At 42.2% G+C, this 144,179-nt stretch overlaps 1 protein-coding gene across 2 annotated transcripts; it reads left to right on the top strand.

The window, feature by feature from the left end:
- Positions 1-74,096: 74,096 nt before the first annotated feature.
- On the top strand, positions 74,097-135,792 carry SEMA6A (semaphorin 6A; the record flags this gene model as incomplete). Of its 2 annotated transcripts, XM_084278032.1 has the most annotated exons (19): positions 74,097-74,196; positions 76,784-76,901; positions 82,062-82,122; positions 83,604-83,666; positions 84,507-84,608; positions 87,394-87,484; positions 90,425-90,544; positions 91,624-91,712; positions 92,615-92,832; positions 95,643-95,774; positions 98,554-98,709; positions 100,123-100,299; positions 101,024-101,164; positions 101,260-101,340; positions 103,259-103,317; positions 105,140-105,160; positions 105,293-105,343; positions 112,173-112,337; positions 134,603-135,792. In XM_084278032.1, 19 exons carry the CDS (start codon positions 74,097-74,099, stop codon positions 135,790-135,792), a joined length of 3,135 nt encoding a protein of 1,044 aa, XP_084134158.1. The 2 variants fall into 2 exon arrangements, with proteins under 2 accessions (XP_084134158.1, XP_084134159.1); XM_084278033.1 differs by lacking the exon at positions 105,293-105,343.
- Positions 135,793-144,179: the final 8,387 nt, after the last annotated feature.

Below are 144,179 nucleotides of genomic sequence, written 5' to 3'. Positions count from 1 at the left end.
CTTCATGTTACTTCGGTTTTTAAGATCTACATTCCTTCTAGTTCCAAAATGGTCCAATAAATTGTCTTCCTCCTAGTTTCCACAGTAATTGTCTTTAAAAGCAACTGTTGCAACAGAGGCTTTGTATTGTGCATGCATGCGTGCACTTCAAGAATGCAGTCAGGATTTGCTAATAGGTTTGCATCCTCCCCTCAAAACAGGGAGGATGCTTGAGCAACCCTTCCCCTGTGCTCCACAACGGTTCTGTTGCTAAGACTTGTTTTGTGTAGGCTTCTCTGGTCCTCAGCACTCACAGGCTCACAAAGAGAACAGCTAACAGGGAAACAAACATCTGTATGGGGGCATGGACAGGCTCTGGGGGATGGTTTTACGTGAGTTATGCTGACACAGCTGCCTCTCTGCAACCTAGTGTTTCTGTTTGGTCCGTTCACACTGGGATGTATGGCACAGCAACACCAGCCTCTTTGTGTCACTTGACTGGAAAAGACATGTTTTCTGCCACAAATGCATTGTTGTAACTAGTTTACACACAAACATTTGTGAACCTCCTGCATTTTTAGCAGAGGGAACTGAAAAACAGGGGTCAGAGCTATAACCACCAAGTGCCTTAGCTAACTGCAGGTATTCATCCCATGAAACCCATAGCACAAGTTTACAGCGCTGCATGACACTTCATAAGTTCTGGGTGAGACGTTCCGTTTCACTCCTGCCTTAACACCTGTTCCCACAGTGACTGTCCCTCATTTTTTTCTTTTCACAGCTGACAGACAAGTCAGTTTTGCATTTTAGCCCGAGGAAGAAAACAAATCATTCAGACTCTGATTTACAAGGTTCTAAGTAAAACTGAATAAGGGTCTTGGACTGGAAAATGCATGTGATTGGTATTCAGCAAACCAAAGTTGTGAAGGCGATTATTAAAATTCAGAGCTCACAAGACTCCTCAGAAATAAAAGAGAGTTCATTTATGAGTTCTTTTATGGTATTTTTCTTAGCCCTCAGAATACCCAAACATCTATATCTATGAAAAAGCAGTGACTTTTTAATACAAATCTCTCTACCTTTATTATATATCGGAAGCTAAAACTAGTTTTCTTAAGATATATTTAGATCTTTTAGATAAGGCTCATTCACAAAGAAGAGAATATAAATGACTAATTTTTGGATCCTGAATCATTAGTTTATCATGTTATGAGGGATTTTTTGAAGCACAATGTATACGGTTTCCAAGTACCTCCTCTCTTCATAATTCACTCTGTTGCAGATGTATCTCCATTCTGGTATTCTCTTTTAGCCAATTGTCCCTGACAAAATAAGTATATACTGATGAAATTACACTTTAGATCTATGAAATGAAGATCATAATAGCAGATTCTGTAATTAATTTTCAGAGATAAGATATAACATCCATAAATCAAAGATTAGGCTGCAGCAGATATTCTTCTTCATTATTGGAGCTATTTGTGCAAGGTTTATTCTTGACTCCTGTGCAACACGTTATACACTTGCTTTAGCTGTATATAGGCACCTGTTTGAAAAGATTTATGATAGGTATGCCATTGCCTATAAAACCAGCTCCAGATAGCCAGCCTTTGAAAATCTGTACCTATTCAGTAAGTGCCCAGATGTAGCTTATCCTCCATAAACACCTCTCACACCTTGACATTATTAGTCTCCTATAGCAGCGTAATTCTCTTTTTAAGAGTCTTTTACGATGACAAAATCTCTGATAAGGGCTCATAGTATATCAAGCTTTATCATTATCACTACTGCTATAACAGTACCATCCCACAACATACAAATAAATTGGCTTTTGAAAATTGTTTTAGGTTGCACAAAGTACCCATTAGATGGACACATACAGTACATCATATATCTAAACTGGATAGCAAGAAAGAATGGGGCATCATGTCAACAAAAGCAGCCCACTGTTTTGGATGAGGGCCTGTCCCACTGAATCATTTGAGTTTTACTGACTGACTCACTGGATGAACCAAGTGCTGCAAAGCAGGAATTATGTCAGATAAAAATGGTGAAAAATAATCCAGTTAAAAACTGACAGACAGGTGTATTGCTTTATTCAGAAAGCAGGAACACTGTGAACCTGTTGAGGTAAATTTTTTTAATTCTTTATTTTAAATGTATTTGATTTACAGATCCACCCATTTTTCGGTCTGTAAATTCTGCGTACTTTGTCATGTAGTAAAGTATCGTAATCTGAAGCATCAACCAGTGTACATATCTAGATACAAGCCAAAGATCTTTTAATTCCATGATAGCCATTATATGAATATGCACACAAATACACAGCATCAGCCACCAATTGCTTTGGTGTTTCCCATCAAGTGTAGGGTTTGACTGAACTAGCTGCTGTACTAACAAGGAAATATTTAATGGCTTTCACATTAAACCAAATGCCCTTCTTTTAACCCCTGTGCTTACTGCCAAGCTAAAGGCCAGAATCAGCAATCACAGACCACCAGAAAAAGGAAGGCAAGAGGCACTGCAATGGAAGATTGTGTATTTGCACAGCCAGAGAGGTACCTGCTGTGCAATATTTATCCTCTTTAGACACCGCATAGCACTAGGCACGGTAGACAGAGAAGGTGAGCAGGAGAAAGGGAGAGCAGAGGCCTGAGAGAGGGAGAGGAAGGAGGCAATAGTTGTTCGAAGTGCAGGAGGAGCAAGGATGGGGGCAGGGGGAGAGGGGGAAGTGACTTATCAACAACAATCAGCTATGAGGAGTTCCACTGGGGAAGCAGAAAGTGCAGCTTGAAGGCACCGGTGTGAAAACCGTTGGCTGCGGTGTCAGTTTTGATGTGGTTCTGTCTCGAGCTGCTACTGTGGCTTCTCGCGCTGCTCACATCTATCACTCCCACAAGCCTGAAGGAGAAGGAAGGCATCGCAGTACCATCGGGTAGGTGTAAAAAATAGTCAGCCAGTAGACGGGGAGGGGGAAGGAAATTTTTGCCTGTGAGGACATGTCAAGCCTGTCCCGCTAGCAACATTGATTAAAATCAACAGAGCAACAGCCTAAGCTCCTTCAACCACGCCAGCGGTAATTGCTGTGCTGTGCCATGCCGTGCTGGGAGTTACAGTCTCTCGGGTACGCAGGTCTGTACCAGAAATCGTCGGTGCCGGTGAACACGCCTGATTTTGGATGGGAGGATTTTTGCTAGTTTCATGAGTAAAGCTTTATCCTGGAGAATTCACAGCTTTATCATAAAGATTTCTTAAGGAAGAAGCTGAGAAGATGGTGCTTAGTGACTGATTTCAGACGCTGTAAACCAAGAGGATGGGAAAAGACATTCAGTGGATTTCAAAAACATTCATGTCAGTCAACCATCGATATCTTCCTTTTCATTCTAGATTAATTATTTTCCTTGTTGTTCAAGTCTTCATATATTTTTTCCTGTTTCAGTGAAATAATTATTATATAGGCAGAATTACTGCTATAAATTAATTCCTTGTTCTGTTGTCAAAACAGTGGGGCCCAAGGTATGCCTTACTGTGTGTAAATGAAAAAACTAAAAAGAAGTCAAGTTAATTAAAAAGAGATGAGAACATGTATCGATTGTTTCCCATGGTTGCAATTTTTTCTCATAACCCTTTATGCTCTTTCTTGATGCACTCATGTGAAAAATAATGTTCCTACTTGAATCAGTCTTCCAAACTCTTTTCAAGTCTACTGTGCACTCCAACCTTTAATGACAAGCACTTAAACAAAATGCACTGTTCCACTGGATTTACTGTGAGCCTCTTAAGAGATTCTTCTGGTCAGCAAACTCACTTGAAAGCTTGACAATCTAGCCTTTTTTTAAGTTGAAGAGGAGCTAATTTAAAATCACTGGAGAAATCAAATTTAGGAAATTAAAGCAGCAAATCAACAGAGGGAAGGTGAACAGAGTTAAATGGCCAGTGATTTAACTGGTATCATGTCCTCTGATCATGGATATGCTATGTGAACTTCACTCTCCTTCCTACTGGTACTTCTTCCAGATTACTAGGGGTGCAATAGCTACTTAATACACACATTATGAGCAAAAATAATCTTAAAATATTTTCCCATAAAAGCCTCCATTTGACCCCATATCCCTGAAGGGAAATAACTCGGTATAAGCTATCTGTCTAAATTGGTTTCCATGTAGCATGATTTCTGATGTGATCACTTCACAGGAATTAGACAATAATGGAACGACGTTCAGATATATATCTCCTTTTGAGACCTGTTATAAACCTATTTATTTAAGCCATAACCCTGGTTTGGTGGTCCTGAAACTAGTTACAAACTTGTTAAATCACTTTGACTTTAAAAAAAAACCAGGGGACAAAAAAAGAAAGCAATCTTCAAAGTAGGCTTCAGAAAACCGAGGAAGAGATATCAATGCTACCTATGCCCCTTTTCATCTCAAAGGCTAGTGATACGTGTGCTCACCCGAGATCAGTTCCCTCACCCCCCTGACAGGGATTTCAGCTGACATCTCTTGCAGCACGTTGCCTCTATCAACATGCCAAAGTTTATCCCAGGATGATCAATCTCCCTGTTCATATCTTGTCAGTCTCACTGCTGTCTCAGTGTGATGGCTCTTTGGATTGGTCACGTGAAGTGGAATAGTGTCATAAACAAGAATGGGAGCAATTCTGCATTGCAAGCCTGGTAGCACAGCAGCAGCAACACTCCCCTGGGGACTCTGAGCTCCAAGTCTTCTCAGACAGAGGAGAGGATTGAACACAAGCCTTGACCGAGCCATCAAACAAACCAGTCCTCAGACTACCAGATTGGTGAAGTGACTGCTGCAACTACATCAATGCCAATGTATCGCTACTAAAAACTCTCCCAGTGAAAGGAGACTCTTCCCAACTTCACTCCCCTGTGAAGTTTTCCTCTCTTCACCACTCAGCCTCCTGGTCCATTTCCCCGAGGCTGTAACCCGTCACAGAATCACAGAATCGTAGGGGTTGGAAGGGACCTCCAGAGATCATCAAGTTCAACCCCCCTGCCAAAGCAGGTTCCCTAGGACAGGTCACACAGATAGGCATTCAGACAGGCCTTGAATATTTCCAGAGGAGACTCCACAAGCCCTCTGGACAGCCTGTCCTACTGCTCTGTCACCCTCACCATGAAGTTCTTTTGCATACTGGCGTGCATCTTCCTATGCTCTAACCTGTGGCCATTGCCCCTTGTCCTGTCCCCACAGACCACTGAAAAGAGACTGGCCATTTCTCTCAGTCTCCCACACTTCAGATATTTATACACACTGATCAGATCCCCTCTCAGTCTTAACCATACTGTGTTAATCTGAGGATGCACAGTCCCATGTGACTGACTGTGGTTTATCACTCAGTGTTTTAAAGACCCCCATCACACAGTGCCCACCCTGCTCTCCAAGGTCAGCCCTCTGCAGCTCGCCTGGATTACCGCCCTCTTCGATCTGCCAGGGGAGCCGTCTGTGTGATTCTCTCTTTAATACATTTCAATCTGGATGTGTCAGGCTGGCAAAACCCTAGCACTTGAATTGTTTAAGTCAGATAAAACACTGCTTAAAGAGGCACATGAGGGCCTTTCACACCTATTCTCCCTGAAAATATTTCAGAGGCAAAACAAGCCTTGCACTAAGCAGCAGAAATGTAGAGCTGTTGTGTTTCTGTGAGTGACTAAAAATAACACATCACGGGACCTTCTTTTTTTTCCCCTGTGTCTCATAAAATGAGACAAAAGTAATCATAAATATGCTGAGTTGTTTTACACAGGACTCGATCTCAGCCCTGAGATATAATCATAAGCTGCCAAATCACACACACAGGTTTTCAAAAGATACAAAACAGAAACATTCAACTGTATTTTAGGGGAGTTTTGGGGTGGGGTTTTTTTTTGGGGGGGGGGGGGCAGGGGGAAGTGTGGCATTTTTCTGGCTCTGTACTGTGTACTGACTCCCATGTAAAGAAAAACCATACATTTTATCTTCCTCACAGAAAACAGTGATCTCTTAATTTTCAAATAATTTTACAGTAAAACAGGTTTCCATACAGGTTTTGCACTTGGCTTTTTCAACGTCTCAGCCCTGAGATATGCACGTGAACAGATCTTCACGATGCTATCTCAAACTGCTCCCAGCCTCAGTGAAAACCTGCCCCACTGAACAAAAGGCATTTAAGGCAGATTGCTGTAGCATTAGACTCCCTACCTATTTCCAAGGACAGTCTACAGAAATCTAGCAACATACGTTTCTCTTTGAATCTAATGAATGAAAAGTGGTTAAGGGCAGACTCAGTCTCTGCCTTCCCGCTTGCTGCTGCAGCTCTATTTATTAATTCTGCAGTGGGTATTTTATGGCGCCATGCAATGCCAGCTGAAGGTTACCACAGTAAAGCAGCAAAAAAAGACGAGGACTACAAAGTCATTGGCAGTTTATTTTAATTCAGTTGGAAAGAGCAACTTCTGCTTTTATCATCCTTTATATTTGGCAAAGGTTAGAGTTTATCTGAATTTCACAAGCTGCCAAAATGCTGAGTAGATCCTGCCATTGTCTCAGTGAACACTAAATTGCATATTAATTGGACATCTAAGGCTCTACATCAAACAACAGAAGTGTAACCAAACATTGCAGACCTGGGACATGAATGTCTCTGGAGCTAGATGGGAATGTTTGATTTAACAAGACCCTTTAAATGTTTCCTACAGAAATGCTGCTAAATTCTTTGAAAATTTGACAGCGTTTTGTTATAATCTGCAGTTAAAAACTATTTTCTGGAGGTCAGTCCAGGTGCTTACTTTGTGGTCATACCCAAATGACCTGTGTTAGAAACAGACTCGTCATTCCAGCTCCTAGGGCTGCTTGAGACAACACACATCAAGGAGATTAAACACCTCACCTCCCGCAAGGCCTATTGATCACGCACACAGGAGCATTCTTACCTTGCCATTTCCTAATAAAAGGAGAAATAAGATGAGAGAAGCTATCTATCTCATCCTTCCCAGAGGTGTATCGGGATTGGAAGGACAGAAAACAGCAGCCAAGGGAGAAGACCTAACCCAGGAAAGTGACATTTGTGCACTGCTTGGATAAACAGGTGAACTCAGTCACAAGGTAACACACTAAGAATTTCTATCAGACACAGACAGAAGACATCATGGATGTCATTTAATATATGTGTATACATTAAAGAGAGACAACTGAAGACTTACCCAATATGAGATCCTAATAATATAATGTATATTAGTAAAGGTGGAAATCAGAAGTAATGCCAAGGAGTTTAATGGATTCACATACATATAGAAACAGGACCAGTAATAATTACAGTGTATTTGATTTGCAGAAATTGCTCTAGGCTGTTTGTCTGGGTAGGTTTATTCTTTTATGAAAATTCGCATTGGATCCAGGTCCAGCTTTGCTGCTCAGTCCTTCTTTTGTAGTGGTCCTGATCTAAAACACAGAATTCCAGCATTTATAACTTTACAGGTTTTAGGTATTTCTACAGGGAAACAATGAATTAAATCCTAGTTTAAATGATGCAGAGGTAGCTGATAATAGTCAGTATCATAGTGGCTGGGTAAGTCCCTTCTTTTAGAACGTGAGTCACAAATACAGGTTACAGTGTGTATATGGTATTTTAATTACATACTAGGTAGCTACATCCTTTTCCGGATCCAACTCCAGCTGACTGCCCTACGTATATTATGTGCCATTTACATAGGTTATTTTGCTCAGCAAATCCCTACACATTATTTTTCTCATTAGATTTGTAATGCAAAAGGTGAATAGTGCACAGACGTAGAAGATGTCCAAGTATAAACACCTAATGATAACATATGTAGTTTTAATGGATGTTCTTTTAATAGACAGTGGATTATAATATTCAGGATGCAATTTTAGATGTGGTCCAAAAGTCTAGGAATCAGACATTTGAGTAGGAAGTAGCATAAAGAACTAAGTATCTGCCATAATTTTAGCCTCTCAGTGCTGTTAACTGCAGCCAGGAAAATTTGCATCCCAGGGTTGGATATCATCCAGAGAAGATCTTCAGGCTCCTACAACTTCTTACAGACTCACCATAGCAACTTACATATCTGCCTCATCCTTACGGCTGACTGCTTCTCTTCTGCCCCATGCTTTGAGCACTCAGAGACACTACAGAGGACTACTGACTCTTAAGATTGCAAATCAAGAATTGGTGAGCTAAAAAAGGTTATGGTTCTATTTCCATATTCAGTACACATACTGTAAGTAACAGAGGTTTCCTGAGTTGCTTTAATTTTTTTTTCTTGTGGGTATATAACTGATGCATTATAAAAAATTTGTCCTGCTGCTACTGGAGACAGAACAAAGAGGTCATGGTTTTGAAAAGTCATTTATTACCAAATGTCTTCTCCATATAGTTAACACACATAAAACCTGTGGTTGTAAGAGGTAGCAATAATAAAAAAAACAAACAAACAAACAAATCCAAACATTAGTGAGATAAGAGAGGTAAATTCAGTGAGATCAGATCGAATCTATATAAAAAACTCTAGGTCTTTCCCCTATCAGTATAGCAAAATTATTTTGACTGTTGTCTATATTTCACCCAATTCATCCAAATACTCTTTTCATCATAGTTACTATTTACACTCACCAGCATTTGATATGCTTTATGTTTTAAATAAATCATACTTAGTTCTGTTGTCAGAATGTTAAGTTCCAAAAAGTGTGTGCAACAGCATCACCTCTCAAGGAAAAAATTTATAGTGTAAACTGAGTTCCTAAGGTAAAAGATACTATTTGTGACTTATGTGCTCAGAGGTGACTAACAATCCCCCACCCTGCTTCAAGTTCCAACAACAACAGTGCTTCCTAGGTATTTCTTCCAAGTAAAGTTACAACTTCAAAGGAAAGAGTAGCCTCATTCACAAAATGGGTCACCAACAAGAGCTGTCAGATGGAAGGAAACATAGCAAGCAAGGAGCATGGAAAAATGGAAAGTAAATTCACTGAGATCTCTTTTGTGATACACAAAGGAGAACCCTCCACCTGTTCTCATTACATCTGGAGAAATGTATAGCCTTGCTTTTCTAACACTGGATACAGAAGCTTCAGTAACACACACACACACAAAGTCACGCAAAGATTACAGAACATTTTTTATTATTATTTTTTTTTCCACAGGGTGTTACTCACAGTGCAAAGTCAACTGGAAAATAAAAATATCTTACAAAGCTTCACATACATGTTGTCACATACCATACAAATAAGGAATAGACTGTATTATTTAATCTCCATTAGCTTTTTATTTCCTTGTTCACCCATGAATTCATTCAGTCCTGATCTTTCAGTCGCATAACTTGAGGACAGTTCGTGGTGTGCTGGAACCCTCTCTTCAGTTCATCCAAAAAAAAAGGTAACTGTTTATCTAGTTTGGAGACAACAGTTACACAGGAGCCCTACCTGCCCCAGTCTGCATCCAGTGTTACCTGTTCTTCAGAAATTACCTTCTTTACATCAGTCTGCTTGCAGAAAATGCTAAAAGTATCTCCCACTCTCCTGTACGGCCAAATAGTGTAACCAGGGCTTTTCAAAGAGGTGGCCACTCTTACTTAATTACCTGTGTAGTTATACAAGCTGAGCTAATAAGGCTAATTGAGTTTCCCATGTCACACTGTAAACTCATCTGTAGAAGGGATCAGTCTGCTGATCTGAATATCTAGTGCATTTTGCCTGTCTTCTAACAACGGGTGGATGGACAAAATGCAGCAGTTACAGATTTTCAGAAGTCCTCATTTATTCCTAGTTTCCATCAAGCACTGTTTTCGGTGCTTCCTTACTAAACTTACACACATGGGCACAGGGCATTTGCTACAGAGTGTGGCAATAGTGTTGTATTTTAGGTTTGTAACAACGGATGTTTGTCCGGCATAACAGTGCACATAGTTTCCTCATCCTAAATCTGGAAGGCTGAGGAGCCAAGTCTATCAGTTCAAAATTAAATGTGATCTATAGGACTCCCCCACCTTTTTTGCAGTCACATACACAGCACTGGAAAATCCAGCTTGCTTGTTCCATTGTATTTCCTCCCAAAGAGGAGCTCTAAAGGGACATTTCTTTGGCTGCTGAATGCCCTGTATTTTCTCTCTTCACTAATCATGCATACTGTGCAATGTGGAGTTTGAACTGCTAAGCATAGTGATTCACTTTCTTATGTGGAAAAAAAGGCAGGATGGTTGCACTTCACATCAAAATCAGCGAATTTGTAACTGCTGGGACTTTTAATGATTGATGAGAGCTTTGGCATAGTTTCTGTTTGGAAAAGAGAGCTTTGAACTGGTGGATGAAATACTAAGAGGAGAGACTTACATAATGGGCCCATCTCCCCTAATCTCCTCACCAAAGAATACACAAGGAAGAAAAACAAGGAGTCCCTTGTAACCCTTGCAGTGACGACCGCCTCGTTTAATGTATTCAGTTGCGTATTAGTAGGCCAATATAAATCTAGCACAACAGTGTGCAAAGGCAGCAGGGGGTCTGAATCCTGATGTTATTTTTCCCACCGCTGAATAAATGATCCCAACCACCAGCTTCAGAAGCTCATCCTCATTAGTATGTATGAAATGAGTGGAATAAGCACTGGGAGATTTATATTGTTCTGTATTCAATTTAATTAATAAGAGACGGTGCCGATTTCTGGAGGAAAGAGGCAGTGTCCACAGATTCCAGTGCACCTTTCATTGTTATTAGTGATATAAATCTATCACAGCACAGAGACCTTAAAAAGTGCCCTCATCATTTTCTCATCCTACTGACATTCATTAACTAGACATTTTAGCAACCTGCATATTATAATCTGCCACCATCATTAAGGTCACTGTAGAGTTTTCATTATAAACCCACTACTTACAAGGTTTTATAACTGATGGGTAATTTAAGGATAACCAAGGAGTACCTTTTGCAGTGGTCTCGTTCTTTTTTAAATTCTGGACAGAGCAAAACAAAAACGATAACACAAACACCATTCAAAAAAAAAAAAAAAAGCAACAAACTACCAAACAAAAAACCCAAAACAAACAACCACTACAAAAAAAAAAAAAACAAAACCCACCAACAAACAACTGTTGATGTCAGACACATCTTTGAAAGCAAACAGCACAGGTAAATTCACTGTGAAAACAGCTTCGAAGAGGCAGGAATGGGATATTAATTTCATTAGCATGAAGCAGACGGTGGGAAAAAGGTAACTTGTATACGTCTTATCTGACATATGCAAAGACCATGCCAAAATCCATATTTGGACTTGAAAAATCACCACATTGAGGTCAGCTAAAGCTTTGCCATTGACTCCAGTGAGACAAAGAATTTAACCAGACCTTCAAGTCTAATGCCTATTTTATCTTACAGTTTTGGTCTTCTGAATTTTCTGTTTTCACAGAGTTAGGAGGCATCATTGCAAACCGGTTAACATTATGGATTTTGTATCTCAGGTAACATTTTAGTCTAAAGAAAGTCAGTGACAAAACCTCCAATGACTTCCGTAAGGCCCCTTCTTTACCCCAAACACTTTAGCTCACATCAAACATGGCTCATTTATGGCTACTTTGTTTTTTATTCAACTGAGCAGCCAAATTAAAGATTTCAATAGAACAAGCCCAAGCAAAAAACTTTATACTCGTAAATCAATTTTTATTTGTGCCTGTGACATAGGATGTAAGTACACATTAAAATGAACATACTTTTACCACTGATTTTCTGTGAACGCTAATGCATATTCCACACAGGGCTGAATGTACAATCCAAGCAACACCCACAGGAAGTTCCTGCCAAAAGTGAGGAATAATGCTGTCTTCAGGACAGCCCAGATAAAGAGCTTGTCACCGAGAATATTGCTATAAATGATACCCTTGGCAATAATACGTGAATTTATTTTTCAGGTAGTGGGAGTTTCATCACTGATGGCACATAAATGAGGATGCCTGTGGTTTATTTCATGCAAGTTGATGTTCTCCATGTTTCTTCGTCTTTATACATAGTCCTGTCACTTCTGCACCTATGAGGTATCCTTTTTTATCTACTACACTTCCACATATGCCACAGTAACTACACACTATCGAACTATGTTTGGTAGGATGGTTTAAGTAAAGAACAATAGTTTGACTCAGAAATCAAGTACGTGGCTCAAAGCAATGGAAACCCTCCTTTCACTGTGACTCAAACAAGCTTCTCCTAGCAGGCAGTTTCTGCGTGGCCTCTTGCCCTCTCTGTTGGATCAGTCACAAATCTTCCAAACAGATTTCACTCGCTTCCTCTCAGCTTTGCTGCACTGGTATCAAGCGTAGCGAAGTGACTGAAACTCGCTCTAGGCAGGGCTGGAATGCCTAGGCTGTGATTTACCTGGGACAGTCACGCCTGGGAGCACGGCTAGCTAATGATTGCCAGGAATGAGCAAACATGGGGAAGTCTCCACTCCCATTCCATCATTCCCTGGTAATAATGCAGGCTTCATTAGTAAATGCTTTTCAGCTCTAATAATCACCAGGAAACTCCAGACTACAAGCAGCCCAGAGGGAGGGAGGGAGGGAGGGTTGTACCAGCAGTAATGCTGCTGTCATCACCATCCTCAGACAGGCCAGAACCTATGACCTCCATACACGGTAAACAACACCTAACTCCACAGTTACCCGTGCTAGCTTCATGCAACTTCTGGCAGGATAAGCACCCTTTAAGTACAAATGCCACTGACAGAGTACAGGTAGTCACATGGTAAAATCCAGTTGACTGAATTTGTGTCTCCAGCATTCTTACTGCTACTTTTCCTGGCCTAAAGCAATACAAAGGGAGGCAAAAGAGAGCCCTTTTAACGCCAGTTAATTGGACTAGCACTAGAAACAACTTCCTGTCAGTCTTCCTCTTAGGAAAACAATTACAGACCAGCAGACAAGGGAAACTATCCATTTCAGCTCTTTTTCCTGAATAACATCTTTGCTAGATGAAGCATACACAGCAATCACTGAAAAGACCCCATCAACTCCTCACTGCCACATCCCCACTATGTCCTGCAAAAGCCACGCTGTGCTACAAACTGATGGCTCACCCCATATCCTCCCTCAGAGAGGAATCATTTCCTGCTCTTCCCCATGAGACATCTGGGATACTAACTCACCCTCAGTGAGGGCAGGTGCACAGGGAGCTGAGGGATGCATTTCCACTCGCCTCCTGCTTTCCCTGTACTCACTCACAGTGTGAGCCAAATGGAGCCACAAGAGCTCCAGCCAGGCCATCTGGGGATGATGGACACTGGTCACCCTGGTGCTTTCCTAGACCAATCCACCATCCAACCTGTGTCCCAGAGCACTGTTATTTCCTCGCTTTCCTGTGTCACTTTTTTCCACACCGAATCAGGTCCAAATAGCTCATCAGGTTGTATGGGGAGGTGACTGACACTGATGAAAACTGCTCTGCCAAAAGCAGGACATACTCTTTTCTTCCCAAATACTATGTCATGTCTTTCAACACATTTTCAGTCACTCTCCTGTATATTGTCAGGCCACAATGTATTTGACATTAATTTCTCCTTTAGTATGTAAAAATATTCACATTGTTTAAAAGCAAGTGTAAACCTAGAGCAACCCAGCCTCTCATTTCTTGTTGTTTTAATTCAGCAATCTCACAGGATCAAAGGATAAAACCTGACTAAAAGATCATTTTCCATCAGCTGCTCATTTGTCACAGTTTAACCAATCCCATTTTCCCCACATTGCTTTCCTGCATGTCACTACTCTTCTGATTCACACTGAGACTATTTGGTTTCCTCTCTCTATCTCTTTGGTCCTCTTTCTTCCCTTCTCCTTCCCCCCATCACTTCCCTCTGGTTTCCCTCCTTCTCCCCCACTGCACACTCTACAAATTTTCTAGTCTGGAGTATTCTCTTCTACTCTTCCGTTTTTCCTGGCTGCTCTTTCCCCCTCTGTTCTTCTCCTTCCTTTTTTCTTTTTTTTTTTTTGTCTGCTGCTCTCAGACACCTTTTTCTTCCCACTACCATCAATTTGAGGGTTAAAAAAAATATTGTCAGCTGGATGAGGTTGTGAGATGCAATGTTATGAATTAAAGTGTGTGTGTGTGTGTGTGTGTGTGTGTGTGTGTGTGTGTGTGTTGGGGAGGAGGATAGAATAAAGCCTCTTTCTTTCAGATACTGAAACCATTAAAGGTTTCTCTTTGCTAATACTGTATTGCCTGGCAATTCCACTTACTGAGTGTTCCTATGGGCTCAGTTCAGCAGAAGGGACACTGAAAGTAATGATTCTGACTTATTAAAATACCCATTTCTTATTATTTTAAATTGGATTTAGTCTCAGTTTGATGCTGTAATTGTATTTAAAACATTTTTACTATAGTATTGACTTCTTTCAGTGATGTCTTTTCAATTATGGTAATTTTACACTCAGTATCTAGATCTGAAATGTTCATTGCTTTTTTTCAGGAACCACTGCAATAGTTTGCTTCGGACCATATTTATCCACTGCAAGGACATGGGAAAAGCCAAAATAAATCTCTTTCCTTACTGTTTTCCTTAAGCTCTTGATCAAGCCCCTCATTTTACAAAGTCTTGATGAGAACAAAGGACTTACCCCAGGAAAACTGTATGAATTTCACTTAACTTTCCAATCAAAACATATTTTGCATGTTTTCAGAGTGTCCCTCTACACCTCCCCACTTGTTGTGCAAGCAACTCTGTAGTTAGTGTCAAATTTTAATTATGTAAACAGCAGCTGAGACACATATTTTATTCTGTTCAGTTCTTCACTGTGCTCAAAAAAGGATGCAATATCTGAACACAATGCTGGAAAAGCTGAGGGGGCAGAACTTCTGCAATAGCGAACTAAAAATGTAGAGCACGATACTTCAAACTAAACTACCATGAAGTAACAGTCCTCTCTCACAATAAAACTGATGCAAAAAGAAACCCTGAAAACTCTCTTTGGATGCCCTCCCTACAGCTCCTGATTAATTTTCCTCTCATAGGCTCTAACTAGCAGAGACTAATGTGAGATCATCAACATCCAGTGTGTGAAGAAAGTAAGCTTCCCTTTATGGAAAATCCAATAGAGTTCAATAGCAAATAATTTTTCTAGTGACTTAAACAGCTGCCTATAGAATACATCAGGTCAGTTATATTCTTGTTGCAGAGCTCTACCAACTAGTTAAAAATTGCCATACACTCCCTTCCCAGTGAAATTTTATGAAACAGATCATCAGCAGGTGAAACTGGTATGGATGCCTAATATTCACAAGATCATGTCAATTTACACCAGAGGACAATCTCACCCATGTGTATTTAGAGTAATTTGATAATGAGTCTCTGCAAACTTCTGCTGATATTAAAAACCTGTTGATATTAAAAACTGTTAAATTCTGCATCACTTTCCCATATTGATCTTCCATGCTCTGTTGTTTTGGTTTTTTTAACAGGGAACCACTCCCTTCACCATATGGTCCAGCCGCTATCCACACTATTCTCTGCTTATTTCACCATCATGTAACACTCTCCTCTTCTGGGAACTAGATGACACAGTGACATGCGAATGTTGCTCACAGTGCAACATGAATTTCTGCTGATTTTTCTGGCACAGTACAGCAGGGGCTGACCAGGGCAGCCTCCTGCATAAAACATCTGCTCCGCAGCCTTGTTTGCCTTCCAAAATCCTCCGTAGCTGTAAAGACCAACCTGCACAAAATTGGCAGAGAGAGACTCCCTTTGGGCTCCCAGGGAGATGCAAATACTTCACAGGAGTCCCTGGTGTTTCTACTGAACACTTTGAAATACTTTTCCCAAGTTTTTAAATGCTTTGGGTGCCCCTGCTGAACATATCCTAGGTCAGCCTATGGACATCTGGCTATCCATCCAAAAGATGTCTGAACAAAATAATTAAGAAAAGCAAATATATATATATATGCCACCCAGCTACCTAAAAAGGTGGCATTTCCAGTCAGGCCCTTAGTTACAGAATGAATTTTCCAGGGATTCACCAGTCATTAATAATCACATCCATGGAGGAAATTCATGGCTTACATGTTATTAATCTAATCTCATTTTACATGTTTACAGTGGGCTGTAAAATTTCTAGCACTTGTAACTGCAAACTATGAGCCTGACTCTGCTGCATGGGCAAAAGGCCTGCTGCCAGTGTAGGTTAACGGACTCAATGTTGGGTCCATGATGATTTTTATGAGTCTTCTTTCCTTTAGATGCAGCGTGCTCCAGAACAGCTACATGCTGATTAAAAACTTGCCCACTTTCTACCGCATTTTCAGAGTACAGCCAAGTTTGACAATTTCCTCTGAAGTGATTAAAAGAAACACCTTATTTTTCTCTGTGTAAGGGTAATTACTTTGCCAAGCATTCAATAACACTGTCCTGACAAAAATCATATTTACAGTTTGATTTCTTCTGCAAGATTAAAGAAGTCAACATTTCTTCATATTAAGATGTCCCTGCACTCAGCATTCTGTTTTCATATGTGACAGGATAGATCCCCACAGGTAAAGACAACTGCTCTGGCGCTATAATGGGGAGGGGGATTACAACTCCTCCTAAAATTGTAGGCTTCAAGTGCCTTCTGGACATCAAAAGCATCTTGTACTTTCCTTCCGGCAAAACCTCCTTGTGTTTTTCGGACAGCTGTCAAAATCCTCAGCTCTGCCACTCTTGTGTGTTGTTTCTTGTCAACATAAAACTCTGCAGCACTTTGAGCCTTTCAAATCAGGGCAAAAATGAACTGAGCTGAGTCTAACAATACCCAGTACAAAAACTGGTGAATAGGTGATTCTGATGTGGGAATGAGTGGGGATGTGCTCAATGACAAGGTGCCATTGCACCCCTGCAGCATCCCAACTTTTCAGAACTCATGAGGTGCTGCTCCTAAAACCCCATGGCTCTGGAAAGCCTGGTAGAGTTGAAAACATTCGCATATGCAGTGCGGGGCTCAGCACACCAACTGGCCTTGAAGTTCACACAACCCAACTGAAAGGGTTAGATGCTGCCAGTGAAGTGCCCTTCTCCCACTGAGGCCAGGTGTCTTACACACTTCCAAGTCCATAAATTTCGTACACGACAAAGAAGGAGGGGGTAGAGGTAACATTTTCATACAAACTCAAGTCAGCTCTTCTGCTACTCTGAAGAGGGGTGTCGGAGTGAGTCAGAGAGGTTCTCTGTAGCTTGTGTGAATTGTTCAGATAAGGCTTTCAAAACACACAGCTCTGCGGAGACCTCACCAAGAAGTCCCGACTGGAAAACCCACTGTATTCTACCTCTACAGCTGCCAAAATGCAGCCAGTAAAAAAAATAAGCCTTTTCCCATGAATAAGGGTAATAATTCCCTTCCCCAAGCCAATGTGAGTAGCCCACAGTTGTTAACTAGTCTAGGCAAAACAAGTAAGGTTGTGTCTCTGTTTTCAGGAAATCTGACAGCATGGAGAATTGAGATTGATATTAAAGTTCCACAAAAATTGCTATTAAAAAAAACCCCAGAAACCCGACTTGGTGGGAGAGAAAAGATGAGAATAGTTCACTGGGTTGCGTACCAAGAGAGAAAGGGAACAAGGAGTCAGGTAAAAGAAAAGAGGGTGTGTTGTTAAGCCATGAAGACACAACTGATTTTGCAGGTCGATTCTACTGAGTGCAGAGCAGAATGAGCAGTACATGAATCAAGGACAGAAGAGCTGACTTGCATTTTGACAGAAGGGTAAATGAAAAAAGGTGATTTAAAAATGAAAATGTGTGATTTAAGTGAAGAATTAGGCAGCACACGCTTGAAAATTAAAGACAGGGAAAAAAAGTGGACGTATGGGAAACACTTTTGTAAAAGAACCTGAATATAAAACTTCTAATTGCTGCCTTGGCTAGTAACACTGTCTGGAAATATAGGTTTTTTTAATGCTTTCTGCTTCTTGCAGAACTTTCATAATATAAAAATCTGGTCTGTATTTTTAAAACCCCTGAATATGGGTGGGGGGCGATGTTCTCTGTCAGGGAGCCTTTTTTTGACTGACAAAGAAATGCAAATGTAAAATAAACCACTCAGTACTGTGGAAATACTTGTGAAGCATCTGAAAGAGACCGTAAGGGTCCAATCTAGATCTGCTTACATCTCAAATCCACAACAAAGTCAGTGGAAGTTCTGAACACCTCAAAACGTATGTAGTGATTGAGCTTAATGTAACGATTGAATGTCAGCCGTTAGTATTGTCGAATCAGTATTTCCCACAAATCCTGATTGCATTCAGTCTCTGTTCTAGCTTCCTGACAGAGGGAGAAGTAGCATGAGATGATCAAGGGCCCCTTTGTGGAAATGGGGTTAGGGGTCTTGGCAAATCAAGGTACATTCATCTGGTTTACCCCCCTGACACACGCTCGGGTACCCAGAAATTATTTGTACCAGTCTAATTTCTTTAATTGCTTTCAGATCTAGGGCAAGCTTGTTTCGCTAAAGTTTATCTGTCCCCAGCAATTACTCCATTTGGTACAGAAGTCACTTCTGGTTTAGATTTTCAGGGAAAGAAAGAAAATATCTATTAACTGTAAGTTCCTTAGGTTAGAAAATTACCCTAAGTATACATTCAGTCTAAACTGTCTGAAAGAAAAAACTTTTCTTTGATACAGATGAATGTTTTCCCTTGTAATCTAACAGCTAGAAACTGAGTGAGTGTGTGTGCAGTTTTAGATCCCAAACCAAACACCAAATCAAAACCGACTTCTCAGCATCCTTTCATTATCTGAAAATAAAAGGCCGAAGACAGCCTATCATAGAGAAGTAATTATTTTAATGTTAATGCCACACTTTGTGGCCTGACAGCAAATCCCCCAAGTCGCAGTCTGCCCTTTCACTCATCTGCGGATGAAAATTCCGTATTTGGGGGGGAAAAAATAGTAATGATAATGATAATAAAAAAGAATAAATCATGTTAAACCAATTGCACATGTAAATGAATCCTCTGGAAACCAGATACCTTCGCGCTGCAATAAACAGAGGTTCTCGCAGCGTTACTCCGGCGAGATCCAGAGGGTGGGAATCACCGCCAAAACTCTTGCGGGATCGCACGCCGCCGCCGCCGAAGAAACGCGCACGCGGACTGCCAGCTCACCGACTTTGGGCTGTTTTGTTGGGTTTATACCATAGTTCGCTCCCGCGGCTTGCCCGTCCGAGCCTCGGTGCTCTGAGAGGTCAGCGGGGCACGGGGGGCGCCCCACGGGCGCGAAGGGGCCGACTCACGGGCGGCCGGAGCGGAGCCGACGGCGGCCGCTCCCGCGGACAGCGGCTGAGCTCCGTCCGGCCGCGGCGGGGGTCTGTGAGCCTGGAGGCCCCCGAGCGGGGCCGCCGTCCCGGGGCAGCAGCGGCGGGGATGGGGGCAGAGGGAGGGGAGGGAGGTGCGGGGGGGCGGTGGTCGGCACAGCTTCCGCATCAGCCCGCCGCACCGGGGTCGCGCCGGGGGGGGGATTACTGGCAGCGGCGGGTGGCCTCAGGCGGGGCCGGGGAGAGGGGGATTAATGTATTAGAGCCGGTTGCTCCCGCTTCTGGCTGGATCGTCTCCTAGACGGGGATTAGCGCAGCGAGCGACCACCGAGGCGGGATTTGGGCGGAGGGAAAAGGGAAAAGAAGACAAACGGACGGCCGAGACCCCCGCCAGCCGCGGCCCCAGCCCCCCCTCCCCTCGGGGATACAGGCCGGCCCGACCCCGCGTCCTCCGCCAGGCTGCAGTGTGCGGGGACTCAGCAGCGTCCCCTGCTGCTGCGCCTACAGCCCGCGGAGGAGCCGCGCAACGCCGGGAGGCTGCGGGAGGTGACCCAGCACCGCGCCCCGGCCGCCGGCGGTCCGGGCCACTCTGTTCGCTTGTGAGCGTCTCCGTACCCCCACCTCCGCGCTCCCTCCGGCCCCCTTTCTGGGTACCGCGGGCGCAGAATGACCGTGACGGCTGGAGGCGACGGCAGCCTCGGGGGGGAAAGGGGGGACAGGCGGCGGGCCGGGGTTGGCAGGTACCCTCCGCTTGCACCTGCTCGACATTAGCCCGGTAACGCTCAGCACCGGCCCCGCGCCGCCGGGGAGGCGTCGCTACCACCAGCGCCACCGGTACCGAGCACTGGAACAAGGAGCAGTGTCGCCCGCCCTCTCCCCCCAGCTCCATTCCCGTCCCCGCACCAACACGCGGCACCTCGGCAGCACCACCCCCTCCATCCATCCAGGGCTCGGCGACCACCGCGCCGCGCAGCGCCCCGGGCCGCCGCGGTCCCACCCCTCCCCGGTGGCACCGCCCGGCGGGGCGGGACCGCCGACACGTACCCCGCCAGTCGCGGCACGCGGGGCGGGGCGGGGCGAGAGGAGGGGCGGGAGCAGGTTCGGGCGCCCCGTCTCCGCCCCTCCTGTAGCACCACCCCGCCCCGACCGTCGTATCCAGTCCGGGCTTTGTGTCCGCCTCCGTCGGCTGAGCTGCGTGCCGGGGGCAGGGCGGCGGGCGCCGAGGGAGGCAAGGGAGCAGGCAGCGGGAGGCAGCGGCTCCCCCTACGTCCGCGCCGCTCGCAGTCCAATGCCCGGTGGCTCGGGGCGAGGAGCGACTGCGCTTTCCTGTCGTGGCACGGCGAGTTGCCTCCAGCCTAGGAGTTTTTCCTGAAGCAGCCGTCACACCGGGAGCACTTTTTGGTAGAGAGGGAGCCAGGAGGAGACCCCGAAATGACTTTCCTCCTGAGGCGCGACTGAAGGGGACTTACTGGAGTGGAACCGTAGTGGAATTTGGGTCTGGAGAAGAGTTGCTAACGCTCTTTTTTTTTTTTTTTTTCCTCCTTCTTCCCTTCATCTCAGTGTTCCCTCCCCTCTTTTCGCCCATCATTGGAAATGAACAAATTGCATTTGCAATTCAGAAAGTAGAAATACTAAATACTCCGTCCCCCGGGAAGCACACATGTAGTAATGACAAAGGATTGCAAAGGAGAGAGTGGCTTCAGTTTCCCAGAGAGATCCCCTTAAATGGATTACTAAATGGGACACTACATCAGCTAGTTCTGTCCTCTAGCTGCCTAGATACATGCACCGGAAAGGTACAGTAACTCCCCCGTCCGTATCCCTACCTGATGTTTTGGGGTTGCTCGGAAAGGGAATGCTCCCGGGTCGCCCCGGATGGCTCGGGAGTAGCGAGGATCGTGTGTGGTTTCAAGGCTGGTTGCTGCTTTCTGTCTCGACAGCGTTTGCAGCGCCTAGGGAGGAGGAGAAGAGCCGCCTGCAAGTGCACACTCTGCGCTTGCTGTTGCCACTTCCCAGGCATCTCGTGGCTTAGCCTTTCCTTTCTTTTTTTTTTTTTTTTCTTTTTCCTTTTTTTACCACCACCCTGCCTCCCCCGGCAACTGCTTAACGTGTCAGCCTTCCTCCCTAGCCCCTTGGCACGGCTTGCATGCGCGGCGCCCGGGCTCCCCTCCGCCTCCCCAGCCCCGAGCCCTGCCCGCAGCGGGCCGGCGGCAGGGGGTCTCGCCCGCCCGAGCGCCGCGGGGACCTGGGCGGCCGCGGGACGCCGCCGGCGGGGTTGGGGCCGGGGCCGCCGCCCGCTCACGCCGTGACTGCCGGGCATCGTGTGGGGCTGGGTCGGGGAGGGGTGTCTTTGTTACAGGGACAATGTGGGCGCTCCGTGCAGAGGCGTAACCCCGCGGTCTCCGCTCTTCCGTGCGGGGTAGTGGGGTGCGGTGGATTTTATTTTATTTTTTTTTTAGGGTTTTCTTTCGTGGCTGCGTTTGGGGGGTGGGGGGTGGAAGAAGCCGGGAACCGAGGAAACTTCCTCCGCCGCGCAGCCCCCGGCGCTGCCGCGGGCTTTGTTCGCGATCGTGGGCTGGGGCCGCGGGATTCCTTCCCCACCCGCTCCCCGTGGACAGCAGCCGTCTTCCTCTCCTCCCCGGCCCTGGCGGAAGGGGTGTCAGCCGCAGTCCCGAGAAGGGTGGCTATCGGGCAAGGCTGCTCCCCGCCCCTCTCTGCCGGGCGCCGCCAGCTTCTGCCCCGTGGGCCAGTGGCTCTGCCAGCCCCCTCTCCCCATCTGGGGAACGCAGGCAGGCGGGCTGTCCCCTGTGGACTGGGAGCATCGCGGGACAGCCCCGCTCCTCTCCCTCCGCCTTCGCCCTGCAGCTCCTTAAGCCCATCTCCTCTCTCCGGCCGCGGGGAGAGCCGGGCGAAACGGCGGAAAAGATAAAGTTTTTCTAAAAGGGAATAACAGGGCCGGTCGGCACAAAGGAGTTCCTGTTCGACCAGCTCTCCCAGAGGGGCTGTGGACTGGCGGCGCCCCGCACACGCCCCGCGCCGGCGGGGAGCCCCGGGGCCGTCGGCGGGGCGCGGGGAGGCCGGGGGGGAGGGGGAGGGGGGACCTTCGTACCGTTGAGGTGGGGGAGAGATGTTGAGATGTTGAGGAGGGGGCGGGATGCTACTGCTGGGAGCGGATGCTGAGGAGTGGAGAGATTGCCCCTTACACACATACACACCCCGTCCCCCTGCGTGTACGGGCAGGGAAGAGTCCCAGCCGAGGGCAAAGGTGCGTTAGGGGCAGTGGCTGCGGCTCTGCACGAGCGGGAGCCCGCACACCCACCGGGGCTGTGCTCCTGCCGGAGCTGTGCCGGGGTCGGGGAGCCGAGGCATGGAGGGCGGTGGCGGCGGCCCGGGCAGCCCGTGGGGCCGGTTGAGGGTCAGCACCGCCCCGCACTCCGCCGCCAGGGAGGGCGGCGAAAAGTTTGTGTCGCCTTCATCACGCGTGGATGTAGTACCTGCTTCTTGCGAGCGCTCAGCCGTCCCACCGCCCCTTCCTTCCTTCCTTTCTTCCTTCCCTCCTTCCTTCCTGCCCGAGGGAGGCGTTTCCCGGGGGGTGGCTCCGGCCGGCATGCGGGTGGGGGCTTGGCGGGGGAAGCGGGGCTGAGGCTGGAGCGCGGTCAGTCGCAGCGGAGATGCCCTTCTGCCCGCCGCCTCCGTCCTGCCTGGCTCTTCCCAGGGTGAGTCCAAGACTGCCGGGTTTTCCTTCGGCGAAAGGCTCTGTCTTTTCCTAACCTTGACCGCTTGTTCAGAGGGAAATGTGTTCTCCCGTTCCTCTCCCGAGCTAATTGCTGCGTTTGAAGTTTGTAAACACGCGCGGCTGTGCCAGCGTGTGTGCAGCGCGGATCTCTCGCTGCCCTAGACACGGGAAATTATTTTTTACTAATGGAACTGCAAGAATAAAGGCTGTCGTCAGCTCTGTGATAAGTGGTAAAAGATGCTAATTCCTGACTCTGCAAGGTGAATGCTCGATCTTCCAAAGGGGCACGCACGGCTTGCAGGTGCTGTGAGGGAGGGAGAGCTAAATCTCCGCAACCGTTTGCTGTCACAGGGCTGCAAATTATTTGACATAGATTCTGGTAACTTTTGTTTGGTGTCGTCCAGCAACGATATTAATAATTAAGCTAGCCTCAGAGACAGTAGCTGCAGGCGTGACTTTCCCACTGTCTTTGCTAAAAATTATTTTTGTGACTGGTTTTGGTTTGCATTGATTTAATCCAAGTGTCATACAGTGAGCCATTCCCATGCAAGCAGTCTTTTATTTGGCGGGTAAATCCTTTGGCATCAGCATGAGAAAGTCCAGCAGGGTCGGGCTCTTTTAATCACAGAACTCATGGAGATTTTGAGGACTCTGTGGCATTTCTCAGAGTAAGCTTGTTACCACCATTATCATGTTCAGGGCTTCCTTTGCCGTTTGTTTGAAGACCAGAAGAGTAAAATGATCTTGCTCTGGTTAATTTCTGGTTTGGTTTGTTTGTTGATGATTTTTTTTTTCTTTAATAAGGCCAATCTAGTGTATTGTGAGGAAATTTGGGTCTGCTCCAGCAAATCCCTTTCTTCATGGAATTGCCTTGTATGTGGTTGAAAGCAAATACTTCAGTAAGATAAGGAAGGTTTGTCACTCTCAAAAAAAGTACAGTTGCTAAGGCGTTTCACTGTCTAGGGTATAATTTTATCTAAAAGCAGCGTGCTTTTAATATGGTAGCTTCTCATAAGGTATAAGACAAAGAGAATACATACAACCCTCTTTAAAGCCAAACAATTTCCTACAGATAAAAACATTTATCTCCATTCTCCACCACTCTTCACTGGAGAAAATTTCTGGCTTTCATGGAAGTTTAGTTCAGAAGGAGAATGCCCAGATAAGGTTTCTGCCTGAATGCTAAATGAATTTTAAAATACTAAGTAATACCATAAAGTATACTTGCAAAATTTGTTTTTCATGTAGTAGGAATCAAATGCTTGAAGCATGGTGAATACTTTTAAGGGAAGGTGAATCATGTGGTCACCGATGATCTGTGTATTCTCAGTTAGTCTCCATTAAAACTATATTCATACTTAATGGCAAGACCAACCTTACCAACTGAACTCATGGGACTTGAACCAAAAAATAATGGGATGCTGACATCTATGTGAAACATGACTAACATGTCTAGCTACTTGAAGATGAAAGTGAATGTTAGCCATAGTCCCTACCTAATTTTGTAAATAGAGGGTCACAGTTACTGGAGTTTAAGACTGAAGACGGAGATAGGTGGGGCTAAGGATGAGGAGTTGCCTTCATTGAATTTTTGAGAGGAGGAGAAAAAAGAAGAAAAAAGAAAAACAAAAGGAAAAAGGAGAGAGATCAAATTAATGACCTGTGATAAATCTAGACTAGAACTGTTTGCATAAAAAAGGAAGTAGGTGATTGTGAACTTGCTTGTGCATGTTTTGTGAAGTGAAGGGGAAATTTGTCATCTTGTTTTGAAGAGGCATACATAAATACACATGAAAGGAGTTCACATGCTTTACAGCAGGAGAGACATAAAATGTTTTAGGATTAAATTGACCTGAGCTAATACATGCCTTACATCCAGCTTGTTTGTAAGAATACATTGTTATACTACCCAAACAAATGTTTTGTGTATAGTACCTGATTCCCATACGCTGTAGCAGAGTGCTGGAAACAACCAACCGGGTAAATTCTGGAAAATAACATTCAGTTCTGTGAGATACAGCCTGTGCGAGAGAAAAGTTACACCATACTAAAACAGAAGTTTTCTCTACCCTAATTTAATACAGATGCTGCAGTATTTTCCCTCCTACTGTTCATTTATTGACAAGGTAAATCCTGAGCCCTTGTCCTTTCCAGTCTCATTCACCCAAGTAAGCTTTGCTTACCCAGCGACGCCTTGCTTGCCTGAGTAATTTTCTGAGACTAGAGGCAGTTGCTAAAATATTACTCAAATAGGGACTTTTTAACTTTTAAATTTTTTTTCATGTTCAGTCCTTGCTTTGATAATACTGTTGTCGGTTGGGAGTCAATACTTGGTGAGGAGCTGAAGCTACATTGCAAGTACGTTGGCTTTGGATTGACCTTCAGTGTTAAGTCAGACCTAGTTCTGTGTGTTACAGAGCAACATCTGACAAATTGTGGCGAGGTTTGTCTCAACAGGGCAACAGAAAAATAAAAGGAATAAGAAATGCTTTATACTCGTGACCATTTAAACATTTTATGCTCATTAAATCTGTGTATCAGGATTACTCCAAGGTGGGTGAGGCATGCAGAGAGATCATTTTGGCAGTAAGATACAGCCAGTAGTAGCATGGAGTCTGGCTGCTGATTGCAGCGACAATGAACAGTGATGAAAGGCAGAAACAAGCAGCTGGGAGAAAGCCTGGGCTGACCCTGACACCTCTCTATAGGAATATTTTAATTTTTTGGTCTGTCGCACCAGTATCTTGAGTGAGGAACAGCTTAGGTGTGCATAGGGCCTCTGAAGGCAGACGTGGACCTCCTCAGTTCAAGTGCAAACCTGGCCAACCAGAGTGTGCATGCCTTATTTTCTTGATGTGCTGTCTCGTGAGAAAACTGAACCATTACCTAAGACTGTGGAAATAACTAAAGGTTCACATTTATATAGTGTTCAGGGATTGTAATTGTCCATGGTGAGCGATGCTTTGGTTTTGGGTCTTGATTGCACCATGGCAAGCATGGCAGCACAGCTCCAAGGCACCGCTTTAGGATTTAAAGGGAAGAGTGCCACCTACTGTGATATAATTATACATATTGCGTGTCCCCCGTGTCTTCCGGACTTCCCAAGCTCCCAAACGGTTTGTTTCCTTACCCTATTTTAGCAGCTGGAAGATATAAAAGGGTTCAAAATTAAATGTGATATAGGAACCAGGGGAGCCAAAGAAAAAAAGAAAAAGGAAAGAGATACACACCTACAACATGAGGGTATTCTGGAAGTCGTAGGAGGGTTTTGTTGCAAAACAGGCATAGAAACATTTGCAGTTTTTGTCGCTTCAGACTTACAAAGGCTACTAACAGTTAATAATAGGGTCACTGGAAATCGGGAAGGGGATGAGGTATCTATGCCTCCCCCCATAAAATAATAATATTCACAGCTTTCATGCACCAGATGAACATTCAGTAAGGCTGCCAGACTGATGCCCTCTGAAATCTAAAGTTTAACTCCAGCTATAGTTTTAATAAAAGGACATAGATACCACTTAAAAAAAATACAATAAAAAATCTAGTTTTCAATAAAGGAAGAAGAAAATGAAAAAAATTCTACATGAATTATCCTGTGACTTGCTGCAAAACCTCTTCAAGTCCTTCCCAGTATAGAACTGTAGTTATTTATCAGCTAATATGAGGGGTGTACTGTGTGAATACAGAGTCATTTTTGTAGAAAGGAATTTTTCCCCAAGCCCCAAAGTGTTTCTTTAGTGGCTGAAATAGAGATGTAAAATGAAGTAGATAAACCAGCTATTAACAGAACTGCCAGTTGCTGTATCTCTAGAGTGAAGACATATGGTAATTCACTACATTCAGTGATGACCTTTCCTTTAAAAGTATTGTTAATAATAAGCATTTCTATATAGAGTATTTGCACTAGACACTTGAAATTCATGTATCATGGACTACCCCGTGCCAATTTTTCCAGGTTTTTTTTTTAGCTACCAAGAAAACTGCCACCAAGGAACTTTCTACAGAAATATAGTTTTACAACATCCATGCAGTGAATTAAGTTTAAAGAGTTTCTGGGGGCAGATGTGCAGTATTGCAGCACATCGTCCCATACTAACATATGTAGATCTTGGTATGGGAAGCCTTTGCCTTCTTCTCCCTCACCCTCCCCAAGTAAAGACATGCCTTGACTATAGGGGTTATACCCTTTGCATAATACGAGCAAAAGAAGGCTTTCCTATGCTTTTATGATCTCTGTGGCCAATTGCCTTTTGTAAAACTTTTATGAAAGTGGGAAAAAATAAAGAATACTTTCATTATGCCCTCCCATGTTAATCTGTGTCTGTCTAGTGGATGAGGACTAGAATACCAGTATTTCTGCTGGAGATAATAGCAGAAGTTTGATTATGCACTTAAAAAAAAGGTGTTCCAAACCCTCATCAATTTTGCAATGACCCTGACAGACTCACAGGGCCTTCTAGTAATGAAAATGTGTGGAGTATATAATAGATATGGTCGGGTGTTCCAGTTCAGCGGATGGAAAAAGTACTTTCTTATACGAATCCTCAACACAATGGGAAGAACTGTGTCCAAATATATTCCTGACTGTAGCAAACACTATTTCTACTTTCTTATCTCCGCCTGCTCAGCTTCACTCAGATGTTCTATGTATTGCATATTCCTACATATGGCTTTGATAGTCAGATGGGAAATTTGCTATGTTGGTTCCTTCACCATTGTTCATGAACGTTTACCCATTACTTGCACTCGAGGCAGCCGTTCATTGAAATGTTAATGAGAATTTGAACAGTTTATAGTTCTATAGAAATTTTTTTTTAGCTGGAAAAAAAAAATTGCTATTTTGTTGATGCCTTTCAAAATCTACTTTTTTATTGGTAGATTGAGATGGATTCTATGCTAATTCCTTCTGCATTCCTGAATTATGGCCCAGCTAGGCACTGTCGCTGGGATCTTCATCTATTAATCATGGAAGCTGCTTTCTTATTCGGTTGCCATAGTTTCAGTGCCTCAGATAGTGTTGGGGTGCCTTGGGAAAGGCTTGAGATATACTCGGACTTGCAAGCCTTGCAGTTATTTTGGCAGTAGTAGAGCTCTGAAGGAACAGAGAACAGCATCCAACATTATTCAGAGTTGGATTAAAAGAGGAAACTTCTGGATATGTCTCTCTGGACCTTGTTATGTGAACGTCCAGCTGATACTTACTCCCAAGATTTGCTTTCTGTTTTGTCTTGCTGGTAAAATTGTACACTTCAGAGACTAATGGCTACCTTTACCCATTTCAAGAGCAAGAAAGGCTTTTCATTAGTTCTGCTGAAAAATGGTTGGGTAAATTAGGGCATTTAGGGTTTCCTAAGCAATCCAGGTAATTTGTTTTACATTCTTTTTTAACCTAGCTACATACAGCATGACATCATGTTTGAGACTGAGTTAATGTTTATTGTTACCTTAAATTTAATAAAATGACAATAAGTACCCTTTTGTTAGCTGCAGAGCAGCTTGAATTACAAAGCAGAAAAAGGGAAGTAGGCCTTTTTTTCTGACAGAATTAGTGCTCCTTCAGCACTGTGTTGGAATTGGCAGTGTTTTTTTTAATAATGTTTCAGTACCTGTCCACAAATGCTGAATTAAACATGCATACTTTAAGAAATACGGAGCTGTGAGTAGTCAAAAGCTTCCTTGACAAATGAGAAAAATGCTAAAGTAGTGAATAGGTCTAACAGGAAAGTAGCTGGAAGACTGACTTGTCAATGTAGTACTGAATATTAATTCCTTTGTCAGTTCTGCATAATATGAAATAATGCACAAACATTGTTCACAAAGCAAATTGTGGTCTCCTTTTTACTTCCCCATTGAGAAAAAATTTTCGTCACTTCTGTGTGAGCAAGAGTAAGCCACATGTTTCAGCAAATACTTAAATCCCATTTCTTTTGCACTTTACGTTACAGTGTCTCCAGAATTAAATGATTTTCCTTCCAGTTCTAATGAAGTGGTTTGATTCTTGCACAGATAAACTTGTAAGGTATCTTCTGTTCACACCAAAAAAAAAGCCACAAATATTCACACCAAGCGAAGAATCATGATTAAAAAGGTTTAGTTTAGATTTAAAAAAAATCAGTATAATTGGGACTAATGTGGAAAATTAGCCACTTTTTTTTTACTTTCATATGGTTAGCTTGCATTCAAAGATGAGTTTTAAAGCTTCAGCATGGGCCTTCACTACCCCATCTTGTCAATTTTTCAAGTGAGATCAATGGCAGATTGGGAACACATGCCTGTTACTTATGATCCACCCTCAGGAACCCTACCAACAGAACAGATTACAGTCCAAAAATTTCACATGAATTTTGAAGGTGACAAAGCTTTGTTTGCTGGTAGATGCTCAGAAAAATCTGTATTTGTGATTTTATACTCTCACACAGGACCTAAGTTTCTGTTTTATAGTCTGGCTTTTGCATACTCTACTGTATAAACATATTTTACGTGACATTAATCCCAACCTTTTCCCTGTTAATCTAGCAGATTGACAGTCCAATAGAACAAAATAATTTGCCCTGGTTATTTTGTAGTTCCTTTTGGAAGGGAGCTAGCAATTGCATAAGAAAATTGTTACAGTGGAAAAATATCTTAGGTCAGAAGTTGTAGAGGTACAAATACAGTTGAGTTTTCCTTCTCAGAATTTATTGCACTCCATTTAGTTTCAGGGTAGGCATAGAATTGCTCTGTATAGAAATTAATTGAAGCAGTTCTGTAAAGTACGTTTGTTCAGTCTTAGCCATAAATTAATGATTTTTATTGCTCATTATTTATTTTTGACCTCCAAGATACAGAGAAGTGAGTGTTAAGTGACTGTATAGTCAGTATAGAAGCCCACGCTCATTCTTGGAGAATAAAGAAGAGCTTTTGCTGAACACCTCAGCACAGAGCCCTTACTCCATTTATAATCCAGTATAGTTCTTTCAGTTTATTTATGGTTGCTCAAAAGAGTTCTGCATCCCCAGTGTGCTAATCTCGTCATGGAAAGAAAATAGTAATTTCTGGTAAAGCAATTGTTGCACTTGAGTCCTTACCGCAATGTAATGGGGTTTGCTTTGCAAATTTTGCCCGTGTTGAACAGCATCTTAGTGCCTGGCACACTGAAACTCCTCGGGCTGCATGCTCCCGAGGGGACCTGAGGGAGAGGGAGGTTGCCCCCTGCTCAGCTGCAGGTCTTGCATCCGGTCCCCATGTGTGGGGCTGAGCACACCCCTGCCCTCTGGTCCCTTGGAGCGAGTGGATGAGCAGGAGTGGTGGGAGGGCAGCCAGAGCCCTGGCCCCTGTGCCTGGCTCTGTGTGGGGAGTGCCAGGCTGGGAGGATACTGTTACATGCTGGCCTAGCACGCCACAGCAAGGAAAAAGCTGGGATGCTTTGCTGGTATCTGGAGCTATTTCTACAGCACCTGCCCTACAGGGAGGGTACAGCCCTGCTGTCTGTTGCCCAGTGGCAAAGTAGAGGTTGGGTCCCATGGGATTATCTTTCTTGAGAAGCACTTCACTCCATGGCTAAATGCAGCCTAGTATTTGATTCAAAATGCCTTTTTTTATTACATAGAGAGGATCACAGGCAGTTTAACTGCAGTCTTGAACCTCAGGTCATAGTCTTTATAATACTGGCTTTTCATCATAGCTCTCTAATGAAAGACGGGCATCATGCATTAAGATCAACTTTTGAATTTAGTTCTCTGTATGAACAGAATTTGGTCCTGTGTGTATAAACTTCTAATAGCATTCAACCCATTCTGCTTCTGAATAATTTGTACTTGCTAATGCAGAACTTTTGCAATTGCAATTTACTCATCCTAGCCATATTGATCAGAAATTACTACAGTTAAATGGATTTTTAAAATTTGCTGTAATCTGTTATAGAAAGGTGGTTATGTCACGTATTTTTTAAGAACCATGTCCATGCAGTAAGACTTTATTTTATAGAAATACAGTGTGCAGAATTTTTTTTGTTTGTTTGTTCTTGGAAAGGACTTAAAGGAGAAGAGTCTTTTTGGCTTTTGTGAAGAAGTAAGAAGGCAAACTTTTTTCTAGTGATTCTTAGAGATTTTTGTTTTCTCAGTTAAATTGTTCTTGAATTAGAATAGGATTTTGGTTTTCTTTAAAAAGAAATTAAGAACTGAATCCTTAAAGAGCTGTTGTGGGAAGAGGAAAGATGTTTGCATGAGCTACTGTACTTTTTCATTATTATCTGCAAGGTGTTTCCTTTTAATTCTGTTGTAGGGAAGTTCAGCATGTTCAGATACGCTGATTAATTCCGTCACGAGATGCGTATATTGCAGGGCGGTGTCGTCTTTTTTGCTTTATCCTGTTCTAAGCATAAGGCCTGGAGATACAGCCAGAACACTTCCTTTCCCAAGAATAAAAAAAAAAAAAAAAAAAAAAAGGAAAAGAAAAAAGATCCTGTTCTTGTTCAACAGCATTTATAGTCCAAAAGGCAAATTTACCCAACCTGGAGCTAATAGCCTGAAGGTGTGAGATGAAGGCTGGGGACAGCTGGCTGACTGTGAGAATAATGCGGTTTTGATTTATCAGAACATTTTTCTTAGACTACTGCATACATATATCAAAGAATCATAAATAAGCCCACTTTAAAAATAAAAAGCAAAGCACAGAATAAGTAAGTTCTCTGACACACAATTTCTAATTCCCTTTTTGGTGCATACATCCTTTTCAGCCAACCGGTTTTGTGTTCGTCTGTGTTTATGACATAAGCCCTCTTGTGTAGCTGAAATCCTGGAGGTAACATCATTTGCAAAAAACCCCAAGCAGCACCCAACTCAAGTGTTGTTTATGTGAGAGAGGCAATTCATCCAGGCGCTTTCTGCTAACATGTTTGTGCAACTAAATGCTGGTGATGTGCTGCAGAAGGGTGGAAAATGTAGACTGTATAATGACTGCTAGTGTCACAGAAGAGGTCTGTAAGAATGCTTGCATTGATTTACCTTGAATAGCAAATCAGTTCTTTAGACTTTTTTTTTTCTTTTGGCCGTAAATGGTCAGTAATCTGTTTTACTTTGAAACACATGAAAGAATTCATTGTTGTAACAAAGACCTTAAAGAACTTTTCAAAAACAGAAGCATCTATACAGATGCTTACACCACTGTGTTTTTTTTTAGCAGGACTAATCCTGATCTCCTTCTTAGTGCCCTGCTCCCAAGATTCAAATACCTAGATTCCCAGCTGTAAACCTCTAATCAAACAAGTCACCTTAGCTTACATGAATATGTCATCAGAACCAATTACATTGCTGATGAAGCTATGCGCAGAGGAGCTGGGCTGAGGCAGGAGGATATGGGTTAGCAGGATCTAACTTTTTGATCTGGTAACATCAAACAGAAAAAGGAGGACATGGTTTTTGCTTCAGATTGCATGTCCATATGTATTTCACCCGTCATAGGATCTGTCTAGAAAAGCTAACCTCGGACTCATTCATAATGGCAACATAAATCTTGCTGACTTCAGTAGGAGTCATTAATTGCAGAAACATAAAAATTTTGGAGGAAATTAACTCATGAGCAAATTAATATCAAAACCTTCAAGAAGGCATTGTACTGTAATGTCAACTGTACACAGAATTGATATTTTAGCTTCAAAGAATACAGTGCTGGCAATTTTTCAACAGTGAACCAGCAGAGAACTTGTTTGTAGGGGCCTGGAGTGCAACTTCATGCCTGCGCTGCCTACATACGGACAGTGTTCGTATGGTGGCCTGCTCTTACAACTACCCACACTGGGTTAAGGAGTGAACAAAACACACTCACTAAAACACATTTATGGGGGGAAAGCCTTAAAGATTTCAACGGAAGGAATTTACTGAGAGAGAATCCATTACGTTTTCGTTGTGTGGCATGTCCAAGCCTAGAAGAGGGCAAGTAACTTCCCTTGCCATTACATAGCGGCCTTAGAAGTTGTTACAGATTTCGAGAGACAAAGACCTTTCACCTCTTGGCACTGTTTCTAAATGCAGGGGTACAGTTGTGATTAATAGCATGCGCTCTAGAGTAACAGAAGGAGAGCTTGGTCACAGATTTTTATTGTGAAATTGAGAAGTGCACCTCTTGTAGCCTGATCTTCGTGGCTAGTTACATGGAGAAATGTAGCAGGAAGATGCACGGTGCTTTTTCCTTCGCATATAGCCTGCCCTCTTGTGTCTCCGAATCCTGAAGTGCAGACACGTCAGGCACCCAGATGATAACAAAAGTGGTGAACAAACATGGAACAACAACAGGAAATGATGGACACGAGCCACGCTCTTCAACTGATTTTGCGCACGCATGTGTTGTCTTGCTGCTGGTGGTAAAAGAAGCAATACGGTTTTCAGCTTTATTATGCAGAGACAGAGACATTAGAAAGTGGGTTAGCCAAACTGATGTGCAGAAAAGCTTCAAGAGTAAATTTGCAGGAATGGGTGAAGGCCATAATGCATACGATTAAAGTGAGACGTGCTGCCTACACAAGGAATCAGTAACAAGATTCCTCCACAGCTTTCATGTCTCAGCCCTGCTTTTACATGAAATAAGTTCATGTTTAGTTTCAGTGGCTGCGCTGCTTTGCTCAGCCCTACAGGATAGATAAGACAATTGAACCGTACGAGTGCAACCAGTTGAACACAAAATAATACAATTTGCACTGAGCAGAAGCTGTGGCTGCACATATTTAGCAAAGCAGTGTCCCAGGTTAGCATTCGCTTGGTCTACCATGAGCTCCTTACCGCTTAGTTCTTTAATAACTCACAGGGAAGGGAGGTTAAAAGCACAGATTAAGTTAAGGCAAATTAGTTGGATATGTTAGAGAGAAGAAAAGATAGAAAGATATTCCATATCCTTTAAACAATATATATTTTTTTTCCTCCTGTTCAAACAAGAGGATAGAAATTGCTTCAAGCTATTAAATAGTTTCTGGCAGCAGTTCTAGTTTTTTCCCTTGCTTGTATGAAGTATATTTTCTGTAGATCAAAGAGTATTCAAATACTCTCCTATGTTTAAAGAACTTCCAGAACTTAGAATTAGGTAAAGTTTTTGCAAGATGCGGAAAAAACAGCTGTTCACTGTCCCAGTGAATAAAGAAATAGTAATTTAAGTAATTCTTTATTTTAAAAGGGACTTAGAAATGAGGTAGAAATGGGTTTGACCCAGAAATCTAAGGCCATTTTAATTTTCAGTTTTCCAATTACTATTTTTTTTAACTTCTTGAGAAATAATGTGCATTTGAATTCGGATTTTTCCTCAGATCAGTCCCATGTGAACTCAGTGCTTATTTAAAACCTTTTCATTTGTGTTTTGCTCAAGACACAACATCTTTCAGCCTTCATTTTCTTAACAAAAGTCATATTATGGATCCAAAATAGGTAAAATGCAGATCCTGGAAGTGGTTCTTTTAGCCATCCGAAAGTCACTTTTGCATTAAGGACTCATGCTAAAGACTTAATATAAAGAACTTACCAGGGTTATCATGTTTAGTGGTTTTTGTTTGGGTTTGGGTTTGGTTTGTGTTTATGTGTGTGTGTGTTTTACTTCAAAGCAAAAAGGCACAGATGGATGATCAAGATGCCTACACTCATGGGCTGATGTTGGGCTGCTTTAAATTTGTGCGTTCCCCAAATCCTTCTTGCTATGGTACAGCAAACTCCAGTCTGGGGAAGACCTTTCTGGAATGGTGGCATGTGTGTATTTGCATCCTGGGAGTGTTCTGTGGATAGATGCTTGCTTCTGACCCCAGTCCACACCTTTGCCCTCCGCTTATTCACACATTAGGCTTAGATCTGCAAGCTTGCAGGTGGGTTTAGGCAAGCCCTTGGGTAGAAAACTGCTGCCAAGCAGCTCACATGGTGTGTAGAAGAAGGGAAATTGTTCGCAAAGGGAGCCCTCGCTCTCATCAGATCAGGTCTCACATTTTAAAAGAAAATTTGTGAGTTGTGTGTGTTTACAGAGTGTCATGGCTAAAATGACTGAAAGTCATGGCTGAAAGTTAAGAGACTTAGAAACAACTCAATAAATAAATCGGACAGACAGGACAAAAGAATCTTGAAAGGCTCGAAACTTTCACTTCCTGGGTACATCATGAAGATCATGCACTGGAGATACATTGGTGATGCATGGAAATTCATCTGTGGCTAAAGATGTTGCCTGATTGGTTCACTTGTACCTGTTACCTGCTGGTATACCAGACTTTTCAGACCAGGCATTTGTTTCTGTAGATTTCTACTTTGCGAGAGCTACTAACTTGAGATTTAGAGATTTAAGGACTGGAAGCCTCTGCTTCTTCTCAGTACAGACCACAAACTCTGTAGACATCTGCCCTGACTCTCAATACACAGGGACTAGTCTGGAAAATAGGGTAGTCTTATATTAGAGAGAGGATTGGATTTTAGCATCGAGTTACCTTGCCCAGAGTGCTGTCTCTGCAGCCTTGGCTCCAGCCTAGATCTAACTGGTTCAGACAAGGAAAGATGGTTTCTACAACTCTGTGGTGAAACTAGTTAGGGTGCAACAGAGGTGCCACTGAGTGACATACTCATATTAACTAGACATAAATATAGGTGGAATGGTCCATGAAATAGTATGTGACTCGTGATGGAACCTGTGACGTCCTAGGAATGCCTGGGGCATTTTCATCGACATCAGCAGGTGTGAAACAAGGACGTTGTCTTTGGCCGTGGCTTTGGCTTAGAAAACATTAGGATGTGTTAAAGTCACTTCTGGCATTCTCTGCTTTAAACTCCACTGTAACGTTATTTTGCAGTGTGAGATGTAAAAAGATGAAACATTTTTCTTGAAAGTGCAAGACTAAATGGAAAATAAAGGTCAAGATGTCTTCATTAACTGCAGGAAAAAACCTTACTTTTATAAGTGTAAATTAAACCCTCTTCTTGAACCCAGTACTTCATATGTGGTACATATTTTCAGCACTAATTCAGCAGGCACAAGATGGGAACCTGTGTTGTCCTGCTGAAGGATACATTGGAGGAGAATTAGTAATAATGAATTTATCTACTTCAGTATTTGTGGTGTCTTTGAAGTGTTAATAATATTTCAGAAAGTTTGTATATTAGGCTAATGTCTGTTCAGTGAATTTATGAGACAGAGTGCAAGAAAGCTATTAATAATTTGCAGATGTTTTTTTCTACCTCCATAGAAAAACCACTAAGATGGTCCAGGTTGAGGTATCTCAACTACGTTTTTTTGACTGAAGCATCACTCAGAGCATTTTAATGAAGGCAAAAATGGTTTTGATAGGTGCTTCTAAATTAATTAGGTTGAAGTTAAATTTATGGAGGCATATCAGTGCATTTGGTATGTGTAATCTCCCAAAAACATTATCTTTGAAAAGATAACATCATGACTGAGTCAACAAGGAACCCACAAACTTTGAAATTATGAGTGGATACAGCTGTGGTACCATGCTGCTCTTGCTGGATCCCGACACCCCCACAAGTGGTAGGACACACACAGATAAGTACAGTAATTTTTAAGGGTAAAATGGTTCTAAGGAGCAAGGAAAATAGCTGTAAGATTGGAGCTGGGGGGTAGAGGGTTTCTGAAAACAGAGGGATTAAAGGCATAACTGTGGGTGTATATCTGTAGTGATATGGAGGTATAGTCAAAGTGCCGAGGTAGAGGGGAGGGCAGAATGGAAGTACAGTATTTCATTGCTCTCCCTACCTTACAAACCAGCAGTATGCTGTGGGATGGTTCCTTTCAGATGAGCTGTCACTGTCTAAAGTATATGCAAAGCTTGGAGTGGAAAAAACAGATGACACAGGGGAGGTACAAATGATATTATTTGTCTCTCTGCCTGATTTCTTTACCTCTTGTACAGAATTTGGTACCTGGGGGAGGAAAAAAGCCCAGATGTGACTCTCCTCTGTCCCCATACCCTCCCATTTGCCCCTGGGAAATCTCTTGAGACTCCTTCGACTTCGCTCACAAGCTGTTGGTAGAGGAAGAAGGTTTTCCATCATTGCCAAGCATCTCAAGTGACTGGATTGGAAAGGTTTGGGTTTTGGGTTTATTTTTATTTCTGTGGGAAAGAGAGAGATTGACATGAAGCAGTGCAGAGAGGAGAGACACTGAAAAGATGTACAGTAACCAATTTTGTTGTAATAAATCTTGGGAAAAGAGGTGGAAATCTTTATAATATGTGCATTTTGAGGGAAGCTGTGCATGGCTGTATGGTCTTCTTGCTGCCAAGGCCAATGGTCAGTTGCAGCCATGAAGGAAATGCCTTGGTTGCCCTTTGCAACTGGCTGGTCAGCTGTCAGAAGCAGGTTCATGGCTTTTAGCCAGTTTCCACTGAACTAGTAAAACTCCGTATAAAAAAGCCCCTGCACCTGGCACTGTTAAGGAAAATTGTCAGTAGCCTCAGTGGGAAGGCAAAAGCCTAGTTCAACACAGAGGTTAAAATCCCTAAATGTTAGATTTTTGTATATCACACCTTTTAAAAAAAAATTAAACCAGCCTGTGTTTTTGAAGGTTGGGTTGTTGTGGAAAGGGAGAAGCTGATGGCTCTAGAGGCAGGAGACTGCAACTCTTGCGGAGACTTGTCTTTGTGTGGGAAATCAGTATGAGGTTGGCTTGTGTAGTGTAGGGGAAGAGTAACGTCAGCACAAGGACCATCGCTTCCAGGTGTGATTGTCACACTGTGGCTGTACCTGCTGTTGTGCCAGGCGGTGTATGAAATACAAAGAAATTCTTCCAGCTCCAGACCTGGGTATCCACAGAGGAAAACCGGCGGAGCTGGCTACTCTGGAGCAAGCCAAGAGTACAGTGTGCTGGCCGGCTGGGTAGTACCAGGAGACAGGGCAGTATGTGTGGCGGCCCTGCTCTGCGTGGTGGTGAACGTGAGCAATCTGGTATTTGTCACAGGTTTTAAAACTAAAACCGAGTGTAAATAAAGAACCCTGCTGCAAGCAAGCAGGAATTTTATAGTGGTTTCCAGGAATGAAATCAAACCTAAACTGTGAGGGAAGTATTCTCTGCCATATTCAAAGTTTGTGTACTGAACTTTTCAAATAAATGCTCTGTAAAAATGATTTAATTCTGCTGTGATTATGAACTTTCACAAACATGCTGTTTCACGCTACTCTCTTAAATAAATTTGATTAGTAACAGCTGTGATTTTTCAAGCCTCCTCCCCCCAGTTTTATTTTCTTCATAGAAGAGTGGAAGAAACCCTCAGATTTTTGTAAATTAAGATTTTGTTTTTACTTCAAGCTAAAATGTGCTTGACAGTGTCCCAGCAATAATTAGGTGGACACGCTCCTGCTTGGAGAGACTGCCTTGAGTTCAGACAAACAGTCCTTTGAGTTGCTGGAGCACTTAGTGAGTATTAGCTGCTGTGCACTGAAGAAGTACTGAAATCTTAAGTTACAAACGGTGCTGCTCAGAGGCGGGCTGCCTGAACCCAGACGCAGGCTGCCATGACTGCATTGTGTATTACCCTACACACCCCACACGGACTAGACGCAGACACTCACCCCCTCCCACACAACACATATATGGCATATGTTTTCCGATGGTAGCGTTTGCTTACCACCCGCGTCTGTGTTGGTTTATTCACGGTGTGTTGCGCTGTGGGATGAGGCAGCATTCGGATGCTGAGGACATGGGCTGTCTTTCCCACCCGCTCCTCCCTCACGCAGAAAAGACACACGCTTAATGGAGCAAGGATGTGCTCTGCTGGTCGTGCTCGGTGCTGTTGAATGCATTGTTTGGCTTCTCCCCAGAGATGCCCAATTTCACATTACGGCACCATGTGCTGCAGAATTTCGCCCTGGTTAGGAGGGTCAGGCTTCCCTGCCCCTGGTTCTGCCATGTACTGCTATAGCTGCCAGCACTGCACGGCTTTCTGTGCGTGTGACTGCAGCCTGCTTCTCCACAGTCCTTGATGTAAGCGAGGGCTGCAGGCATACTCTCTGCTAATGAGCTTGTCTGCTAATTAAATAGAAAGACGAAGTTGGCAATGTCTTTGATATTTATTCTCAGTGTGGCCCTTTTGACTTGTTTAGAGTTTCAGGGTGGTCTTGAGGGAAGAGATTTGGTAAGCAATTGCTGAGTTTGTATTATGCTTTATCAACATTGGAATAAAGTTTGTAAAATATTCTTTTGTTCTTTCTAAGCCAAATAATGCAATATAATTAAAAAAAAAATAAAAGAAAAAAGAAAAAAGAAAGCTTAACCCGAACTGAACTTATAATTTGGAAGCAAAAAAAGCCATGTGGGAAAGTCCTTTCGAAATTTATTAACGCCTTTGTATATGCCACACATGTTCAGTGACATCCATGATGAATGACAGTCAGAGGTTAAACAGCATTTATTACACACTTTTGACCACCTTACTTGCACTATGCTTCCTAATTCTCCCTCAAGATTACTTTAACTGTTTCAGCCTTCTTGAGCAGCTTCAGGCAGCTGCCATTTTCTTATAAAGGCTCAAAAAAAAAAAAAAGAACCAACACGCAGCCTGGTATAGGAAGGCTGCCTTTTTATCCAGGAAACAAAGAGGGTCCTGTCTAGATGTGCATTTTCCATGGGTAAAGCACATTTTTTTTGCTGAGGTAGGAAATAATTTTAAAGCAGAGGGTAGGGTGAGAGGCAGATGGTTGGCCCATCAGGTGATTTGTATTTGCTCACTCACTGCTCCCTGTTAAGCATCAGTGCTCAGCAGTATGCAGAGCAGGAGATTTCCATACCTCCTATGAGAAACATGCTATTTACCTCCTAGCTGTGTGATTCACATAGATACTGGAATGTAATTCACCTAAAAAAAGCCCTAGATGGGGCCATTCCGCGGTTTGTAATTTTTATTTAGTTGCTGTTTTCCCTTCCTTATCCACCTCTGTAGGTAGATGCTGGCACTAAAGTTGGGTATTCACAAAACTATGTGAAAAATAGTAGAAAGTCATAAGACAGTTTAAATAATGTGAAATGTTACATGCATTTGTTAATGGTGCTTATGTTTGTGTCTGTTCTCTGGAGGTTTGTTCATGATTTTTGCTTAAGGTGGAATGCTAGGGAGGTGCAGCTCTGGTTGTAGCAGCCACCGTGTCCTTTTTGATGTTCTGTTGGTAAGGAGAGTTTTGGATGTGTGCCTTGGTCTGCTGTTCAGCAAAAGTGTTACTGCTGCAGGTTTATATGCAGATTGAACAAAGAAAAATTAATGTTACAATGCCAGCTCTTCACTGGGGTCAGGTCAACAAAATAATAAAGGAGAAGTTGAGATAACCACATGCCACCTTGGTGACTTGGTAATTCTCATGGAATTTGCATAAAGCAGAATGATTCACAACTTCCCATAGTTATTTCATAGTGCTAATTTCAAGCCCAAGAATTAAAGGACTGCAGGTCTACTGGCATCAAGTAGTACCTGAGAGAACTGATCTCTTCCATAACCCTTTTGGCAATCCTGATGAATGGTGTTGAATGTGTGGTGACCATCAGGCTAGATGCTGATTTTGGCCGCGCTCATTAAATGGAAACAAGTGCTGCTAAACATTTGTGTCTTCCATGTGAGAACATTGCAGGCTCAGAAACTGGCATTAGGAACAGATTGTATTAGGAGAGATTATGAAAGCATGTAGATGTTAAGATTTGTTTAGAGATGAAAGGTGTCGAAGGTTAGATGTATGTTATGTAGGATGATCTCTCTATTTCTTGGCAGATCATTAATATTCAGTATGTTTGAGAACTGGTCTAGACACTGTAAAGTAAAATGGAAGTATGGATAAATAATTTTTATTTGTATGGCAGCATAGAAGAGGATTCTGAGTTAATTATCAGAGACTTATTTACAGGCCGTACCTGGGTGTCCTGGTTTTTGGTTAGGATAGAGTTAATTTCTTGTCTAGCAGCGGATGGAATGTGTTTGGGAGTTGGGATGGGAGCAGTGCTGATAGCACCCTGATGTTTCTAGTTGTCGCCAAGCAATCAAAGACACTTTCAGTTCTTCATATTTCCCTACTAATGAGAAAGGAGGGGACGCAGCCAGGACAGGTGACCCCAACTGGCCAAAAGGGGTATTCCATGCCAATTATGTCATGCTCAGTATAAAGGGGGCTGGTGGGGGAGAAGCAGGAGACTCCAGGACATGCGGTTTGTGGGGACGGTCGGGTTCCAGGACGGCTCTGGGCTGCACGGCCTGGGCTGTGGGTTCAGTGAGAAACTGCATTGTGTATCACCAGTTTCATATCTTTTTGCTCTAAAGTCCTGTTAGCATCTTTATATTTTATCTTTCTGCTATATCCTTATCCCAGCCTGCGGGGTTTTTGGTTTCTTGGTTTTGGGGGGGGGTTTTCCCCCTTCCCTTCCCTTCCCTTCCCTTCCCTTCCCTTCCCTTCCCTTCCCTTCCCTTCCCTTCCCTTCCCTTCCCTTCCCTTCCCTTCCCTTCCCTTCCCTTCCCTTCCCTTCCCTTCCCTTCCCTTCCCTTCCCTTCCCTTCCCTTCCCTTCCCTTCCCTTCCCTTCCCTTCCCTGCCCTGCCCTGCCCTGCCCTGCCCTGCCCTGCCCTGCCCTGCCCTGCCCTGCCCCGCCTCAACTTCCCCGTCCCCCCCGCCCCTTCCTTTAAAGAGCAGGCAGCTACCTGGATCTCAGTTCTCAGCGGGGGCAAAACCATGACACTGGGAGAGTCGGACTGGCAGGGAAGGCACTGTAGCTGGAGTTATTTTTATTCTGAACCCTTCAGGGATCATGACTTGGAGCTAGCCATGAAGTGTATGGTCTAGTTTTGTTCAAAACAGAAAATATAATGTTTTCTATATAGTGGCATGAAGAGGTGTAATATTAATTGGCTGGTCTGTATTGTAGTAGAAATACTAAGGAGCAATCAGTTTTATTATTTTGCTTAATTATAATGGTTAATGCTAAGGGGAATGTTTTAGCAGAGATGCATTTGATAATTATCCCTCTCCTACAGAGAGATTTTAATGTTTCGTTTTCTCCGGGGCTTTGCTCTTATGAATTAGCTTTGTTTGTGGTTGTGGAGGCTTAAGGGAGATGTCACAACTTTCAGAACTGCTGGATGTTCAAGACTTCCCAGTACAGTCAGTGGCATGGGAAGGTGCAGCACCCTTTCGAAGGGCAGGCCATAGATTGGTACTTTCCCCTTACAGGAGCAGGGAGCACACATCTTTTCTTGAACCATATCCTGCAACTTGTGCTGATGCAAAATGGCATCGGGTAGAACCAGCCCATCTGGTGCAGCCATTCTAGCTGGCTCTGCCCCTTGCCTGGGTCTGCGGGGTTGGGCTGAGCCCTGCCTCAGGGCCAAAACAAGTTCTCGTTGTCTGCAAGAAGTGGTGCTCGAAAAACTCATTTTATCAGTGTTTGGAATTCCTGAGCCTGGGCTGTTAAAAAAGGCTCACCAAGCCTTTCCTTACCCTTCTAGGAGAGTACTGTTTTTCTTGAGTCTCTGGAAGTAGGAAGAGACTATCTGCTCCACTGATCAGATCTTCAAAATGATGCAAAAGGGAAGCTTGAAAATTTCGGGTGTCTGAGGGACTAAAGAGTTCTCTTGCTTCAGGAAATTGGGTTAATATCGTGATTCCAGAAGCCAAAGCATCAACAAGAATACTCAATGTTATTTAGCCTTGTAGGAGTTAGCAACACTGGCACGCAGGGAAATTTTTCTTTGAATGGATCAATATATGCAACGCATTAGCTAGCCGGTGAACTTGGAGTGATTCTGAAGGTACCTTCATAAAGTTGTCATTTTATGTCAGCTGTCACTTAACACAAAGATGACGATGAAAAAAGAAATAGAGTTTATAAACTTTAGGATAATTGTTCATTCATTTTCAGGTATGTCAGAGTAAAAAAGGAGAGATTCCCTGCAAACAGGCAGCTAACCTGTGCCCAGACTCCAGGCTTATCTAGGTATGGGTTTCTTGCAAATCAGTCATGGGATTTAAATCATGTTTTAAACAGCTTTATTCATAGACTATGGGAAAGCAAGGTTAGTGTAGAGTCTATCCTGTAGTTATTAAAGCAGATGGTTGAAAAATACAAGCAGACATCTGCATCTTCTTTGCATATTTAAATGCAAAATAAGAAAAGAAAAAAAATCTGAAGTTCTGTGGGTCTTTCAAGCAGCGGGTGTCTGTTTCTGAGATGAAAACTCAGAATAACTTTAAAAATTCAGGAGTGCTAGGGTAGCATGACTCAGGAAATACCTTTTTGCAACTCTTGAAGAATATAAAGAGCAGTGACATTGAAGTTTGATTCCTTAACTTTTTACAAGAAATTTAGGATGTCGTCAGCAATCCAATCACTGGGAAAAGAAGTATCATCTGCAGTAGACCCTTTTCGTAAAAAAAGGACAGTTTTCAGAACTTGTATCTGATTGTCAGTCCTATTGTATTAGAAAGTAGGAACCAAAGCTACTGAATCGGGGCCAACCAAGAAAAAAATATAAAAGATTAAGGTCACTCTGAATAGGCTACGGGTAGTTCCACAGTCACCAACGCATCCAGCAATAACCCTATTAAAAAAAAAAATAAAATCTGCTGAAGAGCTGGGAATTGGTCCATTAAATTTTCTTTTAAATAATAATAATAAAGTACATTCACTGTCTGGTGAATAGATTTGCAGCAGCCCCGTGCCCGCAGCAGCCCTGTGACCGCAGCAGCTAGGTGCTCTTGTAGGGCAAACTGACAAGGAACAGCATTTTTAACTCCCCGTATATGGGCACCAGTGTAGAAACAGGAGGAGCAGCATCATGGTTCAGTGTGCAGAGGTTTGTCAGTTTGCATTTTTTTGATTTTTCTGCAGAAGCCCCATGGCTTTGTCAGCACACAGCTCTGCCAGAGTAAATAAACCTTGCATTTTAGGGTCTTGTAATAAACTCACTCTTGTCTTATGTAGTTGGTTTACTTTATCAATGTACATGAAGTTCACACAAAGTAATACTTAGAGTTCCTGTGACATATTCCAGAAAATGAACTAATTTACTGGAGTACAGGTGCATAGGAAGTGAAAAGGAGTATAAAAGCTGTAAACAGAAATACTTTCTGGTGATGTTCACAGATGAACCAGAGAAGCTTATGGGTGTTAGAGGTAGTAAGATTTTGCATCCACTTCTAAAACCAGGATATAGCCTCCAGGTAAAATACATAAGTTAAATCAATGCTAAATGGTATCTCTCTTCCTCATAGAAAGACCAAATGTTTGATAATTACTTGTCAAGAAAAAAAATAATTTCTACTTTTCCAGTGCACGTAGAAACCATATTTGCAGCCAACCCTTGAGAGCATAACGCTTTAATGGTTGGGCTTGATGAAACGGTTAGACTTGATGATCTTAAAGGTCTTTTCTAACCTCGTAATTCTGCATAAACACTTGTGAAATAAAGTCAGTTAGTGGGAATATGAATTTCCTACTGGAACTCACAGTGGTTGGAAGGTATTATTCAACCCAGCCTCACGCAGCTAATTTCGAGCTCTTTGAAACTGCTTGCTTTAGAGCAGTTAACAATGGTGTAATTTTTAGGGTTTGGAGGGGTGGAGCGAGATAAACTATAGGCCCTGGCTGCACACTCTATAGAAGAAAGTTCCTGTTGCCTTTTATAGCTTCTAAGATCCATGAGAGTGGCAGAGACCTGTGGGATTCCTGCACGTGGTATGACGAGCCTTTAAAGCAGCCTTTGCTTATGAAAACCTGGCTTGGGGATGTGCTGGGGAGAGGTGTGTGAACGCCAGCCTGGGGCTGGCTGTACTATTCCTGGAAATCGTCAGGAAATAAAAAAAGTCATTGTTCACAGCTTCTTTCCCTTCATTTTCTATACAGCGGTGTTTTGGGAAGCAATAGTTAAGGACACAACCTGGCAGCTCTGTGCCAACATCAGACCACTTAATTTCTGAAGAAGTCTTGTTGCAGAGCTCTGAGTCCAGTTTACCCTGAAAGCTGGAATGACAGCACTGAAAGGGTTTGAACCGAAGGAAGCTTCTCCTATGAGCTGGCCAAAAAAGTAGTGTTCATACTTCCAGTTCAAAAGCAGAAATAGTTCTGCATCATGAAAAAAAAGAAAGGATAAGGAAATATTTTTTAACTGCTTCTTTTTTTTTATCCTCCCTTAATTTTAGAACACATTTTTTATTTTTGTTACTCATCATGCATAAAACGTACTAAGCAACAGATTTAACCTGAAAATGAATTACAGCAGGCCTCATCATTTCTGCATGCCTTATGGAGTACCACACCTGCACTCCACAGGACTGAATTCTCCACTGATAGGTCTGGAGCCGTCTTCTACCAGCGTAAACAGAGACCCCAGACATGCCTGGCTGGAAGTGGTGGGAAGAGCTACCCCACATCAGGCAGTTGTTTGTACTAGCTTTATCCTTATCAAGGAATTCAGCAGTTACTCGAGAATAGGTACTTTTATTGTATTTGCTCAGTGAGCTCTTGTAGTTCATAGTTGAAAAACATCTCAAAGAGCTTTTGTCTGAAAAGAGAAAAGGAAACAAACACCTTGTGTGTACAGATGTCATATGGGTAGCCAGAAAGGAATTAGGGGAATTTGCAAACCACTGCTGGCAGGATTGAGGTGGGAAGTGGATTCATGTGTGAAGGAACAATCCGATGAGTGTCAAAGTCCTGCAGTCTTACTGCCTCAGCTCAATTTTTAACTAACAGGAACAAGGAAGGTGAAATATCCTGTGCTCTTATTTGAAATGCCTTTGCTGCTTTCATTGTTTCCCGTGGTAATGCACAGGATATCCAGCTGATTAGCCACAGCAGGCTATGTGATCTTCACAACATCTGCAGGAACCTTATAGGATGTTACCTTTTTCTGGTCCTGCAGAAGAAACTTTCACAACTTACCAGAAATTGCAAATAATACTCCCACATATATAAGGGGTTTGGAGAAATGGAGTACAGATGAAGATGTCAAAAATCTGGTCAGCTAGGACAAAGTTTCACCATTTTTTCACCAACCAAACTTTTTCATGTCTCTTCTTTGTATCTTTTATTTTCTCTTATCTTCTTTTCTCTGTATCACCATCTCCTTGTTCTCCAGGACATAGATAGGTAAGACTTATTATCTACAACTATGCTTTAATTAAAGTGCATTGATCCTTGTATGAGTGATCTCATTCTGAAGTACCTTTACCTCAGCTTAACTCTGCATGCTTAGGAAGATTAGTGAGTTTTAAGAATTAACTCTGAGTTCACATCTTTCTTCAATTGTCTTGACTTTCCTCAGGATCCCAATATTGACGAGTTCCTAATCTTTATGGCAGTTCAACCAAATCCTTTCTTCCTCTGAAGGATTCATATTTCAAGCCTTTCTCCTTTCTTCTTGTAATTGTAGCCGCGTTTCTCTCTAGATCTTGATCGCAGTGATTCCTGATCCTCTGTATTATTCTTTCTCTTGCTTAGTTTCTGACTCTCTACCTCTTGTTTGTTTGCCTTTGTCTTCCAGCACACAACATATCCGGAGGTCTGATCTTCAGGCTCTGATGCCTTGTACCACCAGTGTTTGAGAAAAACTTGAGTCATCTGATATTTAGGAGATCCCAGGAAGCAGACAGTGCTCCCCACTTTGTAAACACTGAGCCTGGCCACTGAGCCTGGCATAAAGAGGAAGCACTATTCATGCAGATTTGAAGAAAAATGTGTATGAGGTTCACAATTGGAGCAAAAGTTCCAGTGGCATCTGGTTCTTAATTTTTCCCCAGACAGGTGGGAACTACTGTGAACTTCACCAAAAATTTTGAGGGAAAAGACTTGTATTCATTTTTCTGTATCACTGAAAATACTTTGATCAGTAAATAACCAGCTAATATGAAAAGAATTGTCACTAGCAGTGTTGTGGCAGTTAAATCATTTTTAGTAATGCCTGTCCTTGTAGCAGCAGAAAGTGTTGGCTATAGTGTGGGAATGAGCTGGTCATCTGCAGGTCTGTCTACATGATTAGCTGCAAAACTTCGTGAGCTTCTGAACAGCTTATTAACCTTTATGTACAAAATGGGCAGAAATATCCACCAACACGTCTCCATGTTAAAAGAACAGGTGCTTCCCCGTTCTTCATCTTAATAAAAAGATGGGTGCTGCCCTGTTGGCATCAGAGTGAGTATAAGCCTCACAGCAAGAGAGAAATAATTGCTCTTGTGAGGTCAGTGGAAAAACTCTCACTAACCATGACTTTGTTCCAGATTCTTGCCAGGCCGTTCAGAACATGTGTGAGTTTATCCAGGGATGAAACAGGTGGGGAGCCCGTCATTACTCCCTGTTGGAGCAGTCTGTGCTGTCAGCCCTCTGAACCACTAGCAGTCAGAGCTGCCTCTGGTGCAGATCCATCGGAGAATGGAATTGAGAAGTACTAGTGCACACTCGGGAGGTGTGTGTCTAAGGGAACTCTGTGCTGCTTCCCTGTTGGGAAGCCTGTAGTTAAGCATTTCTGTATTAGCTTTGGTGAATACGTACCTTGCAGTTCTGTTGATTTTAGTGTCGCACGAAGGGTGAAGCGGAGATGGAGAATGAAATTCTCCTTCAGTTGAAAATAAACTCTCAAAAGGGAAAGAGAGATGGAAAATGAGAAGTTCAGGAAAAGTCAGATCACCTTCCATACACTAGATTCAGTTTGCAAGTGGATCATAGAAGCAGTTGTGCTGGTTCCAGCTGGGATAATTTTCTTCATAGGAGCTGGTATGGGGCTGTGGTTTGGATTTGTGCTGAAAACAGTGCTGATAACACAGGGATGTTTTCATTCCTTCTGAGCAGTGCTTACACAGAGCCAAGGCCTTTTCTGCTCCTCACATCACTCCACCTGTGAGGGGGCAGGGTGCACAAAGAGTTGGGAGGGGACACAGCCAGGACAGCTGACCCCAACTGACCAAAGGGACATCTTGTACCATATGCCATCACACTCAGCATATAAAGCTAGGGGAACAAGAAGGAAGAGGGGAACATTTGGAGTGATGGTGTTTGTCTTCACAAGTCGCTGTTAGGTGTGATGGAGCCCTGCTTCCCTGCCCATGGGCTATGAGGAATGAACTTCTTCTGCTTCGCTTTTGCTTCAGATATTGAACTGTCTTTATGTCTACCCATGAGTTTTCTCATTTTTTTCTCTTCCAATTCTCTCCCCCACCCTACCACGGGAGGAGTGAGTGAGGGGTTGTGTGGGGCTTAGCTACTGGCTGGGGTTAAATCATGACACAGTCCAGCTGGAGTCCCTGGTGACAGGGGTTGTTTCAGTATATTAACAAGGAGTGTATCTAAGATACAGTTGCTCAGGTCTGGCCAGAAAAAAATAATGAGCACACCCTCTGGTACTCTTTAAAGTTGCGCCAATTGCAGCTGGCACTTATTTGAACTTGTCATCACCTTCAGTGCCTTTGAAAGAACGTTCTGCTAAAAGGTGAAGGCATATGCTTTCCCCCATGTTTCATCTGCACAATTTTTTATAATCTTCAAGTAAATAAAAATGCCACTTAAGCTCAAACAGGTCTCTAGTCACAATGCTGGGATTTATGGAAACTCAGATTTATTCGCTTGTTTTAACATGTTGATTATTCATCACAAGCAAAGTCAACAAATCTGAGTGCAGAAAGTCTTGAGAAGGGAGACTTGTAACTGGATAACTGAACTTGTTAAGAAGCAAAGAATGAAGTTCAAAACCTCAGGAAAAAAAATGAGTGAAATTCAGGTCCGTGTCCTCGACACTGGAAATGCCATGACCTTCATGTCTGCGATTCTTGAGGGAAAGAAAATAATTCTTTATGCTAGAACTTACGTGTTCTTCTTAGCCATTTGTAAACCAGGCTTTCTAGTTCGTTAGGCAGAGAGAAAAATAGCAAACAAATTGGAGTACAAGGGCATTAGACAATGTGCGTCATATTTATTATTTATTATTTCAGGGGGAAAGGCCCCCAAAGCTGGTTTAGCAAAGCACCATGTTATTAAGCACTGCAAAGGCTAGAAAAATGCACTCTAATGAGAACTATGGAGGTTAGCTGTCCATTGAATTCTAGTAAAAAGCATGTTGTACCTCGTTTCACTCTCACAGCGGAGGAAGTCAGGAATTACATCACTGGAGCCAAGACCATTGTTGAGCATGAATCAACCTGGTGGCAGTTAGGTAAGAATCTTCTATTTCAGTGGGAACCTAACGTGGAATTTTCCTGCAGAGCAGAATTTAAACAGAAGCGTTCCTGCATAGTTTTCACTACTGCTAGCCTGGTGGTCTTTGCTGGGACTAGCAGGATGCATGTTTTTCGGTAAATCAAAGCTTAAAGTACTTTGTTTTGTTGTGCTGAAAGGAGCACCATGTCAGTGAACGAATGTCCACAGGATCTGAGGTTGTCCTCAGAGTCTCAGCGCCTTCAGAAATGCTTTCTGCAGTCTGCCAGCGTCTGGTCTGCTGCGCATTTCTGAATGCTCTTTTTGTGATTGAAAGGATTTTATGAAACCTGACAGAATGAAATAACTCACTAAAATAAGAGAGCGCTAATTTAGTAATGGGGGTTAGAGAAAGCAAAAACCATGTGAACAAGGGCGTGATAGAGCTATACAGGAGCATTCCCACGTGGACAAATCAATCTTCTTTAAGGCTTACAAAACTTCGAGCTTTTTCCTGTCCTAGATATCCAGCCGTCTGTAAGACAGAAGCAAGTGTGCTGGAATTACTACAGTGTTAGAAACTGTAATGACAATAATGTGTTAAGTACTGGCAGACAAAAGTTAGGTGGGTGGACTGTTATTGTCAGTGTATAATCATTAACTCTTTCTTGTATCAATGGCAATCTCCTTTTTAGCCGTTTCTTTAACTATATTTTTAGTATGCCATCTCCTATAATTTATTCATTCAGAACATTGTGTTTTTCAAATGAAAACTTTGCAGTTGTTCTCAAAATGGACACCTTGTTTTTATAAGACTGATAGATGGAAGGGCTGCGTTGTCTGGTTTCACTTCCAATAAGTTCAGATTTTTTACACTAAGCTCATTCCAATGAATTAGTAATTTGCTTCAGCAAGACCGGAATGTAATTCAAGCTTTCCTTTACTGCCGGTCTCTTTCTCACTGCACCCTGCACCTGCCCCCCACCCCCAAATCTGTGTAAGTGTTCACAGGGATATTCAGCCTTCAGCCCATATGGCACAAAACCAATTGGTGACCTTCAAAGACTTTGTCATCTTTTAGAGAGCTCTATAAAGAGCTTCTGCTGCAGGGGTGGTAGAACTGAATTTTTTGTGTTGCTGTCAGTATAGCTTGTTTTAATTCCCATTACACTAAAATCTCTGACACTGACTCAACTTTGCTAGTAGAAATATATTTGCAAAGAGCTTTTTTGCCTTGCTTTAGAGACAGAGCAATAAACTCTAGCCCAAGGGCTGAGAGAGATTAAAATTAAGCAGGGAAAAGAAAGAATTGTGCCAACTAGGAAGAGGGGGAATTTCCAGGGAACAATAACATTACCATACGCTTGCCTAGCATCCTTTATTTTATTATCTTGAAGCACATTACAAGCATTAATGGAGCCTCCTAACTTCCTTGAGAGGCAGATACTGCATTACAATACTGATTTGCCAATGAATAAACAAAGCCCTCATGCAACCATGGGACTCTTCCTGAAGTCATGAGTACTCACAAGATTGGGAAGGGATAGCAAAGGCAAACTAATGTACCATGATATCTACCAGTAAACCACCCATATAATGCTAGTCATAATTCAGCATGGCTTCCTGGCTTCCCACTCCAGGAAAAAAACAGATTTGAAGGTTAAGAAGAGCATGTTAGGGCATCTCTTCATCCTCCCAAAAATGGAAGATGCTTGGAGATCTGGTATTAAATTTGGCTACTAGCTTGCCACTTTGTACCTCCACTCTAAACCTGCTCTGCCTTTCTCTCCTGACAAATTATTTTGTTTCTCTTCTTGTTCTTCAAGTATTAATAATAAGTTAGCAGTGGCTTAAGGGTCTCTGCTAAGGCAGTGCAGTCTGAAGGGAATTTCCCACCTCTCATTTATTTGGCTAGGATTTACTCTTCAGGAAGAAGCGATTAGGAACTGGGAAAAAAATCATACATTTCCTCACCCTTTAAAAGGCAAGCTGCAAATACGAGTGGGTGAACAGCTTTACATCTCCTCTGTGCGCCTCTACGGAGGAGCACAACCAGTGAGGGGAAAGTGCTCCCCTTACACCTCATCGCCAAGAGCAGGCTTGAGTTGCGCTGTGACTAAGTGCTTGATCCCTGCATGCCAAAATACATACCTTCTAATTGGCATGAAAGCAGCTTCTGGCTTGGTATTTAGGATGTAACACAGCTCTTAGCGCAGGCTTGGTTTCCAGAATAAAGCACATTCTTTTCTGCCATGCATGTTAATGCATTGTCCTTCTTCCTTCTCCTAATAGCCCGTGAGATTTGAACTTGGAGTCAGCAAAGTAGAGGCTTTGTGAAGCACAAAAGAACACCAGGTTTTTATCACACCATGCCTGTATAAAGAGCTGTTCAACCATTCAGTTGCTGCTTGTATTGTGCAGCTGTTATTCTGCTGCTGAGAACATCTTGCTGTCGACACTGAAGTAGTACCTGCAGGAAATACTGGCACACTGAGCTTTTCAGGAGGAGCTGGACTTGGGGATTTGCCAGATCCCTGCATGGAGAACCCTGAGGTATTCTTTCCCCTGTACCTTTCCCATTCTAAAATACTTGTAAATAAGTAACAAATTCTTGTCTGTGTGCCAGCATCTGTTCTGGCATTTTAGCCTGATGATGTCTTCCCAATGTGATGAAGGTCCATGTCTCTTCCAAACCCACTCACCCAGAGCTGACAGTGGGTCTGCGATGGGCAATGGCAGCACTGTGCTGCCCCAGTCCCCCATGGGGGGATGCGGCTTTCTCACACAACGGCCCTTTCTTTGCTGAACTGGTGGTCAGTATCTGATTGGCCTCATCTATTTAAAGTCAGTCAAGCAGGGATCCCAGTGCTGGTGGAGGGGGTGCTTTGTTTGCTTACAAGTTAACAGGAAATTCAACCGTTTCCAATTAAGCACAAACAACTTTGTGAGGACAGGGTGAAGGAAGTGTCTGAAATCCACACAAGCGGGGCTTCAGAGATAAACTCAGCCATATTCATCCTCCAGGGCTAAATTTGGCTCTGTGCAACTGGGGGTACAATTCCCACTGTAGTTCAGGGCTGAAATTCTTCTGAGCAATTAATGCAAATGGTTATATTTTTAGCCTGGCATCCTAAAGAAACAAGACTTGTGTAATCATATTGTCTGCATCTCTGCAGTTGTCAGTTCCCAGTAACTTGTGAGTTTTTGGGTTGACTGAGCTCAGGCTGCATGACTATGGCTTTCCAAGGTTCCTCCTGGAACCAGGCAAGCAGGTGAAAGAGTGCGGCTTCAGAGAGGCGAAAGGCATGCGGTGATCCCTGTCCTTTTAAAGACATCAACATCGGGACACAAATTCCTAACAACCAGTCTTCACTGGTTCAAGTGCTTGTTTAGTAGTAACGTTTCCATATAAATAAACAGAGCATTCCTGCTGTAGGGTTGTGTGAGGCTGAATTTGGTATGTTGCGTTTCGCAGTGCCCGACACATCCTATAACATAAACTAGCAGACTAGCTAGTGCAGAATATTAATTTCATGAGGTCTGACTTGCTGGCTACACTCCCATTGACTTTATTAAATTAAATGGCAGTTTTGTCTGCCTACATTTTTCAGGATCCAGACCCACAGTTTGCATATTTTTTATTTTTAACAGTTTTAGAGTGTAACTGTGCACAGCTCCTCATCTTTGCCGTATGCAATACTAACCTTGTGCCTTGTGCAGGAGATGTAAACCCATTAAAATAAAACAGTATTAGAAAAAAATGCATGGAAAAATGCATGGAAATCAGTGAACGACTGTATGCAAGCACCAGCAGTGTGTTAGATAACAGCATGGCAGGCTGGTAAGTGATTTACCAGTGTCTGTATCTGTTGCATGTGGTCATGACTTAGAATGTTCTCATTTTATGTATCTGTGCTTGCTTTGTTGGTCTGTGGTTTGTTTGGGGGTTGAGGGTTTTTTTGAGAGGAAGAATGCTAAAGGCATGTCACCTGAGCTTCTCACTGGATCCTTCAAATCCAGTAGGAATCCTTCCACTGACCCCACTGAAAGCTGAAGTGGTCACTCATTTTAAAAATTGATAGTCTTTCTTTCACTTTGGAGTGGTGTAGAAGACATTTCAAACCCTTGAAAGTACAATTTCAGGCTGTGAAATAGAGCATTGTACATCCCGTTCTCATGTGGAATTGATTGGAAGTCTGGGGCTGCCAAATTCCAGTCCGATACAAATTGCAACAGCTGAGTTACGAATTTTAAATCAACCCTGAAGATGAGAGATTTATAATAGTTTCATGGGAAGGGTGTTTATCTTCGCAGCTGTATGAAAATAGAGGTCTATTCCATTTGGAGGTGTCTACCCAGCACCCAAGAGGCGAGTTAAATACACGTTGTCTTGGGCTTTCTGTATGTATCCTTGCTCCTATTTATGTCCTGCAAGTACACTTCCCACTGCTGGCCCTCTTCTCCCAACCCTCTGCTCTTCTTCCATTCCACCCTGAGGCTGAGAAGTCTCTTCCCCTCCTTGAGGGCCATTTGTCAGTGCTCTCTGATGCAGCTGCTGACTGAGGTGTACGACAGTGCTCCACAGGAGGACATTTTCCCTTGCTTTCATAACAAGTCCCTGTGCTGCAGGCAACAGACACAATTACTATATAAATCAAGCCACACGTGGATAGACACAGGGAGCTGGGCCCAGACTCCAAAATCTTTCATCTCTCTGAAACATAAGGAGAATTCTCACACGCAGGCAAAATTCATTTGGCTACATAAGTCTCCAGGATATTTTTTTTAGTTCAGGTCTCACATGAGATGTATTGTTTGGAGGACCACCTGCCTTCCCATCCATGATCCAAAAGCTACTTTCCCTTTCATTTATGATTAAAATGCATCTCTGAGATGACTACAGTGATTGCTGACACAGAGTAGTGCATTTAAGAAAGTATTTAATACATTCTAATGTCTTTAGATGGTTTGTAACCAGAGAGGTGCTGACAGAAGTGATGAGGAATTGTCTTTTCATCCAGCAGTGACACACGGGACATGAACTGTGAACCTGTGTTTGGATGTAAGCGTAGTACCGGGACCTGCAGTCTTCCTGTGACCCAGCTGCTGGGGGCGCAGCACCACTGCCTCCTTTGATACATGGCATCAGTCGCTATGCAGAAGACTTCCTTGTGTCCTTTGCTCCCCTTGAATTATTTCTGTAAGATTAAAAAGTTGATGAGTTAGTAAAGGAACAAAATAACACATACCCATGAGACCCAATTTCCAAGCACAGACTCCAGATGAAAATGAGTGTGATACACAACAGTAGCTTTAACGATGTGTTTTCTTACTCTTTCAATTCCTTCCATCCAGCTGATGCCCTTCTCTTATTTCCATTTTCTTACGAATCTCCTCTAAGTCTTTTTCCTTTCTTCTCCCTTTACTCGTAATTGCCTTCTTTCACTTCTGAAGATGCCTTTGCACATATCTGCATCTGTCCTTCTGCTTCACAGTCTTTTTACAGCTATATTCATTTTGAAATGTCCTTCTCATCTTTGTGCTTTTCGCTCCGTCTCCCACTCTCTGATCATTTTTGTCCCTCTATGCCCAGAAGCCATGACAGCTCTCCTTCCCTAGTCTCCTCCACCTGTTTGAACCTTCAGCTTCCCAGTTTTCATCGTCTCTATTCTCTGCTTTCCAGTGCCTGTACTCAAATCTGCTCCCTTTTTTCCCCACGTTAAGCTTGTTCTTCCCCATTTCTTTTCCAGGTTCTTCCGTCCACTCTGTATAAATATAACTGTACCTTCAGCCACTTCTGTTTTTTAGTGTGGGAAATCTTCATAGGAACAAGAGTAGGATTTCATCTCAAGTGTAAGATACATTTTGGAGGTTGTGATGAGTCACATCTTCTCACAGCAGGCCCACTACTTGTATAGTCCTAATAAGTCCCTGTCACTGGAGGACATTGGATGTTGGTTCTTCTGTTGATGGATGTTACTGGATCAGTATTGCCTTGAAAGTATCACAGGATGAGAACAGATGAAGACAGCAACCTCGCAGCAGTGGGGTGTGGAGAGATTCCAGAAGTATCAGCCCAAAGGGTTGTTGGAATCTATAACGCTGCATCATCTTTCTGCATCTTCACAGATGCTCGGGTATATTCATACCTCTTCTGTGTTAGCCTTCACAGTAGTTTCCACAGTGCCTAGAATATAGTCCATGTAGGAGCACTGGTTGAATTTCATCTCACCATACCAACAACTTGATACTATACTGGCTTGTACGAATGCCTTAATACCTGCTTCTGCAACTGCTCCCCATAGTGTAGTCAATGGGATTTCTACGTGCAGAATGAATGCCAAACTCCACTACTTTAGAATATAAAAGCTTCCCAGGAGTAGGGAGTGCATCTCTCTGCGTCTGTACAGTGCCGAACACATAGCTGGTGCTCAATAAATAATGTATCTGTAGACTTGGTAAGGAGTCACTGTTCGTCTAGTGCAGCTGAGGTGAAACATCTTTTTGTAATGAGAAGCAATGCATTACCACTTTTACTGGTCTATTTTATAATTTAGGCTTTAAATGATAAAAGTGTATTAGCCAGCTAGTTCAGGGGAAGCTCATTTACACCGCCTTCACACAACATGTCCCATGTTTCAGATGACAGGAAGGATAGCTAGTTCTCTGCAGCCGAATGCATAGTGATTAAACTGTCTGGGCACCAGCAGTAGGCAGCCATCGAACAGATCATTATTAAGATGGCTGTAATTACAGAGTCAAAGCAGCCCCTTGCAGCGCACTGGTAATCTGCTTTGAAAACTGGGGGCACAAAGGCATAACTCCTTTATATGTTGAGGCCCAAGCTGTGCAAAGTAGCTGCAGATTTTTGTTACGTCAGTCGTGTCTTAAGCTGTTAACTACTTCTGTCTGCTGTTTGGACGCTAGCCTGTTTTCCTAGCCAGGGGGATCCGAGATAGAAATAAGTGCTGAGTAAAGAGCTGTTTTTTTTTTTTAAAAAAAAAGCATAGCTCTGACACCTCCACAAGAGCTCTCATGGTATTGCTTTAGTCATTAGCTGAGTGGATACTTGAGCTTAATCAGTATCAAAGGGACATACACAAAGTCATCTATTTCATTAAGCTAATTTGCATGACTCAGCTTACAAAGAATCAAATTTTCATGTATTGTCCATCTTGCTGTCTGCAAAATAGAGGGTGAGGAGTAAATGGAAAGCAATGCAAGACTGAGATGTGGTGGTGTTGTTTCCTATTTTTCAGAGATACCCGTTGGTCTCTCAGGACCCTTCACTCCTTTTGAGTACCCAAGATACAGAGTAGTAAGCTTTATAAAGTTTATTTTTAGTAACTTCTATTTATAAATTAAATTTACAGAGCTTTATTAATTGCAGCATCTTCAAAGTAGTGCATAGTTTGACTTTTAGATGCTGCTGTAGTTGAAGAGGAAGGTATGTGTTGGTTTGGGAGGAGGCAATGGAAGGATTAGAATGATTAGCTAAAATGGTTAGACCTTCAGTCTCCTCTGATCCCCAAAAGACATCAGTAAAGTGTTTTGTGTGTAGCTTCACACAACAATGCAGTCCCAAAGGGATTCCTGTGGCTGTTTATATCATTCCAGATCTATGGCTTTGGCATTAACAGAAACTGTAATGTGCTGAGATGGCTGTTCTTCTGCTTTGTCCCCAGTGCTCATGACACTGTCCTCCTTCAGTACCGAACCAAGGCCTCTCTCCCTTCCTCCCTTCCTCCCTTCCTCCCTTCCTCCCTTCCTCCCTCCCTCCCTCCCTCCCTCCCTCCCTCCCTCCCTCCCTCCCTCCCTCCCTCCCTCCCTCCCTCCCTCCCTCCCTTCCTTCCTTCCTTCCTTCCTTCCTTCCTTCCTTCCTTCCTTCCTTCCTTCCTTCCTTCCTTCCTTCCTTCCTTCCTTCCTTCCTTCCTTCCTTCCTTCCTTCCTTCCTTCCTTCCTTCCTTCCTTCCTTCCTTCCTTCCTTCCTTCCTTCCTTCCTTCCTTCCTTCCTTCCTTCCTTCCTTCCTTCCTTCCTTCCTTCCTTCCTTCCTTCCTTCCTTCCCTTCCATTTCTCGCTTTCCTCCCTTTCCTCCCTCTCTCCCTTTCCTAACTTTCCTCCCTCCTTTCTTCCCTTTCCTCAAAACTGTTTTCATTACAGCTAGAATTGAAACTTAATGACTGTTGAGTGAAACCATATTTTTTTAGTTCTATCATCTGGTAACTGCTTGCATGTTAAACCTTCAATTTGTCCAAGACATTGTGACTGAGGTTTGCTTTTAAGTGTGAATTTGTTATGGTGATTAGATTATTCTGGTTAAGACCAGCTGTTGGAGTCAAATAATTAAATGTAATTTAACTTGATTGATTAGACAAAATGAAGGAAAACTTCCATGAGACAGCTGAAAAAATGTGGGGCATCAACTGACTGGTGAATTCCACAATTCTTTCTCAGAGCCTACCCAACTCCTTCATTATTTGGGTAACTTTTGTAGGCATAGCGAGAAAAAATGTGGCTCTGACTGACCAGTTAGTAATGATGGAAAAACTAAACAAATGCATGATTATGAGTTGAATATTTCCAATGAGATGAGTCATCATGTTTGTGCTCCTTGAGCTGCAAAACTGTCCTCCAAAGCCATGTTCTTGCTGATAACACCCTGATGTTTCTAGTTGCTGTCAGACAGTCAAGGACTTTCTCAGCTCTTCATGAGAAAGGAGGGGCGAAGCCAGGACAGGTGACCTAAACGGGCCAAAGAGAGTATTCCACGCCAGTTATGTCCTGCCCAGGATATCGGGGGGCTGACGGGAGGAAGGCCGAGGGCGGCTCCGGGACGCGCGGTTCTTGGGGGACGGTCGGGTTCCGGGACAGCTCTGGATGGCACGGCCTGAGTTGTGGGTTCGGTGAGAAACTGCATCATGTATCAACAGCTTCATATATTTTTGCTCTAAAGTCCTGTCAGCATTGTTACATTGTATCTTTCTGTTATCTTAGCAAACTATCCTTATCCCAACCCACGGGCCTTTTAGTTTCTTGGTTTTGGGGTTATTTGCCCCTTCCTCTTCCTTTTCCCTTCCCTTACCTCTCACCCCCCCACAACCCCCCCCACCCCCCTTCCCTCTTCCCCTGCTTCTTTTCCTTTAAGGAGCAGGCAGCTGTGTGGATCTCGGCTCTCAGCCGGGGTGAAACCACGACAAACAGAAACTGCAAGCAGTAACTCCTCTTTCTTGAGGAATGCATCCCATGTGTCTGCATGTGTGAGTGGTTCAGATTTTAAGGATCTGGTGCAGACTGGAGATCAGCAGTTGAACGCCTTTTTTTCAAGTCCTTAACACTGGTTCTGAGCAATTCAGGATGCTGGAAGTCAGTTACTACAGAGGCTGTTTGCTGTAGAACTGCGGTCAATAATTTTACAGTTCGGTAACTAAAATGTTTGCTTAGGGAAAGAACAGGAACAAGACTTGTGCGTTTGAACCAAGAACTGCAGGTGGAAATACTTTCTCTTGTATCTGTAAAAATTGGAAAAAAAACCCTTTATCCACAAATGTATGTGTTGTCTATGTGGATTGTAAAGGTTTTAGAACAAGGTCTTTATTGCACAACACCTAGCATTCTTGGGGTAAAATACAAGTTTAGGAAAAATATCCAAAAGGAGCAGTGGTGCAGTAGTACCTTCTGCTGGGCAGGATACTATTTTTTGTTTCCTTTCTGTTCATAGTGCTGCTTTAATCCCCAGCAGTATTATAGGATTGTAAATTCAAAACTATTAATTTCACCAGTAACAGACAGAAACTAGGTTGCAATCTTCAGCTTTATAGTTGAGTCCTGCCAGCAATAGAAGTGACAGTGTGGACAAGACCACTTAGTGCCCTACTTTGTTCCACTGATGCAGGACATTGGTTGACTGCAGACAATGTGCAGGTACCTTGTGAGAAAGCAGTAATCAGTAATCAAATTGCTATGGTAGGAATCATTGATTCATCTATTCTATAGCTTTGCAAAGTCAAAGACAAATGGAAATAAGACTGTTGAAATGTGGAGGACTGCTTGCTGCTGAGTAAGTTCAAATGAGAGGTTTCTTATCCTTGTGTTCAAACTGTGTTACCTCTGAAGTTGTATCTGGTTTTGCTAATTAGAGCTGCTTTATTTCAGGCCTGTCAAAAAATGCAGCATACCTTTTGTCTGTGCTTACATTAGAAATACCTTGAAAACAGTGTATTGGAAATGAAAGTTTTTTATAGAGTTTTTGTGTCTTGGTTCATAGAGTACAATAAATCCTACCTGAGAGAAACCTAGGCAGGAGGACCCTATGGAGGATGTGTGGCTTGGCACTTTTGTCCTAATGTGTTTGGTCTTGTGCATTGCTAAGTGTACACAGCAAGAGAAGAGACTGAATTGGATGATGTTACGAAAAGATTTCTGTCCTCATTTGCATTTCTAGTCAGGCAAAATTTTTGTGGATGACTGTGTCCAGCCCCTGGGGAGTGCAGAGCAAGGGCAACTCGCTTCATTCCTGGCAGAGGGAAATGGCTATCTTGTTTGGTGGGTCAAGGGAAAATAGGGTGCCTGTCTCTACCGACTGAGAAAGAACACAGTAGTTGATTTGTCTCTCTGACAGAAAAAGGACAGGACTCTGCCTGGTGGGCTCCAAGAAGAAGCATCTTCCTCTCCATCTTCTTCATTGTCCAGGCCCTGGGAGAAAGCTACCACATCATACCAGTTTCTCCATGTAACACCTGCCTTCAGGGCTTACGACCATCCAGCTAAGAAAAATAATGTCACAAGCTAGCTCTATTAAAAAGGTACATTAAGAGGTATATGCCAAGTATACTCATCCTTCGATTATCAAGAGCTGGTTGGTTTTGGGTTTTTTTTATTTATGTGAAGCACTACCGATCTTCTTAAAGCTGTCCAAAAAAGGAGGGAAGATACCATCTGTCCCCACAGGCTTGCAGCAGAAGTAAGATTCTCAGTTTTGGGGGAATGTAAGGGTGCGTGTGAGTAAGGGGAGTAATCTGTTCTGGTGCAAGGAAAGCCAAATCTGTTCTTGTGTGAGGAAAGCCAAGTCCTTTTACGAGAGAGAGTCCCTGTATGTAAGTGTTGGGTAGGGAAGGGATTGTGGGGATCTCCTTAGGATTCATAAAGGAAGCATACAAGCATTTCTCACAGCCTGCACCAGGGAGGCACTGCAGTTTTCAGTCTCACAAACCAATTCTGTTCTTTATAAAAGCACTTCATTGTAAAGCATCACTAGTTTGCAACTTCATCTTGCCAGCCATAGGTTCATGTTGCCCCGCCTGGCTGCATGTGTTTCCTGCCAACACTAGGCAGGTTGTTTCCTCCTGTACAGGGCAGTTAGTAGTAGTTTTCAGGCAGAAGGGAAAAAATTTGTTTTCCAACTCTAAGTTAAGGAGGGCAGTTGTGATAGGCACTGGTATTCAGTGAGTTTATAATAAATTATCATTGAATTTCCACCCTTTTCCTGTCTTTTAATATATGAAAACTTTTTTCTTTTTTTTTTTTTTTAAATAGAAATTGTCTGGATGATGCACTCAGTCTCATGCTCTAACTTGACTGGCCCTGTGTGGAGCCAGGAGTTGGAGCCAATGGGTCCCTCCCAACTCAGGAGATTCTGTGATTCTATGAAATATTCTTTAGCAAGTTCTGAAAGTACCATTTGTTCTGTCGCTGAGTATGTGTCTGACTGGGTGCAATAAGCATAGCTTACTGGTAGTTGAACTAAAGGCCTTTCTCCTTTTTGGAAGGTCTGTGAGAGCACAGAGAAGCTCTGGTCTGTTGGTCCCACTGAGGTACCTCCATGGGTCGGCTATTGTAAAGGCTCTTGCTGAGGTAAAGCAAATGTCACTTAACAGGGTCCCTCAGAGCTTCCAGAAAAGGTTTTGTAGTTCAAGTGCTTTCTTTCAAAGTTACATTTTTCCAACAGATGAGGGGAAATGCCTGAAGGGATGTTCAGATCTCTTTGTTGCTGCAATTCATGGAGAGAGGTCTTCTTCCAAAAAGTTTTTTCACTGAGCTATCACATACCATTTGGTAGGCGGTATCGGTCCTGTTGTTCAGGATAGCAGAAATTACCAATCTATATAGTAACAGACGCTGAAAATTTTCATAAGCACGGGTGGGATATAGGGGCATGTGAGTGCAAAGAATAGTCTCTTACTTAAAGCTAATGCTGTGAAGTTTACCACAGAAGAATAATGCCCATGAGATTCTGTTTTTAATTGCTCACAGGCAAATTTTAACAAGAAGAAATACAGCATGGAATATGATCAAGAGCATCTAATTAGCTTACTCTAAGAAAGCAAGAATTCAAATCAAAAAAGAAGAATTCCTCCTTTTAAAAGATTAAATATAACCTCAAATTTTACAGGAAATTTGGACGTGGTAATTTTATTCCCTTATATTAAATGGGAGACTTTGCCCAAAAGCCATATAAAATTAAGGGAATTTAACCAAGGCTTTGTATAAGGATGTCTACTTTTATGAGGATTAAAGTATTAAACATACACGGTTCTTTATAATTGGAAGGTTTATAAATAGGTAAAGCAACATCACCTGTGAGCTGATACAGATGGTATGAGCTGTGGAGCAGCTACAGGTCTTGCTGAAGTCCAGTGGGAATTGGTGCTCCATGATCAAGCACACATCAGTGTCAGCATTTCGACTGACATAAATAAAAACAAGCCAATGCCCTTCAGTTGTAACTGCTAACTGTGCGGCTGTGCTGCAAGCTGAAGAACCACTGCTCCGTGGTACCAGGAAGCATGATCTGTGAGACACCATTCATACATGTAGGCAAAGCTTGACACAAGGCTGTCGGATTGGAGCCTGGTTGAGAACGTCACACTTTGGTGCCCGCCTGGTTCCCTTCAAGCTTTTCTAGTGAATTCAGCATGGTCCGTGCATACAGCCTTCATTCTCATTAAAAAGTAATTTGATTTTCTGGTCTAATGTCTTTTGTACTTTTTTTCTCTTCTATCTGCTGGCAGGAATTTGTGTCTTGGCTGTAGATCAGCTCCTGGCAGCTGATCAGCTGAATGTCCACATTATTGAGGCCAACCCAAAGTTAGAGGAAACTCTCTCTGCAACATTTGATATCAATCACATAAGCACTAGAACTGCAGAGTAAGAAATAACAGCAGCAGTTTGCCAGCTACGCTGTCTTCTTCCCTGTTCCTGCACAGGAATTTCTGTCCTGTCAAGCAAGATAGGAAGGAGTCATTTGGGTTCAAAAACACCTGGCAGACCTGTTAAAAACCCATAACCATGTGCCTACTCATCAAGCAATTCTGCTGAATTCACACAGATGCACTCAGCTAATGAACCACTGCTTCTTCCACATTCCCCACCTTTATGGAATTAAGCTGCAGTGAGTGGGGGAAAAGAGGAGGAGGTTTTGGAGTAGGTCTTTGGTTGGCTGAGAAAGCCTTAGTGTTTTGGTTAGAGCCAAACTTTCTTCAGAGAGTCTCCCCATCCTGGTGCCGGTGGATGTTATTTTATCGGTGGGATGATGCCTGCGTTCTGTCTGTTGCACATAGCGTGTTTTTTTTCAGCTCTGCAAAATTAGCTGGAATATTAGTAATGATGTTTTCAGCATCAGTCATTAGCTGTGTGCTGGTGCCGTGCAAATGACTTCTCTTCCCGTGTATCTCATTATTTTCATTTGGAACCTGAATGCAGCCAATCATTCCTAAAATAGCCGTAGGAAGCGCAATATAGAAACGTCTTTGTCTCGCTGCGGGGTTTTGGATTGCATAGCTGAGCCTGCCCTAGTGCAAGACCTGGAAACAGGCTGCTGTCTCATCTGGGTGACAGTCTGGATTGTCCTTTGCAAAAACCCTGCACGTGGTATCGCAAAGGCAGAGGATATTTCATGCAGAAGAAGAGAATGACTTTGCCTTGCTCTACCAATGAGCCGGAGAACAGATTAGAGGCTTTTCCTATCCGCAAGGAAGCTCATCCATCATGCTCCATTCAGGCAGTCATACTCAGTGGGCTTGTTCTCTCTTGCTACACTGAACCTTTTTCTCCACTGCTTTCCCAAAGAAGTAAAGCACATAATAACAGAGCTATTGCTTTTGTAACTTGTACTACAGGCATTTGTCAATGCTGCTTTGACTTCCTTTTCTATGCTGCTCTAATTCCCTCATGCTGTGCTAAGAAGCAGGTGTGAACAAATGTGTAAGGATGCTTGTATTCTTCAGTATGTGGGTGAATGTGTGTCAGGAGAAGAGAGTAGTGTATTTATGTAGTGCAGGGGCTCATCTCTGTCTAAATGTAATCCTTTTTTAACTTTTGCTGACCCACACCACCTCAATTTTAAGTTTGCCCTTGAAATTGCTTCAGATAGTTCATGTTTCCTCTCTGTAATAGACCCCCTAGTAATTAGAGTGATCTTGCACTGTTCTATTAATTACCGGAATTGTGATTTTTATATTCTGAGGTTAATTGATGATATCTACATATATCATTTTCCCTTAAAATAAATTGAATCACTGTAATTAACCTTATGTCCAGGTTTGCAGACAATACAATTTGTATCACTGGTATCGTGGAAGTAGGATTTTTCTTACGTGTCTGTTGGCTTCTTGCTTTGTCTTTTGTTTTCTTCATAACCCTGAAGTGGAATGAAGAGTGAAAAATGGTGATGTTGGCATATTGAGGTGATCCCTTTGCTCGAAAGACCTTCTTGAGGATAGGGTACTTTCTTGTATTAACTTGTCCATAAAGCTGTTTGGATTATATATGATGTAAAATTTGGGAATTTGTTGGGCACGAATCTAGGCAGAGCAAAGCTCAAGGTCTTCCACTTGCAGCTAGCAATTACGGGCAAACTGCAGGAACTGGATTATTGCAAGCATCATGCTCATCTCAGAGGAAAAGCAAACTACATAGATTTTCTGTCGCAGAGTCAGATTTATTCTACCCCGTTAAGGTTTCCAAAAATATCAGCAGGAAGCATTGAGCAACAAAGAGAAATAATGAAAGATAGAGGTCTATGAAATGTCTCCAAAGTTTTAATAAAAAAACTCCTTTCCTGTAATATCTGAGCCTTTTAAATGTGGTTGAATGTCTAGGAGAGTATGGACATACATGGATGGATGGATGGATGGATGGATGGATGTCTGAGGGAGAGAGAGATGTCTGGAGTAATGCTAAGAGACAATGTTCCCAGTTAATTTGTTTTCTTATCACATGGAGTCTTCTATTTCTTCCTCCTGCCTACTCATGCTTATCCATAGGCATTTTTAAAAATTCCCTCAGGGATTACATTTGTATTGGGGACATTTTTCATTTTTGCAGTAATCTATTTCATGTTCTTCTGCGAGGTGCATAGAAACCTGAGAAAACTGACTTCATAAAAAAATGGGGGCTAAAATTTTAAATGTCGACAACTATTTGCTTACTCACACTTTATATCCATGAGGGACAAACATGGCTTACCCTGATGAGATTGCTACAAGTCAGTCAGTACAAGTCAGCTTGCCTGACTGCCATGCATCTGCATGTCCTTGTGCTGAGCATCCTTCCCCAGAATACAATGCTGGAGTCTGGTCTGAGTTGTTCTGCTGCCATGACTTGGGTGTTGCTGTGTGGAACAAGCAGTGGGGTCTCCAAAGGTGGCTGTTGAGGTAAAGCACTTTTGGGGTATATGGTGTCCACAGCTAAAATAATTAATGTGTACGTGGTAATGTCTGTTCTTAGAGTTTGTGACATTATGGTAGATTTCATTCATGTATTTAGGGTAGGAGTGTAGTTTGATTTATGCCAAAGTTGATTGATGCCTTACTCAGATAAGACTTTCTGTTTCACTCAAGGTAAATGAAGCCAGGCTAATAAGTCAATTTTTGCATAAATGGGTTTAGGTCCAGAACAGGCCAAATTGTATGAAAGGTAAGCAGTGTGCTCTGATTACTTCACAGCTGACTTAAATGTGAGGATTTGCCTATCTACTGTTTCATCACCTCAAAAAGTAGACACTTTCATTTGAAACGAATGAGACAAGTTTCCTGAAGAATCCAGCCTGGGTTCATGCATTACATGCATGCTTGTTTCTTGCACTAACAAAAATGCGAAGGAGAATTCTTTCTGATTACACTGATCTTTAAACACAGTGGTATGTTGAATCGGATCCTAACTTTTTCTTAGAAGTTAACCTGCACCCTTGTATATTGATCCAATCTGGTACATGATATAAGAGGACTGGAAATTAAGTTTTTCGTCCTGATTAGAAGGTGAAATAGTGGCTGCAATCCATTTAAGTATGCACCAGCAAGTGAAAAGAAACAAAATGTTAAGTGTCTGAGGGAATCTGACCTGAAGAGGTAGCTGAGCTGTAGGGATTGTTTTAGGATTACTGTCTGATCCTAATGCTATGTTTACAGCAGGCATGTGGCAGCTGAGACAGTGTGTGCGGGGCTGTGTCGAACTTTTTAATCTGTGACAATTGTCAATATCGTTGTGAAAATATATCAGGCTTAATGTTTCATCTTTTGTTATCTAAAAGGAGAAGAAAACAAAGGGAGGACACATTTCTTTCCTGTTACAATTTTAGGTCACCTGCAGCTACATCATTTTTATTCCATCAATCAAAGGAGAGAATGGAAGGCCAGTTGACTGGCACTGATATTTCCCAGGCAAAGTGAGGGTTGGGGAGAGTAATGGTGTTGCTAGTAGTGTATCTGTTTTCTATTAAGCATGCTGAGATGAAACAGCAAAGTATATATTAGAAATGGCGTTCTCTCCTGTCAAAAGACAGCGATTGCTGCATTTAGCTCTTAAATCAATTCAGAATCTTGACAGAGGTTTGCTGAAGTCCCACAAATAATCAATAGGGCTATTTTTATCTCTTAAATGAGTGAGGCTTTTAAAAATAATAAAGACATCTTTGTAATGACCAACCAAGCTGTTCCAGAGTTAGGTCTGTTGCTGCTCTGTGTGGTTGGGGGTAGTGAGTGAAAGGGGTTATTTAGGCATTGCCTTTGTTCCATTCTGCAGGTTTATAACCCCAAAATAAAATTGCAAATGTTTCTGGCAGTCATCCTCCAGGCACAGATGGCTTTCCTCCCAGTTTTGGCAAGCCTGATCTCACTATAAAACTGAGCAATTATTAGAAAGTGAAATATTGCATGATATAATACCACTGCCACCACCATCAACATCTTGACAAATGGAGCGTTCATTGTTTTTGGTGCCATGTGGGAGCGCTAGTGTTACCCCTTCCTCCAAAACCTGTACCTTTGCTGCTGCTGGTGATGCACAGGCAGAAGGACGGAACAGAGCAGATGCTTTAGCAAGGAACGGTGGCCATTTTCTCATTTACGTTGGCTCTATATTTCAATGCAAATATCACTGAACAGGTGGCTGATGAGGCCCCTGTGGACTGTTTACAGTAAAGGTTACAACCAAAATCGATAGGCCTGAGATGCTTCTAATTCCATATGGGAGATGTTCATCTTCCATCTGACTGTTCCCTCTCTGAACAGCAGCATCCTATTAACGCTGCAGTCACCGGGGATGTCTCACTCGGGTCAGCAGAAGGTTTCTCCTGTTTAGGCCTCCATTTAGTCCTTACATTTTCTTTTTGCACTGTACTGGATCGAGCAGTAATGCTGATCTTGACGAGACAGGTTGCCAGCATTAAGCATGCTGAGTTTTGCCTACTGACTTGACACCTGCTACTGCCATTCGGCAGGCCGAAGCTCATCAGTGCTGCCTGGGGGTTGTCCAGATCTTTTCAGCTTATCGCTTACTGAAGCAGGAGGTAGTGATGTTACATATCATAGCTGACATTATTTTGTGTGAGGTATGGCCTTGTAAAGTTGCAAACAAGGAGAGAGGAAAGATCATAAGGATGCACAGTTCCACAAACCTGAACAAAATAAGCAAGTACCCCTGAAACTTGATTGAAAACTACTTCGTATTTTGGCCAAAGTCTTATTTTAGATGTGCATTTTTGCGGGTCTTAGCGGGAAGATCTGCATGGTCCGTGTATCTGTGTTTCATCAAACAAGTAATGAAGTTTGTATTATTCTTTGTAATGAAGGTAGTTGCTGTTGCTTACTATATGAGGCAATATCACTCTCATTGGTGTCTTTCCCTTGGGCCTAATCGTCACATCTGGCGTGCAGCCCACAGCAGCTGGGCAATGAGTAAGCAGTACTGATCCAATTAAAATGGTAGTAAAGTGTGTATAGCAGAGGGCACCCATGCATTCCTCTTATGGTCAGCAAGAACTTTTTGATACACACAAAAAAACTGAGAATGTGGACCTCATACATGTAATTTAGGGCCAACAGGAATGCTGGAGAGGTGTGGACTTCCTTTGAGCACTGCCTCCCTCCCCACACCAGCTTTTTGGGGCAACTCCTTGTTACCATGTGATTTGAAGCAGCACAGGTGATTACCCCAATGAATCCATGGACCAGCCTCTCTGGCATAATGGCCAGCTACCTGCAGTGCTATAGTGCTTTTTTGGCCACGTGAAATCAATGGCCAGCTGTAGAGACAACAGGAGCAGGACAGGAGAGGAAAGATGAATGATGGCTGCACCATTGGTTGCAAAAAGATGTTGGAGGTTTGTAGTGGTGATGGGCACAGAGCTGGCATTAAGTCTCTGTGGCCACCTGCAACACCATTTAGGTGACTGAGCAGCAATCATTAGAGAAAGGACAACATGAGCGAAAAGAGCTGGCCATCCCAGGCACTGCCCTGCCACGTGCCAATTCAGTTGTAACGTCTGGCACTTCACGCTGTGTCTTGCTGATAGCCACTTGTGTCTCCTCTCTCTTGAGCTCCCCAACCACCTGCTGAGCTTCTATTCACTCACATCTGTCTGATCCCCTCAGCAGCAGTCAGCCTGGGCATCCTGCATGATCCCTTCTGCTGCCAGGTGCGGCCACGTGAGGTGGCTAAGCAACAGCTAGCCCACCACCCAAGCAGTGCAGACAAAGGATGCTCTCCTGAACAGCTCTGCTGCACCGGCCTAACTTTCCTCGTTTTCTGGAAGCTGCAGTCTGCAGGTCGTACTCCTCTTTGTGTTGTTGTTGTTGTTGTATTATTCCTAATTCCTTTCTGTGACTTGCACAGAGCTCTTGTCTTTCACTTTCTAGGAACTGTGAATTTAAAGGGCTAAGTAGCGTCTTCCACTCAGAGATTTCCAAAGGCTAAGCCAAAAGAGATGAAGGATGCTTGCCAGCATCACATGGCAAATCTGTACCATAGCAGAGAACAGCAGTCAGGTCGGCCGACTGGTTTCTGCACTCTGTCTTCAGTGTGGCAAAGCATGTGCTGTATAGATCAATACGTGCTTTTTTATCTGTGGGTAGATGTATCCTGCCCTGCAAGTCTCTTCCGATGAGACGCTGAAGTAGGACTTGAGTTTCTGATTCACTTTCATGCCTTAAAGCTGTTACTGCCAGAGAATCTCAAATCTGTTTGTTACCTCTGTTATACAACCCAAATCAGTTTCTTCCTTCCTTCTTATGGTCTTCTTTTTTAAAGTTTTTTTTTTCCTTTTTTTTTCTCCTTGCCCCCTAGGGTAAGAAAATGATGGCTGTGGTGAGAAGGGCTGTTTGCTGAGTTTTTCCAGGGTCAGATCACCAAGGATGCTATTTTTTCTGGTCATGCATTTTTCCTTTTGCAGTCATTCAAATTCATCCGGCTTCAGTTTAATGGCTGAATTTGAATTGGTTGGGTTAAATGCTGTTCCTTCATAGTAGACTTACTCTCTTTTTGAGGAATAAGTTACTTCTACATATTTGTAGAAACAAAGGAATTCGTTTAAGGCAGTCATGGTTTTTCATGGCCATTAGGTTTTCTGGTCTTGCTTCATGCATAACACAGCCCATTGAATTTTGCCTGGTAATTCTCACATTAAGCTTAATAATTTGTGGATCGAAATGCAGCTGTTGTGTATGAACACAACCCATCATGGTATAAAGAAGGTTTGTAATAAATGAATATAACAAGGTCTGTCCGTTACTGAGCAAGCTTACTGTGCCATGGGAAAATTCTGACATTGTTACATACTTTGATTTTACTTGGAGTTACACTGGGGTTAGCTGGATCTACAGTGAGACCAAAGCAACAAGACAAGAGGTTTTCTAACATGGAAGAACCTCCCTTTTGATGGTTATTTATAGATGGGTTTACACAGTCATTGCTGTTGCAGTTGAATTTGTTCTCAAGATCAAATCTGGCCTTACAGTGTTATGGACTTTACCAGGAAGTCACCTCTTCCATTTAGAATTTTTCATCTGATTTGTGTAACCTTTCCAGAACTTAGAAGGTATAGATACAATAACCTGGTTCCAAGGGTATTACGGCAGCAGCCATGTAATCATTTCCTTAGCCAAGAAGCTATTCTGTATGCATTTCCACCCAGACTGTTGTTCACTAAATGCTATAAATATTAGGCAGCACAAAGCAGAGTTTGTCACGGTGGCTTCTTGTTGGCTCAGATAGCCATGGATAGCCACAGTGGAGGACACTTAGCAGAGAAAAATAAGACTCTTCTCTTTGATTTGGAATGATTGTTACTTTCCTGGCTTCAGAAACTCCTTCATGCCAGCACTGTGATTTTTACAAAATTAAATGCCTCTATTTCAAGCAGAAGGGAGGGGGTGGGGGCGTGGGGGTGTATGCATATGTGTATATGAATGTCAATATGGATATATGAACACAAGCTTTGAGTGAGTAAATATAATAGTAATTGCAGCTATGTTGCACTAGTACCTAAATGTCCTACTTATAGGTGGTTCACCTTTGGGCTGCAGTGTACAAACAGAAAAACTTATTTCAACTAGGAAGGCAGAAGTTTGGTTTCTATATATGTTAAGACATCACTATGGTTTATTTATACTTAATCATAAGATGACGAACAGGAGGGAAAACAAAAGTAACCAGAACAAGCACCAAAGTATCTTGCATAAAGTTATATTTGCATTGTTCTTAGGCATGCAAGAAGCGGATTAGTTGAGGGTTTTTTTGAAGCTTAAAAGAAATCTGATCTACCCCACCAAATCACAGTGGCTATAAGTCATTGCATTAGACATAGATTTTAAAACATGCTTTTAAACAGGGCTGGATTTTACAAACATGTCTGCTAATGAACAAACACCACAAAAACCCACTCTTCTTGTTAGCCTCCTTTAACATGTTTTTAACAGGGAGAACTAGAGTTCTCAGAGCCAGTTTTCTTTCTACCATCATGGCTTAGTGCAGGCCAGATTGAAATGCAGAGGTCTGCATTGATTTAAGATCTCTCCATTGATGTTTACAAAACTTTTATTTGGTGACAGTGCCTATACTTACTGGGCATCCCTGTCTAGCTACTTACACTTCATCAGACACTGTGTTCACAAGCTCTTTGATCGGAAAGTAGTTTCAGCACAGTTGCAAGTAGAACCTTTGCATTGCTCCCAGGAGCCCAACCATAGGTGAGTATTTGCTGAAAAGGAGATTTGTACTAAAAATTAGCATGACCTACTCAAATTAGCACTTTCCTGAAATTCCACTGAAATAGTACTGTGCTTCCCACCATTGTAGGTGCAGCAAAAGTAGTGTTGTGTTTGAATAATTACCTCCTAGTGGAAAGCTGCCTTTGGATGCAACTTGAGACCTACTCAGTATTACTTTATTGGCACAGACATTGATACAGATGTGTAGTCCACTTGAGTCGTTGTCAGATAAAAGTAGACATTTCACATTTACTTTATATGAATTTGAACAAACATGGTAACTCTAGAGCAACAGAGAATTATGCTTTTTCCTCTCTTCTCCTTCTTTTCTTCCCCAAAAGCTACCCTAAAGAATAAAAGATAATTTATTATACTTCAAAATGTACAGATCTAGTCTTTGTTACAAAGCAATATGTCAGTTCATTTGTCAGTTAATTTTTTTTTGCATAAAAGAAAACAGATCTGGTCCGATAACGTACATAAAATCACAAAGTGTGCTGAGCCCTGTTAATTTTCCTGGGAGCTGTCTCCCGTATATATTTATGTGGAGCAGTACATGTCTGAATGAGAAGTAGGGAATGATGGTGCAGAATCGCCCATGGGAAAAGTTTTTCAATCTCTAAAGTGGAGTGGCAGTGATATGTCTGCAGTGCCATAATGCTTTCCTCATAGCATACACACATAGTAAGATAGCGGGTGATGTGCTGATAGGGAGTAACAGAAAGCAGCTATTCTTACGCTCCAGAGTCTCACTGTGAGCCAAGTGGTTTGGATTGTCAGCCTGCAGACAGATACTGTGGATGAATAAGGTTTAAGTGGAAGAATTGGATTGCTTGATAAGTTTCTTCCCGTTGAACAGTTGCTCCTCATGTGCGTCTCAGAAAAGGCTTCTGCATTGGACCGCAATGATTTCAAGAAGGAAAGAATTTCATTTTATTTGTGTATTAAGATAAGGCTCTTTGTTTTGTTGCTTTGCATTGCACTTACAGGGGCAAAATTCTTAAAGCAGCAAAATTGCATTTAAAAAAATCATGTAGAGAGAAAGGAATCAACCCCTTTACTGCATATATCTCACTTTTAATTCAAACCTTTTGAGGGTAACTGTTTCCAAATATTATATTTACTTCTGCTGCTCAGATGTATTTGGGACAATCCTAAGAACCCCAAATGATGTTTTGCTGGGCACAGAAACAAATAGAAAGACATAGTTCCTGCCCCAGAGAGTTAACAGTCGAAATTTAAGAGGTGATTTAAGAGGCAAATGGAGGAAACAGGTAAAGACAGTGTCTGCAGGCAGACATAGCTGTGTCAGTAATCACACACAGCTATCCACCTGACCAGTGCTAGATGGAAATGCTTCTCTTGGGGCTTGTACAGAGTATCTTCTAGTATGAGTTCTCACATAAGGTATAATAGACAGTGGCTGCATTGTGTTGCATTTATTCTTGCTATTTTTATCCTTTGCAATCCATCTTGACACATTTTTCAGTTAAGATGTCAGTCATTGCCTTACATTAAATTTTGTTTTTTCTAGTCTCAGTCTCACAGTTATTTTGTTATTAGAAATACAGAATCAGCCAAGTTTCTGATTTGCACATTGAATAATAATAGACAGAGTATAATAAATCATTAGTCCTTATGCACTGTATCGCCCTGTAACAGAGTCCCTATTCCAATCCAGTTATAGGAGCTGAAATTTTATTTGAAAGTAAATATCTGATAAGGCAAATTAATTATTATGACATTTTTCAGATGGGTAAAAGATGAATAATGAGCTGTGTCTGTGAAATCACAAATGAAAATGCAACACTCAAGACTTGTTAATGCTTTTTTTGGCATGGAGAAAGGAGACATAGGTATCTAATATTAAATAGTGTTGCAGAAGAGCAAGTTAGCACTTTGTTTGCCAAATTAAGTTTCAAAGTCTATGTAGGTTATGAAGTTTGACTTTTTGCCCATAAATCTTAAATGACTGACAGACTACTGTTCAAAAGAAATCTTTGGCAGGTGGCATCAAAGGTTTGAAACTCTGTAAGGGATGAAAAGAAAACCCCACTTTTACACTGATTTCTCCTGCAGATCAACGTCTGTGTGAAATTTGCCTGGGAATTATGAGCTATTTACTGTATTATGTGTTGTTTTCTTTCACTGTATCTGAAGGCCCCTGTGGTTCCTTTTATCTTCAAGATTTAGGGTATTTTTTGTACATGAAATGTGAATGAGTGAATGCGTCAGTGGAACACAGGGACAAAATGCTGGGTTTAGACAGTTCTGTTCTCCCTTATTTTATCACAAGTTGGAGTATTGGTTTTATGGCACCTAAATTTATGAGTACATATTTTTATGGTAAAGCCCAATGACATGTTCTGCATGCTCCATCAAGCTCTCTCAGTGTTTCTTCACTTGATTCACAACTCTGCAGGGTATGAATCAGTCCTGTAGTATAACCCTTAATCTCTTTTTAACCAGAATAATGTAGCATGGATTTTTTTATTTATGGTGTGTGTCATGGTGTCATCATCTAATTATGTAAACCAAGGAAGGGGAAAGCGAAATATTTCCTGAAAAACTCTTTGTCAGCCATTGATCAGTGCAGGAGATGAAGTTTCTTTGCTGTGTATAAGCAGCTGAGGCAGAAAATTCTTCATAACTCTGTCCTGGTTTCAGTCAGGATGGAGTTAACTTCTTTAGCAGCGGATGGAATGCTGTGTTTGGGTGTTAAAATGAAAGCAGTGCTGATAACACCCTGATGTTTTTAGTTGTTGTCAGACAGTCAAGGACTTTTTCAGTTCATCGTATTTCCCTATTAATGAGAAAGGAGGGGACGAAGCCAGGACAGGTGACCCAAACTGGCCAAAGAGAGTATTCCATGCCAATTACGTCATGCTCAGTATAAAGGGGGGCTGATGGGAGGAGGAGCAGGTGACTCCAGGACACACGGTTTTTGGGGGACAGTTGGGTTCCAGGACGGCTCTGGGTGGCACGGCCTGAGTTGTGTGTTTGGTGAGAAACTGCATCGTGTATCAACAGCTTCATATATTTTTGCTCTAAAGTTCTGTCAGCATTGTTACATTGTATCTTTCTGCTACTTTAGTAAACTATCCTTATCCCAACCCATGGGCCTTTTGGTTTCTTGGTTTTGGGGTTGTTATTTGCCCCTTCCTTTTCCCTTCCCTTGCCTCACCCCCCCCCCCCCCCCCCCCCCTTCCCCTGCTCTTTTCCTTTAAGGAGCAGGCAGCTGCGTGGATCTCGGCTCTCAGCCGGGGTGAAACCACAACAAACTCCCAAATAATTAAGTCCATCGTCAAACCAGATGTGGCACTGCTGGGGCATGGGCTAAATGGCAACTGGCTGGGTAGGGCAGCTTCTGCTTAGAAACATGAGAGGCTTGAGGAGAAGTAAAGTTCCTTCTATTTCCCATTCACTTGTAGCTTTCTGTGTGCAATGGTTAAAAATGAATTGACAGAAGGTGCTTAAGCCCTTGTTTGTCTTCTACAGGGTGAAGTGCACAAGTGAAGCCTCCCAGCTGAACTACTATGAGGTCAGAAGCCTTGCTGCTATATTTCATACTGCTACACTTTGCTGGGGCTGGTTTCCCAGAAGATTCCGAGCCAATCAGTATTTCGCATGGCAACTGTAAGTATAAAGGTCCAGAGAACTTCATTTGGTAAAAACTGATCAAGGGACTTGAAATAAACAGTATTTTGTCACGCTTACAATGAATGAATTTGCTTTCCTTGATGTCTCCCAGATCAGCCAGGTTATGTTCTCAGGCACTAATACAGGAACACAACCTTTTTTTGTTGACTTATGACTGCTGGGTGGTAAACTGATCTTCCAAAACCATAGCCTTCCTCCTTCTCAAATTGTGACAATTCAGTAGCATAATCAAACCAAATATTTTGCTCCACCCAGCAGAAAAGGAAGGAAGTTTTCTTCGCCCCGTCAAAGTGTTCCTCACCTGACTTATGAAAATGTGGTTCTGGATAACCAGTGAAAACCTTCAGAGTATCAGGCAGAGCACATTAAAGTACTGAGCTCTGAAAACATAATTTGCTAATCTCATAGAAATAATTGAACTTACTTCTTTAAGTTCTACTGGATTCCGCTTTAGCTTTAGGCATTATTTGCTAGGCTGGAAATGGAGCTAAAATCAAGACAAAGAATCTTTTGTAACATAACCTCTTTTCTTTCTTACCAGTAATTGGCAAACTGTCCAAAATCTTGGGTAACATAGACAGCTGCAAGATTTGCTGCCTAAACAGGTGAAGAGCTTTCTGTGCATTTCACCATGGAACTCAGCTTAGCATAACTGATTCTTTCACATTTACCTCAGTTTGATTACCGTTACTGCAAAGAAAAGTCTTCTGAAATCCCAAAGGTTCAGCTATTTAAACAGAAGTCTTCAGTGCCTGGGTCTGTAAAAGTATGCTAAGGAGTAGCGAGTCAGCAATGAGTAGCCTTGTGTTTAAATCTGCTTTGGGTCAGGAATTTAAATTTAATCTCTTGATTGTCCTTGCTTGATGTGCTTTAGTGTGGCCTTGGCACCCGTAAACTTGTCTGTTTTGGGTAAGACCAAGCTGAAAGACAGACTCCAGGGGTGCACTTGATGTGCTACAAATGCTAATAGGCATCTGGGATACAAGAACAGGGTAGAACTGCTCTGAAGCAAGCCCTGCTGACATGTCTAGCGTGAACACTACATCTTCATCTAATCACCCTTGCTAATGCAGAAATAACCTGTCTTTATCCTTTGGGACAAATAGAACATGGGTTAACTTTTTCCTCTGCAGCATTGCATGCTGAAATCCATATAGATGTACAAACCCCCAACTCACGTTAGATCTGTGGGTTACAGAGGAAACAGTCATCCTGGGCAGTGAACAGCTTGACAGCTAAAGTTGGCATTTTGTGTGTAGGACTCAGAAGGATTGAGCTTTTGAACATAAACCTTGCCTGGGTTATCTTAATATGTTTCTACAAGAGTTCCTCAGTGTCTGATTTGTGGGAAAGTTCCTGTTTCTATACAGTTTTATCACCAGGTTTCCTGATGCATGGGACTCTCAAGTGCTTTGCTGACGCCATGGTGTGAATCAATATTTTGACCAAGCTAAACAGAAAATATTTTTAGAGGACAATAGCTGAAAACACTACAGCAGTAGCTGAGTTTCTGAAGAAATAAGACTCCCTCAAACAGCTCCAGGGTAGCATACTGATGGTGAAAAGCCTCAGGCATAGCATGTTACTATTCAGGGCTGTATAACATGCACATGCATCAGTTCTGCTCATCAGAGCTTTATCCAGAGTTCTCCTAACCATCATTTTGTTTACTTAACCAACTCACTAGTTTGTGCATCTGGATATCATGATTGTGTATAGATATGAAATCTAACAATGTGGCCCTTGGTCAGAGGTGTTCACAGCTGTTACAGGTTGTATACAAAAAAACCAGCTGGGGTGCAGCAGCACACCCTGTGTATGCTGAGGTCTCACCAAAATAACTGTAGGAGTAGAGTGAATAAATGCTCTTGCTGGCTGGTAGACTGTGGATGGGGGAAAGCTGACAGTAGCATAAGCTCCGTACAGGGCTTCTAGTCAGTACTGTTGTCCAGCTGCCAGAAGAACTAGAGTATCAGACTGGTTGCCAAAATCATATGCAGTGACTTTCATTTCATAAAGTTCAAGTGGTGTTTTCCCACCGTTTCTCAGAAATCCCAACAGCTGTCCTACGATGGCAGTCCATTCCTGTAGGAAACCCAGGGAGCTGGCAGTCTGAACCAAGGAGAGCCAAGTCTTTTGCTTTAACCACTACCAGACCAGGCACTGTGGTGATTGATGGGCCACTGTGAAACAGCTTTGTCCTGCTAGACACACTTTGGCAGCCAGGAGCAAGCTTTTAAGCTCTGCAAGCAGTGAAAGAAAAACTGTGAGAAAGTGCTGTGTACCTATGTGCCAAGAGCTCCAGAACAGCTTTACACTCTAAAAGGCTTACAATTTTTGTCTTCTACAAGGGTGATGACTTTCTTCTTTGCAGCTGCAAAGACTGTGACCTCGAAGAACTCTCCAGCCCTCAGTGTGCATGCCTTCCAACCCCAGGGTGTACTGCTGGGGCATAACAGAAACCATGGGTTCTGTCCGTAGCATGGTTTCAGTCTGTGATTCTCTTTTGACCCTTGTTGTTTGGGTTTTGTTTGTTTTTTGTTTTTTTTTTTTCTTCCTGCAGATACAAGACAGTATCCGGTGTTTGTGGGTCACAAACCAGGGCGGAACACCACACAGAGGCACCGGCTGGACATCCAGCTGGTCATGGTCATGAACAGGACCCTCTACGTTGCTGCTAGGTCAGTAGTTCCCTGCTTCGACACTCCTCCCTTGCTGCTTTTAGAGAAGGAAAGAGAAGACGAGGGATATTCTGAGTTATTTTCTGCTGGACACATCATTTTCAGGATTTTCTCACACTCAGAGAGAGCTTTGCAGTGTGTTAGTAAGGCATACTGGGAACCTTGTTGATCGGAAAACTAAGTTTCAGTTTTGTGAGGTGCTGAAACAGTCCTTTTAGGACCACACACCTCCGCCTGCCTATGAGTCCTGAAGGAGGGAATTTGCCAAGGAAATTGTTCAGCCCCATGGAAGAAAGAGAGTCTGTCCTCATCCTGCAATTTTGTTTGTGCACACCAGTAATGACGTGTTTCAGAGAATGACTTCTGCTGGTGCAGAAATGTGTGTTCAGATAAGAGTTATTAACTGTAACTGTTGCTGTTTTAGGCATGTTTTTAATATCTTAAGACAAAAAGAAGGAAACACTTTTGCTCTTGTTCTTTTGTTATACTCAGCAAGGTTAGTTAAAATTGGTGTCTGGATTTATTATTTTTCCTTGAGAGCTGTGCTGTGGAGATACAAGCACATGCCTTTTTATAAAAGCTGCATATAGAGCCACCCGTTCAGTTTGCACAGCTCAGCATGGCACCATCAGCTTCAGTGGAGCTACACTGATTTATACAGCTGCCAACCTGGCACGGGTCACATATTAAAACTTCCTCTCCCTGCCTGTTGTTAGCAAAGGAGATTGATGATCTTAGAGTCAGAATTACCTGTCAGAGGCAGGATAAATGCAAGAAGGGTGTCCTGATTAGCAAGAGTGGGTAGTCCATTTTAGGAGCTCTTGGACCCGTATCCTGTTTGGGACCTCACCACAAGCTTCCCTTATGGTAGCAGCTTGTTTTCTAGTGGTTTTCTGGTCCTTCTCCTCCATTGGAGAAATATACACCCTTCTGTGTGTGTCACAGAGAGCCAGGTTGTTGCTGCAGATGGGAGAAGTGGTGGGTGGGATGGGCAGGAGGAGAGAGGCAACAGCTGCTGAGCAGGCAGCCACTCACCACCAGCCTTGTCCTCAAAGCCCTTGGCAGCCTCTGGGAGCTGCCTGGCTTACTTCTCAAACTGCCACTCCCCATCTTCTGGGTGGTCGGATGTGTCCTGTGGTGGAGATCTGCCAGTTGATCTCCCTCAACACCAAGTAATGTGTTGTGTTACGCCAGCCAAGTCCCTTAGCACCATTTTTCCACAGCCATGTCCCTGGCTGCAGGAAGACCCCGCTTCTACCTGATGACCTCCTCAGGCATCGCAGCTTTACCAGCTAAGCACAGCTTCTCTGGGCTTCTCACATACATCAGTTCGTACAGGATCAGGGCAGCAGAGCTCTGGGTTCTTGTTCATGCCAAGTCAAGGCCAGGCAAAGAGCCTGCATCCTTCCATGGGGAGCTGCAGCAGCGTTGGTTGTAGGACAGAAAGAGTGGGCAGCCCCACAGCAAGGCCTTCCTGCGCTTTGCCTGAGCTCAGGGCTTAGTATTTTTGCTGCATTTAGTGTGGTAATGAGTGAGGCGGGGAAACGGGCTGAAGGGGCTTGAAAGGTGGTGGCAGGATTTCCTCCTTTTCATGGCTGAGTAGCCTTTGCTTTCCTTGTTTGTTTTCCTTTAAATTAGGAAATCATTTGCAGTGAGAAGGTGGTAAATCCGCTTTGTGGATTTTGCTCAGCTGTATTCATAGTTTGTTCCCAGACTGAGACTGACGCAATTAGACTGTCGCAGTGCCCAAGCAACTGGTATTACAGCAGGAAAACCAGGCAAAACATTTTGGGATATGAAACCACCGTGTGAAAAAATTATATAAAGAATGCTAATATTTTGGGTATAGTATATGTACTGATATGTGAACATGCATTCTTACATGTTGTGTGAATATCTATTTGTACAAAACAGCTGACTCCTAGGGTATAGTGACCTACAAAAAAGACTAAAAGCCCATTCTGGTTGTTACTTACACAAGCCCAAAAAATCTTCTTAGTTTTTTTCTCTACAGTAATTCAAAAACTCTTTGACATATTCTTTTCCCCCTCCACATGCTACTGAATAAAATCCCTGCTGGGCTGAGAAGCCTATGTGATGGAAGTTAAAATTCAAAGGTCATTTTTATCTGTAAGTAATAAACTTCAGAAAATGAGTCATCCTTTGACAAGTAGTGTGAATGGAAGTTTGCAGCTGCAATGCTTCATCTCCTTTAGATGTAGTAGTAAATCTAGAGATTGAAGCAAGTGTGTACACAGTCAAAGGTGTTTCTCAGAGAGTTCTGTATCAAGATTCATCAAAACCTTTAATACAAATCCCTTAACTGTCATATCAGATGCTGCTTTCATGATGTTTCTTTAAGACATTGAAATATACTTTTGCTAAGTTTACGTTTGCACTCAGTTATCTGAAAAGCAATCAAGAATGATTAAACATTGAGAGTTTTTATTTTGGGGTTGTTTGGTTTTGTTTGGGGTTTTTTTTTGTTGTTTGTTTGCTTCTTTTATAAAATCCAGCATTTACTTTGCAGACAGTTTCCCCGTGCGGGAGAGGACTAACTCACATTTGAGAACTGCTGACAGTTTATTACTGAGTGACTGGAGTAGGACAAAATTCCTGCCTGTCAGTTGGTGGTTTTGTCATGCAGGATATGTGACTCCTGTATTAGCTATTGCCAAGCAAAATTTTGTGTCTCTGCCTTTATTTCCTATCATCAGTCACAGCTACCCAGCCAGTGTAAATCACAATACCTCATCCGAAGGCCGTGAAGCCACGCAGTACGAATGTATCTGGCTTGCGAAAGACGGGCTCTGTTTTGTCTCTGTCTCGTGGGAAGAGTACTCCCTCGCTGCCTCTCTCGCACTCACCCACACCGGTGCAACACACCCCCTTTTCCTAAGTTTGCCATGTCTCCTCCTCCCATTGTCTTGTGCAGTGGCGGCAGCTTTTGTTCCCATTATCTGTCAGCCCTGGTGTGTATGTACAAAACTGCGTATGGAGCCCGCGAAGCATCAGGGGATGGCTCCCACCTCAGTCGCCCTTACATGTTTCCAGTGATGCGCTGAGCGGCCAAGGGTCACGCTCAGCCGGTGGCGTTATTTAAATTCCTTTCCTCCGCAAGATTACGCCATGGCAACGAAACCCGCTTCTGCTGACTGGAGGTGGGAAAAACGGAAGCTCTAGGATTAAGTCAATTTGTGTTAGAATAACTTAATTAGCAGCGAGCTGTACACATACCACAGCTAGTGGGTAGTAGGAATTGGGCGGCAGTGGGAAAAGGAGGGCATGGACAATCCCACATTGTCTGTGGTTAGCGAGCCCTTCCCTGAATTTGACAGCTCTTTCGCTCTGCTGACATTGTCAGCCACTACGGCATGAGAAAATGATATGTAATTTGCCTGCTGCTAACCCTCTTTCAGATGATCCCATAACTTAGCATCTGAGTTTTCTTTGAACTGTTTTGTGAACCAGAAAGTAAGTCCCCTGAAAGCTGTTTTATTGAGCATGGAGCTAAATAACACAAGCGTCTTTCTGAATACCACTACTGTATTTTATAATTGTCTCATTTAAAAAGAGGAAAAAAAAATCATAACCACTAGAAAGTAAGACTGATGATTAAAATCAAGAGCTGTGCTGGAAGAAGGTTTTTAGAGTTCCAGCCGCACCTAATTTGCAATTCAAGAGATTTCGTTCCCATTTTTATATAGTAGGAGTGACAGCAACAGAGGGTGATGTACATAAAAAAGGGAACCGTGCAGTAATCTATGAAGCTGGTATCATGCTAATACGTAATTTTAATCCAACACCAACCCTGACCACTGCTCTGCCAGTAAAGTCAGGCAGATAATAAACCAAAGCATTAAACCAATCTTGGAAGTAAATGACAGCTCTGGTTTCACAGCGTCTGGAGGAGAAGAAAACCCACAACTCCCCAGTTTGGCATCTTACAAAGCAAACAGCCTCCAGCGCTGAGCAGACAGTACATCTTTAAAAGCCAGTTCTCCACAACAATCTTGCCTCTTTTCTCCACGTGAGAAAAGTGTTGCTTATTCCTGTTATAGCCTAGTTTTGTGTTTGCTTTATTTAAGAGACTAGCCCTGTTTCTCCAAAACACAGTAAAACGAATCAAACCTCGAGTGCAGGGATTTCTAAAATGGAAACAGTCTGTATCCTACTTTCAGCACACCCCTCCAGTGCTGCGGGTCGTGTTCTCACTGCACAGCTTCCTGCATTTCAAAATAAAAAAAAAGCCAATGTTATTTCAAGGAAAAATGAGATGGTCAGTCCAAATTTGATGTGGCAGTTACTACAGAATTGTGGGTTGATGGTGGGGGTTTTTTGTGAATTTTAGGTTCCATGCAGAGATTTTCTTAGTTTACACAGAGGAGAATGTTGAAAAATCTCTCTTTTCCTGAGTAGCTGTGTCTCTTTCCACTTCCCGAGGAGAGATTGGCAGCTAATTGTAGAAAGGACCAGCTTCTCAGGAAAAGAGGAAAGTAAACGCAAGAAACGTGAACTTTTTTTCAGGGGAGTATTTTACAGTTTAGTTTGGCCACTGGTATGTGAAGAGAAGAATGATTTCTGGGAATAGTTTTGTGGCTGTCAGCCTTTTTCATACCATATTGTCAATCAAATTATCACAGCTGAGGTTAGATGCATAATTTTAAAAAAATTGGGGGGGGAGAGGAAAGAAGCATTAACCTTTTTTTAACCCTGAATAGCTAAATGTGGCACAGTGACTGCTAGCCCACGAATCTGGCAAAGACTGCCTAAAGAACCATCATAGATGATTTCAGAATACACAAAAAACATCTGCACGTTAGATCGTGGCATCTGGTGTAGGACCTATAGAGCAGAAATTATATGAGGCTCATCTCCTTTCCAAAATCTCATTTGTTCAAATAATTGCTTTGGGGAAAGAATCTTGCTTTGAAGTTTTGTAACGTTTTTCTTTTTTTCCTAATGGGAAGGAAGATAGTTTATATATAAAAGTGCTTTTCTGTGGAAAGCAGGCAGTGCTGTCAGTAATGTTCCCTGGTAAGACCTGTGATCTTTTTTTGAATGGATTATGGATTATCTTGTGATAGATAGCTCTCTCCATAGAAAATGAACTGTCTGACTACTCCATTTGACTTTGCATTCATTTCCCTTTGTTTACAGGGACCATATTTATACTGTTGATATGGACACATCACATACAGAAGAAATTTATTTTAGCAAAGTAAGTAGCTTTTATCATCATCCAGAAACCAAGGACACTAGAACAAGCTTCAAATAAATAGGAAGATGACATTGTTTCAAACAACTTGCCAGTGCTGCTGTGAAAACTGTAATAAGCAAGTAAGATGGCATTGCTAATCATATTTGGGGAAAGCTGGAATAGCAATCATGTCCTCTGTGAATTTCTGATAAGTGATTTATCTGGGCTGATAAGTAGTCCGTACTGAAATACAGTGAGGTCCCTGATGGAACATCTGTCAGACATCTATTAATTTATATTCAGCAGTTTTCTATAACAGCTATACTATCCCAATTAAGTATACTGAAACTTTCATCATAAAAAAGCAAGTGCTATTTACGTATTTTCATGCACACAAATTTTATTCAGTCATGCAAGTACTCACTAAATAAAATCTTATTATAGCATCACTTTGTAGATGTATTCACACTGTCTTCACAGAAAGTTAGATTCAGGCTAAGAAGAGCTTTGTCCACATTACCATATTGTATATTAACATAAACATACTAGAAATAATCTTCAGCTGCTTCGCATTGCATATGCATTGTGTAACGTGTGCCAAACAGCCTTGGTCCAGCAGAATATCATAAGAATTTGGGGGTTGGATTGGAGGGTGTATCCTTATAACTGTGAATGATACTGAAGATGATCTTACGACTCATCAAAAAGTGAGGGCATGGGCTTGTGATGCAAATAAGCCATGGTTACTCTTGGTTAGTCTTTCAGCTTGGAGCCCATCACAAATGGCCTCTGCCTCAGTTTACTGATGGGAAACACTGTCAAGACAGTCGTGGCTATAGTGTCAAAGGAGTTACTATCCTGGGTCATATATTTTTAAGGAAAGTTTTATTTAAGTTAATCAGCCTACAACATTTGACCACTCCTGAAACTCACAGCAAAAAAATATATGTCAGGGGTGGAATTTATCTGTAAATGTTCTGGAGAAAGAACATTAGCAGATAAAGTCAGCAGCGTCTTGATAGGTAGAGGGCTTTCAGAGCCTGTTAGCTGCCTTGACGTGATAAGAATTGCTTGAATTTGATCTCTTTGCTAATCTAAAATGTCGTCTCCCAGCATATATGTTTCATTTAGACTCCAGTTAGTTTTTATAGTCCATAAATGTTTGTTCTGATTTGCAGGACAGTATCAAATTGAAAGAAAACCACATCTAGCACTTCTAAGAAACGTGCACATATTTTTGAAAGTTGGCCTATTGCTGAATTCCATTTGTTTAGGCCTTTAAAAAAGGGATAGGTTTCTACTCTAATGAATAGATGGCACACAAAGTTAAGTGAATGCTCCACATCACTGATCCTTCATTGTTGTGGTGAATTAATCATGGAGAAAGGGTGCAGAAAGCTTTCAATAAATATATGTTCAACAGCTAGTCTCCCTTAAGGGACTTCTGAAATCAGATGCAACAACCTCTGGGCTCTAATTGATTTCTTTCTTGATCCTTGCAGAAATTGACATGGAAATCTAGACAAGCTGATGTAGACACATGCAGAATGAAGGGAAAACATAAGGTATGCAATTTTCTTTTCTTCTGCATCTGCCACTTTAGTTTAGTTGCTTCACTATTATCTAAGGCTGCTGTCTGTGATGTGGAATGGATCATGCCATTCACTTTTTGCCAGTAATTGCTTTTTCCATCAACTTACTGAAGGCTTTAATTTGCAAAATAGTTTACTCTTAATGTGATAAAACATTACGACAGGAGCCACAGAAATATCCTGAAATACTTAAAGCACGGGGGATTTTGGACATAATGCTTAGTGTCCTGATTTTACTTCCTGTTGCCTCAGATGCTAACTGCTGCTGTCCGTCCTCCTGCAGGAATGTACTGAGAAGTTTGTGTAAAGCATCAGAAAGCGTGAACGTGTACAGTTGTAGAAGGAACTGTTTCTCACACCAATTTTACCCTACTGTAAACTGTGACTAGCACAAGAGGTATCAGTAGTAGATGCAGAGTCTTTGATTCTTTACACCTGCTTCTCTTTCTAGTTACAGATGTTTTATGACAAGACGGTGCAACTGTCTTACAGCAAGGTAGTCGAGAACAGATTTTTTCACTCCTGAGGACAGCAGCAGCATTCAAACAAAATTCTCCTATGTAAACAATAGCAAAATCTGAGCTGTAAAATGAGTATCATATCTTCAGTTCTTTGTAACCATTTTAAAACCGCTAGAATATAAATCAATTGCATCTTCCTTATTGTTAAACATAGTTGAAATAAAGCCCAGAATATCTCAGTGGCTACCAGCCAGTTTCATTTTAGACCTGACAATGAAATATCATGGCACAAAAATAAAACCAGGCACCCAAAATACAGTAGCTGAAATGCTTTTTATTATTTTTTCTTCAGGATGAATGTCATAATTTTATTAAGGTTCTCCTAAAAAGAAATGAGGATACATTGTTTATCTGTGGAACAAATGCATTCAACCCTTCTTGTAGGAACTACAAGGTATGTGATCTGTTAGTGGGATTTCATTTGTGCCTTGTCTTTCTGTTGGATTTATCGTGACTGTGCTGGCAACGGCATGAGGTTGTCATTCAGCAGTACATCAGTTAACTCTATGGCATTTATCCTGGCTTTTTTCAGTGCTATAGAGCTCAGTGTCAATTGGATTTCTGAGGATTGCTTGGATTGATTACCTACCTCTTTGCAACTCCTGCACATCAGAGTTTATTGCCACATTGCATTGCCCTCTGTGGGTGCAAAGTCCTTCAGATCCCTGCCTGGGGATGCAGTCACTCCTCAAAAAGTTTCTTATCTTGCCACTGACACCCACATTAGTCCCTAGACCAGTGCTGAAGGCTACCTCTGGGGTAGCACACTTTAAGTGTTACCATCGTATGTTCTCAATCCCAAGGCCAGTCCTGAAGACACCTGGGGGCTTAGCAGAGAAAAACTTGGGAATGTTAGAGTTGGGGACCCAGCAGATAGAGAAGCTGGAGAGATGCTATAGCATTGTGTGATTAAAAGTGATTGACAGCAGATCTCCACAGGGAAAGATACAGCAGGAGGGTGCTGTGCTCCTCACTAGCTGGGAATCTGAAAAGCCAAAACATGATCTAGAGCAGTGTAGAAAAATGTGCTGGTCCATGAATACTTGACATTAATTCTTTGACCTCTGTTTCTTCTTTTGACATAGTGTGTCCCCATCATCTGCATTTTAACAGGGCCCATTCAATCAAATATTTCCCATTTTCTCAGACTTGCACAAGTGTGATCTGATACAACTCCAATGTCTCTGGAGTGGCTTTGAAATGAATTCACTTAGGCCCTTGATATCCAGACTCTGCTTTTCCAGGCACTGCTGTGTCCCACAGGTCATTTCTCATCCTGCTTCACAAAGACGAAAAATTATCTTTGCTAATGCTGCTTCTGATAAAGTCACGGCACAATTCTCGTTCATTTAATTGGGGTCAGAGTTATTGTAAAAAAAAAACAAAACAGAGTAAAGACATTAGCGTCCAGGAAAACAACTTCCTTAGTGGTATCCACTGTGATTGCTGCTCTTCCTTGCTTTTTCTGCAATACTGCTTTACCTTGTTTAGCCACTGTGATGGCTATAGTCTAGGAAAAACAGAAGAGGAGCTCAGTATAGTCTTTTCTTTCAGTCAGTGGAGGAAGAATCAAACCTGAATAAAAATACAACCCTGCATCATGGTAACTCAGTTGTTCAGGTAGCTGCTCTGTTAACAGCCATTTCTTCTTTTCGTCCTTTCCATACCTCCCACCCCTGGCATACAACAAAGCCTCTTGCTCTCAGTGCTGTGTTTAGTCTTCCAGCACAGTTTGTCAATTTTTTTGCTCCCATTAATGTGGCTAACAAAGCTCAACCAGTCTCCTTGCTAGAAAGCTGTCCGTTAATATTAATACAGATTTCCTTGGCATACTGAGGGATATAAATGTCCCTCCTTATCCTTACTGCAGGTTTTTCCCTCCCTTTGGTGCATGACCTCTGCAGACCGCCTCTCCCCTGTTGTCAAGCTGCAGGGCTGGGTGCTGGTAACCTCTGGGCATCAGGAGAAGGTCTCTCCAACCTTTTCCTCCCTGTATTTCTGCATGATCTAGAGAGAGCATTGAAGAGGTGGCAAGCAGAAACAGGACTGTCCCTCCACACTGCTGCTGTGGATCAGCCTGGGGTGTGGATCTCGGTGCAAGGAAAGTTATTTGGGACTGCTAGTGGTTTCCTCAATCATGTGAGAGGCTTTTCAGCCCTTCAGTAAACACAACTAACTCCCTTCAGAGTGAAATTTGACAAGAAGGTTACATGACAGAAAAATAATGATGACGAATGACCAACTTGAGGATTTGGGTGCTGTAATATGCAAGCTAAAAGTTGGTTGGAGTAGTCGATAGTGCCAGGTGGTTTGTTTTTCATGCTGCATGAATCTGTGCTGTATGTGATTTATGCAGTATGAGCTGCTTAGGTTATTTGAATATGCTAGAAAGATTCTTATTCCCAAAATACAGTAGTATAGGAATCTTAAAGAGGTAAGAGCTGTACCTTTCCCCCCTTGTAGCTTAGTAAACCCTCTTGAACTTAGAGTAAAGTTGATCTGTGTGTTTGTATCATTATCAGTGCCCAGGGTGAATTTATTTCCCAGGAGTTAAACTTAAGCCTCAGATTTTACAATTCCTTCACAGATTAATTCTTGCCTGATGGTAAGAGGATTTCTCCGTGACACAGACTCAACTGATATAGCAAGACTTGGAGAGTATCCTTAGGAGTATGCAAATCAAGGGAGAGAGCACCACTGTTGAGACTAGAGCAGAAGGATCTCTGGACTTCAGGGAGAAAAATGCACACACAGATAATTGTCCTAGTGTTGTTTCTTCTGACTGCTGTGGCTTGCAGCCTTTTCTGTGTATAAGAGCGCTTCTGTTGGATCACTGTTGAGGATAAATTTTGAACTCTTGCCATAACCACAGACCACATAGCCTGCTACAGTTCAACAGGAAGCTTGTGTACAGATAAAATATAGACTGAAGACTTTTGTAAAATGTGTCGGGGTAAGAGCGATTAACTGCAAAAGATCGCCTGACTTATTAGATGCACTTTCTTCAGACTGATTTCATTTAACACCATGACTTTTGTCAGGTTCTCAATCCATAGTCAGGAGCTCAGTTAGAAAAAAGACCTTCCTCCCTGCCCAGAAAAGAAGAAACACTTTCACAAGCCTCACTCTGGGTAAGAAGTTTTGTTTCTCTGTCTGAGGAGCTCCCTTTCATTTTTCAGATGGATACCCTGGAGTTCCTGGGAGATGAATTCAGTGGAATGGCCAGGTGCCCCTATGATGCAAAGCATGCCAACGTTGCATTGTTTGCAGGTAAAGTGATGGAAGTAAAAGTCTTTGCTTTCTGTCCTGCTGCCCAGGCTTGCCATAGCACTGTGTCTTTTGAATCCAGAATGCAAACTCTAAAAGGTGGCAAAGGGAGTGAATAATTACTAAAACCAGGGTGCATAAAGAAATCACTAGGGTGGACACCTTCCTTTCACTGGGATTAACTTCACTGCCATATGCGTTGACCAAAGTCTCGGTTTCCTGGTTCCGTAATTCAGTGTTTCTGGGATATGTGATACAATGATGCCAGACCAGTGAGGCACCATTTCTGACTGCATTTGACTTCTGTGAATGTCAAGGAAATTCAAGGCCTGTGTGAACATTAACAAGGAACAGGCAGGATGTGCTCTTTAGCAGCCCTAAACTGAAGTTAACTTTCACAATAAAATGAACGTGGGGAACATGCTGTGATGTCCCCTTTTCTAGATCTAGAAGGAAAAGGAAGGTAATTTTATTTTAAAGCAGAAAACATCTCGATGTGGTGTTACCTGCTGCTGTAGACAAAGAAGAGAAATTTGTTGGCTAATAATGATTTATGCTGTATGCAGCAGAATACATTTAGATCTGATTTCTTGTACAATAGTTTAAAAAGTGAGTGCTTGTTTGTGGAGTTAATTTGGCTGTTGATTGTGAAATGGTATTTTTGTACCTCTCTTCATGAATTCCTGATTAAATTGTTTCTTCATTGAACTTCATTTAGTGTGAACCCTGCTGATCTTTTCTTGGTTTTGGCTGTAAAATAGGTGGTAAAGAAGTCATCTATGACAATGTCAGTCCCTTTCAGCCGGCATAATGCTAGAAAGTAGAGCTCATGTGGAAAGTAGGTGCCCACATGGAAATAGTTTGGCTATTTCCCTAAAGATTTAAGCCTGAGTCTGTGGCTAAAGGGATGTATAAAGCATTACTGTGTTTGAGGTGGCATGACCTACCTTACAGAAGAGACCTTTTAAAGCAGGTTGCTTTTTTAAAACTCTTTATAGTATAAACAGATGGGTCCTTTTGTTTCAAAGATAGTGGTGATCGTGATGGTTGCAGTACATAATTTCTTAATTACAGTAAAAAAAATCCCATACCAACAGAATAGAAATTCTTTGATTGTAGCAGGTAATTCATAAATCATGGAAAGAGTGAGACATCTTCAGAGGAAGACTTTTCCCATGTCTCAAATTCCCCACCCTTAGGGTTCTGTGAATCACTTTTCAGAAGGCCCTTCCTCACTATGCTGGCCAAGAGAGTGTTTATAACCAACTTAATGTAAACACTTACGTTGCATGCAGCTGAATTTTGTTCAGATGACTCCCACTCTGTCACTGAAGAAGTCCTTGCATTATTTGAAAAAAGAAGGAGTATTTATAGAAATGATCCTACTCTTTCATGATGATTCAGAATAAATTTTATACTGTTCAAATAAATTCGCACAGCACATACCCTCTAAATCTGCTAGCTTCAGAAAATCACTGTTTGATATGCCATGCATATTGATACCCATGATAACTTTTCAGTGTGCAGTGAAAAGCAGTTTCAGAGCAGTTTAGGGCACTAATCCAGCTCATCTGAGTCTGTTGGGTGCACTTACATGAATATGGCTCTTCTTGTAGCTATTACAGCTGATATGTGCGAATTGTAATTGGTCATGTGGTCTTCAGGAACTTGGCAGGAAAGAAAATAAATGTGTGATTGTATTAACATGAGTTCAGACATCCATATCTAAACAATTCAGCTTTTTATTATATTTTAAAATTGGGTTTAGTATCTACTTTTTTTTTGTAATTATTTTTCTCTGGTTTTGCTGAGAAAAAGACACATTTTTAAATAGCCAAATAATTGTGAGGATTGTGGGGCTCAGAACAAAGAGTACACTCCTGCTAATAAAAAACAGTTTGATTTTTAAATCTTGAGCTGGAATTGAATGTTGTCAGTAAGTGCAGTGAGGAGACCTTGACCAATAGAAGCCTCTCGGCTTTGTCCTGGGTATGTCCTCGCTGCTGGTACTTCCAGAGCCCAGCACCCAACAATCTCTTCAAAGGCTGTTCTGATTTTTATGTAAACACAACAGAGACACAAGTTGCTGTCCTTGTGCCATGATGATTGTGCTCATACCAGACATCATGTTCCAAGATCTGTCCCACACATGAAAACAGCCCAGTACGGTTACCATGACCTGCAGACAGACTAAACAAAAAATTTAATTTTAAAATGTTATTGGTACTCATGCTTTTGTCTTCTGATAGTTTTGCGTCTTCTGGTTGTCCTTGGGGTCCCTCTTTGTAGACCCTTTCTTATTGCTTGTCCTCCATTTCTCTATGAGAGAGGAATGCATAATTCATGCACAAAATGCCTAAAATGCATTTTAGAAACAAAACACACATAGGCAATTCTCCATCCCTTTACATCCCTGTTTCGCCTGGACTCCCAGCACACCATTTAATTTTTTTGCTAGTGATCTTTGGCAGAGGAGAAGTGCTCTCAAAGGGAGAAATTTGCATAAATGTCAATTAGCTGACAGTCTCTAAGACCTGTCTGGTTTGCCCTCCCTGTTACAACTAACAGTTCTGTCGCAGCTCCCCCCATACGTATTTTGCTCACATACATAGGGAGAATTTATGAGCACAGAACTGGAGGCACGTGCAAGGGAAGTGGGTAGGGTAGTTCCGTATGACCTACCTAGGCCAGAGGAGAATCACTCTGTACAATTTCTGCTCTCACAAATTACCGTCCTTCTTTTCAAATTGCCATTTTGAAAGCTGGTGACATGCTTGTTCAGTGCTCAGCCCCGTTTACCTACCTGGGTTTTTTTTTCCCTTTGGTGTTCCTAAGGAGACTGTGATGATTTCATTTGCCCCATCTCATTTGACTGATGAGAGAAAGCAATTATGTTATTTCTAATGCTCCTCCCCTCTTGTTTCTCCTTTCCTTCCTCCCCAGAGGGAAAGCTGTATTCTGCCACAGTGACCGACTTCCTTGCAATAGATGCAGTCATATATCGGAGCCTTGGAGACAGCCCAACTCTACGGACAGTTAAACATGACTCAAAGTGGTTGAAAGGTAGATAAACAAACAAACCTAAAAAAGCAGTGTCTCTGATGAGAGTCTGGGATTCCTGACAGACCTCTCTGTCATTTAATTTCACCAATGCTTTCTGGCAGAAACGAGGAACTAAATTACATCTCTTACTAACACTGATCTGTTTATCTCTTTCCCTCTTCTCCTGACCCCAAGTTACTGGACCTGACAGAAACTGTGAGCATGGTAGATCAGAATATATATTCCAGCAAGTTTTCCAAGCTGAAATCTATCAGTTTACAGCTGTTGGATGTAAAAGTTGGAACTCGCAGGGCTTGGTGTGCTTGGGCTGTGTTTGAAAATATTCCTGCCCCAGGACTGTGTTAGGTAACAGTCAAGGCTTTATGAAGTGTAGAGGGCTTGTCCTGTAACATTAAGACTCATTAATGAAAATAAAATTATGGGAATATTGGACAAAGCCTTTCTTTTATGGCTCTTAGGGACTGTACAGCTGCCATTGAGTTAGGCAACCTCAGTGCACTAAATGCCCTCATTGTTAAGAACGGTGCTGTTTAGCTTCACGTAGGCGTTTAGAAATAGTTAGCATTTGGAGTGATTTTAATAGGGAGCAAAGCCATAGTTTGAAGTCTTTTTCTGCGTGCGGAAATGTTTTGCCAGGTGTCGACTTTAGCTGTCCCACTTTGCCTGCTGCTACAGACACGTGTGGGCAGAAACAGCTACATGGTTTGTTATTCCCTTCACACACAGCCTGAATGCCATAAAGAGCACTGCTTGGACTGCTCAGGCATACTGGTATAAATATTGCCTCTTTACCTTTCCTCGTACTCCACACAGGGCAGACGTATTAGTGGCAAACATCTACCTTGTGGTGGTTGCTGGATAGACTTCTCCCCAGCTCTCCTGCCCCTAGAGAGTAATTCTTCTGCTGAGGTGATGCTGCTAGTTCTGAAAACCCAGCGAGTTTTACCTAGTGCGCGCATTTCACCTTTGAATGTTTAGGTTGAATGTGTTTGGCTTCTCTTTGCGTGCTCTGTGGTGTACATGCTGCCTAAAATAAGATGTTGTCTTTTTTTTTTTTATTTTCTTTTTTTTCCCTCTAGAACCATACTTTGTCCAGGCAGTAGACTATGGCAATTACATTTACTTCTTCTTCCGGGAAATAGCAGTGGAGTACAACAGCATGGGAAAGGTAAGGGCAAAAGCACTGCCTTGAATGACTTTGTCAGATTCAGGAGGAGGAAAACATATGCTATTCTTGGACCAATGCTGTTAGGAGTGACCTTGAAATGAGAACCATAAATCATGATGACAAGGTCATCATTTTGAGAATATTCCTGTCGCTCAAGCCAAAAGGTTGGTTGGAGTGAAACATTGCACTGTCTTGAAAGGAAACGGGGTGGCTTATTGCAGTGATGGTATATGCTGGAATCACTTTTTTCCAAATCGTAAAAAGCACAAAACAACGTAGTTTGTTCAGCATAGTAGGCAATTGTTAAAAATATGTTCCAAATCAGGGAGATACTTTCCTTAAAGAAATCTGAATTGGAGTGCTGAGTAAACAAGGGCAAGAATTTTGCGCTCTGCCATTCTGCAAAGAATAATTAAACATTTTCTGCATTTTTGCTAATTTCACAATAGCTTTCTGACTAAGCAATCAGAAAAGCTGACCAAGGTCACAAAGGTGGAGGGCAAGAATAAAAGCCTAGCAAGATTTGCATAGGTTTTAAGTGCTGAAAACACAAGAATCGGAGCAGGCAGCGTGGGTTGCAGGGATTGTGAATATAGAATGTGCTTTTGTTTGGGGAAATAGAAAGCTAAGCAAGTCTGCATGGAAATTAGTTTCATATGAGAAAAGATCTCCTAAAGGATTTATGGCTGTATAGTGAATGCCACAGCCTTATCTTTTATAGCACACTGTTGCAAAGCTGAATTTTTCGCCGTTTCTTATTTGTCACAGATTATGGAAACATGGGATTAAATTAAGCACCTTGCTGTGTTACTCCAGAAGTTTTAAAAGCATAATTCCAACTGAGTCTTTTAGTTCAAGCAAACATTTCATTTTCTCCATTATTTTTGCTCTACTCCTTCCAGGTAGTGTTCCCGAGGGTGGCTCAGGTTTGCAAAAATGACATGGGAGGATCTCAGAGAGTGCTGGAAAAACAGTGGACTTCCTTTCTCAAGGCTCGTTTGAACTGCTCAGTTCCTGGCGATTCACACTTCTACTTTAACATACTGCAGGCAGTTACAGATGTTATCCATTTCAATGGCCGGGATGTTGTTTTAGCAACCTTCTCCACTCCATATAATAGGTAATAGGCGCAATAATCTCTTACCTTCTATTTCCCTTATGTTTTGCTTTTCACTCCGGTTTCTGTTTTACTTCATGAAGGTACAAGAAGTGATTGCTCATGCAGTGTAACAATTATGTGCCACACACTTAACAACAGTTTGTATCTCATTTTTCTATACCCTGGTATTACTTCATTTTAAATCTGATAATTTAGAGCAGCTTGCAACCATTTACTCTCTGGACACGTTCCTTGGACATACTTTTCTTTATATGGGAATAATCCAGACTGGCCACCAAGAAGTTTTGCAGCATGTAACTTACAGAATGTTATTCTAAAGAGAAAATATGGTTGGTTGGGAGCTTTTTTGGTTTGGGGTTTTTTTCTCAGAGAAAAAGGACTGGGTCTGTCCCGCTAAAACCCCAAGAGCCACATTAATACTCTTTCCCTTTATTTCATGCATCCTCACTGACTCTTGTATTTTCTCCTGGGAGAGCCCAGCTGTCCTCCTGGCTGAGAAGGAGGGTCCCCAGAATGCCCACCTGTGATTTATTATTCGTATGATTCTCCAAAAAACATCAATTCATCTGCAAAGATTTTATTTCCATTATACTATATAGCATGCTTCTTTTGAAGTTATTAGAAGAGTAACTGTATCTAATTATCGAGGTCTCCCCGAGAAGTTGAAAACATCGTAGCATTCTAATTAAAAAATAGATTGCTGTTTCACAGAGTAATGTTTGAGCTGAAGGGGGAATTTTATTGCTGAAATTCATCTAGTTTTGCTGTACACTTGCCATGTCTTGTCAAAGCCTGACCTCAGTGAGGTCATGCACAGAACTGACTTCAAATGAGAGTATGCCCAGGCCTATAGTGTATAATCACTGCTTTTGACATCAAAACGATAGGAATTGCAATGGAATAATTGTGCTACCAACAAAGAATACAAGCTTAAATTGAAATAATATCTTTTTATGCAACTGGATTAACAAAAGCAAGTGGACAGAGTTTCAGCATCAGAAAATAGGTTGTATCTTGAGATAATCTCAAGATTGAGATTGCCATCCCATTCTGCTAGTATTTGCTGTGGTGTGTCATCAATAATATTTTTTCCTTTAACCCTGTGTTCTAAAATCTAAGTACTGGGTGTTAAAATCAAGGTACTATTTTATAGGCCCCAGTTTTTGTCAGACTTTGAAGATGACAGGAAAGCACATAAGCTTGGAGACACCTCATTAACAGACCTACCTCTGACATGATCCATATCTCTCTTACTCCTCCTCCACTAAGGAAAAGCTCCAACAAATATCTTTGATCTCTGGAACAAAACTTCCCCTAGATTGAGCTGGAAGAGATTCCCCAGCCCAATGTGAGGTCATCCAGGGCAGGAGCTGGCGATGAGGTGTAGTTCAGTGTTTGGGAGATGGCTTGGCTGTGACCCACAGTACTCCATCCATACAGCTTTATCACACTGTGGACCTGCACACTGCTGTCAAGTGTAGAAGCTGTTGTGGTCTTCTCAGTGCAGTGATCCTTTCATCACTGTGTAGCTGTATATCAAACACAGTTCTCAGCACTTCCAGTCCTGTATAGCACACCTCAAGATTTTAGCATTGTTTTTCCTTTAAGGATTAATTCAGCAAAGTGAAAAATCTAGCTGGAGGTATCTTTTAGGGTAAGGTCCTGTGCATGGCCAAATATGCACTTGAATCAACTCTTATATTGGCAAACATGTGGCTGCCTCTGTTTAAAACTCTTCCTGTGTACTATCATGTTAATGTAAAGCTTTGAAGTTCTCTTCCATATAAAGACACAATCTGTGGAGATCAAAGTAAGACTCATACTGTCTCCCTGCTTGTTGTTTCCTTCAGTAATAAGCATTTTGAAACCTTTTAATATTCAAATGGTTATTTCCCTATCAATTTATATACCTTTATAACCTACTAGCTAAAGGCAGGACTGAAAGCCTCAGCCAGCTGGGTTCATGCTATTTACCTGATAAAATCAAGCGGTGAAAGTCAGACACAAATATAGTAGTTCATGTATAAAAAAATTAAAGGTAGGAAAACGAATATTTCATGCTTCCAAATGACTGACTATGGGAAACCCCTAAGACTTTCAGAAAGTGCGTAGCTAAGGCTACAGTTACGTTTAGACAATGCTATCATGCAGTTGCATGCAAATAATAGAAAGTTGACATTTACAACTTCATGATCTAAAAATAAAAGTGAACTTGCTTCTATAAGCTCTTTATACCTCATAGACATAAGCAATTCCTGAGCACAGTTAACTCCTTTCCATTGGGAAAACTTGGTGGAGATCAGGCTGTGGGAGGATGGAGTAATAACATGTAAACGCCAGGTCAGTGGCATGTTGCAGCATGCTCCTGGTTTGATCAGCACCAACTTCTGAACTGCCTGCAGTGTATTTTTGAGGCATGGCAGGGTCTGCGGGAATTAATACTGAGAGATATTGTGACTTACAAAAACTTGAATTTCCAAATAATGGGCTCTGAATGAGACTAGCTATTACTCCTCATGCACTGCCAGTGGTACCCAAAGTTTCCCAGATTCTTTCCCTTCCTCAAGATTATTGCAATTACTTCTTTCTATGGAGTCTTTGAAACAAATTGTGCTGGCAGGAGCTGTCTGCTGATTGGTATATTTCAGGCTTTTCCATGGAGCTGGCTTTTCTTGTCAATACTCAGAGGTTACAGAGTTCAGGATTGAGTAGCCTGTGACAGGAAGACTTCTATACAGCATGTTTTTCACTCAAGATTTTATGCATAGCTGCAGAATGAGTAACAATTTCTGGGAAATGTCACTTTGCAGCATCCCTGGTTCTGCAGTCTGTGCCTATGACATGCTTGACATCGCCAATGTATTTACTGGGAGATTCAAGGAACAGAAGTCTCCAGACTCCACATGGACACCAGTTCCTGACGAACGAGTGCCCAAGCCCAGGTATGTTCAATATATAGTAATATTGTTCTGTTCCTGCACACAGAACAAAGGTTTCTGATAATTCAAACAGCCTTTTAAGCAGCAGATACAATTGGAGATGCATCCTGCAACAGTAAGACAGAAGATGAGTTGCATTTAAATCTAAGGTATGCAAGTGAGAATTTTTCCACTTAAACAACATTTGTGTACCATAAATCAGAACAGCGTCAGATCCACTTGGTCAGAATAATCTATCACTGAAGCGTGGTATGAGTTACATACCTGTTGCAAATTGGTTCAGTAATGGATATATCTCATTACAAAGCCTGCACCAGCTCTGTGGTGTGCTGTTCTGCAGTTAACATGCAATTTATGTGCCACAGAGGATGCATCCTAGGAAGGATAAAACAGCATTCCATCAAAATGGAGATTCAGTTTGCCTCATTCCTCCTATGAGTTGTTTTCCCTGCTTCCACCTCACTTGTGTTTGTGTGTGGCTCCTGTATTGCACTCTTCATATTTCCTACAAGTGCCCGTTTCATATAAGTTGCTGTTGACAGCCACTTGTTAACTCCTTTACACCAGTGGCATTTTGCTCCAAGAACGTGATATGAATGTAGATAAAGCAAATTCATTTATCTCAGCCAAGCTCTACTGCTTCAACGTATGTTTTACATTGCTTGTGATACCTTACATAACTGCAAAAGGAAAATATATCTGATGCTCTGTGGTGGCAACTGAGCTTCTGCCTGGATCCAAATTTGGCCCGTCATGTTTTAGAGTTTCCAAGTATAGTATTCCTGGCCTCTCTTTATTCTGAAGTTGTCACTCAAGTGAAGAGCCTGAACTGATGGGAAAACCTGGTAAAATTCTGTATCTGTTTCAGTCTGAGCCCTAGTAAGGCACCTGCTAGTACTGTTTCTGGGGTTTCTCCTTTTTGTAGTGTTTCAACAACTTGTTGACATGATGTCAGTGTAGTTCAAGGCTGCAAGAGGGCTCTAAGGTCATTAACATACTTAGACAGAAGACTATCAGCAGGGAAGGAGGGAAAGAAAGAGAAGTCTTCCCTTTCAGTGGGAAGGAAGAAGAGAAAGTTGCATTACAAGTTTGTGGAATGAGCAAATAGCAGGCTAACAGCTATGATGAAGACAGGATCATACCACTCCTTCTAAGCCAGCAGGAGATAACGTGAACTGAATTAGTGAACACTGTTTCATGTAACATTTGGCCATCAATCTGCTTAATAGAAATAATAATTACTTCTAACTCATGTTGAAATGCACAAGAGGCACAAGACGTCTTTGAAATAAGGTCATTTCTATTTGGATATCTCGGTGTGGTAGAGGCGTTAGTGCTCCTATTGATCTTAGCATTTCTCAGAAACATAACGAAGCCTTTCAGGGGGCCTCCCTTCCCTCTTTGGCAGAGATGCACAGCAGGGTTTACTCAGTTCTGTTTACTCAGTTCAACTAGTTTTGAGATTAAAACAGGATTAATCACATGATTAGGATTTAGGAGGAAATGGGCCTCCAGATTAGACATACAGAAACCCTAGGCACCACAGTGCCAGAAGAGCTCTCTGGGAATGTCACCTCATGAACTTGTAAGGACCTAGGAGATCAATGATGCCTTTTGTTTCTCCTTCTCTTCCCTCTATTGATAGTTCTACATGCAGTTACGAGAAAATCAAAATATTTTGGATACAAAGAGGCAGAGCATGTAGTGTTCATTGTGCAGCTGTGTGGGACCAGATGCACTGACCCAGCTAGTCTCCTGCAGTCCTGTGGCATCTTCCTACATAACATTTCATTACCTAAGGTTTAAATATTTATCCAAAATGTAAGCAACAGGTATTGTAGGACCAGTGCTATATTTTTTTTTTTTTCAAATTGACATTACTCCATTGATGCCAGTCGCTCTACCAACAGAATCTAGAACAGGTGAAAATTGGACACCTCAGCGTGTTTATGAGAGGGAGCTCCATCTTTCATCTTCCCATTTCACAGTGGCACAGAGTCTTGAAGCGTCATAATATTCTAGGAACTAGGATCAAGTGGACCTTCTCTTGGAGAAAGTAAAGCATTAATAACAGGCAAAGTCCTTTGCTATTTGTGTTTAGATGACCTGTCCAGGCAGGAAGGTGAAGTTACCTCTGAGGACCACAGTGGTTTTTTAGGAATAGGATATGCAGGTTTGCATTTAAGTTGTCTACGAATGATTCAGTGAAAATGCTCAATGTGCTACCATGCTTAATGCTCTCATACCAATTGGAGGAAGGGTAAAAACAATGTTAAAATGGATGCCTGCTGAGTTGACTTCTCCAGTTGTCAGCTTTCTACCAGATGGGACTGAAAGCAGCATTCTTCCACACATGCTAAGAAAAATCAACTTTGTTCTGTATGTTAGAGGCTGCTTTTATTGCAGGAAAGAGCAGTCAACTAGGGAAGTTGCAGATCAGAAAGCACAAGTGCCAGTGGGCAGCATCAAGCCAACTGCACATGTCCAGTGATTAGGTTCCATGTGAGTGGATGAACTACAAACTCTGTGTGTTGCACTCCTGCTGGAGAAACATCTTTGTGTTTATAGGTGACGTGTTAAGTCCTTTTGAGTAGAGGATAGAGCAAGATTTTAAGCTTCCTGGGGTAGGGGGGGTGGCGCTGAACAACTCACCCCAGACTTCTCTGTCTTCCATTTTAAACCTTGTAATGCACATCATATTTCACTGAAGACCTCATTGCAGAAGGAGATTTACACTAGGCATCAAATAAGTGTTCTTTCTTTACCCTCCTGTTTTATTTAGGCCTGGTTGCTGTGCTGGCTCTACATCATTAGAAAAATATGTAACGTCTAACGAGTTCCCAGATGATACTCTGAACTTCATCAAAACACATCCATTGATGGATGAGGCTGTACCTTCCATTGTCAATCGACCCTGGTTCCTGAGAACGATGGTCAGGTATGTATCACCAAGTGGACTCTCGTCCTCATCGTAGCTGTCAAGCTGTGCTAGTAGTCTAGCTCAGAGTACTTTCAAACTCTGTAATCACCCTTGGTGTGCTGGGCATGAATCCAGCTAGGAATGATGGCAGTGCTGAGCAGATGCCGCAAAAATCCCTGAGCAGCTTTCAAGACAGGAAAAAACCTCAGTCCCATCCAACCACTCCGTGCTGAAACCGGATCTTGGAGGAAATTCAGTGCGGGGATCGTTGACCCGCCTGTTGGTTTACAGGTCACTGTTTGAGACAGTTCTGTATAAAACTTTGGGCAAGGATCAGCAGACAGCCCAGGGATATGTACACAGGATACAAACATGTCCGCCAGGATATGTTCACAGGATATGAAGATGTCTGTTGGGATGTGTACTGGTATGTTTTAATATTTACAGAAGTATACAGGCAGAAGTAATCATATAATCTGTATCCTTTCTATAGCAACAAGAGAAAAATAATAATGAAGAGATTTAACAAAGACTCATAAATCAGCAAGCCTCAAATACACCATCCCCGTCCTATCAAAATACATTCCCAATCTCTGCTGTGGTCACTGTACTGCTTATCTACCCTCCAGTTGTGAACAGAATGATGGACTAAATTTTGCTGTATTTCCATCTCTTCCTCCATATGAGGGTAGAGTTTTGGGCCTGGCAGTGTTTAGCTACTGAAGGGTCTAACTTAGTTTTAGTAACGTCTTCTGTCAGGTTTTTATGTCAGGTTCTACACTTCCAGCCAAAAATGATAGTAGCAAGCTCTGCAGAGTGCTTTTCTTTGATCACCAGCACCAGATAACCGGTTCCAAACCACCAGTAGTCATTTTCAGTAAATTGTGTCATCCCAGGATTCAGTATCATCTCAGCACGGAACTTGCTTAGTGGTAGTTGCGTGATTGTTTTTAGTGAGGTAAAGTGGTGTTTAGCATCTATCTATGGCCCTGGCAGAGCTTTTTCTACCAAAATAGTTGAATATAGATTAGATATCGTTGTTGCTGCTTTTAATGTGACAGAGCTTGAAGTTTAAAAAAAAAATAAAATCACCTTACAGATTCTTTTCCTGCCTGAAGAAATCACCAGGCGAATATCTTGCTTTTGATTTGAAGGATAATTCCTAAATGGCCTCAGACTCCTAGCACCCCTTCAGCTTTCTGCAGACACTTCAGCTACCTACTGGACATATGCACATCCAGACAAACACATGAAAATTCTCCACCGTGGTACAGTCTGGGTTGACTTACAGGGCTATTCAGCTAGGAAGAGTGCTTCAATATGTTGCATTGTTGCTAAAAGGCTACCACACAGTTATCTGAAGTGGAAAAAGCGATGAAACAAATGGCAGTTTAATCCCAAGTGATGCAAAATGCTGTATTGTTATTCTAGATACCGCCTGACCAAAATCGCCGTGGACTCTGCTGCTGGGCCATATCACAACTACACCGTGGTTTTCTTGGGATCAGAGAAGGGAATCATCCTGAAGTTCTTGGCACGGACAGGAAACAGTGGTTTCCTAAATGACAGCCTTTTCCTGGAGGAGATGAACGTTTACAATCCTGAAAAGTGTGTATCAGATTCTTTGTGCTTAAGTATGGGTGACTTTGAACTTCCGATTTCCCAGAGTAGGTTGTCCCATGAAAAAAGGGAAATGGTTAGAGAAGCCAAGTTTTTTGAGTAATTTAAAATTGTTTAGGGAGGGGATGTCTGCTTATCAGTCTCTACATTGCAATAAGAAATTTTTTTATTCAGTATGTGTAGAAAATAGCCCCTCCTATGCAGCAGTTGATGGATAATTAAAAGTGAAATTCTGCAAAGGAAGATTAATTTTCTAATCCTATAAAAAACCCCTGATTCCTCTCCAAGTAACTTAACAACCAGCAAGCTGCTCTCCAAGGGAAATTTCCCGCATTTCAGCCTTCCTCAAATATGCCTAAGGGGGCTTTGAAGTGAGCCATAATCATGCAGAAATTTCAGCTACTTTGAGTGTTGGAGAAGAATAAACACAAAAAATGAAGGGTCCTCAGAAAGCTTGTCTAGCATGCCGTCTCTCTCCACTTATTCCTCTACCCCATGCATTTTTAATACTCAGTTATATGTCAGTCAGTGTTTTCAGTGGCTATTGTGTGTTGCTTTTCTTTGGCTTATTCAATTCTACCTTTCTCAGGGTTTTTTTGTGGGAGGATTTTTGGTTTGGGTTGTATTTTTTCAGCTTGAGAATTCATTAAGTATTCATCTGGTTTCCCAGCAGAACCATTTTATAACCCCACCTCACTCTTTTTCGAATCAGGTGCAGCTACGACGGGGTGGAAGACAAGCGGATCATGGGCATGCAGCTGGACAAGCCCAGCAGCGCTCTGTATGTCGCCTTCTCCACCTGTGTCATCAAGGTTCCCCTAGGACGTTGTGAGCGTCATGGCAAATGCAAAAAGTATGTGTTTTATGGTGGCTGTCAGTAGCCTCCACGCCAGGTACAGGGAGGGCAGGAGTGCTCATGAATGCCACCTTGTGCTCTTCTTTCTCAAGGGCCTGCATAGCATCCAGAGACCCCTACTGCGGATGGGTGAAGGAGAGTGGAGCATGCACTCAGCTGGTCCTCGGCTCCAAGTGAGTAAGGGCTTTGGCTGGTGGTGCTGGGAGGTCTTGGGCAGAACTATTTGGAATATGGGGCTCTTAGGGAAGGAAAAATCTGGGAAGTGTTCATATCTTATTTGCATTCACCTCTGAAATGTCTCACAAATTATTTTGATGTCAACTCCCAGCTGATGGATAACTGCTGAAAGAGTGGGAAGAAGAAAATGAAAGAGCTGGACTAAGGTCCGCATGTTATTGAAAGGAGGGAACTGGATGGGTATGTCTGGACCAGCCCACACTGGAGCCATCACAGCTGATTAAAGAGGCAATAGAATCCAAATTAAATTACTGAAGCAATTTGTCCACTGAAAACAAAACCAGTCCTTCTAATTTACTGTGCATTACTGAGAGGAATCACAGAGCACAGTAAGAGCTTAAAGCAGATTCAGAGAAGTGCTGGATCTCCCCTTGCTTAATAGTACAATTTAATTATTTTATAATAATGAAAGTCTGTGAAGGTTTGTTTAAATGTGGCTACTAAAGCCTCCTTGCAAGAAGCAGACCCACTTCAATGCTCTCATTGCTTTGCCCCATCTGACACACCTCATGCTTGCCCACTCTGAGTTATAGCTATACTTCCTCAAGGTGTAGTATGGACATCACATAACCTTGACATCCCCACAGCTGGCCTGCTTCTGTACAGGTCTTCAGTACATAATGAATGAGTTACTGTCCCTGTGCTCATGTCCTGTTCTTTATTTGCTGTTTCAGTTCAAAATGTTTTGCCCACTGAGGATGCTATAGCTATATCTGTCTCTATGTGCTTTACTATGAGAGTGTGGTCCATTCCTGACTGGACATTTAGCAGAATAATGCTAAAATGCACCGATGTCTATATCAGGTTTTCTCAGCATTCCCAAAGTGCTTGAATCTATTGTCACTTCCATGGCAAGTTGTGAGGGACTTCTGTAACTTACTCTTAAAAGCAGCTCCCCTGTTTATCAATAGATCCGAGGCATGAGCTTGCAGTAGTGCAGTCCAGAGGCAAGCAAGGCAGGTCACTCTCTGTCCAGCGCGTAGGGCTTAGGAAAGGGACCCAGATCAGCTGTGAAGAGGTCTGGTGAACTTCTAAACTAGTCAACAGGAGGCAGAGATGTTAGGTGCCCTCTTGGAGTAGGTGACAGTTGAGCATGAGTTCTTAGAGCACAGTTGGGAGTGAGGTGCCTGCAAAGGTAATTATTACGCCTGAAGGGTAGGATCCTAACTACTGTAGACAAGTGCTTGTGTTGGAGGTTTTCCAAGGCTCTTGTCATTCACCTTTGACTGTACAGGAAGTTGGAAAAATGGCTTCACTAGTTATCCATAATCACAGCCAGAGGTTAGGAGAACAAACCGGACATGTTAGCTGGAAAGGCCAGTGAGTGTTTTTCAGTAGAGCCCCCTAAGTTCAATGGGATGCCTTCTGTGGACTGGACCTTGCACCCTGCAGCCTCGTCCAGCACAGTAACTACATGATTGCTGAAATGCAGGTTGTCTTCCCCTAGCATGTACTCACCCAATCAGTTATCTTCTTTCCCATGTCAAAGTTATTGGTGCACCTGGTCTACTCTATGAACAAGTTAAGGTAGGATCACAATTGCTCCTGATAATGTCATATATTATAGTGTTAACCATTTAAAAGAGTATCTGTTTGCCTCTCTTGACAATGAGGCATGCAGTGGATTTAAAAAAATGTAATAATAGACAAAGCATCATCACAAGCCAAGAAATCATTGAGCAATGAGTAACTCGAATGTCTGTGTTGCAATTTTTCAGCCTTTGTGTGGAAGTTCGAAAGAAACTGCCAGTTTCACAACAGGGCTTTATTTAAAGTTCCACATGTGATAATTTCTTTCTGGTAGTGCCTGTGACTGTTGTTACTCATACTGTTTTGTTTCTTTCTATTATTTAGATTGGCATTCGAACAGGACATAGAACATGGCAATACAGATGGCCTGGGTGACTGCCAAAGTAAGCAAAGCTTTTACCCTCTGTTTACCATGTGTCACAGCATCCTTCTGAATGCCTCAAATCACCATTACCTGTTGGGTGTTCTTTTGTAGCAATGTAAGCCACAACAGGGGCAGCAACTGCAGCTAACAATGCAAGTTCAGAAGAGAAACAGTTGTTTAAATGTGTTTAAAGAAAATAGCCCAGTTGGTGTGATTTACAAAAACACCAGACTTCAAAGCAGTGAGAAAACCTCGCTTCTACAGGATATTGATTATAGCAATGACAGAATGAGTCGGGTGTTCATTGTCTTTATTAGCCATGGTGGTCGGGTGGTTTACATAGATGTACAGAAGTGGCTGTGTTTCTTGGTGCGGAATGAGTTGGACCAGATTCCCATGTAGGATACAGACACAGTGAAATCTATCTTCAGCTTTAGATCTGGATCAAGAGTCGGAACTAGTTTGTGCATCTTAATGGGTTTTACACACAGGCTGGACAACATATTGGTATTGGGAATCAGACCCTACTGACCCTGCCCAAGAAATTTCAGTGGTAAACCTTAGGTACTGACAGTATGAGTTGGAAGCTTAAACACAATCTTTCCACATCTACATTTTGCACTGAAGTGCTTAAAGGCGTAGAGCTTGCACTGCATGCAAAGAAATCTTCCATGCTGATTTCTGAGCCTTCAGGAATACAAATATCTCTGTTCAGGACAGCTCTTGTTACAAATGTTCTTGCCAAGGTTGGTTTGATTATGAGCCCCGAATATTATTTATAAACCTTATGAAATCAAGAATCACATTCTTTTTGGTGCAGTTTGCACTGATGTCTCTAGATGCAATAAAACCGTGGAAGCTGAGGAAGTACAGTCAGGGGGTCATTACTTTTGGAATACAGAGCAAAATAAAGGAGGGCTAGAAGGAGTACAATGGGGTACAGTGCAGGCCAGCTGCTCTGGACAAAGCCAGAGCCTTCTCATGCCATGTGCGTCCTTGTTCAAGACCCATTACCATGATCACTGTGCTCAAGGGAGAAGAACAAGGATTGCAACCTTTGCATGCCCTCCATCACAGCTACACCTGCCTCCACCCTAGGAGATGGTTAGGGAGGCTGTCTCTAGGTTTTTGAAGGAAGTGTACATGTAGTCCCTCCTGTGCTCCCTATAAAATGGGTTAGCACCAAAATCAGGTCAGTTCCCAGCTGGTGCAACTTTGCCCTTTTCGGACAGTTCTGTTTTCCTTGGGCAAACAGGTTAGGCAGGAGTGTAACGTACCTGATATCAGTTAAATATAAAAGAAGGGTAGGAGGTTATTCAGAAACAGCACATTGTGCACAGGGAGGGAGATCTGCTCCTGTGCAGAGAGCAAAAATACCCGTGCCCTGCTGAAATCCCCCTTTAGCCCTGAATGACGAATTAAAACTTGACACTGCACAGGGGTAGATTTCACTCCCTGCTAACCCAGACGATCTTACTCTTTCATGTGGTCTTGGGTCATCCAAGTTTTGTCCTCATTGACTCATATTGCTGGCTGCATCACCCATAGTGCCTAGCGTTAGATTGGGACTTGATCTTGCAAAGATAACCATGGCAGGGCGGAAAGTGGCCTTCCTACTTGGTATCCTTTGCACAGGCCTGATCATGAAGACTTTCCAAACCAGACATTGTTTTTGGTTATGTCTGAATAGTACCTTTGCCTGGGTCCTTAGGGTACTAATCATATATATATATATAGAGAGAGAGAGATCAGCTCAAACATAGAAGGTTGCTAGCAGCAAACTATTAAAAAGGAAAAATGAGAGAGAAATAATGATTTTTCCCATGTTATTTGTCTTTCAGATTCCTTCGTAGCCCTGAATGGTAAGGAAGTTCTTAGTTTCATTATTTACTGACAGCAAATCCATTTTGGAGGAATCACTTTTTACTAAACTTTTAAGTATTTTCATACTTCTGTTTTATTTAATGTTTCTTCCCAATTTATTTTGTTCATAGACATTTCAACTGCTTCACCTGATCATGAAATGTCTTACGACACAGTGTATGGTCAGTTTATGGCTTTTTTAAAAAATTCTCCTCAGATCCTTGTGTTAGCTGGTAGTTCCTGTACTCAAATAGCCGTTACCCTTTTTGACTGGTTTGTCTTGTTTTTGAGGGCCTGATTCACTAATCACAAGTAGGATTAAGTCATAGCTCTTGATTTTCAATCCTTCTTTTCTAGTACTCCGTCAAAACTGTCTCCATTGAATTAAAGTCAGATGTGGCCTATTTAAATGGCACACCAGTAGACATGATTAAGAGCATGCTTCATCTGAACACTCAAAGGAACACTTGGGTACAGTGATGCGTCTTATCTCTTCGCCAGGAAAAACAAGATAGCAGCTCACATCCCACTCATGAGTTGTCCAGGCTGGTATCATGACTGCTACAGCAGCCAGATACCTTAGGGAAAGGAGCAGAACTGTCCCTGGGTTACAGAAAGACCACTCACAAGGAAAATTAACCTGTTACCCATGTCATTTGAGACTGGGTTATGCCTTGATTCCTGAAAATTCCTGCCACTTCTAGGTTGAGTCTTTTATGTTGTCCAGGCTTGAGGTATCTTAATGCCTGAATGGTGCCTGGTCTGTTAAAACAAAAAAAAAAAAAAGAAAAAAAAAAAAGGAGGGGAGGAGAATCACATAGCAAATTAAATGACCTGAGCTGAATATGTGTCTTCACAAGGAATTATAGGATAATAATTAATCACTTTAAATTGACACCTAGACTTATATTGCAATAGTTTCTGTTTATAGACATCCCGAGGAAAGACAATCACTCACAAGCTAGGAGGATGTGTTGTATTGCTCCCAGTGAAGTCAGTGGCAAACGCCCATGTGGGATGGGAGTTTGCTTGCAAAGTTGCTTTCAGACTGTACAGGACTAGCAGTTCATCAGAGCTAGGGCAAATTCACCATATGTTTGGCTGAATGTAACGAGGTAGGTTAGTGTGCAGTTGTGATGAACGTTTAATTGATCCCTTCATCTCATGCCTGCAAAATATGTAGATACAAAGCAGAAGCAATGACGGCTCAGTACAGCTGAATATAAATAACCGGAGGCACAATAATACTGTTCAGTGTTTGTAAAAATAAAAGCAAATTCCCTGTGTTGTTTAGTACCAGGAAATGCAGAATGTGCAGGTGAAACTGGTTTGAAAGTATGTTAATGAAAACCAGTGAAGGGAATACATAAAATGAAAGACAAGTTGAGACTTCGTAATGTATAGAAGACTTATGGTTTCATCTGCATACACAACTTGTACTTTCTTTCATTTGAAAAGTGCTATATTTTTAATGCACAGAGCAGTAATTAAAGAACAGTAATAATAAAATCTGTACTGTTGAATGCAAAGAAAAAGAAGATGGCTTTGGGCATAGTGTTGAAGTGCCAGCAATATCCTAGGTTTCTAAGTGCGTTTCTAGGATTTGCAGTTATAGCTGTGAGGCTGTGGTCCTGGAACATCAGCTACCATATTAGTAGGGACTTTTTCAAAACCTGCTATTTTAATCTGACCAAGAAAGCATAGACATGATTCAGGTGAGCAGCAGAGTGAAAAACCTACTTACATAAGTAACTGTCTTGGCACATCAAGCACAAAGACAATTTCCATGAGTTAACTCAGCTCATCAAGTAGGACCCTACTGCCAGATGCAATGGAAAATGCTGAGCCAACATTACCATTGGATCCTATTCACACCTTGTCTATCACAGATGGTTTCATTGACGCTTCTCAAGTACATCCTGATAAAGGGATTCTATGCAAGCCAGCTTTTCCTTTCATGGGTTTAGTTGAAATACCCATTCTGATACACCCAGTGGTTCTTTTCACCTACCATGGTAAAACATGAAAGGAAATGTGCTAGTCACCTCTATTGATCTTATACATGAGGACTGTAAAAAGTTCCAGCATAAAGTAATAAATCAGTCTCAGTAAACATACTCACGGTTCCTGACTGTAATGACTGCTCTGAGTAATTTTTTTTTTTTTAAACTAAAATTTTATACTTGGAGCATTTTAATGTTATTGAGTACAGTTAAGCATGTAAATAAATAGTTTATCACATATCACCTACATTTTGGTATAACACTGGGATATACCAGAATGGTAAATAAATGAATGCTCAGCATGCTTTTGGATCCAGTAGGCTAAATACATCCAGAGGTATCTGAAACCCTGGTTGCAAAAGAAGTCTTAAGGCCCAATTCCCTTTACTCCTCTATAAATCAGTTCACTTCAATGGATTTACTGCCAATCTGTAGCAGTGAAAATGAAAGGAGAATCAAACCCTTAACCTTCATATTCATTATATCCTCCTCCCCCTTGCTTTGGCAGAAAGGCTCCCTTTTCTGGGGCAGTGTTGCATGATCAGTTGCAAACAAGCAAAGTGCAAAGTCCATACAGGTGACTGTTGAGGTCCATGCCTTGGACACCCAAGAAGAAGATAGCAAGCTGAAGCTCTGGCTACAGAAGGTCAAAGAGAAATGATGCAAGAGCCACATATTTAAACAAGGAGATTAGACTAGATTCCTCTGCAAAATTGTAAGCAGCTTCAATTACCTTTGGAAACATCAATTCTTAGTGAATTGGGCCCTTATTTTACCCCCTAGCCACAGTCCTTTCTCCCTCTGTAGTATTGATTTAGCCTTTCCCACTAATTGTATAATTAGGTTGCTATAGTTGTTAATAGGATAGTGTGCAGACATCTTAACCTCTGAGATCCTAATGACTTGTGCATATTAGAGCAACTATCAAATACGTATTGAATCCCTGTCTTTGTTTTAAACCTAAAAAAACCCTCCTTATATTTTACAAGTGCACTTCAGAACGAGCTGTAGTTGCAGAAGTGCAGCCCTTCTGAATCATTATCCATGCCCGTAGACACTGAGTGCTTTTACTCTCCTTCTGTCACTTGATTGCAGTACTCCAAATGAAAAGTTTTTGCAAATAATGGAAGCACCTAAAACATTTTTTTTTAAAGTGCATCAATTTTGATTTTTTTACGTGTTTGCTTTAAACAAAGATGTTTGAAAAGCACTGTGTCTGCATTTTTTTTAAGATGGATTGTTTTAAAACAAAGGCAGTATTGTCTTTTTAGATGTTTAGGTATTAACTGATATTAACATAGAGGTACTGTCCACATTCCAGATAAGCTAAAGCCTCTTTAAATTGCAGCAAAACATGTTGATAAAGTCAGAACGGTAAAAATGTTGTAATGAGGAAAAAAAAAGCCCACTATGTGTTGCAAACTGTACAGTGCATTGTAAAGGTTTAATAATGGCTCTGTGTGAGAGGGCTAGGTATGGGTTGCCTGCTGCTTCAGTCTTTTCTCTGTTTATGAGAGTAGCTTGACTTGCTCATATGTTTGTAGTGCCACTCCACTCAGAAGTGAAATTCACCCAGAGGGACTGGATATTCCAGCACTTACAGGATGCAGTGGATGCTCTTCTTATGGGAACAGCCACTGCCCAGTAGTGTTTGCAGAATACAGCTCTAGCACAAGTGGGACAGGCTGTTAAGGGTCTAATCTGCTTGCTTCCTCAACAGCGTATGAAAGAAAGTTTGTCTGGATTATGTGCAGAAGGTTGTTTCTCAGTGTGCACTAGAGTAACACATTAGTAACAGAGTGAATAGACTGATTTCTTGTGTTTTTGTGAAACCTTTCTCTACCTAACGACCATCTGGTACACATTAATATCTTCACAAAGCCTTAGCTTTCCATTACAAAGAAGTTCTCTATGTATTTGCAGCATATGGTTCAGGAAATCTTTTTTTTTCCCCAGAAAACACGTCCCTTAGGCATATATTTCCTCTAGATTACTGTATTAAGAAATGTTTTTCTTTAACCATACTTACGGCTTTTCCTTAAAATTCCCCCTTTAAGCACACCTAATGTGCAAGTGTCTGGGCAGAGATATGGGCATATAAATACATATCAAACACAAGCATAAAACATGATTGCTACTTGGCAAGATTTTCTTCTCTTTTACCTCCTTATCAAGCTATGAGTAATTGCTTTCTTATGTTGAGTGCAGCACTATTTGTAGGCTGACCAAATATTGTACACATTATTGTGGTTGCTGAATTGGGTATTAACTTGGAGACTGGAACCCCATGAATGCTGGCACTGTGGTTTAATCCTTAGGGAAAAGAAGACATGGGAATCTCATCATTTCCATTTCCTGGCCTGTTCTCTGTCCCATTATTTCTCCTGTTTCTTGGGGATGAGCACAGAAGTTGACAAGCGTAAAATGGTATAGGGGTGAAAGCTTTCATGCTCCAGCATATTCTTGCTTCAGGTGGGCACATGTTTTCAGACACTGGACCTCTACCTGTCCTTTTGGAAACAGGCAGCCCTACTGCTAGACTGCCATGGAACAGGCAGCACATTTGGGTCCGAGTCCATCACCCACCTAACTGTGTGTTACCAGTGCTCCCAGATATGCTGTGGCTGATTGAGACCTTTCAGAAGTGGGTAACGTTTAGCTTCTTTTTTCTACTTAAGTGACATTTAAAGCTCTGTCCTCAATAAAATACAGCTTCTAATTTGCTGGTTAAAGAAAGATGTCTGAGGGAAACCATGCTTTCTATCACGAGAGGTAAAAAATAATGCAGTGCCCTTGTCAGTGTAAGCCTTCAGCCTGAGGTCCAGAGCTAAATTGTCTTAATGATTAGCTGTAGCAGCTGAATGTTGGCTCCATGTTGAGAACGCTGTGAATCTGACCAGTTTTCTGTAATAAGTGTTACTTATGTCCAGGTCCTGTGCAAAACACAGTCCAAAGTGCTGCCATATATAATCCTGTGCAGTAAATCAAAAAGGCTCTTGCAAATATACAGAAGAGCACAGACATTTTCTTCCTCTGTAAGATCATTAATATTCAGCAAGACTTCTTTAAATCATAGCAGCATCTTAACAGAAGCTGCAGCTTTTTTGCTGACTTCATCAGTAGCGCATCCCCATGAATCTAATAAAAGGGATGGATAAAATAAAGCATATGGGTGCATCAAAAATCTTGGGAGCATTGTTGACCAACAGTTAGATTTTTGACTGCTAGAGTGAAATTGGGGACCTAGATTCATCAGCTCTCCGCGCGCTTCTGAGACCTGGGGCTGGGATGGCTTTAGAAGCCATCTAAAGCAGCCTTTTTGAGATACGGCGCTTATCCAGTGCCTGTTTAAAATAACATACAGAAGCACAGTATCTACCTGCCCAGCTCTGTGCCTTCCTTCTCTGTAAGGTTCTAAATTTGGTCTCCTTGTGTTGCTCTGTCTCTGCCCCAGTGAGTCTCAAATTATTTTTCTGAGCAGTGAAACAACATCAAGGGAAGGAGCAGGGAGAGGGTCCCTGCTAGGGCAGTCTGTAGCCTGGTGATTGGACTCTTCTCCAAGGAAGACTCACATCTAAGGAAAATTAATTTGCGGGGTTATTAAAAAGGAGGCAGGAGAAAGGAGGGGTGCTGTCAAGTCTGTCTGGCGGTATCTGAAGAGAAAGCGTTACCTGCTATTCTGCCTGTGAATAATCCGATTCTGTTAGTTTGCCTGAGCATGTTTCAAAATCCCCTCTTTAGATGGGCTCTTTCAGGAATGGAGTTAAAGGGGAATACAGTTACTCCACATCAAATTAACGAGGCCCAGGGCTGCTTGAATCCTGCTGAAAATAACTCATTTTGGTGCATGTGCCAAAAGGGAATATTCAGACATGTTGGCATTTTTAAGTGGTGTGGATGCAGCTTCAGTGCCCCATCCACAGCAGTGACAGACCAGCCTGTGCCACTGGGAAGTGCAGGTTAGAGCTGTCTTTCAGAGACTGTAGACTCCACGTGCTCCAAGTATTTGGGGTGTTGATGTACTTCTGATGATGTAGCTGGAAAGGACATAGGAATCTACAAATATGTCTGTGACCTAGCCAAACCAGTGTTAAAGTGGTGCGGTGCTACCAGGGTTTATGTCCTATGAATATGCTTTTTGTGGGGGTGTATGTGAGCGATGAGGAGCTCGTCAGCCTTATTCAGGATAGCAGTAACAATGTGTAGAGCAGTTGTAATGGAGCTAGAGGTATGCAAAACCTCTGTCCACAGAGAAGGCTGTGGCAGCAGCTGCTGGAGACAAGGATTCTTGTGCAAATCCAGGTAGCAAGGTGTTGTCTTCACTGTCATTCTGAGCAGAAACGATGTTTGATTTCATGCTTATCTCAGAGCCATTTCGGACCACCAGCTGAGACAGGACCAAAGGCAATGGTGCAAACAGGTGTAAGCATCTGACAGGCTCACAGGGGTGATGCTGCGGTGCTAGCATGCTGGGCAGCCCTTTGTTCCCCCAGGAGCATGGGGCAGAGAGCCACTGACATCGCTGTTTTGTAGCTCCTCCAGCATTCCCCTTCAGTTTTGGCAGTATTAGAAGTTGTTCCATTATAAAATTGTTTTTAAAATTGTTTTTTAACTAAGCCAGTACCAGACAGCGTGGGCTGACACTTCAGTGTCATTCAGGCATGTGTACTGAATCCAGCCAAGGGATGCTTGACTCAGATGAAGTTTGCTCACCCTCTTCCACATGCATTTAACTCTGTTGAGTAAAAACCACACAACAGTGAGCGCAGCAGCAGCCTGAGGCATGCGTGCACCTCTTAAGACCTCCGCCTGACTGATCTGGAGGGTTCAGATCCCCTGTTTCCTTAGGGCGATGCTTTGAAGGACTTTTGAAACATTGCTCGGCCTAAGACAAGAAGTTCGCCTGTCACAGAAGAAAAGCAATGCGTGCGTGCCTGAGTGCAGTGAGGTGGTGTGTTAAGTGACTAATGAGACTTGTCTTCCCTACCTGTATTTATAATGTAAACAGGACACTCCAGTTCCCTAGTCCCAAGCACCACCACTTCCGACTCTCGCACTCGACAGGGTTATGATGCTAGGGGACGCATGCTGGATTGGAAGGATCCGCTTGGTTCATCTGAAAATACAGATCCATATGTGGCAGTTTCATCCCATAATCATCAAGACAAGAAGGGTAAGGCCTTGGAAATGACGTCCTGTGGTGAGGAGGGAGGAGGGGGAGGACTAAAGTGTAACTGCTTCCAGCTGGCTCGGAGTAACATGTAATAAAACTCCTGTGCTATAATTAAAAGCTTATCGTAAAGCCTGAAACTAAACAGCCAATCTCAGACTCAGTCCTAGATAATTCACTGCCTGAGGAAACCACACAAAACAAACAGAAGTGTATGCCTTTGCAGTGTGTGTTGTGCATGTGTACGGGAAGGAGGGAAGCAGTGGGGATTTATCTCTCTTTAAACTTGATCTCCCCCATTGTCTGGCAGAGGAGAATCCAAGGCTTCCCATTGTTCTTGGGGGTGCACTTCTATATTGCCTTTCTGTCTGAATTCCCAGGGTAATACAGCAGATCTCAGCTAATTTCAGGTTATTTCTGTCTCTCAATGACAGACAGAAGTACTGCAGGTCTGCTTCAGTTTAACAATTAAAGCAAAACTGACACTAGTCTGAGCCACTGGGCCTGAGTCCTGCTGTTTTCAGTGAGCATCAGATACCTTTGAGAGTCAGGGCCAAGGTGGCCATTTGTGTATTTTAAAAGATACAGAGATGATTGCTGGCAGAGAGAGATTCCATGTTGCAGTTTTACAGCATGAAAAGGTTAGGATTTTTGGTGTCATTTCACAGTCTTCAGCCCTATGCTGAAGGACACTTGGCCTCTAGTCCTGCTTTGGTATACATAAGGAGAATTCAGCAGAGAATTACCAACATTTGCCACTTGAGTATGCTTAGAGAAGAAAATTTTCTCCACTGTCAGTATGGCAGTGCTCCCTCATTCCATCTTGACCCTCCATAGTTCTCCCAGCCCCTTTTAATCTGTGGCTCAAAGAGGTTAAAATGGTTCTTTTGTAAATAGGGTACTTAGGTTCAAATAGTTCCACTGCCTAGAGAGGTCTGAATCCTTGTTATTCTTCTCCAGGGTGTTCTTAGATCGCTTCTTCCAATCTCTTCTCTGTTGAAGATGTTTCACTCTGTATGGACTAATTAAGGACTCAGTGGGCCAGAAGGAGGATGGGTATAAGCAAAACTCACTTGCTGAGTGGTTAGGAAACTCACCAGGGGCAAGAACACACATGAGCTTCAGTCCTTTCTGCTATGAATACTTGATATAAAACACTTAAAATATTAATTGAAATGTGGATTTCAGTCTCTATTGTTCATGCATTTTACATGAAAAACTCATTAGACAAAAGCATCAGCTGTTCCTGAAGAAGCTACTGGCACGCCAGACCTGCTGCTTTGCATTGTCTGCTCAAACTAGTAGGTTACTAAATCATACTCCATCCCCTCCATCTGAATCTTGAATCCTCTGCACTGGCTGTGGAGACTTTCAGCAGGGAGTAGTGAGCATGTTAACACTGCAGAACAGCCTTCAGCAGAGCTGCATGTGCAGCTGGCAGCGGTCTGGACTCAGGTTATGAACTCAGCACCAGTTATACACGACAGCCCCAGACACAATGCCTCCCACAGTACTGGGATATCTTGGATTTCCCACTGAACGCCCCAGGATTGACCCCAAAGAGCCTTCATGGTTCCTGGCCATGAAGGCAAGGGCAGTCACCTCGCTGGCCCAGAAGATGTGAAGCCCAAAGCTCTTTTCCAGCTGAGGAGGCAGGTCAAATTAGGCAGGAGATGCAGTAAAATTTCCTGAGATGCCATGGCAAACATTAATCTAGTAGCCTTGGCTTTTAGGCTTGGTGGCAGGAAATGGAATATCAAGATTTGAGTTCCCTCAGGCAGAGGATACAAACTCGTATCCCACCTCCCAGCAGTGAGCTTTCCCTATAAAAAAAAGGGGAAAACTGCCATTTGCTCTTCTTCCTTCCACTGGGTTTTGGAAGTGGACCCTGTTCAAACAATTTTTTTTTCCAGAGCTTGATCCTGTAGACATTCTAGGAGAATAACTGCAAATCCAAAGTGAAAAAGTTAATTTCTAGAACCTTGTCCGGCTCACATGTGAGTTGAGCACAGAGCTCTTCTGCACTCTGCAGACCCATGGGCTGCTCAGACTCCACAGAGGAAGAATTTCAGACAGTTACAATACTCAAAAATCAAAACTGTAACTTAGGGTGCTGAAGATGAAAGTTCAGATTCTTAATTCCTGCTTAAACTCAGTTTGAGATACTGACCTAATTTTTTTAATTCCTCAGCCCTTGCTCTTCAGCTGTAGAAGAGCAATTCAGGAGAAGTGATTTCTGGGTATCACATATGTAGAGGAGGAAAAGCACATAAGCCTGCATGTGATTTACCTAGCACTTCCCTTTTCTCTCAGCAATAAATCAGTGATAATGCTGACAGCCGAAAAATAAGGCTGCGTTCCTTTTTCTGTCCAGTCTGCTAGTAGCACCTGGTGTTTAAAACGCTGGAAGTGAGAGGACATTTCTTAGAAAATCCAGTGTTCCCGCTTCTGAAAATAAGTGGTATCTTTGACTCTTCCACTGTGAGAGGAGGGGATCGAAGAAAGAGATCCTTGAACCTAGCTCTTCTGCTGGTGTCAGACAGGGGAGCAGTCAGAACGCACCAACAGGAGAAGATGTGGCTCTTTATGTAGCCAGAGGAATGCAGAGACATGCATGCATTCTAATGGCACTGTTTGTTATGTGTGGCTCCCTACTTCACAAATCTTTTGTGAAGAAAGGCTTAATAGATGGAAAGCTAGCTCTTAAAAGCATCTTGTATGCCAGTAGCAGCTTCTAGAAGAGCATGCAGTGAAAATATTAATAAATGTATAGCTGTTGGATTCTAATAATTTTCGCTTCAATTCACTGACTGATGAGGTGGCTTACATTCAATAGTTCCCTCCCTAGGGAGTGATGGTTACCAAAGAGCCCTATTAGCACTTGACAGGGTCATTTAAATATCATACATTCTTTGGTGCCTAATTATGAATATTGACAAAGCTGGAAGCAGTCTACATGCAATCAAAACAATGGCGGCAGAGGTGACCGCATGGTTGTTTGCCATTACCATCTACTTGTGTGCTGTTACTCCTTGCCTTGCCCTGTCAGAGTCGGTTGGCTCCAAAGTTACTATTGATTTTCTGTTTTAAAAGGGCAAAGGAAAGAGTTCTTACACAAAATTAAATCAGAAAATGTTACGCTTACTATCCTTTTATCGAGATTTTGTTTTCACTTTTCTGTGATTTCTTTTCCTTTCATACATTCATGGAGAAAAAACTATTCTTTTTTTTTAACATTTTCTCTTTGTTTTGCAAGGTGCTTTGTGGTGTTTTTCGTTGGTTCTGTCTAGTGCTTTGGACAGTGTTTTCTTTCTTTTCCTGTGCTCACAAATGACTTCTTACTGATTGTACTAAGTGTACAGAATCCACTTGCTGCTTTCTTTTCTGTAACACGGGTGCTTTGATGATGTCACATCCATCCATATGCTTCACTTTTAATTCAGTGCAGGCATCTTGGGGAATATCTGTGGGGGCGTGAAGAGGGGGTTCTTTAAAAGGGTTGACTCATGGGAATGTGACATTTGTGTGCCACAGCTTTAGTAGCTAAATATACTCTGGGATTGTTGTTTCTGAGCTACATCACATTTCTTGCCAAGATGAAAATGTGTAGTGCAACCCATAGAGTGGGAACTATGCGTTGCCATCCCACTGGCATTTTCATTTTGGCCATTAAGGAATTTGCCCTTCCTGTTGCAGAACAAATTAAAAAAAAAAATCAGCTCTGATTGGAAAAACTGCACCCCTCTTTCTTCTCCTCCTCCGTCTCCTCCCTAGGAGAGGAAAAAAGAAAGAAAAAGAAAAAAAACATGTTCTAGAGTATGTTTATGTTTTGTTTCCTTTCTTGCTGTGTTTTGGTGTTAATTTAATTATGTGTTTCTCACCTTTGTCAAAACAGTTTCCCTAACCTCACCATCTAACCTTTCCCCCTGCTGCCATTGTACTTGGTTCCCCTCCCTCCGTAGTTGTGAAGCTCCAAGGCTTTACCCTCTACATCCCAGTAGTGCAGTAGCACCATGTGTCTCTGTAGTTGTCCTACTAACGAAGAGGGGAGTAGACACATACCACTCATAGAGAGGCATATGTGAAGAAAACAAAGCAATTTTCTTCAGGAGTAGCTGGCCTTGCCCCTCATTACCCTGCTGCCCAACTCTGCTGCCTCCTGTCCTTCTTGCCTCCCTTCAGAAATGCCTCATGCTTTTCAAGTCCTGGGTTCATTAGCACAAATGCAGCCAACTGCTCAGTTTTCTAAAATGCCTGGAGCCTGCCTTTTTAATCACAGATTTGATAAATTGGTTGCAAATGCAGCTTACAGCTCCGTGGTCCTGCTACAGCTTCTTCTCTGCAGCATTCTCAAGTTGGATGTGGCTAAGCTGGGCACTGAATGACAAAGTGTAGCACTGCTGTTAGCCAGCTTATTGTTCATGTTATTTGTCTCTGCTCTCATTAAGTGAAGAACATGAGGAGGTATCTCCTTTGCTTAACAAACCTTTCATCGATATCCATGAAACAATGGTAAAAAAGTGATTAGAAGTAGGATGTGATGGACACAGTTTCCAGACTTAAGAGTCGCTAGTATATTTGGATGTCAAGAATGCTCCTGTAGATATGATATCTGGTAGGACCTATTATTTTACAAACTGTAGAATATATATTAAGACCTGCAGCCCCTCCTCTGATACAGAACTAAGCATCATTAACAATAGTCAACTCCTCTGTTTGGAGAGGGCTGTGCTACTGGGGAGCCCAAAGGCTGTTCATTTCAAAACCTGGCTCCTGAAGATACTTCATACCATACACAAGTGGCAGCGTTACTAAATTTTGCTGTGATTGTCGCTGTTTCAGAGATTTGCCAAGTGCTGACAATGCTTGTCTCTGGAGAGTCTGTGAGTGTTCACACAGATTCTGCTTCAGTGAGAAAGAATTATATGAAACTTCAGGCGCAGTTATGCTAAAGAATGTAAAGTGATGATTTAACAAAATACTTTACAAGTAGACATGAAATGAGATAAGAAACAATTTGTGGCAAAGCAAAGCTATGGATTCTTTTTGTGTGAGCTGAACAACTGGTGTGCATCATGGCAGGAATGAGTTTTGCACCAGGAAGTACATTTGCAGACTATGTTTTCACACAGAAATGCAGTTACATGCTAATATTTTTGAGGATCTAAGAGATTCAAAGTGGGGTTTTGTGCGGGTTTTTTTGGGGGTGGGGAGGTTAATCAAAGGCAGTAGAGAGAAGTCATTACCGTGCTGGCATTTTGTAATAATTCAAAAGGGTATTTAATGTGGCACAAAATTTGCCAAAACTTACCATTTGAATCGGAGTTTGTGAGTCTGAGGAAAGAGTTTGGATTTTTCAAGATGAAGAAAATGCTCTATATTTGATCCTCAGCATCATCCTGGCGACTGATCCTAAAAAAGCACATGAGGCTAATGGGAGAAGGAGTTGCGCTCGTGGTCAGTCCTGCCTGGGTGGGGCTTGGGAAGGGCTATAAACTCAGTGTGCTTGAGAGGAAGTCACACAAACACTGCTATTCCTTTCCGTGTCTCTAACTGTAGTAGGCACAAACATAAAGCACATTGCAAGTACTTTGCCACTCGATAACAGCTTCAAGTGCTGAGGAAACAATGCAGATCTAATTGGAGCAGACCCTTTGCATACCCCACTCCTTAAGTGTTTTGCCCACAGTCTAGTAGAAGAGTGCTGTGAGAAGAGGGGTAGGGAGTTTGGCCTGAGTCTGTCTGTGGCTCTGTAGCGCTTGGCTGAGATTTGAAGTGAGAGGTGTGGTTACTCGGGATGTAGTGCCTCACAAATCTGCACAAGATAAGATGAAGTGGAACTTAGAACATTTAAACTTTTATAAGTCCACATCTAGATTAAAAGCTACTTACTTTTTCCTTTAGGATTTAAACAGAGTTTGTTTGGGTGAGTAACAACAACCTATAGATTTTTAAAATGTTTTCTTTTTTTTTTTCCTAAAATGCTCTTAGGTAAATTAGCATCAGCATACTGTAAACATCCCTGTTTTGGTGTGCAAGGGGGATTTACATTTGTCACATATTCCAGCTGCTTGGGTGAGATACTAAAAAAAAAAACCCCACCAAACAAAAAAACTTCCTTTCTAAAGCAAACAACCAACCAACACTGCATTTGTCTAGAATGGCTCTAATAAGCAACTTGTCCAGGAACTGAGTATCTTGGAGACTAATCACAGCATACCTGCTGTGGAGCACCGTTTCAGACCTGTATGAGATACCAGAAATACATGAATACCAGAAAGCCATGGTTAGCAGTTAAATGGGACCAAATTTCTCAGCAGAGGTTTCAATGGCCACATCCCTGTAAAACCAGGCCAGGCTAATAATTAGCAAAGATGTCAGAAGATTGACAACCTGACCACACTGGAGTCACAGGTATTGCACCAGAAGACTGTGCAGTCAGGATTAAGGGAACACAACAGATTTGCTCAGAGGAATGACACTGATCCTTCCTCTGTTCTGTCTTGCATGTATGAGCTGTCTGCTCACAGGGCTCGAGACAGCTAATCATCTCAGATTGCAGCCTCAAATTCAAACAGTGGCAGTAGAAAACTAGATGCTAATTAATAAAATAGAAATGGTATATAAAATTGATGAAAGAAGAATGCTGGAAGAACGTTTCTGACAACAGACTTTCTTCAAACTTGTTTTCATTATGTTTGTGAAAGTTTCTATGAGAACAAGGGCAAAGAGACAAGAAAGGAGACAACAGTAACCTTCTATAGTAAACTTCTGAAAGTGTAAGGAGAGGAACAGTTTTCACTGCAAAAGATAGGCAAGAACAAGGAAAACAAAATGAAGGAGGGGGTATATTCCAGCACACACCAACTACCTGAGCCACACCTAAAGAAATGTCTGTACTTCAGCACTTAAATTTTCAGAAATCAAAATTTTTCTACATTTTGCTAACAGTACAGATTTTAGGTTTAACCAGCAAAAGTAGAAATGTGAGTAATAAGATCAGAACCAAGACCCATTTGCTATTTAGTAGCCAAACGACACCACTGCTAATAGAAGAGGTTGTGTTGATGTGCATTTCTTGGTCATAAAAACAATCAACAGAGGTTTTGTTTCTAAATGTCACCAAATTACTGGATCCTACATTTAAAAGAAGGATGAAGTTTAAAATAGAGATCATCAAATGTCAAATGTTGCTGAAGGAAACAGCAGGTATCCTTGACCTGTAATTTGTCCTCCTGCATGGATTTAAAGTCAGGCTATCCATTTCCAGGCTGCAATGAGCAGTAGAAGCCTGTCTTACTAAAACAGGGAAAAACTGTCATTGCCCCAGGACCTTGATCTGCTTTTTCAATAAAAGGGGCCATGTCTAATTTGTCAAGGCAGCTGCGTAGGGTTCAGGGCATTAGAGCTATTGTGTGATGGACTAGATCCCCAGCTGCATTCATCCACAGTCACCCGGTGAGGACAGCCTGGTAGAGCAACACAGACTGCCTCGTGCTCTTGTTTGACCCTTGTAGCACTGACATATTTATCAAGAGCTGGGAATTCGCTGTAGGGTATGCTGCCCCCCCACACACCCCCCACCCCGGGCCACTGCTCCAGCTGGAAATAGCAAAGCTTAATCGGTGGACAGGATGTTAAGTAACACCAAGCGTCATTTTTGTGGGGGTTATATTGAGCACAGGGAGATGTTGTGCCATATGAAGACACTGAATCAGGAGGGCAACCTGGCCATTTAAACGGTAGATTTATGAAACGGCTTTGAAATTTGAAGGGATTTAAGAGCAGAAAATCAAGTAGCTGAAAAACTCTAGCAGCACCTTTGGTGTTAATGCCAGTGTACAATTAAAATGTCAGTACACTGGTAGAGATGTTCAGATGGTTTGTCTTTCTCATATAGGATGTCTCTAGATTCAAAATTGCATTAATTAATAAGTAAGACGTCCTGTAGTAATTTTACATGGACCTAAACACTGACAGTCCTGGTTCAGAGCACTTTTAATACAATCTGCGGACTGTGAACTGTTTAATTACAGGCCTCTGTACAAAACAACACCTACATGCTTCTTGTATAGATAACCTCTTAGTGAATAGTATCAACATCCCTTTCAGCATGTAAGAAGGATCCTGACTGTGTGTCTTCCTTTCTTGCTTAGTTTTCTTTCAGTCTGTAAAAAAAGTGAGCCTTATTTTTATACCAGGCTTGGCTGCTGCTTACTGATTAACAGCATGCAGTTAATAAAAAATAAAAAAAAAAAAAGAAAAAAACCTGGACAGGGCATAATTTGGATTCTGTCATGTTAATTTTATTGAACATTAAATACAGGTAACAAATGTCATTGTGTTTGGGAAGTAGTGGTTTCTATTAATATCATTAATTTAGTCAGGTTGTTAGGCAAGTGTTACTTTGAGCTCTTTAACAGTCATTTAGTGAGACACTGTAGCCTCTGGTATCCGATTACTGTTGCTATGACTTTTGATAGATTTTAATCATGTGTTCTAAGATTTTCTGTGCCAGTAGCTGAGAAAGGATAGGGAAAAATATGTTGTTATTCTTATGTTACAAAAAAAAGTCTCAAGGGCATTTTATTGAGAAGGTTTGAAGCAGATAGTGCAGAATTATCATTTTATCAAAAATTTGCATCCTGACACCCCCGTGAGGGAAAAAGGAGCTTCATTGGCCAAGCTGTAACTTTTTAAACAAAATCTCAGTACATCATACCCAGAAGAGACTTGTCACAGTTAGGCAACTAAATACACAGAGAACTCTGTGTACATTCCACATTGGTGCTGTGACTGATAAGCACTTTAACCACCAGCTGATAGTCTGACAGCTCTCCCTGCCCCAGCAGATCAGAATAAGTCAGAGTCCCTGCTGAAGTAGATTTTAACAGCTCCACTGACATTAGAAGAGCTTAGGGCAGTTTACGAGAAGTTGCTCAGGAAGCATTTAGAGGCATTTCTGGCACAGCTGTACAGTACAGCAAACATTTGGAAATGGCTAACAGCACATTCATCACCAACTTTGTATTGGGTGGGAAGAATACCTGTAATACTCTGAAATAGTGAGTCCCAGTGGATAGCCTCCAGACCAGTTGCAGCCTCCTACATCTACCAAAGTAGGTTAGCCCTGGATATTAAACTGTAGTTCTCCCACCAGCAACCAAAGACTGCTATCTTCTGGAAATAAAAATCTCAGATGAAGGTGCAGCTTGATAGCTGTCACAACTGGGCATAAACTAGACAGCTCTTTCATATGCCCAACAAGGACTTTTTTAATTGGAAAATAACACCAGCTGCATGCTGTCAATAATATGCCATCTTGTTCATGCTCCATCCTATCTTACCCACAATTGTGATAGAAAATAAAAGAACAGCTGTTAAAAAAAGGGAGGGGGGGGGGAAGCAGGCACATTTTTTAAAGCCCTACAAAGCTACTGTTATTCACTATCATATTCTTGTAGAAAGAAAACAGAGGGGGGGTTTTTTGGGAGAGACTGAAAGATCTGCAATTACTAAACACAAACAGTACCAGCACAGACAGGGTATTTAAGCATGCACAGAAAACACCTCCTGAGCTGAAGCCTTCATTAAAATAAATCCAAAAGTTATTTGAGAAGCACATCTTTTCCAAGTGCTTCCTTATTCCTTAAATCAGAAAACTGTACTGAATTCCTGTTTGGAAGCAAGCAGGGTGAGTGAGGCAGAAGTCATAATGCTGGGTAAACACAGAGTACCACTTGTCTTTTAAAGAAGCCAACAGAAGTCATCTTGTCACGTGGTGCGCAAAAGGCCAGTGGTCATTTCTTTGAGCCTGTGGTCAGCACTGGAGAAATTTAATTCCTACCACCAGCTTATAGTTCCCATCAAACAGTTCAACAATTCTCCGTGTGTATTCATTGCTGAATGAGTCCCAATCAGAGCCGCTCAAAGGAGGGCACAGAGCAGGAGTGCCCTCTGTCCCTTCTTCTGCCCGCTCTCCCGGCTGAACCTCTTCCATTCACCACAGAGCCTGCCCAGAGGTTTGGGCGATCGCAGCTCATAATAAAGAACGTAAAGAGCACTGCTCTTTTTTTTTTTTTTTTTAGATAGCATTTGGCTTTATCTCTACCAAACACTAGTCTCTATTCAGTGTCTTAAGGAGGTCTTACAGTCCTGCAGCACTTTATATGCTTTTTCGCTAAATATGACCAAGCTACAGGCACTGCCTCAAGGCACTCATCCGGTAAGACCAATTAATTTTCTGTACCCGGGGGGATTTGTATATCTCAGCGTGCAAGCTCTGTCTCATTGAACTTAATTACTAATACCAAATCAGTGGGTGCTTTGATATACCCACCTTCAAGAATTGGGAAGACAATACAGTTTCTACTTGCTCATGGCAAGACAACTTGATAACATCAGCTGTGCTTCTATGAAAGGTTTGGTCTCACCTGCACTTCTTTTAGAAAGGAGAAAAGCTTATAAATGTATATTACTGAGAGAAAAGAGGTTGTGATAACATTTGTTAGGGTCCCAGTGCTAGGAGAAAAAAGAGGCCTTAACCTCTCACATGGAAATTTTTAGTTCTGTAAATTGGTGAACATAACTCGAGAACTAGTCTATATGAAAAAACGAGTCATGTTCCTTGTTGCACCTACCTTCATGTTGATTAGCTGTGCAAGCTGCCTGGTTCACCTGCAGCAATGCAGAGTACTGGCTTGAAGTAAGAGCATGAGCAGAAACTGAACAAACACTACAGTAAACCCAGAAAATGGAGGTTTGATCAGTACCAGAACCAGATGGAAAGATGGGCGAGTTGTTGTTTTACAGAAACACTGCTGCCCATGAGATGTGTAATAAGGCAGATATACAGGTACATCTGCACGGCCTGCTGTTGGACGGTCAAGAGGGTGTCTGGATGGACTCTGAAAGTAAATCAGAGAAGACACTGGTTTGCGCATATTACTGTGGCTGGGTTGCTGCTGGCCCCAGGGCAGCTCTCTTGGAGCTGGGTTGGGTACCTGCTGGCTAACATATGTTCTCTGTGATGAAGCTACAGGTTCACCTCATCTCAGACTGAACAGAGTCATCACTGAGCACATTAAAAAATGCACAGACAGGAAACATCGGTGAAGTTACGGCACCAAAGGGTAAACATACAGTCAGTGCCTGTGTAGTGGTTTGGCCCCAGCTGCAACTGAGCCCCATGTGGCCCTTCATTCACCCCCTCCATCCTGTGGCAGGATGGGAAGGAGAATGGGGGGACAAAGGTAAAACATGGGGGTTGGGATAAGGACAGATTACTGGGACAGCATGGGAAGAGGGAAATAGCAACAGCGGGACTTAGAATATATAAAGCAGGTGAAACACAATGCAGTTTTCTCTACCTGATGACCCCACAGACAGGCCCACAGACAGGCCACCCCAGAGCTGCCATCCCTCCCCAACTACCCCCCTTTTTGGATAAACATGATGTCATATGGTATGGAATACACCTTTGGATAGTTCGGGTCACCTGTCCTGGCCATGTCCCCTCCCTGCTTCTGGTGAAAATGAACTGTATCCTAGCTGAAAACCTGGAAAGCCTGCAAGGCTAAGGAAAATAAAATATTTTTAAAATGCAGAGAATTAGAAATTTTTACAGGAAGGAGAACGCATGGATGTAAGCCACCACTGGAGACAGAAAATGAAGTGAGAGAGAGAGATGATAGCGGCCACAGGACTAGAAGTCCACTAGGGAAATGCTGTCTTCTACCTCAGGATATGGCTGGACGGAGTAACCCTGCTTGCTTTACTGGAGATACTGTCGATTCAAGTGAATATAACTGAGCAGAAAGAAGGCTTCTGATATTTATATTGCAAGATACAGAAAAAGAACTAGCAGTAAACTTAGTCTTGCTGACTGTTGTGTTCAAGCTCAGCACAATTCCTCAGTCACTTACTGTTTTCAAAGGCAGATGAGGCTAGGGGACTAAAATACAGAAGGAAATTATAAACCTAACATCAGATGTGTATAAGCTATGTTTTGCCTACAGCACCAGCCCTGCAAATATTTATGGAAGAAGCAGCCTTGTCTTTTACTGATCACTGGAGGGGGACATGTTTTAGTTCTTAAGCCCGGGTCTTTTGGCTACACCTTCAGCGTTCATGAGTGTAGGGGAAATGAAGAGTTAATCCCCGGTGTTGGCTTTCTGTCACAAAAGATACAATGCTGGTGTTTTAATGACAGAAGAGGTTTCATCCTCCTTCTGTGTAAGAACAGGCGTGACATGGGGTCCAGCCATGTTCCTAACATGCACTAGCAACCCAGCTAAGGGCAGAAGGATTATCCGTAAGAAATACAGTCTGTGTGCATGAGTAAACATTGTTGGCTTGGTCACATAGTCATACAACAATTTAATAATCATTTCCAGTGAGCTGATGGAGTAGGATATATATGGTACAGCCTTATTATTTAGATGTCAGTGTTTAATAGACGTCTCCTTTGTTAGTTGAGCTATAGTGTGTTTCGTCACTCTAGTAGCTCAAAACTAGAATTTCCATTTTTGTGTAAAGAAGATTGAAGCTGATGAGGAAACATTTTTTGCTTTTTAGTTATACGCAGTGTTTGAAATTTAACCCAAATTCTTCCATGAGGCTGCCTTGAGCTTCAGCTTGCTAAGCAGAGTGGCTTACGTTGACATTGAGCAAACCTCACTTTTCCCTGTTGTGCAGAAAGGCCATAGTTCAAAACAGGCTGTAAAAAAGGAGAGGAAAAGACACAGAAATTCTCAGTGACAGCTCCTCTTTCCTTGACACTGTTCATAAAAACTGCTTCCAGAAAGGCACTGGGCTGCCCAGAATACATAATGCCCACAGCAGGGAGAAAAGAAAGACAAAAAAAGGAGGGGGGCGGGGAAAAAAAAAAACAAAAAAAAAAAAGGCATTTGTTCTGCACCATCAGAGGAGCTCCATGCAGTGAAATGGGAACTGTGAAGATGAGAGATTCACTTTGCAGGCTACAACTACTTCTCTGGAGCCCTGAAATCATGCATATTCAGCCAAACATATGTAAATCTGGTTTAACCCAGCTGTGAAAGATCCCCTGAAGTAAACTAATAAAGAGCAGCTGGATATGTTTAAGCTCATCTCAGGCATAGTAGAAAGGTCCCAGAATGTGCACTGAGCTTTTTACGTCATTAGAGGAAATACAGCAGACTTTAAAGGAAACTTGTGTTTTAAGATGCAAAGCAGCATAAAGTTTGTCTCTGCCGAGACAAGCTACAAAAGAATTAATTTTCCTTGACATTTGGGTTTTATACATCTTGTCTTAACTACTGTGAATGCCTGAGCTTTACTTTTTTTTAAAGGACCAGCTACGTCTGCTTCATCCCTATCACACGGAGGCATCTAAAATTATCACTGCTCACTGAGAAAGGGTGAGAGGTGAAGGAAAGTACTGAGATGGGAAAGTTCAGAGTGATCACTGCATCCCACCTGCCAGTGGGTGAAAGTTTGACAAGCACTGCCTAGTGCCGGAGCTGGCCTTGAGCCTAGCTGCTGAGACAAATAAAATTGGGCTGGCTTCAGGACTGTGATGACTTTAATCTGTTACAGTACAGATCCAAGAGGTTGTGTATCTCAAACCTTCTCCCATACCTGCGGACTTAATGAACTGGTTTATTTATAGAGATACTGCTGAGAAGTAGCACAGTTAAAGAAGCACTAGAAGCTTGCTGTTCCAATCACTTTTGGGTCTACTTCGCCTTCATTTCAGTGGGGGTGGGAGTTGTCTAAGCATTAACTTGCTATTTCTGATTTTGTAATTTCTTTCTATGACAATCCCTTTTTCAAAAAAAGAGCTGCTTGTTTCTGGTTTCTCAAAATTCACAATTGTGACCATGGTGTAGGTTTTGTGGGGCCACTGTGGCATGTGGGAAAATTGAACTGCAGACTCATAATTGAACTAAAAGCAGATAATTGAAATCCAGTCTGAAACGGTTACTTCAAGAATCACAGATTATCTCTTATGGACAGGGTGATATATTTGCTAAATATATCTAATATAGATATATTTGCTAAATATATCTAGCTTAAAAATAATACAAGAATTAAAATTCTTTATCTTCCCATTGAGAAGGCGGCCACCTGTTGATTTCCTGCCTTTTAGTAACTTACAACCATCTTTTTCTGTAGAGAGTCATGTCAACAGTCATTCATCAAAAGTGGAGAGAAGTGATATAATTTGGACCATTTGAAAGGAGAAATAAAACCACCCTTGGAGATCGATAGATGAACCTATCCTGGAGGGATTGCTTCTGAAATAGGTCTGATTATAGGCCAAAAATGGCTGATGGAGTCCACTATGGCTGATCTGATTGTTTAGATCCTTTTCAAGGCTTTGTTACATGTTACTTCAGGCACGTTATATATTGATTTTCTTTTCATAGTTTTGAAGTACAATTTCTCCTCATACTTCTAATGATCCTCAGGCCTCTTGTAACTGAAGTTTTTTTTCTTCATCAGACTTCTTCTTCTTTCCAAGGGAATGCATCCTTTTTTTTGTTTCCTGGGTGTCACAGACTGGGAGATACCCAGCAAACAAAGCTAGCAAACTAGCTTGGGCAACTGGCTTTGAGAACCATGGGGCAGAATCTGGCGGGGAGAAGGATTGCACTTCTCAGCATGCTTATGCAAAACTTACAGTTGCAGACCTTTACAAATCAACAATACAGCTTTACCGCGTAGGAAGGAAGGAAAAACAAAACACAGCATTTGCCAGCAGCTCTAGCTATGAATGTTTGAGCTGTTTTTTATCTATCTGGTTACACCAAGAATCCAGAAGAATGAGTACTGAGTAGAATTGCACTGAGTCAGCAGAACAAGTCCTTGCAGCCAGAAGGAAGATGAAGGAAAAAGCTTACTTACTGTTTTCAGCAAAGCAGTTCCAATAAAGTAGCAAACATCAAACCATTGGTATTATAACGTGGTTAGTTTATGCCAAACCTTGAAAGAAAAATAATGAGAGAAGATCTCAGAAATGCACAGTAGAGTGATCATTCCTGAATTTGCTGTCACTTTAAGTAGGGTTGTCCAGTCTAAAATAATCTGAATTTTTTTTCTTTAATTTGTTTTTTTTACTCCTATTGCTGGTTAAAAAGGAGGAAGAAAGCTTGTTAATACCTGCCGGGAATTTCCAGGCTGAAATAGTCTTTTAGCAGCATGAGACTGCCTGTAAACACAGTTCTAACACCTGGAGACACATGTTGAAAACCTCTTCAGTGGTACTTAAAAAAGGTATTCTGAAGTCCATAAAAACCTCCTCTCAAATGAGTCTATACCAGTCTTTCTCGCAAGTCTAACCATAGGGAAACATACCGAGAGAGAATCTTGCACTGAAGAATGAAGCTAACTAACTGTGAGGTTTTGCCCTGAAATAACAACAATAAAGAAATAATTTTGTCTTTCTGGAACGATGACTTGTTCTGTGGGAAGTCCCAGGTGATTTTGTAGGTGTTGGAGGTGGAAGTGGGCTCATTCCCATTTAGCTAGAGAGGTGCATTTTAAGACACCAATGACACAGTCCCTGACTCCTGTTAATGTGAGGTCTAGACATAAATATTACCTTATTCCTTGATAGTTATTCCCCACCTCCCCCTGCCCCTTTCCTGTCAAAAACATCATTCCTCATTTCCAACCTCTCTGTTTTGTTCCTATGTGCACCACCATTTTGGGCTATTAGTTTACCATCTGTTGCAGACAACTTTGGGAAAATGGACACAATGGCAGCTCCCTGCAGGGGTGATCACAGAGCCTTCTTGGTGCACATGGCATGTGGTCCAGAACACGCCTCTCATGGCCATACATCATTTCTGGGACAGACGTGTCTTTGTGTCCATACTGCTTGAACTGAATGGCATTATTTTTTGTGACAAGGTTGTTGACAGGCAGGAATTTGCAGGTATTGCTCTCTGTCCTCCTCTTGTTATTCTCATTGATTCAGCTTGTTCATGAAAGAAGCATCCGCACTACTGTAGTGCTGAAACAGCCTTGCATTAGGCTATTCAAACTGGGGAGTAGTTTGTTGTTTGTTTTTATTCTTTGAGCAGTTGTGAGGACTATAAGCTGGAATTTCCATTTGTGCATGATGAGAAGCATATACCAGAACCTAGACTTAGAGGAATGTTACTGTGAGGCTCTTCTTTGTGATTGTGTCTGATCACAGATGAGACAAAGAAATTCAGGCTTTATCATGGATGTTTCCTTTTGTACAGTGCACACTAAAAGGACACAGCTCTTTTGCTGGGCCTCTGGAGCTGAGAACGCCTTTCTGCAGATGCCTGTGAATTGCTGTTCTCCTGAGACAGGCATCTTACTTCAAATCTCTTTCCAGGTCAATACTTTTCTACTGCAGCTTTTCAGCAGGTTTTAGCTCACTTACATATACTTCTGAGAAAATAAGTCAAAGACTTTACAGAAGTCAAAGGGTATCATACTTAATGTTTCCCCATAAGAAGTATGAACAAAAAAGAAGTTTGTTTGGTTTAATTTAATTTATTTGTGACAAATTTGCTTTGTCTGGTGCATTTTTTGGTTGGTTGGGGTGTTTTATTTTGTTTTGTTTTATAAAAAATTACTTGATCATCCTTTAGATGGTCATAAAATCTTTAATAACTTGTTCTAGAATCATTCCCATTCTAAAAATTCACCTGGCAGGTCGGTTGATCATTATGCCTTCCCTTTGGATTATCTCAAACACAGGTAATATGCTTGTCCTTTTACAGAGCTCTTGATGCTCAATCTTCCCCCAGCATTCTCCAGGATCCTACACAGTGTCTAGAAATTCCTTTGGTTAGCTCCTTAAGCAGTTGGGGACAAATTCCTTTAGGCAACTTGAAAACATCTGCATTATCTAAATTTTTTACCTCTTTTCTCTGTTCTGGTGGGCACTTATTCCCTGGCTTTGTTACATTTCTGATCACAGATCAGAATGGGTATTTTTCCTGAAGAATGAAACAGGAAAGAGTAAATGCTTCAGTCTCCAGGTCTTTCCTTATCTGTCCTCCTTTATTGAAGTTTGTTGTACTGATATTCATCATTATTATTCACTTATGATTATGCCATGTATTCTTTAGAATGATGAACTTTATTCCTTTGTGATTACTTCATCTTAATTACATTTCTGTCCTCGGAAGTTCTTTCATGTTAGAATTAGAAGGAGCGGGACATGCCCAGAATAGCTTCATCAGTATTTTCATGCAATAATACTTTCAGCACTGTGCACATCTTGCTTTTTAGCTGATATAGAGGGACAATACTCTTGAATACTTTTGTTAATCTGTGAAAAGAAGAAGCTTCATCTCTTTCCTGCTTACAATGATCTAGTATGAAGTAGATCTATATCGTTCTATCACCTATGATCTTTTCTCTCTTATTTTCACCCAGAGACATTCAACAAGTCTGCTTCTCACCTTTTCCAGAACTTTAGAAAAAGTATATGTATCATTGACATAAATTTTAACATCTTCTTGCTTTTTCCCTAACTACCTTTAGTGAACAAGCTAGATCAATACTGATGTGATTTATTGAAGCACTAGCTCATTTAAGAATTGAAACACTTTGAAGCTTTGGAAACATTTTTCTTGATGTCCTCTTGCCACCTAGCCAGCCAACATTGTGTATATTACCTATAAGTTCTGCTAGAATAAAGAATGAATTAGGTATAGCATAATAATACAATACCATATCAGGTCTTCCCTCTCATTAGATGAGTAAGAAGAGGTGATTTTGAGTGTTCCAAACTGTGACAGAACCATACTGGTGGATAAGATGAATGGTGATATTAGGAGATGCAGACAAAAGGACATGGGATGAAATTACAGAAACTTAGTGGAGGAGGAAGGATTGTCTACAGGAATGAGAAAGACCATGAAAAGTGTAGGATATCAAGTGACTAGCCTGGCTCTTTTAGTAGCCAGAAATAATAGCACATCACATGTGGGAAGACCCTGACATTGTAAGCCCAGATGTGATTTGCAAGGGACAAAGTTTGTCTTGAAGACTTCAGAGAGATAAGTAACTGTCAGCATGTTTGTAGCGTTAACAACATGTAAGATCTGATCCTCAAAGGTACAAATATCTAAACTCATCTAAGATCTGGAAACTTTTTCAGTTTTACTGCTATTTTTTACAACCAGACCTCTCTCAAGTATGATGTTAATACAGGTAATTCTGTCAACAATTTTCCTTTGCAAAGAATAGCTGGTTTATTGTCCATGGTGATGCATATCCACGTACTACAGCAAACAGCCAAGAGTGCAGATAAGCAGTTCAGACAACATAAAATGAAATAAGCAATGTATTTCCACATTTGGAAAGAACATACTACAAACAGAAAAGTAGAAGACATAATGTTTCAAAAGTAGAGTATTTTGATTTGGAATAATTGCTTATTGTTAAATATAAGATAAAAATAATAGAGCAATAGTTACATCAATCATATTTTATAGTCTGCTTCCACAGAATTTTATGCAGCCAGTCCAGTCAGTTTTCCAGTATGTAATGTCTTAGAAGGATGTCAGGTAATACATAGCTATAATACTTCTCAATAGGAGGGATAGCCTCAAAGCAGGGAGTCTGAATACTTTATTTGACTTTCAATAATGTAGGCCCTACATTTTTCTGATTACTTTCTCCATTCATTTTAATTCTTTAATAATGAGTGCTGGACTGAGCCTTAGTGATCGTGTTGTTCCCTAAGAACTGCAGGTTAGGAAAAAGTGCCCGCAATACAGCGTGTGAAGTGGCACAAATGCTGTCCTATCTGTTTGCTTTCAAACTAGCTCATTTTGGGAACATCATTGGGATCACACGCTTGCTTATTCATTCATCCCAGTTTATTCATTCATTCATTCATTATTCCCAGCCTGTGAAGGCAGTTACAAGGATGCTAGGGGCTTGAGATGTTGATTGACGACTGCAATTATCAGCCTGTTTCTTATTAGACTCCCCCTTCCGTGTTCATGGCAGTAGGATGCTGAACGTGCCTCATATTTTTCATTACTTAATTGTATCTATTCCATAATATTAATGCAGGGTCAGAGCTTGCCAATCTTACTTAAGTTAGAGTTGTCAGGATTGCTTGCATAACTAAAGACACATGAATGTGATCCATGATAAAAAATAAATCATATCATTAACCTGGCATTGTGTCCAGAGAAGATGCACCTGCCTGGAGAAAAGACTCTAATGCTAAATATCCTTTAACTCTACTACAGAAAACATAATAAACATCAGGAAGGTTTCAGCTAAAGAGGAACTAGCTGCAATCAGGCTGTTTTAAGACACTCATAAATTTCATCTGATACAACACCTGCAGCATGAGCAACATCATTTCAGCTATGCCTTTCTGGAACACCCATGGTCATTTGGTCTGGACTGTATGGTGATTTTGTAACTTGAGTTGCAATGATTCATTATCCGTTGGTAATGTAAAACTGAAGATTTCATCTTGCTTTTGTATGCAGTGATGAATATATAAGGCTATCATTCGTAGAGTGGATTTAGCCTAAAGCAGGAGGCAGAGGGTGGAGAACTACCAGGAGAAATGTTCAGGCAGGGACTCAAACTTTAAGCCATCCCCTCACATCCTGCCACTGGACACCTAAGAGAGATCAGCACTTCCCTCTCCACTCCCCATTATGAGGAAGTTTCAATACCAGTGAAGTCTGCTCTTCCCTAAGCTGAACAAACCAAGTGTCTTCAGCTGCTCCTCGTCAGTCGTGTCCTGTAGCCTTTTCACCATGTTTGTTGGTCTCCTTTGGACACATTCCAGTATTTTCATATGGCTGGCCCTTCTGGCCACCAGGGCACATTTTTGACTCATATTGAGCTTGCCATCTACCAAAACCTCCAGATCCCTTTCTGCTGGGCTGCACTCTAGCCTCTTTTTCCCCAGTCTATACAGAAAAAGATAGTAAGTTAGTAAGGCATGACTTTCCCTTCATGAACCCATGGTGATTGGCTTTGACCGTAGGTGCTTACACACTTATGTAGGCACTGAGCAGGGATTTTTCATGCAAAAAAAAAGTTGGACTTAAGTGTTCAAAGGAGCATATCTCTGAGAAGCTTGTGCATTGAAGGAATCCCTGAAATCAGGCTTTTTAAGTTGAAGCTTTCCTTAACTTCGTGGCCAGCAATACATTTCTGGATAAGACTTAACACTTCCCTGGCCATCCTTCCCACCCATTTAAGAATCTCTTATTCTCCAGGTAATGAGCACAGACAGTTTCAGAAGTGTAAATATATTTGGTCTTAAAATGTTGCAGACTCAAGCATGTAAATACCAGCAGGTGTAAAGTCCACCAAAGACCAACACCTTTTCAGTGAAATGTAGTTACTGTTGACTGTGCCGTAACCACTAGACTGTGCTTCTGGTCTATATATGGCAATTTTATATGTAGATTTAAATTACAGGACTAGGTTCTACCACTGCTTGTTAAGTGCTGATGACAAAGAATAGAAAAATCTGCCTCTTAAGTAGCTGCTGGGCTTTAAAAGAAGGTTCTCTTAGAAACACTTAATTCAAAGATTGTTTCTAATTATATATTGTTTTCTGAAATTTACTTTCCTCCACTTACTTTTTTTTACTGTAAAAAGACATTTATATGAAGATAGTTTCTTATTTTCTTAAGCTATCATCCAGTCTTGCTATTTATTTTTCTCATGAAATCATAATCTTCTGTTTGTCACAGCACAATAATTTCTGTGGCAACCAGCTGTGATGTCATGCACAGAGATTTACGATTTCAAGAGCAGTTTTGCTTTTAAATATAAAATTCCTATCATGTAAGCAAATATCCCTTGTCTCCCTAAACACTGAAACTAAATAGGGACAGAAAAGAATGTATGCTGCAGAAGCAATACTAGCCAGAATACTTATCAAGGGTTTCCGTGAGATAGTGCTAGCTTTTCAATGCTCTTTTAACATAGCTGCTGAGGAGTATTTTGCATTTGGTTTTAATTCTGGGCTGTAGATACCTTCTTTGCCAAAAATGTGAAAATACATTATTCTAGGAGCTGATTTATGAGATGAAAGTATTCTATCTTTGTGAAGTCTCAGGAGAGCCTTGGAGGTACATTTTCTGTCTTGCTGTCTCCCCTGCAATAAGGACAAGGATTGCCTTTCCCTAGAGCATGCGGAGACCTTAATGTCCTGCCACTTGGACCCTCTCTGGAGAAGGAGGTGGGAGAGATGTTCTTTCAGCTCCTTGTCAGGCTGTGGCTGCTCCTTGTTAAGCACTTAGAACAAAAACAGAAAACCAAACTAGAGGCTTTGTGCTTGTGTTTCGTTAATGTTGCTGGCTTGGTGCCCAACTATATCAGAAAAAAACTACTTTCTTCAGAAATTCAGCGTATTGATTAATGCTGTATTAGGGACTTCAGATGGAGGAAGCACACTCTGCCAAAGATGCCTTCTCTGACAGCAGGCACTTGGAGGGCCACCTAAGATTTGACAATGATCTCTGACCACGGTGCAGGACCACAAGATGAGGCCCTCAGAGTCACGGCTTTCAGATGAAAAAGCGTAGGCTTCAGCCCAGAGGTCAACCTATTCATGTGTTCAGAACAAGGGAGAGCTTTTAAAATTAAAATAGCAAGGACAAGTCATCCAGCAGGCCCAATAGATTTCAACACGGTGCACTATCTTTCATGGTTATTTAAGCATCCTCCTGAAGCTCAGGCATGTGACACTGACTTTTAGAACACATGATAAAGATAACAGAATGACAAGCAGAGAAAGAAGCCTTAAACAATGTGGGATGCGATTCTCCGGTATGTGCAGAAATTCACTCTCCTCTCCTCCTTTTAAAGGTTTTTCAATGTGAATTATTTACCATAGTAAAAATAAAATGGTATTAGCTGAGGAGAGATCAGACTGGGGGGGAGTGGGGGCTGGGAGTTAGCTGTATGTCAGAGGAGAAATAATAGCTCTGACCTGCTGGAGTCAGCGTGAGTTGCCCAGGGCCAGGATTTCAAACTGATTGCACTTGCCCTGCAAGTAAATTCTCTCTCCCCTCCTGAACTTCATAGTCTTCAATTCCAGATCTGAATGGTGTACTGAAAGCCCAAGGCTGCACGTGAGATGTAGCTGGCAGGTACAGTATGTCTCCAAATTTGGGCAAGCTGATCAAAAATCACCTTGCAAAACAAAAGCTCCCAGAGCGTGCCTGTGTTCAAAGTAGTTAATGATAAGTAGCTTTTCCCCACCCTTAGTTTGTTTAACCACTGTCTGCTGTTTATTGCAGGAGTGATTCGTGAGAGTTACCTGAAGGGTCATGATCAGCTGGTGCCCGTCACCCTCTTGGCCATTGCAGTTATTCTTGCTTTTGTCATGGGGGCTGTCTTTTCGGGAATCATAGTGTACTGCATCTGTGACCATCGCCGCAGAGACGTGGCTGTTGTGCAGAGGAAAGAGAAGGAGCTGACCCACTCCCGCCGTGGCTCCATGAGCAGCGTTACCAAGCTCAGTGGCCTCTTTGGGGATGCTCAGTCCAAGGAGCCAAAGCCTGAAGCTATCCTCACGCCTCTGATGCACAATGGCAAGCTGGCTACCCCAGGCAGCACTGCCAAGATGCTAATCAAAGCTGACCAGCACCATCTGGACCTGGCCGCCCTGCCAACCCCTGAGTCCACCCCAACCCTGCAACAGAAGAGAAAACCCAGCCGTGGCAGTAGGGAATGGGAGAGAAACCAGAACCTCATCAATGCCTGCACAAAAGATATCCCCCCGATGGCCTCGCCCGTTATCCCGACCGACCTGCCACTCAGAGCTTCTCCTAGCCACATTCCCAGTGTTGTGGTCCTGCCCATAGCCCAGCAAGGCTACCAGCATGAGTATGTTGACCAGCCAAAAATGAGTGATGGGGCTCAGATGTCTGTGGAGGACCAGAATGCCACCCTTGAGTACAAAACTATCAAGGACCATCTCAGCAGCAAAAGCCCCAGCCACGGGGTTAACCTGGTGGAAAATCTCGACAGCATGCCACCAAAAGTACCGCAGCGGGAAGCTTCCCTGGGGCACCCGAGCACCTCACTGTCGCAGAGTGGCCTGAGCAAGCGGCTGGAGATGCACTCTTCTGCTTACAACGTGGACTACAAGAGAAGCTACCCTACAAACTCGCTCACGAGAAGTCACCAGACGTCAACCCTCAAAAGAAACAACACTAACTCCTCTAACTCATCCCATCTCTCCCGCAATCAGAGCTTTGGCCGGGGTGACAACCCGCCGCCAGCACCGCAGCGAGTGGACTCCATACAAGTCCACGCTGCTCAGGCACAGGCTGTGACTGTATCTCGACAGCCGAGTCTCACTGCCTACAACTCACTGACGAGGTCAGGGTTGAAACGCACACCCTCGCTAAAGCCAGACGTACCTCCCAAACCTTCCTTTGCTCCGCTCTCCACATCCATGAAGCCCAACGACGCGTGTACATAATCAGAGTGGGGGGGGAGGGGGAAGGGACGGCAGTTTAGCAGAGGTTTCCCTTGAAAGCCAGTGTTCTGCAACTGTTACCGCTCGCTCCTCTGAGAAGATGGTTGTTGCAAGCTGAAGATATGTTGGATTTCTGCTCTCTGGGAAAAGTGGAATATTTTTTTAAACCCGAGCCATATGACCCATGGTTGAAGGTTTGCAATTGCAGGACTCACCCCCACAACCCGCCAGTTCTTTGCTCAAAAGACTAACCCTCCATCAGAAACATTGAGCCAAAAGCACACAGGTGAAAGATGACTGTGACATTTCACCCCCACCCCAAACTGCACAGTGCATTCCTGAACTGGGAAAGAGTGCTCTGAAAAGAAAAACAAATAATTACAAAAACAAACAAATTATAAAACACAAAAAAAGAAAAAAAAATTGATAAAGCTAACTCTGACTTAACTATGGCAGAAGTTTACTACGTGCAGGTACTGTGAAACAATGCCCATCAGTGTTACAGCCATTTGGTTACAGCAGTTAAATGCCGTGTTGGGCAAAATATGTCATAGATTTCTGCTACCCTTCTCTTTTAATGAATAACATGTGACTGTTAACACAAGTAACTCCTCTTATTTATTGTTCAACTTTTGTTTTTCCTAAGGAAATGACTTCTGCATATCATCCTGTGAGCAGCCCTTCAGAGAAATACCTTGAAAGTTATACCTATTTAACGTGAAACCCATTAACTGGAGTAATTAAAACTCTTTTATTTTTCCAATAAATTCACTGAGTTAGATAAGTTCGAGCTGGAATTCTGAACTTTGTGCCTGGACTGTCTGATTAGCTGAAAAAAAAAGGGGATATCTATTTAAGTCTCTCAGCTAATTAGCTAGCTGGGCCTCTGACCTAAGACAGCAACAAACAAAATACCACAAGTTCATAACTTCTAAAACAACTGCAAGAGAAACTCTTTAAAAGCCGCACATTTGTGCACCATTGCTATCAACATGGCTTTGTCAGTAGCTAATACTTTCTGTGAAGGCACCAGCTTGTGATGTGCCATCTCATTTCACCTTGCATGTGAGACGGCAAACAAAATCCTCAAACAGTGTGAACTAGTTAATATGCCGGCTGTTACCATGCATAAATTATGGTCTTATCACACGGGTTTTTCGTGGGAATATATCTGTGAATAGCCTGTTTTCTTCCACATGTAAATTTGTGCCTTACACCCTCAGTTGTGTATACTTGTGAGCTGTAGTATGTAAAACCTTTTTCTTTTTCCCCTTTGAGTAATGCAAATATTTATTGATCTTTCCTCCTCTGAGCCCCTTCGAGAACTGGAGTAAAGACATTGAAAGATGAGTGTGGTGGTTATTTTCATAACCCCGTGTCCCTCTAAGAAATTAGGCTAGTACCATGCCCTCGACTTCAATTTGACTTTCTAGCTGTGCCAAGTCCTCTTACAAAACCACCCACACGCGGCGATGCTCCCAAAGCACCATGCTGGGGATTCTGCCTTCCCCCACCTCCTGCTGTCCATTTAGTGCACGTTGGCATGGGAATGATTCTCAACGGGCAGCAGGGCAGTGACCAACCGCTTTTGTCCATGGGGCTGATGTGTCCCCGGGATGGGGACAAGTGCCAGCGAGAGGGGCCAAGCCCCACAGAAAGCCCGTCCGCGCATCCCACAGCACGCAGGGCACATGGAACTAGGACAGGCAGGCGGGCTCCTGCTGTAGCTACCTGCTGCTTCAGAAGGATGCTGCATATACTTCTTTGGGGAAAAATGTATTTTCTTTTCCTTTGTTTCTTTTGTGTGACTGTGCATGTAGCTAGTGTGGGAGTGCGCGCGCACAAGTGTGTGCGTGTGTGTGTGTGTGTGTGCGCGCGCAGGTGTGTAAGTTCCTTTCCAGTCTTTCAGTTTATGCAAAAACGTAGATGTGTTTTTAATCTGTTACAATAACTGTGTCAACATACTGTAGAAAAATGATGGGGATCGCTTCTAAGCTTTTTATATATATATATATATATATCTACTGAACAGTATGTTTGAGTAAGGTGGTTGTTTCTGTTTCAATTTGTTTTTTTAAAATTTTATACTTCCATTTGTTTTTCAGGGTTTTGTTTTTGTTTTTGAATGACTGAAAAGACAGATTTTAAGTCCATTAGCTTATAGATGGTATATATAAAGTCTGGATGGTCTAGACCAAAGTGTGTAACAAGGGTGCTTGCATGTTCTTTCATTTCATCATGGCTTCTTTTATGAAACAGTTTTGTTCACCCTTAGTGAACTATGCAGACTGGAGTAGATAGATCTGTATCCAAAGCAATGTTGTTGTTATAATAAAAACAAACAAAAAACCCTTTGAAAACAGTAGGTAGCAAGGTCATTTTTTTAATTTTTTTTTTTTTTTTAAGAACCAACTCACAACCTTTTTACCAGGCTCCAAACCCCTGGGGCACAAACGCGCAGGTCCCCTTGATATTAGCCTGCAAAGTGTTCTCCCAAAACATAGAGAAGAATAATCACGGCAACAGCTTGTGCAGCAATCTGCCTTCGCAATATACACCGCACCAGTTACCGGGTTGACCTTGAAACACGCATTTTGTACTCGGTAGGTCTTCTGTTTTCATCCTTTCCCACCCTCGGTTCCCTTCCACCCTCTGTTTGGAGGGGTTCATTAACCTATGTGTGCCTTTGCTTTCCACCCTTGCTATACACTGGTAGATGCAACAAATTCAGACTCTCATTTGTTGTAAAGTTGTAGAGTATTGTGATGTCACCGGTCCCCCTTCATTTTCACATCCCCCTAACATCTGATTCACAACTTAATGTATGTTGTAAAAAAAAAAAATCAAGAAAGAAAAAGAGAGGAGGAGAAAAGAAGAAATAAAAGCTCTTGATTACATATGGTAATAAAACCAGACTGTTCTACCTTATTTCTTGTGTCCCAGTTCTTTTGTTTCCATGATGATCTCTCCTTTTCCTTAAAAATACGGAAACAAATGAGATGCTGATCATTTAGACCTGGTTATGGCGAGAGAGAAATTTGTTACTTTCTGTATCTTACTGAAAATGAACTTGACTTTAGAGTGAGATGATGGTAATTAAAAATTGAATCACACATTTGCTCTCCCTCTATTCATACTCTGCATTTTCTTTTTATGAGCTTGTTCATCATCAAATATTTATGGCAGACTTGATAGTTTAAAAGATCAAGGCTGGGATTTAAGCACGCATGGTCCACCAAAATAGATCATCATACAGATGTGACTTCATCTCCAGGCTTTACATATTAATAACAGAGGAGCCTGTGTTTTGTTTTAGCAGGCATAAATCTATTGTGCCTCGTAGGCCTGATTTAGAGGATGCTGCCTGAGACTAATTCTGCAAAAAACATGGTAGTAAACAGAGAAATAACAGAAGAGTATATAATCTCCCTACCTAGTCCTGGGAGCCATTAAAATATACCCATGTTCTCCACATCAATTTTGTGTAAATGGGGATCACTTAGCACAACCATTACGGTACAGGTAAACACTTGGTTGTGTCAGTGATTGGGCTTAGTGATTTTGTTTTGTGATGTGAGTTTCATGTGACCCTGTAGAGATGAGGTATCTGAACCAGTAATTCACACTTACTCAGGCCATGCTCAGGTTTTACTGCCCTGCCAGAACACCCTGTTCTGGACCTGCAGCCTTACAGATATGTGTTGGTCTCCCACCCCACCCCACAAATAGCTGTGAAACTGATTCTGCAGAAAGCGGCAAAGAACTGCTCCTCAAGGAGCAGCACATGATGGATTTAGAAAGAGAAGTCACAAAGCCTGACACACACTCTCCTCAGTGGCAGCAGCAGGCCCTCCTGCAGCTCCATCTCCCTGTCTCTGCCCTGAAGGACACCAGGGCTCTAAAGTGGTGACCTTGGCATAGCAGTTACAAGAGCAGAACGTTGCAAACATCATTTTCCAGTGTCTTACCCACAGACATGTTTTTCTCAGGTGCAGGCACTGGCATGCAGATGTGCGATGTGGATGTGGGGAGGATGCCTACCATGTGATACTAAGGGTCCCCAAGTGATACTAAGGGACCCCAGTTCTGGGGACCCAGGATGTTCTACAGTCACATGGTGCTCCACACTGCTGCATGTGACCTACGTGCTCCCAGCGTCACAGCAAACGGGGAAAGCAAAAGCTCTCTGGGTCCTTAGACACATGCATCATTTCCTGTCCTGCAGCCAGTCCTTCATGGAATTACTTTGTCCAGCTTTGTTTGAAATGTTTCATATAAGCAGCACCCAGGGAAGTTATTTAAAGACTAATATGCCTCTATTTTAACATTAATATTCCTCTATAAACAATTGCTGGCTGCTGCCTGGAGGACAGGGCCTAAGAATGCCTCTACTGTGGTGCTGGTTGTCTACTTTGCACAGCTCCACCATGTTGCCAGTGAAACAAAGCATCGCATGAAGGAGGGAGGGTGGGAAGGGGGATGCCCTGGTGCACAAACCATATGGGGTCTGTAACCACTCTACTGGTGGGCCCACAAACCGTGCCCCAAGAGAAGGTGTGAACCTAGCCCCTTAAAGCAGTTTTCCCTTGAATCACCTCTCTGAATGTGCACATCGGCACCAACACACACATAGTCTCTGACAGCGACCTGTCTTACTGTACTGCTGTGCAGAAATGACCAGGGGAGAAAGTGAAGGAGGTAGGGTGTATTAGAGACCACTGCCTTGGTAGGGTCCCCCAGAGCAGCACTCTGCCAAGGAAAGACCTCAGCATCCACAGTTTTCACCCCGCCCCCCTCCCCCCCCCCCCCCCCCCCCCCACAAGAAGAGACAGTGCTCTCAGCCTGCTGCATAGTGATTTCTGATGTGGGAGGAGACCTCTGAGCTAACCATTGTCTCTTTGAATCATGACATCCCACATGGATCTGCAGAGACCACTGGTACCATAGAAACTCCCTGAGGTTGAACAGGGCAAAGAAGACACCCAGGAGAAAGCAAGGGTGCTTTGAGCACATAATTTGAATTAGTGTCACTTTGTTCATTGTATTAATGCTGGTAACTCATGTTGACCTCATTTAGTATGTCATTGAGGATGCAAGGAAGTTCCTTTCTAATCAGCATTAATTTGCGTCCGTATTTTTACACAAAATGGAACCCAGCTAAGTGACTCAAAATAATAGTTTTCTAAATAAACCCTGCTCCACCACCCTGTTCCTTCCCTCTCTCACCAGCAGGCGTACCTTTTCAAACTACACAAGGATGTCATTTCAAAGATCATTTCAAACCCTGCCCCATTGTAGGTTCTACAGCAGGGAGTATTTTGCTCCTGACAGATCCTCACATGAAAAAATAAATATAGGCAATCAGGAAAAGCATGGGCAGTTTGATGCATTTTACTACCTGCAGGATGGCAATACACAGGGCTGAGCTGGCATGAAAGGGGTTGCCAGAACAAAGTGCCAGGACAGTAATGCATCAACACTAGGAAGAGCAGAGTGGTCCAGCCGACAGCCAGAGGAATTTCTGGGATACATTTCTAGATCATTCTTCTATTAGGATTACTATGTGCTATCTCCTAGGCTGGACATGGATTCTTGCTCCCTAAAGCTTGCTTGTAAAACTTGCTTAAAGCAACTGGAACCTCAAATTGTAGTCTTGTCTGTGCCACTGCACCTAGGCAGGATCAAGCAAACCTATAATGGCTATCTAATATATCGTTGTAAGAGCATTTTACTCTGGAAAAAGCAAGTCACCCAGGGGATCATCATGTTTCAGAGTATCTAAAGAAAATAATAAGCTAAGAAAGCAGTTTGGACTGGCTTAGTTAAGGCCAGTTTTCTATTTATCCAATTAAAGTTAATTTCCCAGAAGTATGGCACCTGCTCCAACCAACAAGTGTTAGAGAAACACATTGTGTGTGTAATATTCATATGCTTCCTGCTGATGCATGTGTCTGCTAATGAGTCTCTAAGTAGTCTTTCTATTACTTTTTTCCATTTTTCTAAAGAGTGGAGGTACTTTCCTTTTGAGAATAAGTACTAAGACCATCATCACATGTCTTGTGCAGGAGAACGATGATGTGTTAGACTTCTTTGTATGAATAGAAACAGGTAAATAGTCATCTATCCCCTGACTTTGTAATTTAAACAGTGTAAGTCAGTAGGGAAAGGCTATAATTGGAGTCAGAGTAAGTGAGGTGAAAATTGCTAGGTGGCAGTACCATCTGCATCTTGTTTTAATTAGCCAAGTTTATTATCAGAATATAAAACTTTCTGCTGTTCAAGTCCTTGCCTTATTTCAACCACCAGTCCAAAGTGATTGCCACGTGTCTAGGTAAGCACAATTACTGATCAGCAAAAGGAATTATCCTCCCCACTGATCTGGCTAACAGTTACCGTGTCTGGGAGTAGGGGCAAAAATATGACTAACCAAGATCATTGTCACATCTGCTTAGTGTTTCATGACAAACTCTATTAAGGCTAACAGCACCACTGTTAATTCAATTAGATCAGTGTTTTCCTTTGCTGGCCATGATGCATTTGGAAGACCAGCAACTGTATGCAGAGCATGGCTGGCAGTCCGCTGCAAGGAATAATAGCATCATAAATAATATATTAAGACAAAGACAAATCTAGCAGGCTGCAGTCAGAGCACATCAGCCGTATAGCTGAACCCTGCAAAATCACAAAGGGGGGAGGAAAAAAGTAGCTATGACAGGAAATTATAACAACTATAAATGACAGGGACTGCAGGAGGGAACAAAACTCATTAGGTCAGCTCTTTAAGCAAAGTGCAGGGGAAGCACAGGCCAGCCTGCCGGCAGTGGTAGAGGCACTGCGTGCCCTCACATTCATCCTCCTTAAGATGAAATAACAGATGTCTACTGCTGGATTTAAAGGAAGATGATAAATAACGCAAGGTAAGTGGCAAAGAGCTTGGTGAAAACCCAGCTCTTTTTCTGGCCTGCAAGCTCTGCCCTAGTACTTAGCCCATGGAGGACTTTACCCCATCTTGCAGCCCAGCACTGGGGCAGCTGAACCCTCAGGGAAATCAGGCCACCCCCTGTCAGCATCAGCTGAGAAGCTACCCTGTTTTGGGGAATTCAGGAAATTCAGGGCAGACAAGTCCTTTGTTCCAGCCTGCTGGATTTGGGCTAGCAGGTGGCACACATCAGCATGTGGGCATAGCCACACGATAGGGAATACGAGGGAGTAAGAACTGTGCTTGCAGAAATCCTCTTCCAGACTCTTCTGTGGTCAAAGTGAAAAAACCCAAACCTCTGAAAGTCCTTTACTGGCCAACATGCGTGTAAAAATGTATTGATAAGAGCTTCCCAACACAATTTCTGCTTTTTTTTATTACCACTTTGCAGTGCAGAGAATGGCACGGCATGACGAGGGGGGGTGAGTGGGTGAGGAGAATTTATTTCTTTGACTTCTAGAAATCATGACATAATCTTACCCATTCTCAACAAATGCAATCTAAAGTATTCAGATTGATGATAAAGGTACTGCCTCTGATGGTACAGCAAACTGCAGATTGAGCTTTTTTTAATGCTGCACAAATTGCCTGTGAAGCAACCTTTTATGAGATGTGGTGGTTCAAACAATTTTGCAAAGAGCAGGAGACAAAGAGTTCCTTTACACTAAAATGGTTTCCTAGGAAACACTGCAAAATGTAATGTGATATCTCTTTGTGGAAGTTCAAGGACTTGTGTGTGAGAGCGTGTGTTACTCCTGACCCTCTTTGGGCTTTTTTTTTTTTGGTGTGGCGTATGGTATCGCTGACCAATGTTACCTTTTGATAGTACCACAAGAACAGAACAAACCTGTACCACAGCAACCCACAATCTGAAGGACATTTCTCTCTTTGATAATGTAATGTCTTCACTAAATAGAAAAGAAAATTTTGATCGAAACCAGGTCTTTTCAAATGTAGCACGACGGTTTCAGAATAAGGAAAAAGCAATGGCTGAAAATTCCCAGAGAAAGATTCAGGTTTCAGATAGTCCTTGTCCCTGACCCAGTGTATTTTCTCATCAGTATGGAGCCTATACTACACAACATAAACTAGCATGAATAAAGCACAAACCTACACCCTGCAATGTTAACCAGAGCCCTGGACGTGTGTGTAGTATGAAGATCAGACACATGTCCAGATCTCCCTTGTAAATTAAAGCCTAATAATCTGCCCATCTGAGACAAGCACTCTGTCCTTCCCTACCTGTAAGCACCATGTCCTCAGAAATGCAGTTTCTAACCAGGACAACTCAGCTGCTTATCCAAGTGGGGTCTATATATTGTCTGTATGTGAATTTACCTGACCGCATGCCTCTTTCATTAGCTGTACTACTCTCATAGATGGTAATAGTGACATAGCATTAGGTGTATTT

The sequence above is a fragment of the Gallinula chloropus genome (assembly GCF_964237585.1).
Source record: "Gallinula chloropus genome assembly, chromosome: Z".
NCBI classification, from domain to species: Eukaryota; Metazoa; Chordata; class Aves; order Gruiformes; family Rallidae; genus Gallinula; species Gallinula chloropus.
Note: the sequence above shows the minus strand (reverse complement) of the source record. Positions and strands in the feature narration are given on the sequence as shown.